This window comes from Corella eumyota, chromosome 4 (assembly GCF_963082875.1).
Source record: "Corella eumyota chromosome 4, kaCorEumy4.1, whole genome shotgun sequence".
In the NCBI taxonomy this organism is placed as follows: domain Eukaryota; kingdom Metazoa; phylum Chordata; class Ascidiacea; order Phlebobranchia; family Corellidae; genus Corella; species Corella eumyota.
The window spans coordinates 16467998-16591166 of record NC_137493.1 but is presented as its reverse complement, the minus strand read 5'-3'; the positions used below and the strand labels follow the sequence as shown (position 1 = coordinate 16591166).

The following is a 123169-nucleotide window of genomic DNA, read 5'->3' as shown; positions in this document are numbered from 1 at the left end:
GTTTTGAGATTTCATTAATTTTTAATAAATATGTCATAACTTTTATGAATATTAATATTTTTGAAAAATATTTTCTAAACACGTTAATTGGACCAGTGCGGTTCTAACATATCTATTATTTTTCGATTTAAAATTTTTTATTTTTTTTAATAAAATTATATGCAATAATAGCATTGGCCAAAAATATCACGTGACCTAATTAAACCCAGAATAAAAATTTGCTGTAACTTTTGTTTTACTGAAAATTTCTGCGAAATGTTTTATCTTGAATGTTAATTAGGCCAATGCGCGTCTAATAAAATATAAAATTTTAGGTTTTGAGATTTCACCAATTTTTAATAAATATGTCATAACTTTTGTAAATATTAATATTTTTGAAAAATATTTTCTAAACACGTTAATTGGACCAGTGCGGTTCTAACAGATCTATTATTTTTCGATTTAAAATTTTTTATTTTTTTCATTAAAATTATATGCAATAGCATTGGCCAAAAATATCACGTGACCTAATTAAACCCAGAATAAAAATTTGCTGTAACTTTTGTTTTACTGAAAATTTCTGCGAAATGTTTTATCTTGAATGTTAATTAGGCCAATGCGCGTCTAATAAAATATAAAATTTTAGGTTTTGAGATTTCATTAATTTTTAATAAATATGTCATAACTTTTATGAATATTAATATTTTTGAAAAATATTTTCTAAACACGTTAATTGGGCCAGTGCGGTTCTAACAGATTAATTATTTTTCGATTTAAAATTTTTTATTTTTTTCATTAAAATTATATGCAATAGCACTGGCCAAAAATATCACGTGACCTAATTAAACCCAGAATAAAAATTTGCTGTAACTTTTGTTTTACTGAAAATTTCTGCGAAATGTTTTATCTTGAATGTTAATTAGGCCAATGCGCGTCTAATAAAATATAAAATTTTAGGTTTTGAGATTTCACCAATTTTTAATAAATATGTCATAAATTTTATGAATATTAATATTTTTGAAAAATATTTTCTAAACACGTTAATTGGACCAGTGCGGTTCTAACAGATCAATTATTTTTCGATTTAAAATTTTTTATTTTTTTCATTAAAATTATATGCAATAGCATTGGCCAAAAATATCACGTGACCTAATTAAACCCAGAATAAAAATTTGCTGTAACTTTTGTTTTACTGAAAATTTCTGCGAAATGTTTTATCTTGAATGTTAATTAGGCCAATGCGCGTCTAATAAAATATAAAATTTTAGGTTTTGAGATTTCACCAATTTTTAATAAATATGTCATAACTTTTATGAATATTAATATTTTTGAAAAATATTTTCTAAACACGTTAATTGGACCAGTGCGGTTCTAACAGATCAATTATTTTTCGATTTAAAATTTTTTATTTTTTTCATTAAAATTATATGCAATAGCATTGGCCAAAAATATCACGTGACCTAATTAAACCCAGAATAAAATTTGCTGTAATTTTTGTTTTACTGAAAATTTCTGCAAAATGTTTTATCTTGAATGTTAATTAGGCCAATGCGCGTCTAATAAAATATAAAATTTTAGGTTTTGAGATTTCACCAATTTTTAATAAATATGTCATAACTTTTATGAATATTAATATTTTTGAAAAATATTTTCTTAACACGTTAATTGGACCAGTGCGGTTCTAACAGATCAATTATTTTTCGATTTAAAATTTTTTATTTTTTTCATTAAAATTATATGCAATAGCATTGGCCAAAAAAATCACGTGACCTAATAAAACCCAGAATAAAAATTTGCTGTAACCTTTGTTTTAGTGAAAATTTCTGCGAAATGTTTTATCTTGAATGTTAATTAGGCCAATGCGCGTCTAAGAAAATATAAAATTTTAGGTTTTGAGATTTCACCAATTTTTAATAAATATGTCATAACTTTTATGAATATTAATATTTTTGAAAAATATTTTCTAAACACGTTAATTGGACCAGTGCGGTTCTAACAGATCAATTATTTTTCGATTTAAAATTTTTTATTTTTTTCATTAAAATTATATGCAATAGCATTGGCCAAAAATATCACGTGACCTAATTAAACCCAGAATAAAAATTTGCTGTAACTTTTGTTTTACTGAAAATTTCTGCGAAATGTTTTATCTTGAATGTTAATTAGGCCAATGCGCGTCTAATAAAATATAAAATTTTAGGTTTTGAGATTTCACCAATTTTTAATAAATATGTCATAACTTTTATGAATATTAATATTTTTGAAAAATATTTTCTAAACACGTTAATTGGACCAGTGCGGTTCTAACAGATCAATTATTTTTCGATTTAAAATTTTTTATTTTTTTCATTAAAATTATATGCAATAGCATTGGCCAAAAATATCACGTGACCTAATTAAACCCAGAATAAAAATTTGCTGTAATTTTTGTTTTACTGAAAATTTCTGCAAAATGTTTTATCTTGAATGTTAGTTAGGCCAATCCGCGTATAATAAAATATAAAATTTTAGGTTTTGAGATTTCATTAATTTTTAATAAATATGTCATAACTTTTATGAATATTAATATTTTTGAAAAATATTTTCTAAACACGTTAATTGGACCAGTGCGGTTCTAACATATCTATTATTTTTCGATTTAAAATTTTTTATTTTTTTTAATAAAATTATATGCAATAATAGCATTGGCCAAAAATATCACGTGACCTAATTAAACCCAGAATAAAAATTTGCTGTAACTTTTGTTTTACTGAAAATTTCTGCGAAATGTTTTATCTTGAATGTTAATTAGGCCAATGCGCGTCTAATAAAATATAAAATTTTAGGTTTTGAGATTTCACCAATTTTTAATAAATATGTCATAACTTTTGTAAATATTAATATTTTTGAAAAATATTTTCTAAACACGTTAATTGGACCAGTGCGGTTCTAACAGATCTATTATTTTTCGATTTAAAATTTTTTATTTTTTTCATTAAAATTATATGCAATAGCATTGGCCAAAAATATCACGTGACCTAATTAAACCCAGAATAAAAATTTGCTGTAACTTTTGTTTTACTGAAAATTTCTGCGAAATGTTTTATCTTGAATGTTAATTAGGCCAATGCGCGTCTAATAAAATATAAAATTTTAGGTTTTGAGATTTCATTAATTTTTAATAAATATGTCATAACTTTTATGAATATTAATATTTTTGAAAAATATTTTCTAAACACGTTAATTGGGCCAGTGCGGTTCTAACAGATTAATTATTTTTCGATTTAAAATTTTTTATTTTTTTCATTAAAATTATATGCAATAGCACTGGCCAAAAATATCACGTGACCTAATTAAACCCAGAATAAAAATTTGCTGTAACTTTTGTTTTACTGAAAATTTCTGCGAAATGTTTTATCTTGAATGTTAATTAGGCCAATGCGCGTCTAATAAAATATAAAATTTTAGGTTTTGAGATTTCACCAATTTTTAATAAATATGTCATAAATTTTATGAATATTAATATTTTTGAAAAATATTTTCTAAACACGTTAATTGGACCAGTGCGGTTCTAACAGATCAATTATTTTTCGATTTAAAATTTTTTATTTTTTTCATTAAAATTATATGCAATAGCATTGGCCAAAAATATCACGTGACCTAATTAAACCCAGAATAAAAATTTGCTGTAACTTTTGTTTTACTGAAAATTTCTGCGAAATGTTTTATCTTGAATGTTAATTAGGCCAATGCGCGTCTAATAAAATATAAAATTTTAGGTTTTGAGATTTCACCAATTTTTAATAAATATGTCATAACTTTTATGAATATTAATATTTTTGAAAAATATTTTCTAAACACGTTAATTGGACCAGTGCGGTTCTAACAGATCAATTATTTTTCGATTTAAAATTTTTTATTTTTTTCATTAAAATTATATGCAATAGCATTGGCCAAAAATATCACGTGACCTAATTAAACCCAGAATAAAATTTGCTGTAATTTTTGTTTTACTGAAAATTTCTGCAAAATGTTTTATCTTGAATGTTAGTTAGGCCAATCCGCGTCTAATAAAATATAAAATTTTAGGTTTTGAGATTTCATTAATTTTTAATAAATATGTCATAACTTTTATGAATATTAATATTTTTGAAAAATATTTTCTAAACACGTTAATTGGACCAGTGCGGTTCTAACATATCTATTATTTTTCGATTTAAAATTTTTTATTTTTTTTATTAAAATTATATGCAATAATAGCATTGGCCAAAAATATCACGTGACCTAATTAAACCCAGAATAAAAATTTGCTGTAACTTTTGTTTTACTGAAAATTTCTGCGAAATGTTTTATCTTGAATGTTAATTAGGCCAATGCGCGTCTAATATAGAATATAAAATTTTAGGTTTTGAGATTTTATCAATTTTTAATAAAAATGTCATAACTTTTATGATTATTAGTATTTTCAGTTTTATTTTTCGATTTAATTTTAGTATTACCATTATAACTCAATTAGTCTTATAGCAAAAAATGTTAATTATTATTAAAGTTATGACAAATTTATTAAATATTTTAAAATTTAAAAAAATCAAATTTAAAATTTTTTAGGTGCGCCTTGACCTAACTAACATTTAAAATAAAACATTTTATCAAAACTTTCAAAAAAACAAAAACTTTCAAAAAAACAAAAGTAAGGAGCATATTTCATATTGCCTATAGCGCCCCCACTCGACCTCATCTTGGTACCACAAAAAAAGTTTCAAAAAAGTTGAAAAATTTTAATTAAATTTTAGTATTAACATTAAATCAAAAGAAATAAATTAAACAACATAAGTCATATAAAATTAAATGAAAAAAGACAAACTTAGAAAAAATAATTAGAAGCATATATAGTACTGGTCACAAAATTTATTATTTAAAAAATCTCAACAATTACTTTTACGAATGGTTACAGATAAATTTATTGAAAGATCTAAAAACAAAATTCAATTTACAATAAAATTATTTAAAATTTTTTGACTAAAATGGGGTAGAATATATTTATATATAAATATTTTATAAAATAAGGTTTATTATAATTGAGCTAATTGTTACTGATTATAAATCAGATACATTACCGTTTCAGTTTACACCCCTTTAATTTTTTCATTGGTCTTTAAAATGTTTGTTTAAAATTTAATTTTTGGGTGAGTTATTTTAAGTTTGAAGTTTTTATGATCGAATGGTTGTCTTACACTTGAAGTTCGACTCCGATCTCGCCCCTTTGTGACATCATGCGACTCTTCATTGTTCTGTGATGTTATAAAAAAATATATATTTTATTTTTTTTTAGAAAAACAAAATATATATATTTTAAAGGTTAAACATAAGTGAATTTAATTTACCTTTTTATTAAGGTGGTAACTTTTAAAGAATATTCCATCCCGATAATCGCGAGATTTCAATGATTTTTCATAATGCTGCCGGTCGGTATCAAACCGAAGATTATGGCTTGAAGAAAGACTTTTTAAGCAAGATTCATGATAAGCTGAACCTCCCCTAAAAATAAATCAAATTTTAATAAAATAAAAATTTAAAATTATGTTTTTTTAAAATTTAAAATTATGTTTCTAATCTTATATAAAAATATTAAAATATAAAAAGCTACCGAAAAACGATAATTTTTTCGTCACTAGATGTCACTCTCATAATGCTAGTTTTGCAAGCCTGGCAAAGCTGTGATCGGGGGGAAATCCCTTGAGCGACACCCTTGCATAGTTGAGATAAGGACTTGTGACGATCCCTAATTAAAAGAAGAAAAAGTTTAACTTAGTCCAACAAATGTAAAGATAAAAAATGTCCCAAACAGTTTTATTTATTGTTACAAAAATGTATTCAGAGTTTTGTTTAATCAGGTATTAATGACGTTATAGTCCTAGTTAAATAACCACATTAACAAATATAATACAATCAATACATAGTTAATTAAATCATCACATAACTCAAAAACTATTAAGGCATATCAGGTACTGAACTAAAAAGAACCAAAACGTAAACAACTTAATTACAGTGGAATAAAAAGTAAGGCCAAAGAATGACACCCTGTCGCAAGCAAACATAGATAAGATAAGTGACCACATGACTTAAAGAAATGTTACACTATGTAGAAGGTAAAATCTAGAATATCCCATTTTTGTTATGTAATTTTAAGTTTATCATTTAAATATTATTGGCCAATTTAACATTCTAAATACCCCTAGTTATTACCTTGCCAATAGATTAAGTGTTGTACTTAGTAATATTCTTTCATATCTGTAAGTATCCAACATACCAAGCAATAATAATTTAATTTCACCAAAATTTCCACTTTTAAAAGCTGGATCCTAAATTAAATGAAAACTTATTAATTTTAAGATAATATTAGTTTTATATTTCAGTAATTGCAATAAAAAATACACTTAATATATTACTAAAATTAATTTTAACCAATTTGTCAACTAAATGAAATTATTACCACATTTACCTAAAGTAACTTTAAAATAAGCTTTTAAAAATATGCCAAAACCCAAGAAAATGTAATTTCGAATCACACAAAAACTACCCGACTACACTACCTTTACTTATTTAAACATAAACAGAAAATAAATTAACAAATTTATTACCTGTATAATCTTCTGTAACACAGCTGGTATTGTAACATGGCCAATCATGGAACTTAGAACATAATGAACAATGTTCTTGGCTTTCAAGTTTTCAGGATCATTTTCATCAAATTGGGGAAGTTTTAAAGTCGTATCAAGAAGAGTAAACCAGAATTTCTGGAAAAATAAATTTTTATTATTAAACTTTGTGTTTTTGTTAAATGAATTATCCAAGATAATAAACTGTACACATAGTAAATTCTTTTTATAATTCCAATTATGTTTTTTTTGTGCAAAATTCAAAAGAATGAAAATTTTACCTCTCTCTGGGATTCCAGAAGTTTGTTGGAATTTCTTTGGCACAATCTTATGACATCATCAATTGATGACATCACTCCAGTTTCATAGTTCACCGATTTATTAAAATCTGAACAAAAAATCAAATTAATATATTCTAGATAACATACATTAAAATCCTAATTTTAATTTAGCCTTAAATTTTAATTTAGCCCTAAATGTGTTATTAACAAAAATATTAATTGTAGATACCCAACACTTTAATGCAATCTTTAACATTTACATATTAGTCATTTAAACACCACTAACATACCATCTGAAGTTGAAACCTCTTTTATTTTCTCCAATAAAGTTGAGAGCAGTAAATTGAATGCTGAAGTGATGTCCCCGCTTGATTCTAATAAATATGAAGTTGCATCATCAACTCGGTAACGTCGAGTTATCTACAATTGAAAAAATATTATATTTACAAAAAAGGGTTAATTACAAACTTTTAATACTTACTTAAGAGTAAACAAAATATATACGTTTTTAATTTTTTTCTGGGAAAAAACTAACTTTTGGTTTGCTCACCTAATTTACAGTTACTTTTAAAGTTTTTTTATCTTATTTAAACAATAATTATTTGAAATAAATTAAAATGTTATAAAAATCTAATTAATATAACATACATAATTGGTTCAATAATAAATTTTATATAATCTCTAATTTCCTAACCAATGTTAAAAATCCTCTAAATTTTTACCTCCAATGCTTTATGAGGTCTAATAACTTCACAATCCTGAATAAAAGTAAGGACTCTGCTTCTATTAAACTGGCACATCAAAGATAAATATAATTCACAAGTTTCTGGATCTGTTGGTTGATGGATTGTTGATATCTCATCTTTATCAGCTAAAAAATATAATTAAAGTTTTACAAGTGTTCAGAATAATTTAAAATATATAAAATGTATATATGATTTTAATATTAAAACATCTATATGAAAACTGGTATATATATTTAGGGCCTTCAAATTTTAAAAACTGCCATTTGTGGTGCGCGGGTAAATTATTGCAAGCATATATTAGTTCATAGTTGCAACCATATTACTAATAAAATGCTAACAGTAAGGTGGGCAATTAATTATCCATTGTTTAAAAATTTAGCTAAAATTTAAGTAAGTGAATATACTAACCAACAGTAAACTTACCAAAATAAGACTCGTTGATAAATTCTTCGGAATCAGATTTATTTGAAACAAAACAGCCTTGCAAGAAGTTGTACAACGCAAATGGATCATCCTAAAATATTTAAGGCATATAATAAACTATACCTAAATTTATAAACCTTTTAAAATAGTTAAACCGGCAGTGTGGTGTAGTGGTAAGAATTCTTGCTACACCACACATGAGGTCGTGGGTTCAATTCCCACTGATCTCATGCTGCAGCCCCCTTAAGTAAGGCGCTATAAACGGAATGAACTCCTGCTGAGCCAGCACTTAATCAGCAGCATAATTACCGGGCAATTATAGTCTCTATAATATTCCAAACTGCTACAGACAACTCGAGACGGGGTCGGAGTAACTGATGTTACTCTATGTTTAAGTCGCGCAGTCGACTTTCCCACATCGAGGATAAAGATATATACAAAAAAAAAAAAGGGTTAAGTTTTTGACAGATCCAACTTACATGTAGTTTAGCTGATATTGCTTGAATTGATCCTTTTAGGTCAGTGGTCACCAAAATTGCTGATTTTTCACCATTAATGTTAATTAAATCCTACAATAAAATATTTTAATTAAAAACAGAATAACATTACCTAAATTCATATTATAGAAAAAGTAAACACTTGAATCAAAATTTTAATATTCATTTCACAAATTCAACAAAATTAACAGTTTTTTTATTATATTTCTTAATTTTTACCTTAATGTGATCTAGTATCTTGTCTCTTAGCTGTTGTTTTTCAAACTCGTCAGTTTTTGGATCATTGAGAATGGATTTAATGTAAGTAAAAACATTATCCTAAATAAACATAAATTTAAACCTTTGTAAAATGTTAAAACCAAATTGTTAAAATATAACTAAATCTAACCAGAAGAAAGTAAAACATACAAATTTGGCCTAATAAAATTATATTAAATACAATTAACTCCTTTGCAACAAGCTAGTATAAGATTCTTTTATTCAAGAATGTTACTGACTTAAAATTAACCAAAAAACAACCTGTTGAGCTGGGTCATTTAAATGAGCTTCAAAAACCAAATCAAATCTCCGATTTTTGGAATATAAAAACCTCAAAACTCGATAGAAAGAAGCTCGTTTTGCCAACTCAATTAATTTTGTGTTGTTGTCAGATTGTAAGACTCCAAATTTTAGAAGCTCAACCAAAGCCTATTAGAGTACAAAATTAATAAGAAAAGTACAAATATAAGTAAAAAAGTGAAACCTTAACCCAGTCTCAAGTTGTACAAGTTTAATAATATATCAACCTTATAATATTACCCCAACCCAGTTTAAAGTTGTACAAGTTTAATAATATATCAACCTTATAATATTACCCCAACCCAGTTTAAAGTTGTACAAGTTTAATAATATATCAACCTTATAATATTACACCAACCCAGTCTCAAGTTGTACAAGTTTAATAATATATCAACCTTATAATATTACTCCAACCCAGTCTCAAGTTGTACAAGTTTAAAATATTATTGAACTAATGATATTACTTCAACCAGTCTTAAGTTGTACAAAAAAATATCTGATATTGTAACAATATTGTACTGTCGTTATCTACTTCTTAGTCACGTGTTTACACCTTTAATTTCTTCTAGTCCGGTGTTTACGCCTACTGTTATCTTTAGTGTGAGCGAGTTGTGATTTTTGTATGTAAGCTTTTTTTTGTTTAGTGTTAAATGCAGATTCTAATATTTTGTGTATTTATTTTTGATTCTATTTAAATAAGATTCTATTTGAATAAGATACCTGTTGTTTTTCTTCATGATCAGTAGCATGGTCAGCAGGAGTTGTAAGAAATTCAACAACCTGTTGTTTCAAGGTTCCTGTTAGTTTTAACCTAGAACCTTCTTTGGCAGATTGGCGGGCTAGAAAAGTAAACAAGCAACCAACCTGGTCTGGCTACAAGATAAGAGATACTAATTTTAATAAAAAATATTTAATTTAATAGAATTTTGATAAATGTTTTAATTTTTAAAATTTTTATATATTTTAAAGTACAATATAAAAAATGTCAAGCTAAAAACAGAAGCATATACAATATTTTTTAGTATATATATTATACTCTTAATTAAGTTTAATTAACAAGTAATATTAATAATTTATTTTTCTTACTCTAAATTGAGCAGATTCAAGCATAACTTGGAGTAAAATATCAACAAGATTTTGAACTTTTTGGAAGCCGTTTTCACCTTGAAATTCTAAATCTGTAAATGCCTGCACAAAATTAAAAACATTATAAAAACATTTACTTAACAGCCTTATAACATTTTGTTTTTTAAAACAACATTTAAACTTACCATGGACAAAACATTAAGAAACTCTTTAGCTGAAAAATGGAGAAGTGAAGTAATTATTGGATACAAATCATGAGATTTGATTTGAGGCAAAGTTGGTTGAACTAAACTTTCAAACATCTGTTGAAACAAATTTATAAAAAAATAAATTAGTCTAATTAAAACATTTAAGGCATTTATACATTAAGGTTTCAAACAAAAATGCAAATATGAGGCAAAAAACATTGCTATTGTCTTAAACTAAAATTAAGTTAAGTTTTGACTAAGAAATAACATACTATCATGAGGTTAAATTTCATAATATACATGGTTGTTAAGCTTGAAGAACAATATATATATGTATGTCCAATTTATAGACCTATGAAATAAAGCAAACTGTTGTTTGTTGTAAATAAGTAGCTTATGTCAGAAAAATATTAGTTGGAAGTTACGATATCACAACAATTAAAATTCCAACCATAGGGCAGGCTTTTAAGTGATACTATGGTTAGGCATTACCTGTTGTTTCATAGTAGCAGCTACCTCAGGTTTTATATCTCCACTGGGATAAGCCAAACCAACCAAACAACAATTCAAATAAACTAATAACTTGTTGCCCAAGTTTGTCATCTTATCTGAAAACAAAACAACATTTTGTATACAGAATATTTTAGTTTTTTGATTATTTTAATATATTGTGAACATGGTTACCTCAACCAAGTCTCAATTAGTCTTAGCAAGTTTCAAATATTAAAATTTTACAAAAAAAGGTTATTTGATATTCGTAACAATTGTGTATAAATATAAAAAGTATTTACCCAACAACATAGGTAAAAGTGCTTACCACTTAAAGGAATTCCACTTGACATAGCAGCTCTCAGTACATCCAACAACTCACATAATGGTCCAATAAAATCATGAATACTTCTGTTATGCAAACTTATTATTGCATCATATAAACCATGGGCCCAGCATAAATGAAAAACCTGAAAATTATCAATTTGAAATAAAATCAAAAATGTTTTTATTTTAAAAGATACTGTGAAGTACATTTAAAGAGGTTATGTAATGTTTACTAATTAACTTTAAAAATAAATTGCATTTGAGTAGGTATAACATTGGTTATAGATATATTTAAACAAAGATGTAAAAATCAACCTGATTAAGGTCCAAACTACCAACATCCAAATGTAAAAGGCAATTCTCAACATTTGAAAGCATATCTAAAATAAAATTATATTCAAAATTAGTTTCATAACATTAAAAAATATAAAATAATTAGGTTAAAAATTAAATCGTAATTGAAAAATATTATTTTTATATCTTTAATAGTGCAACAAATTTTAGATACAAAATAATCATAAGTATTAGTTAAGCTTACTTTTAGATTGGTAATGTTGAACAAAAGCTTTCATGACCTCAGGACTTATAAACCTCAGTCGATCATTTAAAATATAAGGTTCCAAACATTCAAGGTAAGCTCCATGTGCAATACAATCTACTTTAAATCGATCATAAATCCTAAAAATAATCAGTATTTAATTTACTGGAAGTTTTTTACTTTTTTACTTTAAAAAGCAAATCTAAACAGTATATTATTGCCAAATAATAAAGCTGCTTGTTAAGGGTTGGATTTTAGCACCACATAAGAGCAGTGGGGATAAAACTTAAGACCTCAAGCTATGAAGCCAAGTGTTCTGATCACAACACCATGCTGCCGGTAATAAATGTCAATGATGCAGACTACAATCATTTACTAGAAAAATGTTAGTATAGATAATTTAAATCTAGTGACCTTCCAAACAAGACGTTGATTCTGTTGATATACAAACAATGGTCAACACAAACTGGGACAACATTTCGATAAAAGTTGATCAACACTTGCAACTTTCCACTATCCGGTGATAGCTTCGTCATCGACAAATCAACATATTCAACAAGAATTTCTGACATCTATAAAAATTACAAATAAAATTGTAAAAAATTGAGTTTTGTAACTTTTAGATACAAATTTTGATACTTTAAAACATGTGTTTTTTTAGTAATGTACAGAATAATTAAATGTTAAAATATTTAAAATCTTACCAAATCTGAAACAATTTTTTTCCTTTCAACTGGATTTGAGGTTAGACCTAAAATAACAAACATAAAAACTTAAAAAACTTAATTTAAAACATAACATTATAAATTGAACAAATAGCAAAAATAAATCGAAGGCAACTTAGACCTAATACAATCAGAAAAACATTAAATAATTTTTGCCAAATTCTTACTTAAAAAATTTAAGAAAAAAGTTAGAAAATTATATATTTACCAACAACTGCTTTCGCTTTTCCCTCATAGAAAGTTAAAGCCAGTTTAAGTGCTTCTTTGTGGCCTTTAGACAGAGCAATATTAATTCTTTCTCGCCAAGTATTAACCATCGAACAATACACAAACTCAGAACCAAGAAAGTAAATTTCGCCATTCTTCGAGACCATGGAATGGTAACATGCATGTTCACCAATTAAGGACTAAAAAATAAACAACATAATTGTTTTAAGCTTGTACAACTGGAGACTGGGTTAGGGTAATATCATGAGGTCAATAATATCTTAAACTTGTACAACTTGGGACTGGGTTAGGGAAATATCATGAGGTCAATAATATCTTAAACTTTTACAAAATGAGACTGGGTTGGGGTAATATTATAAGGTCAATAATATCTTATACTTGTACAACTTAAGACTGGGTTGGGGTAATATCATGAGGTCAATAATATCTTAAACTTGTACAACTTGAGACTGGGTAGGGGTTAAATCATGAGGCCAAGAATATGTTTAATTTGTACTGCTTGGGACTAGGTAAAAATGCTTTATGTACTTCATGCAGGGGCTAGTAAATTAATTTTACATTTAAAAATATAAAAAAAATTAAATATTTAAACAACAAACTTACCAATGCTTGACTAACATTTCCTCCAGTAGCAATAGACTTAAAAGTTGCACTGTTATAAGTCAACTTAATTTCATCCAAAGCCTTGTTTTCCAAACATTCTTGTGAATCAACATCAACCACATGACAGTATTCCTTATTATCCAACAACACCACAGTTCTTGAGTTTAACCACTAAAATTAAAAGAAAATTGTGTTTAAGTTTTATAAACTTAATATTATGGTAAAGTTAAACGACAAGATTATATTTAAAGGTGCACAGCGGTAGTCACTTTTATTTAATTTTAATGAAAAAGTACTTACTGCCATATTAATAAGCTTGTAGGTTAGGTTCATGGTTCTTAGATGTAAGAAGTTTAAACTGTCGTAACCTTCCGATTTTAACTAAAAAAATTATCTTTCAAAGTTAATCAAAAAAACTAAATTTTAATTGCTTAAAAAATATAAGGTAAAAACATATTTTGAGCATAGTTTACAATATAGTCTAACATTAGTTTTACAAAATATGTTAATTTTCCATAAAATTTAGACAATGTTTAGACAATGAACAATGTAAAAAAATTTAGTTTGACATTAAAATAGTATTTAGAATTCAAATTAGGGTATTATATTTCACCAACAAATAAATTTCACCTGAAAGAAGTAGACAACATCCCCCCTTCCAAACATTAACACAGGGTCAATCATTCTTGTGTTATTTGCATGGAACACAACTAACTGCCAGGATATAAGTGGAACACAAGACGGGTTGGTCTGCAATAACACAAATACAAATCAAAAAATAACACAAACATAAATTTTACATGTTCAAAGCAAGGTGTTCTAAAATTAGAATTCACCAATGAAAACAAATTTTAAAAGTAACATTTAACAATTCAAAATTAGTTATTTTAAGATTATTTAACTTACTGTGAGTCGATTATTTAACTTACTGTAAGTCGATGTGTAAATAGGATCTTAATTTGAGGTCGTAACATCACAACAATTATCTAGAATAAAAACACAAGGTTTAAAACAATATAAAAATTATGGTACCAAGACATTATATACAATATTTTAGGGTAAAAGCACCTGATTTAAAGCCTTAGACATATAATAAGCATTTTTTTAAAAACTAACAGAGTTGTTTTAAACCTACCTTAGTAAGTGTCCCCATAGCAAGTAAATGTCTTTCTCTTAAAGGATGATCTGCAATATTTTTGCTCAAATGCAAACTTTCCATTGTACAGACTTCACCCCGACTAAAAAGTTGAAAATAAAAAAGTTTTACAGTGCCTTGTTCTTGGATCTTTGTTCAAATTTGTTGGTAAAGTAATTAAACTATAGTTTGAAATTTTTATAAAAGAGTATTAAACTACCTTCCAGAAAAAAGGCATCTTGATTCACATGAACGCACACCCATCACTCTCCTGAAACAGATTAAAAATAAATTCAGTATCCCAACTAAATACACAAAACAGTCCAAAAAACTACTTAAATAATACAAACCTGAAATTAAGTTCAAAAACTGACCCCCCACTGTCATTACAAGCTGCTATAGTTGGATCATCAGTGAACTAAAATATATTAAAGATATAGTTTACAACCATTGCAATTTAGAGACCATAAAATGTAAAATTATTCAAAAAATCTGAACCAAGGTTTAGTTTAACTATAGCTCACAATATTAGAGTTAATTTGAGGCCATTAAAAATAGTTCAAAAAAGTTTTTTTGAAATAAAGTTTAGCTTACTTTTAAATGCAGCACAGCATATCCAGGTGGATGGGCATCAGTTATTGTTCTTAACAACTTTCCATTTGTTATATCATACATCAGAATCTTAAATAAAATAATGCCATCAAAATACAAGTGTTAACCAAATTAGTTCAAGTCACAGTTATTTTAAAGCCAGATTATCAATATAAGATATAGTTTATAAATTTACCCAGTACATCCACACAAATTTAAACTTAAACTTTTTTTTATATTTATTTCAAATTTCACTAAAGCCTCTAAAAAAGCATAAACATAATTTTAAATTTTATACATTATTGTCAAAATGACTAACACAACTTTATTCACTTACCTCTCCTTTAGCATACCCAATCAACAACCTAGTATCATCTGCATTAAACTCTATGGCAGTTACGGAACCATATTTTGCTCCTATCTTCGTGTTACCCAAACAATATAACAAGGTTTGGGATATATCTAAAAAAGATCACGCATTACTTAAACAACACATAAGTTTATTTTTTAAGTTTTAAGACCTACGCAATTTAATTAACTGTATTTGCTATTATTTTTATTACAACATAAAAAAATTGTTCTTACTAAATAAAAACACAAGACCATGAGAGGTTCCAATGGCTGTCATTGAAGATACACCCTAAAAAAGTATATTTGGTTATAAATCTGTAAGTACAAACTTTTCAACCGAAACAATATTGATAAGTATAACATCATTTAGACTAGGTACTACCACATAAGCCATGAAAAACAAGATTTATTCTATGGTTAAGTAAATTACAAGGAAAAATATAAACCACATAACAAGTTTATAATTGCTACAGGTCAACTGGGGCAACAAAATTTACTCTGTGATTAAGCTATGTAGGTAGTGAATTAAAGACATATATGTTATTTAAATTTACTTACCAAAGTTGTTGGGGTGCCAGCATTAATTCGTTGCAGGGCTGAGGAAAGCTGACGAGATAAACTTTCAAGAGTGTGAAGAGATAAAACATTGCCATGAATCGAGGACAAATTTTTCTCCCTAAAAATAATTTAATTTATGCAACTTTGCCTCAAAATTTAATTACAAGTATTTACTTTGTAATTTTACTGTCATTGCTGGCAATTGAAGTTGTCTCCCAATTTTTCAGTTCATTCAATTCAGGCAAGTTTAAATTGTTACCTGCAAGTAAAAATAGCCTATAAAGCTAAGGATTACTTTAACAAGATAGTCAATAAGCAATATAATACACTATAATTTTTTTAAAGAAATGTGTTAAGGAAATTACAGACTTAGCTAATAGGTTTTATCTGTATTTAGGATACAAAACAGAACAAACAATTTAGATATTAACCTGAAGCACCATCTAAGTTAGTTTCTTCATTAATATCATCCAGGTTAATTAATTCATCGTCACTATCATCTGACTAAATAACATTTAACTAAGATTTTAGTTTTTCAGATCAAAATTTTGAAAAGAAATTTAGAAAATTATTTTAAAACTAAAAACATTACAACAAATTTATTGTAAAATAAACAAGCTTCTAATTACTTCATCTAAAATGCTTTCCAATGTTGGCAACTCTACTTCAGGAATTTCATATTCTTTAACATCAAGCTAAAAATAAAAAATACTTTAAACAAAATGTAAAATGTGCATAAAGTACTCTGCTAAATAACCGTTATTTAAAATATATCAAAACCTATTGTTAAAATTTTTTTTATTTATTAGCTAAATATTGTAAAGTAGTAAAAGAATACATAAATACAAGAGAGCTAAGTCCAAAAACACTTATTGACTCAAAGTTATTTACTCTGCTGTAAGGTTATTTCTGCTTCAAGCTCAAGTACACAAGCTCAGTATTTAGTAAAGCTTAACATCACGTTCAAGCTAGACAATATGTATACACAAATAGAAAATAGTTTAATCAACCATATCAATGCAGTAAAGGTAGTTCAAAAACATTATAGGTTATATAACCTGCAAAACTAAATTTATGATAAAGTAGATTTTAAAATATACACAGATTAAATTTAAAAATTTATTTTTAGATTTTTATTTTGAATTAAGAGTAAGTTAAAACATGGATGAATTTGTATGTAAAACTTTAACCAAAGAGCACAGCAATGAAATAAGAGAATTTGTCAATTTGTTTTTAAAAGAAGAACCAGTCTCAAATATGTTTAACTTGACTGAAAATGACAAGAAAATCTACATTGATACACTTTTAAATGTATGTACCAATGTTATTTTTATTCAACATAAAGTTATGTTTTTGAGTGGCAGTTTATTGGTAAAAGAAACCTTAAAACATATAGTTAGCTTGTTTAAAAGCTAAAATAAAATAGTAATAAAACAACTATAAGATATCAACTAAAACAAATTTACAATATTTGTAGCAATTCACGAACAATCTGCTAGGTAAATTAGGATAGATCTCTATTTACATAAAGTTTTATCTACATTATTTTAAGGTGACATTGCTACAAGGTCAGTGTTTTGGTATATTTCATAGAGAAACAAATGTAATGGTTTGCTGTGAGGTTGCATCACCAGGAAAATATCGTTTATCACCTGAAACTTATGAGGTTGGTGAGGTTAAAATGTCAAAAAACATGGAGGCGCTTAACAGAGTAAGCAAAGAATGATATAAAGTTACTTCTAGAGTCTAATATTGTTTGTGTACAATTGTAAACTAATCTTAATTGTTAAATGTTACCATTAGACTAAAAAATAAAATAAAAATACCAGTTTGGCTGTTAATTAATGCTACAAACTTTAAACAAGTATCATAAAATGTTTTTTAAACTATTCATTATTATTTAATACATATATTTTTAATGGTGATTTACTTTTTAGCTTGATGAAATGCTAGAAGGAGATTTAGATAAATTCGTGGGATCCAATAACTACGTTTTATGGGAAATAGTTATAACTAAAAAGAAATTTCAAGGAAAAAGAATAATGAAATTGTTAACTGAAACGTAAGACAAAAACATTTTTCATGATTCAAGGCCTAAGTTATGCAAATTAAAAAAAGAATATAATACAAAAAATGTAATGTTTTGCACCCTTTTTAAATTCTAATATGTTCTTGATTTTATATAGAGCCAAAGAACAAGCGATTAAAAATGGTTTCGATGCTGTTGTTGCTTGTGCAACCTCTGGAAAATCTCAACAAATATTCAAGAAAAATGGATTTAAACCAATTAAAGAAATTTACTACAAAGAATATGTAGACAGTGTAACTAATACAAAACCACTTTATAATATGAAAGAAGAGAAAATTCAAGTTCTTATTCTGAAGTTAAAACCTACCAAACTATAAATTTATCCATAAAAAATGCAATGTTATGTAACTGTAAAAAACTGATTGTATAGTTTGTTTTTTAAAAAATTATACAGAATTTATTTGTTATTTATTCGATTAATTGAATTGCTAATTCCTTTTTTACAAATCTTAACTAGCAAAACAAAATATATGCAAAAATTAATAACTGTTAACAATCCTTAAAAAACCTGTTTCGTTTGCCTTTATTTTAGACATTTAATTAATAATTATAATTTTTTAATATGGATAAATTTACTCATAAAACTTTGACTGAAAAGCATAGCAAAGCTATAAGAGAAATGATGATGTTATATCTTAAAGATGAACCAGTTGCTAAGATGTTCAACTTGACTGAAAATGACAAGAATATTTACATCGACACAATTCTAAAAGTATGAACTTTTTCTAAAATTTAAATACTTAAATTTACGATAGAGCAAGAAAATGTTACTGCATATCAACTACAACTAGGCCTTTATACTAAAAAATGCAGCTTGAGGCTAATGATTACTATTGAAGCTGGCATTATGAATTAGGCAAAAACGTTTTTATATTTAAATTAAAATTTCGATTTACACTACTTAATACCATCATCATTTAAATGTATTTTTTTCCTAGGTTTTGGTTCCACAAGGATTTTGTTTCGGTTCATTTCATAAAGAAACTAATGAAATGGTTTGCTGTGCAATGGCCACACCAGGAAAATATCGTATATACCCTGATAGTTATTATGACAGTAAAAACAAACTGTCAAAAAATATGGAAGCCCTTAACAGAGTAAGTGGAATATAATAAGTTTTAAGTGGAATATAATAAAAACTAAGATAACTTTCTTTTTTTACAAAAAAATTTGCGTTGAAAAAAAAAGGTTTGTGTTTTTTTTTTTAAATTGTTGAACTTGTTTTATAGTTTTTTGACTCTGTAGACGGAGATTTAGAAAAATACGCAGGATCAAACAACTTTGTGGTAATGGAATTTATGGTTATAGAACCAAAGTACAGAGGCGAAAGATTTATAAAATACATAGATCAATTGTAAGTAATTTACTTTATACCAAAAAGACTATGTTATAACAGCAGTGAAAATCAAACCTATGTATGCCAATCAAATGACAAATCAATATTCTACAGTAATTAAACTAAAGGGTATAAAGATTAAGTTAAAATATTTTTAGATTGAAAAGTAAAGCAATCAAAAATGAAATTGATGTCTTTTTTGGGTCTGCAACTTCTGCCAAGTCCCAAAAAGCAATGAAGCTAGCAGGACTTACGCCAATCAAAGAGATTTACTACAAAGAATATGTGGACAGTGTTACTAATACAAGACCACTTTATAATATGAAGGAAGAAAAAGTGGTAGTGGGTATGTTGAAGTTAAATTCTCCCAAACTCTAAAACTTTTAAATTAGGCAATGCATTTTAATCTACCTTAATTTTAATTTGGTTACCTCGTTAATTTATTAACATTTCTTGTACTTTTTTAATTTTGTTACCTTAATAATTTAGAAACAATTTTTGTACCTTACATCATTTTCTAATTATTTTTTTATGGTAAACCTCAAAATAGTAACCTTTTTAATTTTTTAATAAATATGCAATTTAAACATGTTTTCAAATATTTCATTAATCAATTAGCTTTTTTTAAATGAGAATTTAGGCATTATAAAAATAGCTTTAAGCAATCAAGTAAAGTGGACTTGTTTATTAAATGCATAGATGAGCTTAAAACCGCAAATAAAATGCTTTAAAAGTTTGTTGTTTGTATTATTAGATGATTAACTAGCAGGCTAATAAAAGTTGGTAAACCATAAAAAACCTCTTTGGTTGTTTTTAACTTTGTATGGTTACCAAACAGGTTGTGAAGTTTGCAATTTAATGTAAAATAACTTTAAAGATTAGCTAAAATTTAAAATAACTAGAAGATTACTTTAAAAATAGCTAAAAAACTCAAAAATTTTACTGATTAAGTTTGGCAAGTAATAAGTTAATACCATAATGGAAAATTATTGTGCACCATTAACCGCAAAACACAATAATGAAGTTAGAAAAATGATGGAAATTTATCTAAAAAGTGATCCTATGGTTGATATGTTTAATTTGACAGAAAATGACAAGAAAATTTATATTGATTCTGTTATAAAGGTATGAGTTAAACTAAAACATTTTAAGTTCTGTACTTTTAATCAAAATCTGTACTTTTAATCCGCAAAATTTCCACTAATGTATTTACTTAAAACGATATTTTAATTTTTCTAAAAGTACATAGTGCCAGGGCAGTTATCATTTGGAGCTTTCCTTAAAGATACAGGAGAATTAGTTGGATGCTCACTAAACTCATCTGAACAATGTCGTATTCGAACTGAAGAATATGCAAGCCAAGAGTCACCAAACATTAAAGTTCTGGGCCGGGTAACTTAAGTCAATAATTTAACACCTTTAACATATAAACAACCCAATAATCTATGTATAAAGGAGCTCAGTGGACGATTTATATATGTATGTCAAATTTATAGTTCTACAAAATAGATAAAACTAACATCAATAGTCTGCAAATAAATGATAACACGCAAATATTTTTAAAAGTTGCAACCATATTACAAAAATTAAAATCTTGTCCATAACAAAAGCAATAGAACAAATAACAATACTAATATGCTTCTTAAATATGATAATAAATTACCTACAAATACTTTTTTAGTTTGAGAATGAAATAGAAAAAGGTTTAGAAGTAATATTTGAATCCAACAAATACATCATGTTTGAGATTGGGGTTGTTACACCTAAATACCAAGGCAAAAAAATATCTCAAAATTTAGTTAAATAGTAAGTATTAAATATTGTTTCACAATTTAAACTTTTTAAAGTAACATACACTCTCCATAAATATATTATTTCTTTTTAGTTGTATGAGTCATGCCAAAAACAACGATTTTGATGTAATTTTCACTGCTGCAACCTCTGGAAAATCTCAACAAGTATTTAAGAAAATTGGATTCAAACCAATCAAAGAAATTTACTACAAAGAATATGTAGACAGTGTTACTAATACAAGACCACTTTATAATATGAAAGAAGAAAAAATGGTTTTTTATCAAATGAAACTTAAAAACTCAAAAATGTAAAATTTACCATTTAATCTGACCATATTAATTTTTAAATACTGTAACATAAACAATTGTTTTAAATAAAAATATAATTTAACATTTATGTCTAATAGTATACTTAATAAAATTAGCTAGTAGCACATTACTACAATAACTATTGCATCTTGTTACAATTATAGTAATCTTGTATTAACATAAAATATTTTTAAACCTTACCAATAAAGTCATAGCCTACCAATAACACTATGTTAACATTAAATATTATTGTCTGGCTGAACAGAGAAAAAAATAAACCCACAATAACAAAAGAACATTAAGGAGAAAAGGTTCTAACCACAAACTTAAAGCTTACCGGCTGAATTAAATGTCAGCAAAACACACACAAAAGGAAGTTGTTTACTAAAGTATATGATTAACTAGTATGTCTACAAAGCTCAGCAGCTTACATCTTAACTACTGTATAAGTTTATCACTTATTTAGTGTCTAATAAACATAGGTTTAGTTAAAAAATTACATAAAGCATTTTACACTTTAGTTTAAGTATATAAAATGAAATATGTTTGTGCACTATTAACTTCAAAACATAATGATGAGGTAACAGAGATGATGGAAATTTTTTTAAATGAAGAACCAGTGTTTAATGAGTTTAATTTGGAAGAAAATGACAAGAAAACTTACATTGATTCAGTTATAAAAGTACCAAATAAACAAATCAATAAATTCTGATTACTTTTAAAGTTTAAAACTCTTTCCTTTATTTTAAGCTAAAAAAATCCAGCAATATATTAATAATTTAGTTTTAAAGTTATTGCAATAAATGTAATCATATTAAATGTCTAAATTCAAGTTAAAAAAATATATATTTTACAGTTCATAATACCAGGAAATTTATCAGTTGGAGCTTTTCTTAAAGAATCAGGAAAACTAGTTGGTTGTTGCATAAATTCATCTGAACAGTGCAAATTAAACAGAGAAAATTGGTCACCTACTATGCAAGCTGTAAAGACGGTCTTACTAACTTTCACTTTTTTGTTTAAGACTGTATATTATTAACAACATGCCAAATACATTAAGTATTTAAACTATGTCATAAATACTAAACAACTCTTTATATTTTCTTTTAGTTTGGGGATAAAATAAAAAAAGTTTTCGAAGATCACATAAAATCCAGCAAATGTTTAACATTTAATTTTATGATAGTTAAACCTGAATATCAAGGCAAAGGTGTTTGTACAAAAATGCTTAATCAGTAAGTAATACTAAAACTGCTTATAAAATATATGTTTAAACCAAAATATTAACCTGCTTACTGACACATTTTGTGGCCACATTTAAAGAGTAAGCTGCTGGTAAAAATTTAAACCTAACTCATCTTTCGATATAATTCAATCAAAAAGTTGATACCATTATCATGATTTTTTTTAAATAAAGACAAAGCATATAGGACTATGTGACTTTATGTAAACATCAATAGTAAAGGCATGTTTTAAGCCATGAAAATGATTTTGTCAGCGCAAAAAAACTAAATTAAGAAAACTAGACTTTAAGCATAATTAACATTATGCACTCAAGTAAATTATTATATTTAGTTGTATTAACCATGCCAAAAACAATGATTTTGATGAACTTTTTTCTGCTGCAACCTCTATAAAATCTCAACAAGTATTTAGGAAAAATGGATTTAAACCAGTTAAAGAAATAAGCTACAAAGAATATGTAGACAGTGTTACTAATGCTAAACCATTTTATAATATAAGTGAAGAAAAAATGATTTTCTATGAAATGCAACTCAAAAAATAAAACGAAAAATTTAACTTGTTGATATGGTGATAATGTTTTAATACTTTAAATTAGATAATAGTTTTTTTTATTTAAATAAAAATATAATTTAACATAGTTGTGCACTGATGTTTGTAATAAATTTAGATTTTAGCACAACACTAATACAAATTATTAACTTTGCTTACAATTAAACTTAACTTGTATCAGCAAAAATTTTAAAACTCGACCCATAAAATCATACTTTTATACTGAAAATATGTTTTAATGTATGGCAAAAAAATCAAAAGTTAACCAGCATCAAGAATAACCTACCTATGTTAAATATCAAAAGTAACATAACCACAAACTTAAAATCAGTTTAATGTTAGAAGGTAAAAAGGTAGAAGGTTATGTTTACTTGAGTATAATGATTAACTAGTCTACAAAACAGAACAGGGTATCACTTGACCTACTTTATGTGTTTTTACACATTTAAAGTGTTACAAACAAACTGGTAGATCTTTTTTATTTGGGCAAGTTTAATTTAAAAAAATGGAATATTTTTGTGCGCCACTAACTTTAAAACATGATGCTGAGATTAGAAAAATGATGACAATTTTTATGGAAGGCAAACCATTAGCTAAAGCTTTTAATTCAGGAAAAAATTACAATGAAATTTTCATTGATGCAGTTATGAAAGTAAGAAATCCTAAACTTTCTTATCTTAGAATTTGAAAATTTATTTTTAATTTTAGGCCTAAAAACAACTAACAAAACCATTTTTTATTTAACACTTACAGCTACTTTAATAAATGTCATAAAATATATAAAGGATACCCCTAAACAGAGATTAATAAATACATATATTACAGATTTTAATACCAGGAAATTTATCAGTTGGAGCTTTTCTTAAAGAAACAGGAGAATTAATTGGTTTTAGTGTCAATTCATCTGAACAATGTCAATTAAAACGTGAAGATTTTAAAATGTCTAAAAATGATCCAGCTAGAGACTCAGTAACTCAATTGTTAAACATTTATTTAAGATATCTAATGGACTATATGATTATCTGTTCATCATATATAAAAAACATTTGTTGCACTTTTTTTAAAGCAAACTTAATAGTACAAATAAGTTTTGTAATAAAAAAATTCGAAATTATACATTAAAACATCCATTTTGCTGTTATAATATCTTTTGTAACAACGCAACAATTTATATTTTCTTTTTAGTTTAAAAAAGAAATGGAAAAAGTTTTCATAGATTTTATAAAATCACGAAAATATTTAATACTTGAATTTGGTGTAGTTAGGCCTGACCACCAAGGCAAAAGTGTTATACAAAATATAGTCAATTGGTAAGTTAGTTTTTTTAGCATCAAAATTATCTTAAAGTAAATACTCTAACCCATTTTAAACAAAAAATACCTACTTAAAATTATTTTTAGTTTTAGGCTATTAAAAGCAACTATTTAATTTAATAGGGTCATTTAATTTGTAAGTATTTTTTAAACAACATTTAAAATTACCAACAACAATTTTCTAAAAAAAGATCAATTAGTTATACGAGCATAATCATAAACAATAACAATAATCAAATAGTTAAATTATGATTTTAGTTGCATTATCTACGCAAAAGATAACGGTTTTGATGTTCTTTTTACTGCTGCAACGTCTGAAAAATCTCAAAACTTATTTAAGAAAAATGGATTTAAACCAATTAAAGAAATTTATTACAAAGAATATGTTGACAGTGTAACTAATACAAGACCATTTTATAATATAAGTGAAGAAAAAGTGGTTTTCTATCAGTTGCAACTACAAAATTCTAAACTATAATATAACTTGTAAAAACATATTATAAATAGTTAACTAGCAATGAAATGATAATTGTATTTTTAAATAAATTTAATTTAATATGCATATTTGTGTCATTGACCTAAACAGTAAAATAATACTAAGTAAATTTATGTATCTAGTAGCAATAACAGTAAATTTACAGACTTCATTTTCCAATCCAAGAGACTTAAAGCAAACAAACATCAACTCAACCCACAGCAAAATTTGTGTAAACACAGAATCATTTAATGATATAACCACAAACTTAAAATGAGTTTCATGTCTGCAAATGAGGAAACTCAAGTTTATTATTAACTAGTTGGTCTACAACCTTAAACGCCAACAATTTGAACCACATTATGTGTTTTTTACACATTTAACGTGTAACAAATAAACTTTCAGATACTTTGACTTTGGAGAGGTTATATTTAAAAAAAAATTAATAAATTGACAGTTTTACTTAGGCAAAAAAAAATGGAATATTTTTGTGCACCTTTAATGTCAAAACATAATGCTGAAGTTAGACAGTTGATGGAAATTTTTATTAGCAAAGACCCAATGTTTGACTTGTTTAATTTGGAAGAAACTGACAGAAAAATTTACATTGATTCAGTTATAAAGGTACAGAAATACAAATCTTAAAAATTCATTTACTTTTAAGTTAAAAATTTATTGCTTATTTCAAGCTTAACAAAAACCTAACAGAAAATATTACTATTTAAAATTCACTGTCATTTCTTTAAATTCAATTGCATAAAACTTCCAAACTTAAGTTTAAAAACTGTATTTTACAGTTCATAATACCAGGAAATTTATCAGTTGGAGCTTTCCTTAAAGAATCAGGGGAACTAATTGGCTGTTGCATTAATTCATCTGAACATTGTCGATTAAATCGAGAAGATTTTAAAATGTCTTCTACTATGCAAGCGGTAGACTCGGTCAGTTACAACATTAACACCAGCAACAATACATTAATATAATAAAAATTTAAATATTTCGATGACATAAAATTAAACAACAAAATTTACAATTTAAAACATGCCATATTTATCAAGTTGTTATCCTTCCACAAAATCTAAACAGCATTTATATTTTAGTTTGAAGCCAAAATGGAAAGTGTTTTTGAAGATTTTATAAAATCAAACAACTACTTGATGTTAGAGTTTGGTGTAGTTAAACCTCAATATCAAGACAAAGGTGTTTGCACAAAAATTGTTGAATTGTAAGTGTACTAAATGTTAAAATACATCTAAATAAGCTTCTTTCTGGTAAAGAAAAAGCATCTTAGTCTGTAATACTGTTTAGAGGTTAAACCAGATAAAAAAGTTAAATCTTCACCCTAATAAACAAGCTTTTAAACTTAACATAACTTATTTAAGTTACTGCTTTTAGTTGCATTATTCAAGCAAAAAACAATGGCTTTGATGCCATATTTTGTGCTGCAACTTCAGCAAAATCTCAACAAGTAAGTAAGAGAAATGGATTTAAACCAATCAAAGAAATTTACTACAAAGAATATGTTGACAGTGTTACTAATACAAGACCACTTTATAATATGAAAGAAGAAAAAATTGTTTTCTATCAGATGCAGTTAAAAAATTCTAAACTATAATAAACTTGTTATTAATAATACTTTGTTGCTATAAAAATGTTAATTGTTGTTAAATAAATAAAATCTAAGATGCATATTTTTGTAATAAACTTAACCTTTAGAACAACTGTAGAAAAAACTTACATGTCAAGTAGCAAAAATAGTAAATTTGCAGCTTAATTAAAAATTCAAAAATTGTGTTTTAATCTCATTTTTCAAACTATTTGGCAGTTAAACAAAGAACAAAACCACAGATTACGGGTTCAAGGGTAAACAAATAAAATCTTTAAACTAACAGCAATAAAACAATTGTGTTAATAAAGCTGAAAAACTGAATATGTGCAGACACAAGTTAATGTATAACCTTCTGTTAGTATTTAGAACTGTTAAAATATAAAGTAAAACAAAGGTTATTTTTTACAATTTAGCTTATAATTTTTATTGTAAAAATATGGAATTTTTTTATGCACCACTAACTGTAAAACACGCCGATGAAGTTGAAAAATTGATGAAAATTTATCTAAAAAGTGATCCTATGGTTGATATGTTCAATTTAACTGATAATGACAAGAAAATATATATTAATACCATAATTAAGGTAAGAGATAAAATTATAGCATTATAAAACTTTGTTTTTTTACATGGCATTTTGTGCTAAAGCCAACTTTTTTATACTTTAGGAGTAAAGAAAAGTCAGATTAAATTTATTTATATTTAAGGTAACTGTGCCTGAAAACCTTTCTATTGGTGCTTTCCATAAAGAAACTGGGCAACTTATAGGCTTCAGCATTAATTCATCAGCTAAAAACCGTTTGTCCCCAGAAACTTATAATACCAAGAATAATCAAATGTCATCAAATATGGAAGCAATGTCAAGGGTAAGTTTAATACATATTTTTTTTAAATAGAAATGCCTATTTATTTCTTCACTAATTTTAACATTTCATTTTTATCATTTTAGTTTGAAGACCAGTCGGAAAAAGACTTAGAAAAATATATAGGATCAAATACTTATATTTTATTTGAAATTGGTGTTGTAATTCCTAAGTTTCAAGGCAAAAAAGTTGCACAAAAATTAGTAAATTGGTAAATCAAAATTATTTTTTACATTATTATCTATTTATTATATTTTACAGAAATTAAACTAAAGAATTAAAGTTAAATAAAAAATGTTTAAAAATGATTACTGACCTTTACAAAAGCATCAAAAAAAACTTTAAAAGTCATTTTTTAAACAATTTCCAACATTATTTTAGTGGAATTAGCATGGCTATCAAAAATGGTTTTGACGCCATTTTTGTAACTGGATCTTCAAAAAAATCCCAGCATGTTCACATAAAAAAAGGATTTAAACCACTTGAAAAGATTTACTACAAAGAATATGTAGACAGTGTTACTTATACAAGACCACTTTATAATATGAAAGAAGAAAAAATGCTTCTTTCTTGTTTAAACTTGAAAAACTCAAAACTTTAGTTGAAATAACTTTACTTTCATATTGCATATAAAAATATAAAAGTCAATGTTATTGTGAAAGTTTTAAACTAAAATCAACATAATAATATTTAATACTATTGTTATTATTACTAATAATTGCTGTGTAAATAGTGATTGTTTTTAAATAAATATATTTCATTTAAGATGCATATTTATGTAATAAACTTAATCTTTAGAACAACCCTAATTAAACTAACATTTTAAGTGGCAATAATACTAAATTTGCAGCTTAAATTAAAGAGACAAAAACAGATTTTAATCTTATTTTACAAACTATTTAGTAAATAAACCAACAACTGAACCACAGACAGGTTGGCCTACAGGAAAACCTATGTAAACACAGGCCTTAGGGTAAACAAATAACCCTTTAAAAACTTTACTGAAACATTTGTATTAAAAGAGAGGACTGACTGTATGGGTGCAGACAAAAGAGAAAAAAATTAAATTACTGTTAGAAATTAGAACTGTAAGATGAATGTGGTATACTAATAGTTTAACTCATTCAAAAACTTCACTTTAGGTAAAGAATTTTAATATAAAATATGCAATTTTTTTGTGCACCATTGACTGCAAAACACAATGATGAGATAAGAAAAATAATGGAAATTTATCTAAAAAGTGATCCTATGGTTGATATGTTTAATCTGACAGAAAATGACAAAAAGATTTACATTGACACTATAATTAAGGTAAGAGATACAATTATAGTATAGGTAGAAAACTAAAATTTTAGATTCTTGGTAAGAAGAAACTTTACAACTTAGTTTTTTTATTACTTGACATTATTGTCAGAAAGCCGTCTTTTTTATACTGTGAAAGTAAAGAAAAGGTTTTTATTTATTTATATTACAGGTAACTGTGCCTGAAAACCTTTCTATTGGTGCGTTTGACAAAGAAACTGGACAACTTATTGGTTGTGGCATTATTTCATCAGCTAAAAACCGTTTGTCCCCAGATAATTACGACGTGAAGAATTTTCAAATGTCACCAAACATGCAAGCACTAACTAGAGTAAGTTAAATTTTATACTTTCCTAGTAAAAGCTGCCTATTTATCACTTAACTATTTATTAGTAAAAACTGGTTTTATTCTTGTTTAGTTCGAAGAAAAGATGGAAAAAGACTTAGGAAAATATATAGGATCAAACAATTATATTCTATTTGAAATTGGGGTTGTAATTCCTAAGTTCCAGGACAAAAAAGTTGTACAAAAGCTAGTAGATTGGTAAATAGGAATTAATATGTTTTTTTTTTTATTTACTTGGAACTAATTAAGGTTTAAATGGGCCAACAGTGTTTGAAATATTGATTTTAGTAAAGGTTTCTTTAAGTATGGTAGAAATTTAACACAAAAAGTTAAATCAAAAAAGTTTTAAAGAACTACTAACCCCTACAATACACCAACAGTAAGCATTAAAACAAACTTTACTTTAGTGTTATCGAAAAGGCGATCAAAAATGAAATTGATTTTATTTTTTCGACCGCATCCTCAAAAAAATCTCAGCATATTGCCTTAAAAAATGGATGGAAACCAATCAAAAAGATTTACTACAAAGAATATGTTGATAGTGTAACTAATATAAGACCACTTTATAATATTAAAGAAGAAAAAATAATTCTTTCTTGTTTAAAAATAAAAAACTCAAAACTTTGAACTCTTTAATTTTTACTTTTATATTGCATATAATCCCAATATTATAGTAAAAGTTTGCTTAAATATAACCAGTCAAAAAATGTAACAATTAATAAATAAAGCAATTAGAATTTAACTTTATGAACAAGAGATAATCTTTAGGGCTAAAAATATAACAAATTCTGTTTTAAAATGCAGCAATATTATTGTTTTTTATATCACAAACCTCAGTTAATTAAAGCAATGGAGGCATTTTATACAAACTGTGCCCTTTAAACTACAAATCAATGTTTTAAATTAGTTAAACTCAACAATTAAAAATGAATTTGATTTGATTTTTGCCACTGGAACTTCAGAAAGATCTCAATACATATTTAACCAAAATGGATTTAATCAAATCAAGAAGATTTACTACAAAGAATATGTAGACAGTGTTACTGATACAAGACCACTTTATAATATGAAAGAAGAAAAAATTGTTCTTTTTTGCATGAAACTGAAAAATTCAAAATTATAAGTTTTTATTTTAAAAATTTCCAAAACTAACGACCTCTTAATTTTAATAAAATATTCGCATTATAAAATATTAACCATCTTTTACTTCAAAAGTAAATGATCTACCATGTTAAATAAGTCTCTACTCTTTATTTGTGCATTTTTTCTTTTTAGTTAGTTAGTTTACATACCTAATAAATTAAATAAAACTGCTAGGTAGACAAAAAGTTAGGTAATATAAGCCATATAAGAAATGCAGTAGACAGCTTTATTTACAGTTTATTTAGTTATTGTTTTAAGACTTTAGACAGTATGGAATATTTTTGTGATTGTTTAACTACAAAACACAACGATGAAGTCAGAAAATTGCTTGAAATTTATCTTGAAAAAGACTCCACCATGGACATGTTTAAATTAACTGATAATGACAAGAAAATTTATATTGACAACATACTTGAGGTAAATAGTGTGTTAGATTTAAATTTTTGAGGTAATCTTAAGTTTGATAACTGTATCATTTTGTACCTAAAACCATACACAATGAAATTAGTTTGTCAATTTTTTTGTTACAAAATAAATATTTAAACTGATTAGCGATAACAAATGATGTTGTATTTGTATACTAATTTCTTAACATTAACAAAAATGTAACTAAGTTAAAGTTAAAAATTTAAATTTCTAATTTTTTTAGTTGTGCATAAGGCTTTCTAACTTTTAGTACTTTACATTTGCATTAGTTTTCTACTTTATGCCTTCATTTTTATATTAAGTTAACATAAACTAGACTAACAAAGCTTAATTTAAACCTGAAACAGTAAAATATAAAAAAGGCTTGAACTTTGCAGGAAATAATTCCTGAAAATCTTTCTGTTGGCATGTTTCTTAAACAAACAAAGGAACTGATTGGATGTTCCATTCTAGCTCCAGGCTATAATCATTCATCACCTGATAACTTAAACTACGTTGGGTTTAAGATATCAGAAAATATGAAGGCACTAAATAGAGTAAGTACAGAAAACTAGAAAATATTTATTAAATTTTAAGTTTTTGTTTACACAAAACTTTACGGGGTACTAAACACTGTTCTTTTTTGTTAACAGTTTGAAAGTATTTTAGAGAAATATATTAACGAAATTAAGGAATCAAATAATTATGTCATGTTTGAAATTGGAGTTGTTAAACCTGAACACCAAAGTAAAGGAGTTGGCCACAAAAACCTGATCGAGTAAGTGTTAAGAATACAACTTTTATAGTTGTTAAATTTAAAAGAATTTTTTTTTTAAATTTGACCATTGTCATGAAAGAACATACTATCTATGCTGTATAAATACCCTTTTTAAAAATCTATTAGTAAAGTATATTATTAAATTACTTCTACTCTACTGTCCTAGCTAATTTTCTCACCTTCTTTACAGTTTTTGCTAATTGTTTCTCTTCTATTACATGCCTTTTTTGTTCTTTCTCTTCTTTTACAGTCCTTGCTGATTCTCCCTCCTTAGTCCTTGTTATTTTATTTAATTACCTTTCTTGTACTTTATGGTTCTTGCTTAATCTTACAGCTTTCTAGTCCCAATTTTTTTAAGGATCAAAATAATGATTTGTTTAGTTCCATCAATGTTGCAATCGAAAATGGATTTGATTTTATTTTTTCCACTGCAACTTCAGAAAGATCTCAATACATTTTCAACCGAATAGGATTTAAACCAATCAAAGAAATTTACTACAAAGAATATGTAGACAGTGTTACTAATACACGACCACTTTATAATATGAAAGAAGAAAAAATTATTCTATTTGGAATGAATCTAAAAAATTCAAAACTTTAAATTTTTAAAATTACAATTACGCAAAACACCTTAATTATTTTAAGACAATTTAAAATTATTTCAAATATATTTATGTCTAATAATAAAAAATTGCTACTAGACATTATTATATACACCAAAGGTCAACACGTTATGCATCAATGATTTAAGTAAACAAATCACAAAACCTTGCTGACTAAGATATTTTTTTTACAATAACAGGGTTCAACTGATTAAACTACAATATATAATGGCAGTTAGGATGTTTTTAATTTAACAAATATATTATTTTTAGAGCAATCGTAGCTGCTGTGAAAATTTATTGGATAGTAAAAATTAATTTATATATAGTATATTTCATTTTATAGACGTATAGGTTTTTAAATTCTTATTAGTATTGAGTATAAATTTAACATTGTTGAATTAATTTTGATTTTTTAAACAGATTTTACTTTTTAAGTCTCCTATATATTTTTTTAATAATTATGGAGTTTATATATGCACCATTAACTCAAAAAGACAATGACCAAGTTAGAGAAATACTGAAGATATATCTTAATGAAGACCCAGTTATAAATATGTTTAATCTGACAGAATATGATAAGAAAATTTATATTGAAACAATGCTAAAGGTAAGAAAGGCATCAATACATTTAACACTGTCCAAAAAATAACATTCCTAGTTTAAAAATATATGAAAGTTAAATGACAAAAAACATTATGATATGGTATGTAATCTTTTTTGTTTTTTTAGGTTATTATTCCGCAAAATTTATGCTTTGGAATATTTCTCAAAGAAACAGGAGAATTAATTGGATGTGATATCAACTCATCGGGAAGGAATCGAGATTCTGTTTATTACGATAAAAACCTAAATATGTCGCCTAATATGATGGCATTAAACAGGGTTATTACTTCTTTATAAAGTTACTTTTTTTTCTTAATTTTTTACAATTTTTAGTTATTTTCCATCCATTTTAAAATGACTAAAATTTAGCTTAAATAAATGTTATATAAATATTAAAGTTTGAGGAGCAGTTAGAAAAAGAAATCGACAAATTTGTTGGATCGAATAACTACTTTGTGTTCGAAATTGGAATAATCAAACCAGAATTTCAAGGCAGAAGACTAATTCAAAAACTTAATGAATGGTAACTAAACAACTAAATAATTTTAAGTTTTTCAATGTTCAATGTAAAGTAAGCATACAGTTTTCAATTATTAGCTTAAGATTTACAACTAAAAATTATATATTCCTCTATTAGATCCAAAATTAATTAAATATTGATATAAGTTTAAAGGTATTACAACCTTTTTCAATTTATTTTTATTTAAGTGGAATAAATATTGCAATACAACAAGGTTATGATGCATTAGTCTCAACAGCAAACTCAAAAACACCACAGAAAATTCTAACAAACACTGGTTTCCAAACCATGAGAGAGGTTTACTACAAAGAATATGTGGACAGTGTAACAAATACAAAACCACTTTATAATATGAAAGGAAAGAAGGCAACACTTATGATAAAAATGATGAAAAAATCTAAACTGTAATAATTTATTCAATTTATTTTATCGACTTTTTATTGATACTTTATGTTGCTGCAATTAGAATTGAGATTTAAAACCAAAAATTTGACTAAATTGTAAATTGCTCTTTTGTCAAGTGTTATATTTCTTACTAACCACAACCAATTTTGTAATTATGTTTAGCAAACTCAAAGCGTTTAAATTATTTTACTGAATAAAATCTATGCAAAAAGGCAATTTTTTGTTTTAATAGAAAACTTCTTATAAAAAATAAATTGGCCAAAATATTACTGAATATATAAAAGTTTTAAAGCTTTAAATTTCTTACTGTAAAGTAGGTATATTTAAACATAAAATTAACAGCAAATACTTTAACAAATTAAACACAATATTTGACTTCTTTGTTTGCAAAAGCATATTAACATATCTAACCCATTGTGGTAATTTTTTTCTGTCACATTAGGTATTTCTAGCTGTTTTTAAATCAACAAGAACAATGCAATTTTTACAGAAAAGGTATTACAGAAATTGTTAAGTTCATTCACACCCAACAGATATTACCACATTTGTATTGCAAGTGCAAGTTTAACCAATAAAACACTGGTACATTTTGCTTTAAGCACATTAACATCAACCTGAATATAAATTAACTTAAAAATTTATACAGCAGTTTGTACCACAATCTGACAAACTAACACTTCAATTACAAAAACTAAATTCTCTCATCTGCACTATTCACTACATCTTTAAACAACAAAAACTAATAATGCTTTAACATACCTCTTCTATGTCTTCAGTTGATGATAAATCCAAATTTAAATCCATTTTAAAAACTTAAGTTTATTTCATATTTTTTCACCAAGCTATTTACATATTTTACAACTAAAAACAAAACCATTCGTGAATAAATTTTGTTAGAATAAAATCTACTTATAAAGAAAACATTGAACCTAAAAATTACGTGAATGTATTTGTTTTGATGTAACAAAAAATAAAATTATGTTTGATGTTAAATAATTTTTGTCAAAACTAAAAAGACGGCACTTAAGCACCAACAAAACTAGAATTATGTGCATAAAAGCTGCCTTTACATTAGTTTTATATTATTTATAACTTTTTGTGACTATTTAATGATATCAACACCTTAATTTACATCATTATTAACCTCTGCAAATTTGTTAAGTTTATTTCAGAAATGATGTCACAAGATTTTAGGGAAATACCCTTTCGCTGAATCGCAACAGAGCATAAACAAATTTTTACATATTTATTTATCCCCAATGTAGAAATGACTTTGTATAAAATATAATTTAATCAACATAACGTATTTCACATATTTGTTCATTTAATGTGTTTTTAATAAATTTATTCAACTTAATTTGCTTTATTTTACTTTTCTTCCACACTTCAATCCTACCACACCCCTTCAGTAATTTTTTGTTGAACAACATATTTAAATTTATCATTGTAGTAAATTTATTGCATATAAAACAAAATAACAATAATTAAAAGTAGAATTATATCAACAACTATTAAATCCGCCGTAATTGGAAAACCAATGGCTTCATAAAAATGTGTCTTTAAAGAATTGATCACCAAACGCGACATGTTTTATCTTCGGTTGGATACATGTCATCAACTCCTTTTTGACAGTTAAAAGCTTCTCCAAACATAGGAAAATTAAAGGCTGGAACATTAACTCTAAACAATTTCAAGTAAAACTGTTACAAGTGTATTAGAAAATTTATTATACCTCATACTGCCAAAGGCAACTCGAGACTGGGTCAGGGTAACTGATATTACTCTTTGTTTAGGTCGTGAAGTCGACCTTACCAATAAAGTTATATGCAAAAAAACAAGGATTAAGCAATCGACATTTACTTATTAATCTTTTGTTGTTAACTCCACAGCCTAATAGAGTATATTTTATCATGGCATTTGATTTGAAAATAAGACACATTAACATAGAAAAAAGCAAACTTATGATGTTGTTTTAAAAACAAATTTACCTAAACTTTCCAGGACTGTGTGAATCAGTTGTAAGAAGGCGGATAGCATAAGCTTCAGTGTAAGTTCCACACCAAACCTATAACAAAAAATGTTTGTTACAAGTCAAAGTTAAAGCAATACAAACTTAAAAGACAAAAAAATTGTGTACAACTTAATTTGATTTAAAGTTAGCATCAAATTTTGTATGCAAAAGAGCGCTTTGGTTCAGTAAATACAACATAACACTCCTCTACTTAGTTTTATTAAGTTAAACAGCATTAAGCTCAAGAGAATATTTTAAACAATTAAAACCAATACCCTAACCTGAGCATAGCCGAGAAAGAAGAGTTGGGTTTGTGTAAATTCCTTTAAACCAGGCAACCTTAGATCACCTTCTGGATGACTTTCTTGCCAAGTAACATAAGCCTAGATATAAAGTTAAAGTATCAAGCTTTAAATATCAAAATTAAAACATTATTTTTTATAAAATTACTACCCTAAATTAGCTTAAAAATTGACTTTAAATAAATATAAAACAGTTGATGTCAAATTTTTTTGGTTAAGTAGGTTTTTTGTTTTTATGTAAAACTTAAATATAGATAAATAATTTATAGAAAAATTGTAAATTTCTAAAGTTTTACATCATATGCTTCCCTTAATCCTCCATTATCCGCAATGTTTTCACCTAAAGTAAGGTCTCCATTAATCTAAACAACAAAGAAAGGGTAAAAGTAAATCATGAAGTTAAATAACTGTTAAAAAGATGAACATTAACATGGTTTAGTGCTTAGTTAGTAAACATGTATCCAATGCTTTCGTCATGTTTAAAAAAAAGCAAGGCATAAATTTTTACATCTATATAATAAATATACACATGATTTATCGTATAAACTGATAATAGTGTTTATTCAAGTAGTTTAGGCATCTAAACTTATAATGCTTTTGCATATAAGCAACATAAATTAACTAAAGCCACCTTATATGGTTTACTGACTTAACTAACATTAGAAACTCTAAGATCAACCTACGTTCATGTTATTAGCAACATCCCATTGAATATCAGAATATTGATCACTCATACATTTTGCTTTTATATCAAATTGTTCTTTTGATTCATCTGTCCACCAGTTGACCAGGTTACCATCTCCATTAAACTGAGCACCACTATCATCAAAACCATGAGTAATCTAAAAAACAAGATTTTTGTTAAAGTTTAGTTAAGCAATAGTTGTATGTAGATCTTATTTTTAAGGTAAGGATTAAAAGCTAATTTTTTTTGTTCAGGTTTTTGCACATTAATAAATTAATAAAAGATATGTATTAAATATAACATTAGTGATGAAAAAATGACAAAATCAAGTTTATAATTTAAAATAAGCCATAAATATTAATGTTTACTAAAAAAATTTAGAGTATATTATGGCATGCTTATCAAATCTAGCAAATTATTTTATTACAATAACCAAATAAGGTTATAACAGTAAGACAAACAGTCCCTAATAAATGTACAATTAAAAAAAATTATTTGAACAGAATTTAATTTAATTTTTGAGTTCATTAACAACCAAGTCTTACCTCATGACCAATAACCATTCCTATTCCACCATAGTTCATAGAAACTGGTTGACCAGCATCAGAAAATGGTGCCTGTAAAATACCAGCCGGGAAGAATATCTGGTTCTTAGTTGGTTGGTAAAATGCATTCACAATAGCTGGTCCGGTAATCCATCTGATTTAAAAAATGATCTTTTAAAAAAAATGGTATATGGTACAAAAAATATGTAAAATTAACAATAAAAATGTTTATTTAGATTGTGTATATGTAGCCTTTTAATTAAAAAAATTGCTAAAAAATATAATATTAAACCAGTATAAAATAGCTTTGTTGTAATGGATTTTAAAACAAAAAGTTATCTAAAAAAGTAAATCTTCTCACATAAATGATAAAAAATATCTATAAAAAAAGTTCGTACTCATCAAAATCAATTTCAGTTCTCAACTTTCCAAAACTTTTATCACTGTTAAATTCAACCAAACTTTGAACAGTCTCGAAATAAGCTTCAAGAGTTACATTAACTGCTTCTAAATCATCATCCATTTTTGGATCAGTTGTATCCACTATGTAGTCAGGATATCCTATTAAGGGATTTACTTTGTTCGCCTTTTCAATGGTTTTATTTTTTGTTGCGTCGTCCATCCAATCATTTTGTGGCAACAAATCTAGGAAAGCTTTTCTGAGATTTTCAACCATTTCTTCAGTCTAGGTAATTTTTAAAATGCTTATTGGTATATATATTATTTAAAAGTTACTTTTATTACATTAAATTTTTAACAAAAATATATAACAATTTGCAGCACGGTGTAGTGGTAAGAACACTTGCTACACCACCATGAGGTCGTGGGCTCAATCCTGACAGCTTTCTTAAGTAAGTTGGTATAAACGGTATAAACTTTTGCTGAGCCAACACTTAATCAGCAGCATAATTATTGGGCAAGTATAATCTATAATATCCCAAATTGTCAACGGCAACTTAAGACTGGGTCAAAATAACAGTTGTTACTCTATGTTTAGGTCGCACGTTTAACCTTCACACATCAAGGATAAAAATATATACAAAAAACAAATTTAACAAATGAAATTACTTTAAGTGGGAATTGAACCGTAGACCTACCACTGCCTTATTTTCCTCAGGAAAAACTTCTTGCACAAAAAGGGAACCGACAGGCATAGGAAAATAACTGTTTGCTGAATCAGAACAGGTTTTCCATCTTGCTTCTTCTGCCGTGGTGCCTAAAACAAAAAATTACAAAATGTTATTGAAGAAAAGACAAAAATGACTAAAGCCTTATTATAAAACATAAAACTATCCTCATATAATAAAGCTTAGTGGACAATTTATTTGAAAGTTTAATCTATCGGCCTACAAAATAAACAAAACTGATGTTTGTGGTGCTCGGGTAAATTAACGCAGGCAAATGTTTGTTAAGAGTTGAGACGATATAATCAAAATTAAAATTTCAACCATAAAGTGAGTTATTGACTTTTTAAAACTTACCAGAAACAGCCAAAGTGTAAGGAGACTGGGTTGCTCTTAGTTCTGCACTCATAAAAGACATTCTTCCCTTCAGTACCCTCCATACCAAGTAGTTTTGAACCAATCTAAACAATAAAATATCTTTAGTAAGATGTCGGTTAAATAAGTTAATATTATACAACTTTAATTCATTGAAGTTTAAATATTTATGCATTTATATGTAATATTTAAATTTAAAACTTAAAAACTTTAATCAATGTAAAGATCCTTTTTCAAAATATTTTGGTGTGAACAACATTATTAAGAAGTCAGTAATTTGACTTTATTTGTAACATAAAACTTACCTCAAATTTTAATCTTGATATTCCAATAATAAATATTTTAAACTGAAATTTAAAAAACTTTAAACAATTTTTCCAAGTCAACTTACTCATAATCTCCACTAATTATATTCGTAACGTTCTTTAAATATTCAGGAGCATAAACAACAACAGATTCTGTGTCAGCGATTGTAATTCCAGTTGAATTCATCAACCCTTGAACATACTTCAACCAATCTATATCAGAGTTGATGTTGGTTTCTAGTTCACTGATGGTCATTTTATTGTAGATTGCGATACTGTCACGTCTATCACTACTTGGCGCCATTGAGCCGGCCATAGCAGTTTCAAATTCAAGAATCTAAGAGAAATTGAATTTTTAGAAAAGAACAACTATTTTTTAGAATGTTTCTGTCATATATAGTCGGCAGCAGGATATCAAGGTCAGAACACTTAGCTTCACTACATGATGTCCTGGGTTCGATCCTCACTGCTCTCATGTTGTAGCGCCCTTAAGGGAGGCCGCTACACATGGTATAAACTTCTGCTAAGCCAACACTTAAAAAAAACTTAATTATTATATATTATTATGAATTAAACAAAAAACCTAATAGAAAACATAACATTGGATAAACTACATGAAGTAAGTTTTAATTTAAACCTAAAACATTAGTTTTACCTGGTCCACAACATTATCAACAACTGTTTCATTCTTTTGTCCAAGTGTCATGATCAAATCTTTCATAAACTTTTTGTAGCCTGGCTCAGTGGCATCACGTTTAGACGCATCAAGGTAATAATCCCTGTTAGGCATTCCAAGACTAGGTTGATCAATCTGTCAATAGAAATCATATATTTATATTATATATATTTAATAGTAAAAATTTAAAAAAAATTTACATTTGAAAATAAACCAAATTTACAGCAATTGACCCTAAACATGGTTTTATATAAATATTTAAAAATGTCATTTCTTTGGTAAATGATTGTTTAATTGTATAACTTATTGTGCAATCTGTTTAGCATGCATACAAATAACTGACATGAATATTTGAATTGCAAACCCCACCTATATTTACCAAGCACTATAAATTATTTAATCAAAACCAAAAAAGCTAAAATTTTAAACTAATGCATGACATTTGTTTGTCCCAAACACTTATGAGTCAGCATTTTTATCTATGTGCTTTAAAAATAACAAATATTTGTTCAATATCTTGTGCTATGCTCTATAGAGCAATTACATTATATAAATCAATACTGCAAATACAATTACATATAAATCCATTTAATGCGCAACTTTATTAAGATATTTATGGCTTTTTTTGAAGTTAAAATTGAATAATGAACATTGCAATATTTGCAAAAAATACAAGGTTGCAGGTATGTGTTAAAGTCATTTACGGAAAAAAATACAAATTTATCGGCTATATCATACTATTAAATTCGACTTAATGTGAATAAATGTGAATGCATAAGCTCATTAAATAAAGTATTAAATGAACATTTCAGCTGTTAAAATAGCCAACAATGCTTTTAATTTTTAATGTTTATATAAGGCAGCATGGTGTAGTGGTAAGAACACTTGCTACACCACCATGAGGTCGTTGGTTCAATCCCCACTCATCTCATGCTGTAGCGCCCTTGAGTTAGGCGGGATAAACAGTATATACTCCTGCTGAGCCAGCAGTTAATTAGCAGTGTAATTACTGAGCAATCGAACTTCCCACATCGAGGATAAAAATACATACAAAAAAAGGTTAAAATATACCTGAATAATATTATCCTTCGAACTTTTATCATCAGCACTAACCCAAGAAGCCACAATTCCATAAGTTCCAAAGTGCCGGAATTTTGCCAAAGTTTCTTCCAAACTGAAAGTGGAAGGGTCGAATTTATCTTCAAGCACAGGCCAACCTCCCATTGTGGTGATTAAATTCAAAACAGGGGCTGCCCCCAATTCATCAATTTTGGCTAAATGTATAAAAAAATATAATTTAAAAATATATTTAAGTTAACATTTAAAACTCGAAATACAAAAGACTAATAACTACAATAAAAAAGTAAATTTTAAGTGGATGTATTACAAACCAAATTAACAATGAAATTAAAATAAAGTTGTACAATATAATTTGATTAACTAGTTACTTTTTTGTTTATTTATTTATCCTCGATGTAAAAAGGTCGAAAGTGGGGCTTAAACATAGAGTAACATCAGTTACCCTATCCCAGTTTTGAGTTTCCTTTAGCAGTTTGGGATATTATAGATTATAATTGCCAGACAATTATGTTGCTGATTAAGTGCTTGCTCAGGTGGAGTTTATATCGTTTATAGCTCCTTACTTAAGGGCGCTACAGCATAACAGCAGTTACCATTAAACCCAGGACCTCACGTAGTGTAGCAAATGTTCTGACCACTACACTACGTTGCCAGTTAATAAAACCCTACTCTAATCCTCTTAATACTAGGTTTGTTTTTATTGTCATATGCTTTTACATAAAATTTAAAAATAAGATAATTTATAAACAAAGTAGTGCAAAAGGTATGCTACAGTTTAACATTAAGTTAAACACTTACTTGTGTCCATGCATAAAGCATAAAAATCTTTGGCCTTTTTAATTGAAACTCTATCATCAACAACATCTCTTTCCAATACACCTTAAACATAAAACGAATAAAATTTTATTAATAAAGGTATTTAGGATCACAAGAAATTTTAAAAACTTTTTATAAAAATTAAACTTATTACCAAAAAAATCAGTGGGAATCAAGCCTAGAATATTTAGTGGTTATGCCAATATATTACAAAAGAGAGTACATACAAAAATCACGTGTTTTAAAATTGGGGAAAATTCCCACATACAAGATTAATTAATTTTTTTTAAATGCAAGGACCGTAAAAGTAATAAGTTTGTTTAAGGACCGTGAACTACAAATGACCCATTATTAACTCTTATAAAAATGATTACAAAAATTGTATTGTTAACTTTATTTGTACAGACACATTACAAAAAATCTATAATTGCTGAAAAACAACTAACGTTTTAAGACTGCTGATACGTCATCACGTAACTCATCAAATGTTGACACCCTAGCCTGGTCATCAGCTATTATATGATCTCTATTCCACGTCCCACAAGCGTATTCAAAAAAGTCTTTGCAAGGATCGACGGAGGTGTCCATAGCTTGAAGGATTCGTGCAGCTAAATAAAAAAAGAAAAAGGTTGAGGTGTTAACTTGGTATGGCATTAAATTGTGATCTGTTAGATTTTGGGTTTAATTTATAGCTCATATATGTCTTATATTTATCATTAAACCCAGTGAAGCTTATATACGTCCCATATTCACCTTTAAACCCAGTGTTAACAGATAGCTTAAACACTAACATTATTGACCCTTGAACCCAGTTTAAACAACATAGCTTAAGTTAAAGCGATTTATGACCAATTCATGTAGCATTTAGCCAATTTACAGTTTTTATCTTAATAACATTTTTAATACCAACAGAAAAATGAAACGTCGTAAAAATCGTAAAAGTTTTGTTATTTTACAAGCTCTCAATATTGACAAGAACAGCGCAAGAGACACTTAAACAAAATTAAATATTAACCAATATCAAATGCGTTATCAAGCTGTGCACTCACTTAAAAAACATTTCTAGTTACTATTATAATAAGTGTCAAGTAATATGCTATAATGTATGCTACAAAAAAAAACAATTAAATATTTTAAAACATGACGTCATATTAACAGTTAATGACGTCATATAACTTAATATTCTTACATGCTGCAACGCAGGCTTCATCTTCGCATATTTCGGCTTGGGTATCGGATGGAACGGTTGGTTTGATTGTTGTTGGATTTGGATCGACTACAATCGGTGCTGAAAACAATTTTATTTGTTTAACCTAGTTAGAGTTTACAAATCAATTCAATAGAAAACTCTTGGTATGCTCTGCTTTACTAAAGAAGCAAACTTAAAAACATATTTTAACCGTTTTTCAAGGCAAGCACGACTTTAAACTGTTGTTAAATTATAACTTGTACAACTTAAAAATCTATCTAACCAATTGTGAAGTATCCTAAGCATTAGCGTATATTATAATATATAACTCACAAGTCCTTAAGTACTAATACTGATAAATAGTTCTTACTTATTTGAGATATTTATATGCTTGAAACAATGATACTGTTCAATATTACTTTTAGTTATTGGTTCCTAAGCTTTTCTATTTAAGAATAACGAAATGCTTTAGTTAAAGCGCTTGTTAAACTCGACTTGGGCTAATTTTCTGAAGACGAAAACACGACAAACTATTTAGCAAAAATGCTTCAAGTTATGTAAGTTGAAAACATAGCAACTTTATTGAGTCTGCGTAATTTAACTAATTTAAACTATTAAAATTTTTCAAGAAAAAATTTACCTTAACTTTAAAATAAATTTTATTTAAAAATAAATTAAAAAATGTTCTTTTAAAATTCATAAAACATACTAAATTTGATATCAATTATACATATTAATAAGAATATAATTTAACCTAAAATAATACGTACTTTTGTTAACTTCTAAACCAAATAAAATAGCCAAAACAATTGTTGAAACTGTCATTAACACAGCAATGCACCCAATTAAGACATTTCTTTTCGACGACTTTTTATTCCCATCACTAAACGTTAACTCCTCTCGACTTTGCATTATTAATTAATTGTAAAACAAAATTAATTAACCTCAAATATTAAAAATCCTTTCTTTAAACAAATATATCAATTTAAAATAAAGCTAACAAGAGCAATATTTTCAACAAATCAGTTTTAGTTAGTTTTGCGAATAACTGATTTATTAGATCACTCGCTTATCGCTTAAGCCTGTATAATGCGGTTATAAGTAACAAATTAAATTAACGCAAAACCGAGCAAACAAACTGGCTTCACTTTTATTGCAAAACACACAAAAATATGATTGTTTATCGCTCGCTTATTCGAGCGCCCAATGTTTGCTATGTGCAAATATATAATCGCATGCGCGTTCAGTGATTGTTACGTAGTGTTTGTTTAATCTATGACGTAATAGAATCTGGTTTTGACATAACCGCGATCAGTTTGATTAAACAATCAAAAATAATTGCTACGTCACAAAAAAGGATTTGCTGTTTGTCACATGACCAAACACTGGCGTCACAACTTCTTTGTGATTGTTACGTCATAAAGTCAGCGCGAGCGTCGGCACGTGATCCACTAGTGACGTCAAGACAATCGATTTTGATCTCGGTGTCTCCAAACATCATCGAAATCTGCAATTCTCTGCGACGCGATGACGTCACGACATTTGATGACGTTACAGGTAACTGAATAACTATCGTCGCGCACTTGATGACGTCACGTTCGTCTACGAAACGAATTTTTGGTCTCGGGCAAGAATAAAAATTAATGACCAGTTCGGTTTGGTTCGGCCTCACTGGAGCGTAACTACGCTGGACTACGTCACCGTGTGCTATGACGTCACCAGCTTTGACGTAGGTGTCGAACACGTCCTTGCACCAAACTGTCGACCCTCTGACTAGCTTTTTACTTTCAGGATGTTGTGACGTCACATATTTGTTTAGTACACCTAGTGAAAAAATAACAAAACAGTTTATTTAATTACAAAAAACTTTGGCTTTGTAACGTCATACTAACCTACTCCATACGTCATATGACATTTCCTCATTCTCACTGCGGTTGGGTCAAGACCAAACAAGACTGCTCCTTTTAAAATCGTTAGACTCGCATCCGGAGGAATAATGACTCTGACTCTTGCTCCGACTGCTGACTTCACTGCTCTTTCCAGCATCCTGGACTCGGCGAATCCTCCGACCAAGAACAAGTGGGAAATCCGAGAGTTAAGATGTGACGTAACATGTGACGTAATCGCTTCTAGAGTCGGAGCAAAGAGCTCCCGCATGAGGGAGGAAGAGATTCGAAGCATCCCCTGGTTAAATTAAAAACAGTTTTAGTTTTACACACAGTATTGTGGTATACAAGTTATAGCCTTAGATAACGAGACGGGAGGTTTCGGGTTCGAGTCGCACCAATGCCACACTATTCGCCCTTGAGCCCAGTGTTTACAGATAGCTTTAACACACCAAAAGGTTTCGGGATCGAGTCGCACCAATGCCACACTATGCTTAAACACGTCACAACCGCACACCCTTACCCAAAAAATTAGAAAACATATCACTATAAAGTTAAAGTAAAAACAATTTTAGTTTGAGTCCATTTTTTAACAAATTATGAAACCATTTATATAAAATATAGTATAGCTATAGTGTTTTTAAACCATGAAAATGGTATTTTTATTTTATGGCATTTTTATATCATATTTTTTCATGTACAACCTTTTGCCCAAAAAATCTGGCAACAAAAAAATGAAATCCACAAATATTTATTTAGTTTATCCTCAACACAAAATACCTGTTGTGACCACTTGATGTCAGGGTCGGCGAAATTTCTCAGCGCGGTCTCCACAGTGAAACCCCGAACTTTTCGATGGAGGTCAATAAAACTAAACGGAAGGGCGACATTTAGTGGCGAGGTACGATCCGGGTTCGTCGACCTCTTTCGCGATTCCCACGCTATCATCATGTCCACCTACGTCACAATATAATGACGTCATCAATTTTATATTTAAAAAACTTTTGGAGAGTGTTACACTCCCTTCAAAAACCTTTAATCTTTTATATATCGTGACGGCAACAAACTTTCTTATATGACGTCATAAAAAAGTTATAGTAACATGACGTCACAACCGCTATTTGTATTACTCACCCAACCGATCGGTCTTTTCTTTTGAAAATTTTCGATAAATTTTGAGCTGAAAATTTTGCGAAGTAAATTCTCGAACTGACGATCGACCGCTACACTTCCCATCGCGTCACCGCTCGCTGCCTCCACCTATGACGTCATAAAGAATATTATTATATCATAAAACATTTGTTAAAATTTAATTTTTTTACCTCTTTCAACCCCCCTTCCGCTAACACTTCATGGATCGTGACGTCAACAGTACCCCCTCCACAATCGACCACCATGTACTGTGACCCCTTGGCCAACGTGTCCTCTACCGTGACGTCATCACTCGACCCTGTTGACGTCATCAGCTGAGAATAGCGAGACTTGCGACAAAATATCGAAGCAGCTTCGGGTTCGAGCGCAATCACGAGTTGTTCTGGATAATGCTCTGACGTCAGACCCGCCTAAAATTATGACGTCACAATAAAAACAATTATGACAACAGAAAATGATTGAAAAAAATATTTTTGTTGTTCTAAATAAAATAAATTTTACGTGGTAAGCAGCTTGTCTCATAAATTGTTTCGCTTGGGGGCGCCAGATAGCAGGAACCGTGACCACCCATCTTACGTCATTACTGCGCATGCGCGTGCCAAGCTCGTCTGTTAGTTCCTGTGACGTAACAATAATAAAAAATTAACAAAAATTGTAACAAAAATTGAAAAATATCATCTTTTATAAATGTATTGACGTCACTAGTTTAGCTATAGTGACATCATCAATTGTTCACAAAGGAAAATATTATGATGTTTATGTCAATATTTATTTTTATGTTAATGTTCATTAATCCAATAACAAATAAATAATATTCGAAAATAAAAACGGATTAAAAAAGGTCAAAAAACATGATTATCAAAATATTATTGTAACTTTATTGTTAATTTTTGTTTAGAAAAATATGGTCCTTAAATAATAAATTAAAAAATACATTTAAAATAATTAATAAAAAGTTGTCAAAAAAAGTAAAAATTGTCAATAAATGTAAGTTAATTTTGTACGTGCTGTTGTTTTAAATAAGATGTTATCATTAAGGATAATGTGTAAAAAGCGAAATACCATTTCTTTAAAAAAAATCTGATAAAGAATTAAAATATTTTACTATATGTTAATTCAACGGTGTGACATTAATTATATATGCTACTTAGATCAAATAAAATCAAACATTAAAGCAAATGAATGTAATTGCTTCCGATATTTTAATAATTTGCAAATTTTTTTATATAATTACAGTATACCTTAAACATTAAATATTAAATTATTGCGCTAAAATTGAAATATTTCTTAAGATGTGGTTTACAAAATATTAATACCAGGAATCAAAATATTTTAAACTTCCAAAAATGTATTAATTCAATGTTATTATTTAATTCAATGCTCGGCAAATGTTAATAACAATTTAGGTTGACGAAAAAAAATTTCCAAAAGTTATTTTTAACTTAATCCGAATTAGTCAGAGTTCAAGTTGCTAATGTTAAACAATCAGGCTTAAAGTAATATTTTGATTTTTGCAACTTACTTAAAAATAGCTAAATTAATAAAAATAAAACTTGCAAAAGGCAAACATTAAACTTGTTTATTTTTTGTTTTTTTTTTGCCCAGATTTTTATTGTTTTTAAATTGTTTTTTTTTTTAAGTTTTTAGATTCTATTTTACTTAAAAACAACAATGGTCAAGAATCGTGCCATCGCCTACGTCACAAACCAATGTCATTGTGACATCACAACCTTATGACTAATTTAACGTAATCAGAATTAAACCTAATTAATTACAAAATTTAATTATAAATAAAAATCGACAATTTTTTGTCGGTAAAATGTAAATAAAAATGTTCACACCGGTTCAGACGATTACCTGTAATGCGTGCTTCTTAAAGAACCCCAATGCGTGTGAAAATACTTGAAGTGCTGGAACGAGAGTTCCGTTAGAAGATTCAAGTTGAGTGTTTTTACTTAAATTCTGTAAAAATTCAATTTCCGATTGTATTAAGAAACTTTTTCAAAAAAAAAAAGCTATAAAAATCTTAGTAAAAATGAACTAACGATACAACATTTAAGCCTATTACACTTTAGAACAATTAACCCCCTAAAAACACCCTCGAAAACACAAATCACCAACATATTACCTTTTTAACAACTCCTAAAACCCATTACTTCCTACAACAACAAACCCATTAGAGAAATACTAAGACACCCATATTCTTGATAATTATTTTAAATAATAATATATATTATTTAACTTGATTTAATGAATATTCAAACTCACATAATCAGAATGAAGTTTCATCTTAAACCGATCCAAATAAATCCACTTCTTTGCTTCATGGGCATCCAGGTCGTGGTAGAAATCCCTGGCTTCGAACCCGAACGAATGAAATTCACCCTATCATATATATATTTTAATTAATAAAGAGTTGTTTAAATTTCAAAATCACTTACAAAATTAAAAAAAGAAAAATACTGAAAAAAATAGCAATTTAGGTAAAGTCACTAACCAATTATGTATTATGGTAGAAGAATAATATAATTTTGGGACTTAACTAAAATAAAACTAAAAAACATTAACAAAAACGATACAAAAAAGGTAAATACTACAACATTTAACATTTATATTTAAATATATTTTTTTGACCACATTTTCAACAGTTCTGCGTTAAATTTAAAATTGTTAGTACAAAACTTAAACAAACTTACAGGTAGTATTTTTTACTCTACCTTATTTATAAACAAAGCAACATTAAATCTGACAGTTTAATCGGTTCTAGAGTTAGAACCTTATTAAACTTACAGTTGGTCTGAGAAGAACGATGGTTGGAGTTTTCTGATTATTGATCCCTGGATCTCCTCCACTCCACTTCCTCATCAGATGAACCGACTCTGGTTGATGCACGAAACTAAACGCGTATCCGCTACAAACATTATGACGTCATTGTTACATTACGTCATACACATATAAGAATAAGTGACGTCATCATTAATATACTCAATGACTTACATATGCAAACTACTTTAAATTTGTAAGACGACATAATTGAATTATATGACGTCATATGTGATTTTATGACGTAACACTCACCTGTATGTTGTTCCGAAGTCAATTGCGACCACGACGAAGTGCGGAGGTCGAGGGGTCATCGATAGAAATCTTATAAAAAAATTAAAGTTAAAAACCCTTTTTCAACAAAAATAAAAAAAAATAGTAAAAAATTGACATACCCGGATGATAATGAAGATCGTGACGTGTTAAGTGATGAGGTATCATCCTGTTGTGACGGCATAAAGTTATTTGATTCCATTGGTGGAGTAGGAGCGAAAAGTTTTTTAATTGAACGATTTCGTTTCGGTAAATCTTCGTGATTTTCTAACTTTTGTCTTTTTGCTAAAATTTAAATTTTATTTTTATAAAACTTTAAATTAATTAAATTTTGACTTTCCTTTAAACATATTTCTTGCAAATGCAAAAAAACTAAACTGTATTTTGCATTTTTGTATAATTTTTGCACTAATATGTTAACTACTATATATGCCAACTTATAACTATTTATAGTGACGTAACCTCGTTTAAATTATGACATCATATAACATTTTTCTAGAACTCTAAAGTTTTTGGTGTGATTATCAATAATGTTATCGAATTTTAAAATTTTAAACATTTGCAAAACGTAAAATAATAAAAGCAACTTTATCTATATATGACTGCAAATGCTACCGACAACGATTCAGGTTACATGCTACAGTTTAACTAAAACAACCGCACGAATCGATGTGAAAAGTACGATACCATTTGTGACAGTTAACAAAAAACAGATTCAAATGGCATGTATTTTATTTAAAAAAATAAATCGTCGGTGTAAGTACTTATAAAAGTTACTCAAAATAAAAAAATGGCCATTAAATTTAAGTGCCTATTTTATATAGTTTGTGTCACTCTCTAACTATACAATATTCCAAATATGGCATTCCAAATATGCCCTAAATTTTAATTCCCAAATATGTATACATTAATACACAAAAGAAATTAGAAGTATTATGTCAGCTATGTTTATTAATATACAGCCTTTAGTCCTAAAGGTATTTAAAATATGTTAAAACAGTTTAGGTGGTCATATCAGTGGCACCCCGATAAGTCAAAATGTCATCTAAAATTGAATCCGATATCTCGTCTTTTGTTAGTAATTGTATTATATCGTTTACATACGCTAGATTATAGCGCGGTCATTTCAAAACAAGGTTTGGAAAAATGTTTGTCTATTTATTGAATATTTATGTTTTAATGTGGAATATTCACATGGATATTAGGTTATGTTTTGATTTTGTTTATATGTGTGTGTGTGTGTGTTATTATAAAGCGCATAAAAAGTAAAGAATTTCAATAAATTTATATTTTGTTATCTAAAATAAAGATTTTGTATTTGTTTAATTTTTAATGTTTTTTTTTAGCATTTTTTTAACGTCAATTTGTTAAAATTATTTAAAGTTTTACATACAGAGCCCCAAAATTAACAAATTTTGTTTCAAAATCAAAGTATTTAGTAAGTTATACTCTACATTTAAACAATAAGTTTATGTATTACTTACAAGGTTTATGGACAGCTTTCAATCGACCTCGAATAAAATTTCCCAGAAAACTAGGCTCCTCCGACAACCTTTGGACAAAAATAAACAAAATATTTTATTTAATTAATTTAAAATGTTTAATTTTAATTATTTTGAGTATATCTTTTTCCTTAATGTGGGAGGTCGACTTCACGACCTAAACATAGTGTAACATTTGTTACCCCGACCCAGTCTCAAGTTATCTTTGGCTATTATGCTGCTGATTAAGAGCTGACTCAGCAGGAGTTTATACCGTTTATAGCGCCATACTCAAGAGCACTACAGCATGAAAGCAGTGCAATTGAACCTACGACATCATATTGTGTAGCTTTAAATCAAGCAAAAAAAAAACAAAAATTTTTTTTTTAAAAACAAATTTATCCTCAAACCTTCTTGTTTTTCCTTCTGTGACGTTATCACTTGACCTGATGTCAGCTCTCGAAGCATGCGAGCCTGTAAACACGTCATCGTTGACGTCATCAAGCGAGTCGTCCTTGCTGTGCACGACCGTGGCCAGCGATGCGTTAGACATTATGACGTCATCATCGAAATGGAGAATTCCTTCTTTGATCGTCGTCTCTTCTTCAACCTCGTACAAAGTCGATAAACTCTCCTCGTCTACGTCATAAAAAGTGACGTCATCAATATTACGTTATAAGATGTTTAGGTGGTTTTAACCACATGACATATATGGCATTGTTAAACTCACCATCGCTGCTGTTTTCAGTGCTGACGTCACTACTCTCGGTTGTGACGTTGACAATCCTTGTTGTTGAGTCACATCCTGGTGGAGCTGGAGCTTTTACAACAGACCGTTTGGATTTTCTAAAATAATTAATTAGTTTAAAAAAGAATTGTTTAAAAAAATTAATTAAAAAAAATATTTTTTTTGTATAAATCTTTATCCTCGATGTGGAAAGGACTTTACGACCTAAACATAAAGTAACATTAATGACCCTTACCCGGTCTCGAGTTGCCTTTGGTAGTTTGGGATATTATATATTATAGCAGAAGTTCATACAGTTTTTGTGCCTTAGACAAGATCTACTGTTATTAAATAATTTTGATATTTAATTTAAAAAACTCTTTTTTTTAATATTTAGTTAAAGTAAAATTTAAATTGTTTATAATGAAATAGAAAAAGGTTAAAAACCAACACAGTTGGTAAAAAGTCCCATAATTTAATATATAAAAGTAAATAAGAAGAAAATTTGGCATTTTAATCTAACCAGAGATAACAAGACCGTAATCTTAAAATTACATGCCCGCAATTTAAGCAAAAATTCCCATTTTCTTTGGAACAATAAATGATTTGATTTAAAAAAGGTGCGTAAAAGATTATCAGAATATCGAAAATAATCTGACGATATTATGACATAAAACAGGAATTAAAACGAATTAAAATCTGATTTTAATGCGTTACGTTAGTCATTTAAGGTAAATAAATTCATAAGTTTCCGCTGGATATTATTTTTGCAAAAAAATTAATTTAAATTTTTGCTGCAATTGTTAATATTAAATTTTTACTAAATATAACAGGAAATTGTAAAGTTAAAAATAGCTCAAAAATCTTATTTAAAGGTATTAGTCATTAAATATCTAAACCTTAGAAAAATTTTAATTAAATTTAAAATTTCGTGACAACAAATACACTATTAAAAAAAAAAAAATTTATTTGGCATAATTTAAAACAAAAATGATTTCGCCCAAATTTTAAATATAGCTACAATAAAAGTACAAAAATCAAGCTGCAGAAATGCAAAAAATAGCTTTAAAATCTGGTAGATACTTTAAATACTATATATTACTAGAATTATTTATAAAATAAACAAGTTTTTACTCAAACTTACTGATTTTCCGTTCCCCAGTTCTTAATCATTTTGATATCCTTCTCGCTTAAACTTTAGCTTGAAATAAAAGTTTAAAGATTTTGAGTGAAGGTATTTCAAACGATCAGTTTACCCCTGGCACGTGACTTAACATAGTTCTGTGATGTAACAATAAACCGCTCGAAATAGAACAATAGAACTCGATATTTAGCCCAATACGTAATCAGTAAAACCCCAGCATTTTAAGATTACATAATTTTTAAAATTTCAAACAAAAATATTTTGCGTTAAAAAAAAATTTTCTATTTCAAACCTTAAAAAATTAAATAAAATTACCAAAAAATGACGTCATTAAAGACTTTGCATACGTCAACATTATCTTAGTGACGTCATTTTTAGAAGTCCTTCTCTTTTTTTCGTAGTAAAAAAACGAAAATATTAATACCAAAATTTAAAACTTAACAAATACGTCATAATCGCTTGAGGCAAAGCAATGCAATATAAAACGAAGATGATTTTATATCTGGCAACCATTTAGGTTATACTGCGTTAAGGTAAAATAGAAAAATATTTTGCAGGTTTAGGTTAACTAGATTTTAATTAAGTTAAAAAAAAGGTTTGAAAAAGTTTTTGTATTTTTAAAAAATAAAATAAATTTTGTACTAATTTTTAAATTTAATATAGAATAGCAAGATTTTTAGATAAAAATAACTAAATATTAACGCATTTTGTGTTTATTTGCAACATTTAAAACATTATTTATTAGTAAGTTATACCCTTTTTTTAAACATTAAAAGAACAAATAGTTTATAAAGCAAAAAATTAATTATTTAGTATAAAATAGTCGTACTTTAAATAAAATTTATAATAGGGTTTTAGCGATTATAAACATTTTTTGCGTGATCTTTAAAAATTAATGTTAACATTTTACGGGTATTAAATTAAACATAAAACAGATTAAAAAATTGTTTTAAGGTTTATTACACATGTAAATGCTGGTACCATGAAGTGCCATATTTATATTTAAATATACATAGAGCTAAAGTTTAAAAAGGGCTAAAAAACTAAAAAGTTAAACTTAGTAATAAAAGTTAATGTAGGCGTTTTTTCTTTTTTCATATCCCCGCTATAGATTTTTGTTATTTTTTTATCGGGTAATGGTGTGCAGTTTGGGACGTGTATGAGCTAACCGTAAACGCCGGGCTTAAGGGCGAACAGTGTGGCGTTGGTGCGGCTCGAACCTAAAACCTTTCGGCCCGTAGTCTGACACCATATCTGGGGATCGGCTGGTCACACTGTTGGACTACTAAGCTTTTGTCTAATGACTTATAAGGCTAAGTTTACAATCTTTAGCGGCAACGTGCGGACAACAGAATTAATATAAAATCACATTTTTTAAGACAAATATTCTATTCTAAAAAAATTTAACAAACTTTAAAGTACAACATCTACAATTTATTTTGTTATATTTTACAGCTATTAAGAAAACATGAATTTGTTTCACGTAATTAATTTAAGTGTGGCTCTACTTGTAATTGCAAAAGGTAAGGAGTTGTTTAACAATTAAGTATATTAACTTTTTGCTTAATTACATTAATTATATTAAATTTGACAAATCACTTTTATACAATCAAGAGTGTAATAGTTAATTTTGTTTATAATTTGGCGTAGAGTGGCAAACTACAAAGTTTAATTTGTAAAACAAATTGATTTTAATTTATTTGTAAAAGCGTATTACCGTAAAAGCTGTTGCATAATTAGGTTGATACACAATTAAATTCATTTCTTGTACGTTATTAAACATTTGACTACTCCAAATTACCTTAAAATAAAAGGTTTTTTGTATTTTTATTGGGGAAGGGTTTGCTGTTTTGACATGTTTAAGCTATCCGTAAATACCTAGCTCAAGGACGAATAGCGTGGCATTGGAGGGACTCAAACCCGAAACCTCTCGGCCTTAAGTTCAATACCATTAGGGGCATTGTCAAAATAATATTTAATTCATGAGTTTTAGCAAAAAGGTATACCATTAGTAAAAACAAAGTAACTTTAGGAAATCAAATTCCAATTTAAGGGCTATAAAATAAAACAAACTGCCGTTTGTGGTGCGCGGGTAAATTATTACTGGCAAATATTCGTTGAGAGTTGCGACCATAGTATGACAATTCAAATACAGCTTATAACTATCAATTAATTAAACCTAAAATTTCTTCTATACACATATATGCAAGTAATTAAAACATGTTTTTAATATAGTGATAGAATGCATGGGGGTCCAAAATCGGTCCAAAGTGAGATGTGACGTAGAATGTAAGTCAACCAACTGGTCATTTGCAGGAGACTGTGAAGCAGCTAACTGCACCATTCAATCACTGGTAATAAAACACTTATATACAGTAGATAATTTAGAATCAAACATCCGACCTCAGGAATCAAACATCCGACCTCAGTATCAAGTTTAGGTATTTTAACCATATACTATTAGGTCAAAAAATGCTAGAATCAAACTTAAGACCTTAAGGAGCAAAACCAAGTATTTTAACCTCTCTGCCAGTATAGTAATTTTTAAACCAAATTTTCAGGTTTATTGAATTATGTAGTCATTAAAAAACGTTTGCATCTGTGTTTTAAAGACTACAACTTTCAACCAATTCTTGCAAAGAAAAAAATAAAACAATCACCCTACCAATGTTAACACAAACTTTATTATTTTGTTTTTAGAATCACTGTAAAACAAGATTTAAAATGTTCACGAATTTCTTTCTCTGCCCACGAGATATTAAATATATTTGTGGAGGAAGAAATACAACAAATGGCTTTGTTGATGTGAACATCATAATTCATCCTTGTCTTCTGTGCAATGCTATTCTTAATGGTTATAACACTAATAATGCAGCAAGAAGAAATATGAAGCAAATTGACAATCAAATATGTAAGGAAAAGTATCCAGGAAGAAAAAATGCTTTTACACCGCCCTAAAGTTTTTTTTTGTTATGTAAACCTTAATTGGTTTTTATTTATTTGTTTATTGAGTATAAAATTGACTAATAAAAATATTAATAAAAGAAGTTTTAAAAATGAACTGCTTTTTTGAAAAAACTTGAACTGCTTTTTTGTATAAAAAAAAGGGTTTCTAAATGGTCTAACATTACAATATCACCGGTCTAATCTTCAAACAAAAAAGGCTTTAAATTTTTAGATTTAATTTAAAAATACAACAATTAACAATAACACAGACCTTTAGTTTTATAACCCGTCGTAAATAACCCTTTCCCTCAACTCCTGAATATATTGTTTTGCATTCTCAAGAGCAGTCATCTTAGGAAATGGTGGGGGGGCAGGACCTTCCCTTAACATCACATAGTAAGTTGAAAATCGATGCGTACCTTTATTTCTTATACCTCTACCCCTGTAAATTATATATTTTTTCGAGCCGTCCATGACTGCAAATGACCGTACTATGTGCAGGTTTGATTTAAATTCGACGTTGTGTTCTGTCACTGCCAGTTCCTTAGCCTCAGTTAAAGTGTCTCGTATAACCATTGCTGCTTTACTGTTTACATGAGATAAATGTCCGATGGCGTCGTCAACGTTCATATTCACAACGATTTTTGACATCCAGAACATTTTTTTAACCGGGTAATTAATATGCTTGCGTCCATGGAATATTTCTGCAGGACGGGTTCCAACGCCGGGCTCTAACGGAGGATAAAGTCGATTGTTTTTCTCCGTCCATGATCCGAGATCTGTCGTCCAGTCCTGATCGAACTCTAGTTTTCGTTTACGAGAATTTATATGTTGTGCGACATGATTTCGACCGAACAAATTTGCCGAGTCGTGAAACGATTGTTTGTGATTAATGAATTGTGATGTCACAGAGATTACATTTCTTATTTTTGATGTAGAATTTTGTAAAAATATTCGTTGTAAAATTACATTATTCATTGTTTAAGCTAAATAAAAATATAATAAGTAAATATTAATAACGAAAGTAACTTTTACAAAATCAAAACAAATATATACATCCAGTTAATAAAATCACATAGTATAAACAACTTACTTTAGTACTTTACAGCCTGAAACATAGAATAACATTTATTATTTAAACCCTGACCTAGTTTCAAGTTGAATTTGGCAGTTTGGTCAATGGTCAGCAGTTACACTGACAACTGAACTAAAATTATAAAATATTTCAAATTTGCAAAGCATCTATGTTTTGGCAGTCACACTAATTAGCACATACGCTTTTTATCATACAGTTGCCTTATTTTAAAATATAATTTATTTATTTAATTACTCACCTATTTCATTTGTTAAGCAATGATAAACAATTAAAAAACTTTCGTCTTTTTTAGTTTTTATAAAAACGACACATGTTTTAAAGCAAAAGTCTTGTCAGAAATGTGCAGCTCGCCAGTGTAAACTATTATGAAGTATGTGACTTAATATTTGTCCTCAATTTAAAACAGAACCTTTGTAAAAAATATTTAATTCGTAAGTAACAAAAAAATCAATTTAAATACATTTATTTACACGACAACTGCGTTACAAACAAAATCGATAGCGTTGTGTTTACATCACTAGACTTTACTACATTAAGTCGTGGGTTCGATTCCCACTGCGCTTATGGTGTAGCACCCATGAGAAAGGCGTTATAAACAGTATGATCTTCTGTTGACCCGAAACTTATTAAGCAGCTAATAATTATCAAGTAGTTACTATCAATAAAATACCAACTAACAAAGGTAACTTAGGCCTGGCTCGGGGTAACCGATGTTACTCTTTGATTAAGCTGCTAAGTTCTTTCAACGTAGAAAATGATTAAACATTAAAATAAAAAAAAATTTTCACAAAATTAATTTTTTTATTGCATAAACAGTCAACGAAAAAACATTTTTACAAGCATTATCTTTTCAATTGCATAACCATCACCCTTTCAATACGTAAGTTGACATTTCGGTTCTAAATACACACCTCAATAGAAGTATAAGGAACATCATTTTAATGTAGTAATGTTAGTACAATAAGTAAGTCGAATAATTAAATCTTTTCTGCCATAACTAAAGCTTTACTTTGTATTTATAACTAAACTTTACAAACAAAAAATCAATATAGCCGGTATTCAACTCTAGTGGTTGTGCTAATTTAGAAAACCAAATTTTTCATTTCAGAAATTAAAAAAGTCCTTTTATTTCCATGGTAACAGGGTCAAGGTCAATATCATAGAAACAAGGTCGAGTTGGCAGGCCCGGCATTGTGCTCATAGTGCCCACTAGTGGATATAAAAATCCTGCACCTACACTAGCTCGAATATCTCGAATTGGAAGGGTAAATCCACTAGGAGCACCCTTGAGCTCTGGTTTATGGGAGAGGGAAAGATGAGTTTTGGCCATGCAGATCGGCAAGTTGCTAAAACCCTGAAAATAAGGCAAGAAAAATTATTTTATGAAGACCTGGGGTATGGTGTGGTGGTTAGAACACATGACTTTACAAAATAATCGACATTGGCTTAATTTCCACCGCTTACATGTTAAGGCACCTTTAAGATGGGCGACATAACAATAGTATGAACTCCAAAACTAGTTAATTAATCAATGGAATAAATAATGTCCTGGACTGACAAAGAAAACTTAAGACTAGGTTGGGGTAACAAAAGTAACCCTTTATGCAGACTGAAGTCGTTTCTTTAACACTAACGAAAAAGATAAACAAACAAAATAACATAAAAGAAAAACGACCTAATTTTAATTTCTATTTGCATAAAACAATTTAAAAAATATTATATAAATTTTGTAACACTTTTGCCTTGGGATTTTACATTAACATTACCTTGCTGAATAACTTAATGTTTAAAAAAGGCAAAAATGGGCATTGAACCTGCCACCTCACTTATTAATGAGTATTGTCTTAACCATCACAACAAATAATTTATATAAACAGCAAAAATCAAAAAGTTTAACTTTTTCTTTAAGTTAATATAAAATTTTTTCTGTAATTTATTTACAAACAATTCATTTTCACCTGTTTAGTATAAAGGTCAACTTTAGCCTGAGCATCAGGTAGTAACTCAATCCCATCAGCACCGTAAATTTTCTTGGCAATAATTTCAATTTTCTCAGCAATGGAGAGATTTAAGTCGTACAAATATTCAAATTTACTTGGCTCTTTAGTTGCCTTGACGACAGCATTCGCTAAATCAACTGCACCAGCTCCTCCATGTGACCTAAAATAAAAAAAAAATAAAATAAAAACCATGATTTTATTGTAATGTTAAACCCGAAAATTAACACAGTAAAATATTGGTATTATTGTCTTTATTATTCATTTTTGATATGGTATTTTACACATTCCTATTGTTGTACAAAATGTCACATAAAAAAGATGACCGCTTTTTTTTAAAGATTCACTTTTAAGATCATCCCTAAGACTGAAATTCATTAACAAATAATATCTACACCTCTTAAACCCTTCGAAAACAAACTTACCAATGAGTTGCACACACCGCATCAAAAGCTCCACTTTCTTTAGCTAAGCTCAAAGCCAACTCAATTTCCATGTCAGTATCGGTTGAAAATCTGTTCAATGCAAACACCACTGGTACTCCGAAAAATCTAGCGTTCTCGATTTGCTTTCTGGGGTTAGAAAACCCACTCTGAACAAGCTCTAAGTTTTCCTGTGAGATATAAAATTGCCTATTAAAGATAGGTATTATGTATTATGGCTTTTTAAAAAGTAATTTGTAAGAAAAAAATTGAGAAAATGGTTTAAAAAAAAGAAATTTATTTGTAAAAACCCAGACAAAAAATAATGTGAGAAAAAGGTAAAATTAGCAAGTTGGGATCTTGGGTTCAATCCTCACTGCTCTCATGCTGAAGCGCCATCAAGTGGTGGGCTATAGAAGCTATGAACTTCTGCTGAGCCAGCATTTAATCAGCAGCTTATAATTATCAGAAAATTATATTATATAATATCCTAAACTGCTCAAGTCAACTCGAGACTAAGTCAGGGTAACAAATGTTACTCTATGTTTAGAACATGAAGTTGACCTTCTACATCGAGAGTTGGTATAGTACACAAAATACAACAAATATTGCTATAAAAATAAAATACTTTAAATTCCCTAAAAAACCAGCACAAAATTTACCTCACAATATTCTCTTGCTAATGGTTTTCCTGCAACAACCAAAGGACCACCTCCATGCATTTTAATGGCACGAATGGTTGCCACAAGGACTACAGCTTGCGGTAAAAGACCAGATCGTCGACATTTTATATCAAAGAATTTTTCCATTCCAATATCAGCACCAATCCAGCTTCAGTTACTACAAAACCATCTGGACCTAAAATAATAAGAGTAAATAATTATAAATAAAGCAAGTTTATTTTTAAAACTTTAAAACAACTTTCTTAAACTGCCATCTTGACTTTAAATCAAATGAACTCTTTGTAAGGTACGCCGGTAGCATGGTGTAATAGTAAGAACAATTGCTACACCATACATGAGGTCGTGAGTTTAATCCCTGCTGCTTCCATGCTGTAGCGCCCTTGAGGAAGTCTTTATAAACGATATGAACTCCTGCTAAGCCAGCACTTAATCAGCAGTATAATTATCGGACAATTATAATGTATAATATCCCAAACTATCAAAGGCAACTCGAGACTGGGTCAGGGTAACTGATGTTACTCTATGTTTAAGTCGCGCATTTGACTTTCCCACTTTAAGGATAAAGATATATACAAAAAAAAAGGTTTAATCTTTATTTTTTTTTTACAAAAAAAATACAGAAAATGATAAGTTGTTTTGATATAGTTTTGTTTAGGTACCCATCAAGTTTATTTTAAATTATATTTAACATACAACAAAGTAAACAGTTATAAATAGTAAATAGATTCAAAATTTAAATTCTACTACAATAAAAAGTAATAGGTTCGAATCCCACTGCTTTCATTCTGTAGCTTAAGTAGGGCTCTATAATACAAACAAACTATTGTCAAACTAATATGAATAGCATATAAGTTACTGGGCAATTATTATCAAACATTTTTTAAATTGCCAAAGGTAACTTTAGCTTTATGTTAGTCAGGCTTTCCTATCTTGAAGAAAAGGATGTACGAAGAAATTATAAAAACAAATAATATTACCTGCTAGTTTTAGTGCTATCTTATCAGCCAATATAGAGGAGTTGCCATGAGCAATATTAGCAAAAGGGCCGGCATGTACAAATACTGGCGTACCTTCCAAAGTCTGCATTAAATTTGGTTGGATTGCATCTCGCATGAGAACAGTTAAGGCCCCTGTTAAAACACATAAATATTATTTAAAAAACCCAAGAAGAATGTTAATTTTTTTTTTGTTAATTTTTTTTTCTAGAAAAAGGACATTTATTTTAAAATTATTAAACAAGTGTTATTATTCAAGAGTTAGATTTATTTGGGTAAGTTTTCTTTTGTTTTAGATATTATCTTACCATTAAGTATTATAAGTCATAACATATTGTACCAAACATAACAATTGATGCATAGCCCATACAATTTGTTAAAATAAAATTTTACTTAAACCTACAATGAAAAATCAAACATTACAATATAAATGATAAATTTACCGACATAAATTGTATACAATAAAACAAAGCATAATACATTAGTTTGCTTAAAATCTAAAACGTAACACAACTTATTAACCATACAATTTAAAGTGGTTTACAATAAAAATAACTATAAAATTTGAAGCAAAAAATCATAAAGATTTTTAACATACAACCATAAATCACTAAGTTTAATCATTACCAACACAAACAGAATACAGTCAAATAATTTATACATTTTATTTATACAGTTACACATTCCATTTAAAAAACAAACACAATAACTAAGTCAGTTAAGTAAAGTATAAGCTTGTAAAATATTAACTTTTTATTTATACAATCCTGGTAATAAGCAAGTAAATTTTTACTGTAATATGTTATAATGTACAATAAAATTAAATTTAAAAATTAATCAATTTTGGCTTGTTTTTAATCACAACAACTTTTCTCTAAAAAAATATGTATATAATATAACCTTATCTTTATCATCTAAAGAATATAATTATTTAAACAACTGTTAAAATCACAACCCCAACATTTAAGTGCTCTTTTAACCTAAGACACTGTTTTTCAAGAGTTATATCCTTTAAAAATTTTGAATTAAAAAATAAATATGTAAGAACCCTAATAGAACTATGTATATCAAATGTAGCAATTATAAAGTTTGGTATATATTAAATAAAGTATGTAAATATACCTATTACAGAACAGACAAAGTATTGGAAAGTTTAAGAAAGACCGTAACACTAAAGAGTCATTTAAGAACTGTACAAGTGATCCAGTGAAAACTTAAAGAGTGCTGTTACAATAAAGTTCAAGAAAAGCAATAACTTAGACAGAATTAATAAAGTCGTCTAATTCTTGGGTTTCAAATGTAACCAACTTGCAATGTTTAAATTTTTGTTCATCGTTTGATGTTTGTATGTATTGTTGTCTCCAAACATTATTGTGGGGTTGGAATTGCCACAAACTTCCACAACTGGTATACAAGTAAAACTTATTCCGATATTTAACAGCTGATAAAATTTCACTTTGAAATGGGATATTTCCTGGAATTGTTTTCCATTCATAATCCCTTAAGCCTATTGATTCCACTGAAGACACCTCGCTTTTATTCCCAAATGCATAAATCCTGTTATCCATTACAGCCATAGAAAAATTGCACCGTGCTTCGTTTATGCTATAAAAACATTCCGTTGTGTTAGACTGTAAGTTGTATTTGCTTGCGGAATCGTATGTTAATAAGAAATTAGTTGAAGATGAATTAGCAACTCCACCACAGCAATAAATATAGTCTTCGACTAGAATTGATTGCATTGATGTTCTAGCATTATATATCCGTCCAACTTTAATCCATTCTCTTCCTTCTTCATCTAATCTTAAAACTGATGTGCTGACTTCTCTAACCCATTTTCTTTTGTTGAGTGTTCCAACTTCTTCAATTTTTCTAGTATAGCCTCCAATAATATACAAGTCATTCTTATAAACCGCTGTACAGGGTTTATATTTGATTGTAGGTAAATCAGGAAGATCAATCCATTCTGTTCCATCAAACTTGATCACTTTATCCCCATCAATTCCGCAGAACACAAGTGATTGTTTGTATACAACCATGGCACAAGTATCAAGCTGATCTTCTGTCAAATTGTGGCTGGAAATCTTTAAAATTGATTCCTCATTTGTATTTAAATCAAAAAAACAAACTTTAATGTATTGCAAGTTTATTCTTATTAGAAACAAACTTCTTGCTTCCTTTCTTGGGCAACATATCCATGTTTTAAGTGGCAGCAAGTGTTGTCCTAATGCATTAACAGCCAAATTAACACATTCAACACTTTGAACAATTAACTGTTCCGACATAATTTTAACTAAAACTGGTTGGGTTATATATTTAAGTCGAACACAGGCAAAAAGCTGAGCAATATATTTAACTCTAGATTCGTCAAACTTAATCCATTTCGTAATGATGTTGTAGACGTCAATTTCTGCCTTAACTGCCGTCTCATCCGAAGACATAATTTTAAAAACAACATCAAACTCAAGTTTTAGAAACTCTTTTTGTTTTAAGACCAGGAAAAAAAACTTTAGAATGCAATTAAGTGCATGTTCTTTAAGAACTTCCATATTGTATTTGCAACCCAAATTCCAAAGCAGCAAGCAATTATTTGGTGACAAAAATTTGCAAAATGGATCAATAAGGTCATCTATTTGCAAAAGGGAAGCTGCATTGACAAGATCTTGAATATTGTCATTAGAGAGTGAGATTTTGCTGGTATAAATAAAATCTAAAACTTGTTGAAAAGTGTCAGCAGTTATTTCCTTAAGTTCTACTTTTCCTTCATATTTTTCTTTCATATTTGTCCTAAACATTGTTTTAAAAAACTCACTACTGGCAGACAACAAAATTGTGTGAGCATTAAATTGTTTATCCTCAACATAAATGGTTACAATATCACTGCCCTTAGTTTCTTGTTTTCTTGTTTCATTTAACTTTGCCAACAAAGTTGTAGAAGAATCAATCTTAATAACGCTTTCTGCTGCATCATGTTTGAAAATCTTTTTCTTTTTTTTCAATGGTTCTTCAGATTTAATGTTGATTAAATCCATTTTTTATTTAAAATTATATTTATGTTTTTAATTGTTAAATCCTACAGATAAACACAAACCTGAGTTTTGCAATAAAATGTCACTTTGTAAGGTTATATTTATGCAAGGTTATCATCAGATCTAAACAATTGTTAACAAATAGAAACAACCAAATGCTTAAAACCGATTTTAACTGTGGTAACCATCGTTTTAGATCCCTGCTGCATAACCTACTTAAATTAAGAAGCAAACTCTGAATTCAAGCTTTTAAAAACAACTTTTATTTAACTGTATAGCAAACAAGTGAACTTAAGTTGGTTTAATAAAAAATTAATATTTAAAAGTAAACAAATCCATGTTATGTACTTTCTCTTAAATTGCAATGACATGTCATAAAACATTTAATAATAATAATCCAGTTAATTATTTACCAACTTGTGTTATAACTGTAAATACCAATATGCAACAATGTACAAAGTCATATATTTTTATTAACATTTTTAAGTGGGTATTACAACAAATGTTGTAAATAAAAACTTAATTAAAAAAACAAAAAAAAACAATGTGATCTAAAATTAAACATTAAGAATTGCTAACATTTTGACAAAAAAAACACTTTATCTTTGTTCAATCAATTTCTTTGTGTAGAAAAACTTTTACCCTTTCATTAAAAGTTGGAGAAATAGAAAAGTAAATAAAGAGAAATATTTTTCACTGACATAACAACACCATCACATTACAATACCCTAATAGGTCATAGAATTTAAACAATATCTCTATTGATAAGAGTACAAAAATGTACATTTTAGGTTATAGCCTTAATTAATTTGTTGTTTAAGTTGCTATAATGGATGCAAGAAAATTGTAATGTAAAGTTAAAAGAAAAAGGCAAAATCAATTTTATGATTTAAAAAATATCTTAGTTAAAATACCTAAACACATTATTTTACCTGATATTAAGGTACGGTCATAAATCGAAATTTATATAAAATAATAATATCCAAATATTTGGGTTTAGTAAATGATAAATATATAATCATAATGTTAGTTTTTACACTTTATTTTTTGTTTTTACACTTTTTAGGCATATCAAAAAAGAGCTGTTTGTAGTGTTTGTATATATCACTACGAGCTAATAATTGTAAAAATTTGCAGCCTAAAAGCCAGACAATCAGTTGGTAAAAATAATATACATTAATAAATTCCAAATAAAATACACACAAAGACAATAAAAAGTTATCATAAAATCTTGGTAAAACTCAGAATTAGTAAAGATTTTGCTATTTTAGCTATAAAAACACTAAATTTAAAAACAGAAATATCTTGTAACAGTTTTAAAAAAACTACTGATTACTTATTCTAAAGCAACAACCATACTTTGTACAAAAGACAACAAATTTTAAAATAACTTAGACAGAATTGATAAAGTCGTCTAATTCTCCAGATTCAACTGTAAACAACTTGCAATGCTTTAACTCTTGGCCTGGTTTCAATGTTTGAAAGTTTTGATGGGACCAAATATTATTACGAGGATCATAAATCAAAAAACTCCCACAACTTGTTACTAAGTAAATATTGTTTTCATATGCAATAGCTGATAACATTTTCATTTTAAACGGAATTTTTCCTTCTATTGTTTTCCATTCCGTTCTCCGAGAATCTAATGATTCCACTGTAGAAACCTCGCTTTTATTCCCAAAAGCATAAATTGTTTGATACACAACAGCTATAGAAAAATTTGATCTTGATTGATTCATTCGAGAAAAGGATTCACATTTGTGTGATTTTAAGTTGTATTTTAATGAAGGATATCCACCACAGCAGTAAAGTGTGTCTTCTATAAGAACCGACTGCATTACTATAGTGGCATTGTCCATCTGCCCAACTTCAATCCATTCTTCCTTTGCTTCATCTAATCTTAAAACTGATGTGCTGACCTCCATTCTTCCATGTAAAAATAGAGTGGGCGATTTATAATAACCTCCAAAAACAAACAATTGGTTTTTGTATACTGCTGTACAGGGCTTATATTTAATTGTAGGTAAATCAGGAAGATCAATCCATTCTGCTCCATCAAACTTGATCACTTTATCCCCATCAATCCCACAGAACACAAGTGATTGTTTGTATACAACCATGGTACAAGCATTGAGTTGATCTTCTGTCAAATTGTGGTTTGAAATCTTAATAAGTGATTTTTGATTGGTTACTTTATCGAGGAAACAAACTTCAATATGCTGTAAGTTTATTTCAATTATAAATAAACCCTTTTTTTCTTTTCTAGGGCAGTACAATGACTTTTCTAATAGTCCCGAACCCTGCTTTACTGCTTTAACTGCTAAGTTTACACATTCAACACTTTGAACAATTAACGGTTCTGACATAATATCAAGTATAACTGGTTTAGTTATATATTTAAGTCGAACACAGGCAAATAGTTGAGCAATATGTTCAACTCTAGATTTGTCAAATTTGATCCATTTTATGATAAAACTGTAGACGTCGATTTCTGCCTTAACTGCCATCTCATCCGAAGACATAATTTTAAAAACAACATCAAATTGAATTTTAAGAAATTCTTTTTGTTTTAAGACCAAAAACGAAAACTTTAAAATACAATTAAGTGCATGTTCTTTTAAAACTTCCATATTGTATTTGCATCCCAAATTCCAAAGCAGCAAGCAATTATTTGGTGACAAAAATTTGCAAAAGGGATCAATGAGGTTATCTACTTGCAAAAGGGAAGCTGCATGAACAAGATCTTGAATATTTTCATTAGAAATTGAGATTTTTTCGGTATAAATAAAATCTAAAACTCGTTGAAAAGTGTCAGCAGTTATTTCCTTTAGTTCTACTTTTCCTTCATATTTCTCCTTCATATTTGTCCTAAACATTGTTTTAAAAAACTCACTACTAGCAGATAACAAAAATTTGTGAGCATTAAATTGTTTATTCTCTACGTGTATAGTTACAATGTCACTGTCCTCAGTTTCCTGATTACGTGTTTTATTTAACTTTGCCAACAAAGTTGTAGAAGTATCGACCTTAATAACTCTTTCCACTGCTTCATGTTTGAAAATCTTTTTCCTTTTTGGCAATGGTTCTTCGGCTTTACTGTTTATTGGATTCATTTTAATCATAAAGTAATCAATATTAAGTTTTAATGTGGGTTCACTTGTAAAAAAATCAACAAAAAGTTTAAAACACATAAAATTATATATTTTCTACTTTGATTGCTTAGATAAGTAAAACCATGTCTAGCAGTTAAATTCTAATAATAAACCTTTTAGTGTTTTATTATTATACACAAATCTACATTTCTGTGGTCAATTTTTTATGTAACTATCTTGTAAGCTTTTCTTTTTGAAATATTATACTAAATTTAAACATTTTTAACTGTTAGAGAATGAACATTTTTTTTACTAATATTGTTGTAAAAACAGATTTTAAAATTGGTAATGTCAAAAACACGAAACATTGACAACTGACTGAGTTGAAATATAATACCAGTCTAGGTCACTGGTGCATAAAAATCCCCAAAAAAGAGTCACTAATACAGCTAAGTAAGGTGAATTCAAGCGTTTAAAACAACGCCGTTCTATTTGAAAAAATTGTTCTGTTGTGCTCTGTTCACATAGGTAGTAAAAGAGGGATTAAAAAAGAGAATAAAAGTAAACAAAAAATGACTTTAACACATATTTAATTTAAGACAAATCTATTTAATCTTTTTAAAATGTTGTCATTTATTTCTAAAAAGAAAGTTAAAAATAAAAATTTGTGCTAAAATATTTAAAAAAAATTTCAATAGAGAAAGTCAGTGATTTTGTGATGTGAACCAGTTTGCACCAATGCACTAAATCATATATTTTTATTAACATTTTTAAGTGGGTATTACAACAAATGTTGTAAATAAAAACTTAATTAAAAAAACAAAAAAAAACAATGTGATCTAAAATTAAACATTAAGACAAAAAAAAAAAAAAAATAACACTTAAATTTGTTTTATCAATTTCTTTGTGTAGAAAAACTTTTACCCTTTCATTAAAAGTTGGACAAATAGAAAAGTAAATAAAGAGAAATATATTTCATTGACATAACAATACTTTTACATTACAACGCCCTGATAGGTCATAGAATTTAAACAATATCTCTATTGATAAGAGTACAAAAATGTTCATTTTAGGTTATAGCCTTAATTTAATTTGTTGTTTAAGTTGCTATAATGGATGCAAAATTTAAAATTCTAATGTAAAGTTGAAAGAAAAAAGCAAAATCAATTTTATGATTTAAAAAATATCTTAGTTAAAATACCTAAACACATTATTTTACCTGATATTAAGGTACGGTCATAAACCAAAATTTAAAAAAAATAATAATATCCAAATATTCCAGTTTAGTAGATGATAAATATATAATCCTAATATTAGTTTTTACACTTTATAGGCATATCAAAAAAGAGCTGTTTGTAGTGTTTGTGTATATCACTGCGAGCTAATAATTGTAACAATTTGCAGCCTAAAAGCCAGACAATCAGTTGGTAAAAATAATATACATTAATAAATTCCAAATAAAATACACACAAAGACAATAAAAAGTTATCATAAAATCTTGGTAAAATTAGTAAGAATTAGTAAAGATTTTGCTATTTTAGCTATAACGAACACTAAATTTGAAAACAGAAATATCTTGTAACAGTTTTAAAAAAACTACTGATTACTTATTCTAAAGCAACAACCATACTTTGTACAAAAGACAACAAATTTTAAAATAACTTAGACAGAATTGATAAAGTCATCTAATTCTCCAGATTCAACTGTAAACAACTTGCAATGCTTTAACTCTTGGCCTGGTTTCAATGTTTGAAGGTTTTGATGGGACCAAATATTATTACGACGATCATAAATCAAAAAACTCCCACAACTTGTTACTAAGTAAAAATTTATTCCATATGCAATAGATGATAACATTTTCATTTTAAATGGAATTGTTCCTTCTATTGTTTTCCATTCCTTTCTCCGAGAATCTAATAATTCCACTGTAGAAACCTCGCTTTCATTCCCAAAAGCATAAATTGTTTGATACACAACAGCTATAGAAAAATTTGATCTTGATTGATTCATTCCAGAAAAGAATTCACATTTGTGAGTTTTTAAGTTGTATTTTAATGAAGGATATTCACCACAGCAGTAAAGTGTGTCTTCTATAAGAACCGACTGCATTACTACAGTGGCATTGACCATCTGCCCAACTTTAATCCATTCTTCCTTTGCTACATCTAATCTTAAAACTGATGTGTTGACCCCTATTCTTCCATGTGAAAAACAAGTCGTTGATTTATAACAACCTCCAAAAACATACAACTCATTATTATAAACTGCTGTACAGGGCTTATATTTAATTGTAGGTAAATCAGGAAGATCAATCCATTCTGTTCCATCAAACTTGATCACTTTATCCCCATCAATTCCACAGAACACAAGTGATTGTTTGTATACAACCATGGTACAAGTTTCAAGCTGATCTTCTGTCAAATTGTGGTTTGAAATCTTAATAAGTGATTTTTGATTGGTTACTTTATCCATTAAACAAACTCCAATATGCTGTAAGTTTATTTCAATTATAAATAAACCCTTTTTTTCTTTTCTAGGGCAGTACAATGACTTTTCTAATAGTCCCGAACCCTGCTTTAATGCTTTAACTGCTAAGTTTACACATTCAACACTTTGAACAATTAACGGTTTTGACATAATATCAAGTATAACTGGTTCGGTTATATATTTAAGACGAACACAGGCAAATAGTTGAGCAATATGTTCAACTCTAGATTTGTCAAATTTGATCCATTTTATAATAAAATTGTAGACGTCGATTTCTGCCTTAACTGCCATCTCATTCGAAGACATAATTTTAAAAACAACATCAAATTGAAGATTAAGAAATTCTTTTTGTTTTAAGACCAAAAACGAAAACTTTAAAATGCAATTAAATGCATGTTCTTTAAGAACTTCCATATTGTATTTGCAACCCAAATTAAAAAGCAACAAGCAATTATTTGGAAGCAAAAATTTGCAAAAGGGATCAATGAGGTCATCTACTTGCATTAGGGAAGCTGCATGGACAAGATTTGGAATATTTTCATTAGAGATTGAGATTTTGCCGGTATAAATAAAATCTAAAACTTGTTGAAAAATGTCAGCAGTTATTTCCTTAAGTTCTACTTTTCCTTCATATTTTTCTTTCATGTTTGTCTTAAACATGGCTTTAAAAAACTCACTACTAGCAGATAACAAAATTTTGTGAGCATTAAATTGTTTATTCTCTACATGTATAGTTACAAAGTCACTGCCCTCAGTTTCCTGATTACGTGTTTCATTTAATTTTGCCAACAAAGTTGTGGAAGTATCAACTTTAATAACTCTTTCCATGGAAGCATCATGTTTGGAAATCTTTTTCCTTTTTGGCAATGGTTCTTCGGTTTTACTGTTTATTGGATTCATTTTAATCAAAAGTAATCAATATTAAGTTTTAAGGTGGTTTCACTTGTAAAAAAATCAACAAAAAGTTTAAAACACGTACAATTATATTTTTTACTTTGATTGCTTAGATAAGTAAAACCATGTCTAGCAGTTAAGTTCTAATAATAAACCTTTTAGTGTTTTATTATTATACACAAATCTACATTTCTGTGGTCATTTTTTTATGTAACTATCTTGTAAGCTTTTCTTTTTGAAATATTATACTAAATTTAAACATTTTTAACTGTTAGAGAATAAACATTTTTTTTACTAATATTGTTGTAAAAACAGATTTTAAATTGGTAATGTCAAAAGCACGAAACATTAACAACTGACTGAGTTAAAATATAATACCAGTCTAGGTCACTGGTGCATAAAAACCTCAAAAAAAGAGTCACTAATACAGCTAAGTAAGGTGAATTCAAGCGTTTAAAACAACGCCGTTCTATTAGAAAAAATTGTTCTGTTGTGCTCTGTTCACATAGGTAGTAAAAAAGGGATTAAAAAAGAGAATAAAAGTAAATAAAAAATGAATTTAACACATATTTAATTTAAGACAAATCTATTTAATCTTTTTAAAATATTGGCATTTACTTTTAAAAAGATTGTGAAAAATAAAAATTTGTGCTAAAATATTTAAAAAACAATTCAATAGAGAAAGTTAGTGACTTTTTGATGTGAATATGCATGTTAAAATTAAACAAATAAATCTTGACTAATCCTTTATAAAGAAACATAATCTATATGTTAAGTAATAAACAATTTTGCTGGAAAAACTTAGTCAAACATTGACTATGTTAAAAGCAAACATCAGTTATTTGAGTTAATCCAATACATCATGTTAAGCTTTTGGTGAAAAGTAAGAAAACAATAAGCCCCTTTACAATAATAAAATGTAAAGGTAAAAACAAGAAAGTGTATTTTACTTACATAACAACACCATCACATTACAAAGCCGTGATAAGTCATAGAATTCAAACAATATCTTTATTGATAAAAGTACAAAAACACAATAAAGAAAGGTTGTACAAACACTGCTAATAAAAACATTTCTTTTTAAAGATTTCTAATTTAAAATTGTTTAAACACAGAACTTAAAAAGCTAGCTGAATTAATTTTAAATGTAACCTATAACAATGTCAGCATATGTTCCTGAAAAGAAAGTAAAAAGAAACTGTGAAATTAGCTCTGAAGTTTTTGCAAAAAGATTTTCAACAGAAATTGACAGTGATTTCTGTGATGTAACTATTCATATTGAGGATAAACAATTCAATGCTCACAAATTCATGTTATCTGCTAGTAGTGAGTTTTTTAAAGCTATGTTTAAGACAAATATGAAAGAAAAATATGAAGGAAAAGTAGAACTTAAGGAAATAACTGCTGACACTTTTCAACAAGTTTTAGATTTTATTTATACCGGCAAAATCTCACTCTCTTATGACAATTTTGAGAATCTTGTCCATGCAGCTTCCCTTATGCAAATAGATGACCTCATTGATCTAGTGTGCAAACTTTTATCTCCAAATAATTGCATATTGCTTTGTAATTTGGGATGTCAATATAATGTCGAGACTTTAAAAGAACATGCAGTTGATTGCATTTTAAAGTTTTTTTTCTTCGTCTTTAAACAAAAGGAATTTGTATCCCTTGAGTTTAATATAGTCCTTAAAATTATGTCTTCGGATAAGAAGACAGTTAAACAAGAAATTGATGTCTACAACATCATTATAAAATGGATCAAGTTTGACGAATCTAGAGTTAAACATATTGCTCAACTTTTTGCCTGTGTTCGACTTGAAAGATTTAATGCTAAATTGATAGTTTCTTTAATGCTTAAAGAACCACTGGTACAGAAAGATGTTGACTGTGTTCAAACTATTCAACAACGACTTGAAAGTATCTATGATTCGAATGAAAAAGAACTTATTCGACACTATAGAAATCACCTAGAATTGAAAATTGGATGCATTGCTATAACTTCAGATGACATTAAAATTTGTTTCTTTGATTTAAATACAAATGAAAAATCAATTTTAAAGATTTCAAAACACAATTTGACAGACAAACAGCTTGAAACTTGTGCCATGGTTGTATACAAACAATCACTTGTGTTCTGTGGAATTGATGGGGATAAAGTGATCAAGTTTGATGGAACAGAATGGATTGATCTCCCTGATTTACCTACAACCAAATATAGGTCAAGTACAGCAGTTTATAATAATAAATTGTATATTTTTGGTGGCTATAGCACAAACTTTCATAGCTACAATCTCGGATTTCCATGCAATGAAGATAAAGTCAGCACATCAGTTTTAAGATTAGATGAAGTAGGGAGAGAATGGATTGAGGTTGGGCAGATGGATGATGCCAGAACATCAATGCAATCAGTTCTTATAGGGGACATGTTGTATTGCTGTGGTGGAGGTTCTAAACTAAATGTTTTAACTTCTGCGTACAAATACAACTTAAAGACACACAGCAGTGAAACATTTCCTAGCATGAATAAACCACGATCAGATTTCTCTATGGCTGTAACGAATGAAAGAATTTATGCATTTGGAAACCAAACAAATTTTTTGGGAATACAAAATAAAGAATATGTAGTGGAGACCATAGGTGTAAAAGAAAACAAATGGAAAACATTTCCAGGAAATATCCCATTTGAGAGTAAAATTTTATCAGCTATAGGGTATGAAAGAGAATTGTACTTGTTCACAAGTAGTGGAAGTTTGTGGCAATTTCAACCTTACAGCAAACTTTGGAGACAACAAAACATTCAAACATCAAAAGGCAACCACCAGTTTAAACATTGCAAGTTGTTTTCATTTGAAACAGAAGAATTAGACAACTTCATTAATTCTGTCTAAGTTATTGCTTTTCTTTAACTTTTTCTTATACCAAACATTATTTATCAAAGTTTTATTACACTACTCACAATACAAATCAAATTATATAAGAACAAAAGGACAATATTGCTTTTTTAAAGTTACAGCCTGTGATTTTATACAGCTAATTTATCTTATTATTAAGTATAATATTATGGTATATACTTTTGTATTGAAGTTGTCACAGTAATTATTTGATCATGATTTAAGTTTTAAACTTACAGAACTTTATTTTTATTTACAGCCAACTACTACTTATTCTTTCTACCTTTAATAATAGCTATCAGATTACAATAGCGAGTTATGTAATAGACTTTAATTAATCTGTTTCTATACTAAGCTTGTAAAGTTTAAGTACTACATAGTAATGTGCCCTTTACATATTTTAAAACAGTAAAAGTATCTGATTAACTATTTACATTTCTATTAAATTCTTGTAAATATGATTTTTAATCAAACAAATTTTAATATTTTTAAGTTTTAGAGTTTTTTTTTCTTTTTTTCTACGTATTTTTATTATTCGTAATGTATATATATTTTCTCTTAAAATTTATCATAACAGATTAAAAATGGGTGTACATTTTGATATGAAGCACTTAAATTTCATGTTTATAATATTAAATAAAATTTTTAGCAAAAAATCTGTTTTTAGCAATTATTTAAACACCTTAAAAAGAATTTTAAAAAAGTCTGAAGCACCTAGCAACTATTGCAACTTAGAAAAAAAACACACAACTTACAGCAATACTTATAAATAGGCCAAAACCACACCATTTATATAATCATCTTACACACTATATATATATTTATAAAACCGTTGCTATTAAACCCAATAGGAGTCTATCACATAATTTAAATAGATATAAATAGGAACAAAACTTACCGGTAACACCCAAGTCATCACAGGTGATAGGAACTCCACTGTTGCTAGTAGCAACCACCATGTGACCTAATCTTTCCCTCATATCACTTATACTGGTTGTAAGAGCCAGGACAGCCATAACCTATATTAAACAAAGTGATTTAATAATATAGGTTACTGTTATACAATCACAGTGTCGTAGCGGTAAGAACACTTGCTACACCAACTGCTCTTATGCTATAGCGCCCTGAAGTAAAGTGCTTTAAATGGTATGAACATCTGCTGAACCAACATTTAATTTACTCTGGGTAGGATTAACTGATGTTACTCTATGCTTAGGTTGTGTATTTTTGATGTATTATTTTAAAGCTGTAGATTTACATTTAACAAAACCTAACATTATTTGATAAATTAATAAACAAACAAAACCACAGCTAAAAAATATACCAAACTGTACAAGGCAATTTAAAATTAGAAAACAAAAAATTATTTAACTTTTAGACTGCAAACGAAACTTGTCTTATATTAGGCCAGTAAATTATATAAAAATTAATAAATATATATAAAATAGAATATAAATTTCATTAAAAAAATATTTTTTACCTCACTAGCGACAGAAATATCAAACTGGGCCGATCTTTCTTTTCCTTTTTCAGTTGGTGATTGACCAATTGTTATTTTCCTTAAAAACCTAAATATCAAAAGTAAAAAATTTTTAACTTTACAAAGCTATCTATTGGATAAAATTATTTGTTTAAAAAGAATAAAACAATCTTTATACACTGTAATTACACAAAAATTAGTTAATTTAAAAATTTTTACACAATAAAAAAATACCCAAAATAAACTGGTTATAAAGCTAAGGTTTTTTTTTGTATAAGTCTTTCTCCTCGATGTGGGAAGGTCAAATGCACAACCAAACATAGAGTGACATTAGCTACCCCAAACAGTCTTAAGTTGCTTATGGCAGTTTGGTATATTATAGATTATAATTGCCCGTTTATTAAGCTGCTGAATAAGTGTTAGCTCAGCATGGATTCAATCCCCACTGATCTCATGCTGTAGCGTCCTTGAGTAAGGCGCTATAAACGGTATAAACTCCTGCTGAGCCAGCACTTAATCAGCAGCATAATTACCGGGCAATTATAGTCTCTATAATATCACAAACTGCCACAGGCAACTTGAGACTGAGTCGGAGTAACTGATGTTACTCTATGTTTAAGTCGCGCAGTTGTTTTTCCCACATCGGGGATAAAAATATATATAATACATATAAAAAAAAAAACTTTTCACAAAATTAATTACTTATTTTTATTGCATAAACAATCAACGAACAAACTTTTTACAAGCATTATCTTTTCAATTGCATAACCATCACCCTTTTAATACAAAGTTGACATTTCGGTTCTAAATACACACCACAGAAAGTAGAAGGAACATAGTTTTAATGTAGCAATGTTAGTACAATAACTAAGCCAAATAATTACATCTTTTCTGCCATAACTTAAGCTTTAATTCGTATTTATAACTAAACTTTACAAACAAAAAATCAATATAGCCGGTATTTAATTCTAGTGGTTGTGCTAGATTAGTAAACCAAATTTTTCATATTTCAGAAATCAAAAAAGTCCTTTTATCTCCATGGTAACAGGGTCAAGGTCAATATCATAGAAACAAGGTCGAGTTGGCAGGCCCGGCATTGTGCTCATAGTGCCCACAAGTGGATATAAAAATCCTGCACCAACACTAGCTCGTATATCTCGGATTGGAAGGGTGAATCCACTAGGAGCACCTTTAAGCTCTGGCTTGTGAGAGAGGGAAAGATGAGTTTTGGCCATGCAGATTGGCAAGTTATTAAAACCCTGAAAATAAGGCAAGAAAAATTATTTTATGAAGACCTGGAGCATGGCGTAGTGGTTAGAACACATGATTTTACAAAATAATAGACATTGGTTTAATTTCCACCGATTACATGTTAAGGCACTTAAAGATGGGCGACATAAAAATAGTATGAACTCCAAAACTAGTTAATTAATCAATGGAATAAATAATGTCCTGGACTGACAAAGTAAACTTAAGACTAGGTTGGGGTAACAAAAGTAACCCTTTATGCAGACTGAAGTCGTTTCTTTAACACTAACGAAAAAGATAAACAAACAAAATAACATTAAAGAAAAACAGCTTAATTTTAATTCCTATTCGCCTAAAACAATTTAAAATGCCATATAAAATTTTGTAACACTTTTGGCCTGGTGATTTTACATTAGCATTACCTTGCTGAATAACTTAAACTTAATATTTAAAAAGGAGCAACAATGGGAATTGAACCTGGCACCTCATTTAGTAAAGAGTATTGTTTTAACCATCACACCAAATAATTTATATAAATAACAAAAAACATTAAATAATTTTTTAATATATTTGCAAACTATCCATTTCACCTGTTTAGTATAAAGTTCAACCTTGGCTTGAGCATCAGGTAGTAACTCAATTCCATCAGCACCGTAAATTTTCTTGGCGATAATTTCAATTTTTTCAGCAATGGAGAGATCTAAGTCGTACAAATATTCAAATTTACTCGGCTCTTTAGTTGCCTTGACGACAGCATTCGCTAAATCGACTGCACCGGCTCCACCATGTGACCTAAAATAAAAATAAGAAAAAAATATTGAAATTGTAACCTTTTTTAATTATTTTTGATATTAAATTTTACCCCTATTTCTGTACAATTGCAATTTACAAAAAGTTACATACAAAAAAGGGGCTTTTTAGTTTTGCATATTTTTAAAGGCTTACTTTAAAGGGAACCTTTAAGACTGCAATTTCTAACAAATACTAGTTACACTTCTTAATACTAGTTACACAACCCTTAGAATTAAACTTACCAATGAGTTGCACACACTGCATCAAAAGCTCCACTTTCTTTAGCTAAGCTCAAAGCCAACTCGATTTCCATGTCAGTGTCGGTTGAAAATCTGTTCAATGCAAACACCACTGGTACTCCGAAAAATCTTGCATTCTCGATTTGCTTTCGAGGGTTAGAAAACCCAGATTGAACAAGCTCTAAGTTTTCCTGTGAGATATAAAATTGCCTATTAAATATAGGTATTATGTATTATGGCTTTTTAAAAAGTAATTTGTAAGAAAAAAATTGAGAAAATGGTTTAAAAAAAAGAAATTTATTTGTAAAAACCCAGACAAAAAATAATGTGAGAAAAAGGTTAAAATTAGCAAGTTGGAATCTTGGGTTCAATCCTCACTGCTCTCATGCTGAAGCGCCATCAAGTGGTGCGCTATAGACGCTATAAACTTCTGCTGAGCCAGCATTTAATCAGCAGCTTATAATTATCAGACAATTATATTATATAATATCCTAAACTGCTCAAGTCAACTCGAGACTAAGTCAGGGTAACAAATGTTACTCTGTGTTTAGGACATAAAGTTGACCTTCTACATCAAGAGTTGGTATAGTACACAAAATACAACAAATATTGCTATAAAAATAAAATACTTTAAATTCCCTAAAAACCAGCACAAAATTTACCTCACAATATTCTCTTGCTAATGGTTTTCCTGCAACCACCAGTGGACCACCTCCATGCATTTTAATGGCACGAATGGTTGCCACAAGGACCACAGCTTGCGGTAAAAGACCAGATCGTCGACATTTTATATCAAAGAATTTTTCCATTCCAATATCAGCACCAAAACCAGCTTCAGTTACCACAAAACCATCTGGACCTAAAATAATAAGAGTAAATAATTATAAATAAAGCAACTTTATTTTTAAAACTTTAAAACAACTTTCTTTAACTGCCATCTTGACTTTAAGTCAAATGAACTCTTTGTAAGGTCTGCCAGCAGCATGGTGTAGTAGTAAGAACTATTGCAACACCATACATGAGGTCATGGGTTTAATCCCCACTGCTTCCATGCTGTTGCACCCTTAAGTAAGGCGCTATAAACAGTACGAACTCCTGTTGAGCCAGCATTTAATCAGCAGTATATTTATCGGGCAAGTATAATCTATAATATCCCAAACTGCCACACGCAACTCAAGACTGGGTCGGAGTAACTGATGTTACTCTATGTTTAAGTCGGCATTCAACTTTCCCTCATCGAGGATAAAGATATATACAAAAAAAAAGGTTCATTCTTTTATTTTTTTTACAGAAAAAATACAGAAAATGATAAGATATTTTGATTTAGTTTTGTTTAGGTACCCATTAATCAAGTTTAGTTTATTTTACCTATCAAGTTTATTTTAAAATTATATTTAACATACAACAAAGTAAACAGTTATAAATAGTAAATAGATGCAACATTAAATTCAACTACAATAAAAGGTCATTAGTTAAAATCCCACTGCTTTCATTCTGTAGCTTAAGTAGGGCTCTATAATAGTAACAAACTATTGCCAAACTAATATGAATAGCATATAAGTTTTTTTTTTTTTTTGTATATATCTTTATCCTTTATGTGGGAATGTCGAATGCGCGATTTAAAAATAGACCCATTCTCGAGTTACTTGTGTCAATTTTGGATATTATAGAGACTATAATTGCCCGGTAATTATGCTGCTGATTAAGTGCTGGCTTAGCAGGAGTTCATACCGTTTATAGCGCCTTACTCAAGAGTGCTACAGTATGAGAGCAGTGGGGATTGAACCCACGACCTCATGTGTGGTGCAGCAAGAGTTCTTACCACTACACCACGCTGCCGGTAGTTACTGGGCAATCATTATCAAAATTTTTTTAAATTGCCAAAGGTAACTTTAGCTCTATGTTAGTCAGGCTTTCCTATCTTGAGGAAAAAGGATATACAATAAAATTATAAAAACAAATAATATTACCTGCTAGTTTTAGTGCTATCTTATCAGCCAATATAGAGGAGTTGCCATGAGCAATATTAGCAAAAGGACCGGCATGTACGAATACTGGCGTACCCTCCAAGGTCTGCATTAAATTTGGTTGGATTGCATCTCGCATAAGAACAGTTAAGGCCCCTGTTAAAACACATTAAAGTTATTAGATTGCCTTTAAAAAATATCAATATTTGTTATTATGTACACAACAAAAAAGTTTCCTTTTTTCTTAATTAACAAAATATAGTAACTAATAAAGAATTTAATTTATTCTTTTACATTTTCTTACCATTGATTTTTTAATTTAAATACTTTAGTACAAAAATCATTTTCAACTTAAAACAATATTAACTTGCTAACTATTTTACTTAACTTAAACCTACAGTAAAAAAATAATACGTGATAGATAACAAATTTAAATTAGTAGTTCACACAAAAATTTAAAAACTTTTTATATGCAATCAAAATACTTAAATATTGAAATAACCAACAGAATAAAGATAAACCACACGCTTATTGACACACTCTATTAGATCACAATTGATTTAATAAATCAGCATAGTTAGTAATAATCACTTTTGTCAAATATGTGATATAAATTTTTCCAGTTAATAATTAACTAAACAAATTTAAATTGAAAAATATTATTAAATGCTTTTACAGTTATATGGGTTAGTAATACAGTGTGATAAATTAACTATAACAGATATTATTCTGTATTGGTGGTCTTTTACATATATGTCAATCCTTGTTGTTAAAGGGTAATTTATAATCTTAGTTTGAAAAAACTTTAGACAACCGTAAAAATAGTTATTAGTTTATTAACCCAGATGTTTGGGTATTGGCTCATCAAGTGAGCATGCCTTTGACACCCTTTAAAAAACACTTCTAAATAAATTGCAGTTGCGTCAATTAAATTGTTACTGACATTGGTGCATAAACTCTATGCTTCAAGTGATAAAATAACTTAGACAGAGTTGATAAAGTCATCTAATTCTCCAGTTTCAAATGTAAACAATTGGCAACATTTAAGCTCGTGCCCTTCTTTTAATATTTGAATGTTTAGTAGTCTCCAAACATTAGTGGAAGGTTGATATTGCCATAAACTTCCACTACTCGTGAATATGTAGAAGTTATTTTTATAGCCAATAGCTGATAAAATTTGACTTTGAAATGGGATATTTCCTGGAATTGTTTTCCAATCATTGTGATTTAAACCTATGGATTCCACCGCATACTTGGTGCTACATTTTCCAAATGTATAAATCATTTGATTGATAACTGCAATAGAAAACTTAGATCGAGATTGATAAGAGATATTAAAAATAAAAGTTTCAGATTTAAGAGTTTTTAAGTTGTATTTTCTTATATTTTCATATTTCCCACCACAGCAATACAAAACGTCTCCCATTAAAACTGTTTGCATTGATAAACTGGCATTGTTCATCTGCCCAACTTCAATCCATTCTCTTCCTTCTTCATCTAATCTTAAAACTGATGTGCTGACTTCTATAACCCATTTCCTTTGATTGCGTGTTCCAACTTCTTTAATTTCCCTTGTATAACCCCCAAAAACATACAACTGGTTTCCATAAACTGCTGTACAGGGCTCATATTTGATTATTGGTAGATCAGGAAGATCAATCCATTCTGTTCCATCAAACTTGATCACTTTATCCCCATCAATTCCACAGAACACAAGTGATTGTTTGTATACAACCATGGCACAAGAATCAAGCTGATCTTCTGTCAAATTGTGGCTGGAGATCTTTAAAACTGATTCCTCATTTGTATTTAAATCAATAAAACAAATTTTAATATGTTGCAAGTTTATACTGATCAGAAACAAACTTTTTACTTCCTTTCTTGGGCAACATATCCATGTTTCAATTGGCATTAAGTGTTGTCCTAATGCATTAACAGCCAAATTAACACACTCAACACTTTGAACAATTAACTGTTCCGACATAATTTTAACTAAAACTGGTTGGGTTATATATTTAAGTCGAACACAGGCAAAAATCTGAGCAATATGTTTAACTCTAGATTCGTCAAACTTGATCCATTTCATAATGATGTTGTAGACGTCAATTTCTGCCTTAACTGCCATCTCATCCGAAGACATAATTTTAAAAACAACATCAAACTCAAGTTTTAGAAACTCTTTTTGTTTTAAGACCAGGAAAAAAAAATTTAGGATGCAATTAAGTGCATGTTCTTTAAGAACTTCCATATTGTATTTGCAACCCAAATTCCAAAGCAGCAAGCAATTATTAGATGACAAAAATTTGCAAAAGGGATCAATGAGGTCATCTATTTGCAAAAGGGAGGCTGCATGAATAAGATCTTGAATATTGTCATTAGAGAGTGAGATTTTGCCGGTATAAATAAAATCTAAAACTTGTTGAAAAATGTCAGCAGTTATTTCCTTAAGTTCTACTTTTCCTTCATATTTCTCCCTCATACTTGTCCTAAACATTGTTTTAAAAAACTCACTACTAGCAGATAACAAAAATTTGTGAGCATTAAATTGTTTATTCTCAACATGTATAGTTACAAAGTCACTGCCCTCAGTTTCCTGATTACGTGCTCCATTTAATTTGGCCAACAAAGTTGTAGAAGTATCAACCTTAATAACTCTTTCCACTGCCATGGAAGCATCATATTTGGAAATCTTTTTTCTTTTTGGCAATGGTTCTTCAGCTTTACTGTTTATTGGATTCATTTTAATCAAAAAGTAATCAATATTAAGTTTTAATGTGTTTTCACTTGTAAAAAAATCAACAAAAAGTTTAAAACACATAAAATTATATATTTTCTACTTTGATTGCTTAGATAAGTAAAACCATGTCTAGCAGTTAAATTCTAATAATAAACCTTTTAGTGTTTTATTATTATACACAAATCTACATTTTTGTAGTCAATTTTTTATGTAACTATCTTGTAAGCTTTTCTTTTTGAAATATTATACTAAATTTAAACATTTTTAACTGTTAGAGAATGAACATTTTTTTTACTAATATTGTTGTAAAAACAGATTTTAAAATTGGTAATGTCAAAAACACGAAACATTGACAACTGACTGAGTTGAAATATAATACCAGTCTAGGTCACTGGTGCATAAAAACCCCCAAAAAAGAGTCACTAATACAGCTAAGTAAGGTGAATTCAAGCGTTTAAAACAACGCCGTTCTATTTGAAAAAATTGTTCTGTTGTGCTCTGTTCACATAGGTAGTAAAAGAGGGATTAAAAAAGAGAATAAAAGTAAACAAAAAATGACTTTAACACATATTTAATTTAAGACAAATCTATTTAATCTTTTTAAAATGTTGTCATTTATTTCTAAAAAGAAAGTTAAAAATAAAAATTTGTGCTAAAATATTTAAAAAAAATTTCAATAGAGAAAGTCAGTGATTTTGTGATGTGAACCAGTTTGCACCAATGCACTAAATCATATATTTTTATTAACATTTTTAAGTGGGTATTACAACAAATGTTGCAAATAAAAACTTAATTAAAAAAACAAAAAAAAACAATGTGATCTAAAATTAAACATTAAGACAAAAAAAAAAAAAAAAAAAAAATAACACTTAAATTTGTTCAATCAATTTCTTTGTGTAAAAAAACTTTTACCCTTTCATTAAAAGTTGGACAAATAGAAAAGTAAATAAAGAGAAATATATTTCATTGACATAACAATACCATCACATTACAACGCCCTGATAGGTCATAGAATTTAAACAATATCTCTATTGATAAGAGTACAAAAATGTTCATTTTAGGTTATAGCCTTAATTTAATTTGTTGTTTAAGTTGCTATAATGGATGCAAAATTTAAAATTCTAATGTAAAGTTGAAAGAAAAAAGCAAAATCAATTTTATGATTTAAAAAATATCTTAGTTAAAATACCTAAACACATTATTTTACCTGATATTAAGGTACGGTCATAAACCAAAATTTAAAAAAAATAATAATATCCAAATATTCCAGTTTAGTAGATGATAAATATATAATCCTAATATTAGTTTTTACACTTTATAGGCATATCAAAAAAGAGCTGTTTGTAGTGTTTGTGTATATCACTGCGAGCTAATAATTGTAAAAATTTGCAGCCTAAAAGCCAGACAATCAGTTGGTAAAAATAATATACATTAATAAATTCCAAATAAAATACACACAAAGACAATAAAAAGTTATCATAAAATCTTGGTAAAATTAGTAAGAATTAGTAAAGATTTTGCTATTTTAGCTATAACGAACACTAAATTTGAAAACAGAAATATCTTGTAACAGTTTTAAAAAAACTACTGATTACTTATTCTAAAGCAACAACCATACTTTGTACAAAAGACAACAAATTTTAAAATAACTTAGACAGAATTGATAAAGTCGTCTAATTCTCCAGATTCAACTGTAAACAACTTGCAATGCTTTAACTCTTGGCCTGCTTTTAATGTTTGAAGTTTTTGTTGGGACCAAATATTATTACGACGATCATAAATCAAAAAACTTCCACAACTTGTTACTAAGTAAAAATTTATTCCATATGCAATAGATGATAACATTTTCATTTTAAATGGAATTTTTCCTTCTATTGTTTTCCATTCCTTTCTCCGAGAATCTAATAATTCCACTGTAGAAACCTCGCTTTCATTCCCAAAAGCATAAATTGTTTGATACACAACAGCTATAGAAAAATTTGATCTTGATCGATTCATTCCAGAAAAGAATTCACATTTGTGAGTTTTTAAGTTGTATTTTAATGAAGGATATTCACCACAGCAGTAAAGTGTGTCTTCTATAAGAACCGACTGCATTACTACAGTGGCATTGACCATCTGCCCAACTTTAATCCATTCTTCCTTTGCTACATCTAATCTTAAAACTGATGTGTTGACCCCTATTCTTCCATGTGAAAAACAAGTCGTTGATTTATAACAACCTCCAAAAACATACAACTCATTATTATAAACTGCTGTACAGGGCTTATATTTAATTGTAGGTAAATCAGGAAGATCAATCCATTCTGTTCCATCAAACTTGATCACTTTATCCCCATCAATTCCACAGAACACAAGTGATTGTTTGTATACAACCATGGTACAAGTTTCAAGCTGATCTTCTGTCAAATTGTGGTTTGAAATCTTAGTAAGTGATTTTTGATTGGTTACTTTATCGAGGAAACAAACTTCAATATGCTGTAAGTTTATTTCAATTATAAATAAACCCCTTTTTTCTTTTCTAGGGCAGTACAATGACGTTTCTAATAGTCCCGAACCCTGCTTTAATGCTTTAACTGCTAAGTTTACACATTCAACACTTTGAACAATTAACGGTTTTGACATAATATCAAGTATAACTGGTTCGGTTATATATTTAAGTCGAACACAGGCAAATAGTTGAGCAATATGTTCAACTCTAGATTTGTCAAATTTGATCCATTTTATAATAAAATTGTAGACGTCGATTTCTGCCTTAACTGCCATCTCATTCGAAGACATAATTTTAAAAACAACATCAAATTGAAGATTAAGAAATTCTTTTTGTTTTAAGACCAAAAACGAAAACTTTAAAATGCAATTAAGTGCATGTTCTTTAAGAACTTCCATATTGTATTTGCAACCCAAATTAAAAAGCAACAAGCAATTATTTGGAAGCAAAAATTTGCAAAAGGGATCAATGAGGTCATCTACTTGCATTAGGGAAGCTGCATGGACAAGATTTGGAATATTTTCATTAGAGAGTGAGATTTTGCCGGTATAAATAAAATCTAAAACTTGTTGAAAAATGTCAGCAGTTATTTCCTTAAGTTCTACTTTTCCTTCATATTTCTCCTTCATATTTGTCTTAAACATGGTCTTGAAAAACTCACTACTAGCAGATAACAAAATTTTGTGAGCAGTAAATTGTTTATTCTCTACATGTATAGTTACAAAGTCACTGCCCTCAGTTTCCTGATTACGTGCTCCATTTAATTTGGCCAACAAAGTTGTGGAAGTATCAACCTTAATAACTCTTTCCATGGAAGCATCATGTTTGGAAATCTTTTTCCTTTTTGGCAATGGTTCTTCGGTTTTACTGTTTATTGGATTCATTTTAATCAAAAGTAATCAATATTAAGTTTTAAGGTGGTTTCACTTGTAAAAAAATCAACAAAAAGTTTAAAACACGTACAATTATATTTTTTACTTTGATTGCTTAGATAAGTAAAACCATGTCTAGCAGTTAAGTTCTAATAATAAACCTTTTAGTGTTTTATTATTATACACAAATCTACATTTCTGTGGTAAATTTTTTATGTAACTACCTTGTAAGCATTTATTTTTGCAATATTATACTAAATTTAAACATTTTTAACTGTTAGAAAATAAACAGTTTTTTTACTAATATTGTTCTAAAGAATAATTTAAAATTGGTAATGTCAAAAACACGAAACATTGACAACTGACTGAGTTGAAATATAATACCAGTCTAGGTCACTGGTGCATAAAAACCCTCAAAAAAAGAGTCACTTATACAGCTAAGTAAGGTGAATTCAAGCATTTAAAATAACGCCAATCTATTAGAAAAAATTGTTTTGTTGTGCTCTGTTATAGGTAGTAAATTTTTAATATTTTATTTAAGAGGGATTAAAAGAGAGAATAAAATTAAACAAAAAATGACTTTAACACATATTTAATTTAAGACAAATTTATTTAATCTTTTTAAAATGTTGGCATTTACTTCTAAAAAGATAGTGAAAAATAAAAATTTGTGCTAAAATATTTAAAAAACAATTCAGTAGAGAAAGTTAGTGACTTTTTGATGTGAATATGCATGTTAAAAATAAACAAATAAATCTTGACTAATCCTTTATAAAGAAACATAGACAATCTTTATGTTAAGTAATAAACAATTTATGTTAGAAAAACTTAGTCAAACATTGAATATGTTAAAAGCAAAAATCAGTTATTTGAGTTAATCCAATACATCATGTTAAGCTTTTGGTGAAAAGTAAGAAAACAATAAGCCCTTTTACAATGATAAAATATAATGGTAAATACAAAAAAGTGTATTTTACTTACATAACAACACCATCACATTACAATGCCCAGATGAGTCACAAAATTTAAACAATATCTCGATTGAATAAGGGTACAAACACACAATAAAGCAACGTTGTACAAACACTGTAAAGAAAAACATTCTCTTTTAAAAAATTCCAAACAAATAAAAACTGAAGAAGTTCTAATTTAAAATCGTTTTAACACAGAACTTAAAAACCTAGCTGAATTAATATTAAATATTACCTTAAATGATGTCAGGGTATATTCCTGAAAAGAAAGTAAAAAGAGACTTTAAAATCAGCTCTGAAATTTTTGCAAAAAGATTTTCAACAGAAAATGACAGTGATTTCTGTGATGTGGTTGTTCACGTTGAGGATAAACAATTTAATGCTCACAAATTCATGTTATCTGCTAGTAGTGAGTTTTTTAAAACTATGTTTAAGACAAATATGAAAGAAAAATATGAAGGAAAAGTAGAACTAAAGGAAATAACTGCTGACACTTTTCAGCAAGTTTTAGATTTTATTTATACCGGCAAAATTTCACTCTCTTATGACAATTTTGAGAATCTTGTTCATGCAGCTTCCCTTATGCAAATAAATGACCTCATTGATCTAGTGTGCAAACTTTTATCTCCAAATAACTGCATATTGCTTTGTAATTTGGGATGTCAATATAATGTCGAGACTTTAAAAGAACATGCAGTTGATTGCATTTTAAAGTTTTTTTTCTTAGTCTTCAAACAAAAAGAATTTGTATCGCTTAAGTTTGATGTTGTGCTTAAAATAATGTCTTCAAACAAAATGGCTGTAAAACAAGAAATCGACGTCTACAACATCATCATGAAATGGATCAAGTATGATGAATCTAGAGTTGAACTTATTGCCCAACTTTTTGCCTGTGTTCAGCTAAAACACATTAAAGCTAAAATCATAATATCATTAGTTCTTAAGGAACCACTTATACAACAAAATGCTTACTGTGTTGATGCTGTTCAACAACAAGTAGAAAAAGTCTATGTAACAAAGGCCAGGCAATACACATTGTGGTCTAGAATTAACTTGAAAATGAAAATTGGCTGGATTTGTTTAACCTTACATCTCATTAAAGTTTGTTTTTATAATTTGATTACCAAAAAAGAATTAGTTTTAAAAATTTCAAGCCATAATTTAACAGCAGATCAACTCAATACTTGTGCCATGGTTGTATACAAACAATCACTTGTGTTCTGTGGAATTGATGGAAAAAAAGTGATCAAGTTTGATGGAACAGAATGGATTGACCTTCCTGATTTACCTACAATCAAATATGGGCCAAGTACAACAGTTTATAATAATAAATTGTATATTTTTGGTGGCTGTATCAGAGAGTTTGACAAAAACTTTTATTTACCCCAAAAAAATGAAGTCAGCAAATCGGTTTTAAGATTAGATGAAGTAGGGAGAGAATGGATTGAAGTTGGACAAATGAATCAAGCCAGAATATCAATGCAAACAGTTCTTATAGGGGACATGTTGTATTGCTGCGGTGGAGATTCTGAACAAAATGCTTCAAATTCCTCGTACAAATACAACTTAAAGACACGCAGCAGTGAAACATTTCCTAGCATGAATGAACTAAGATCTAATTTCTCTATGGTTGTAATGAATAATACAATTTATGCATTCGAAAACAAAGATAAAGAGCCCACTGTAGAACTAATTAATTTAGCTGAAAACAAATGGAAAAATACAAAAGAAAATATTCCATTTCAAAGTAAAATTTTATCAGCTATTGCATATCAGAATAAGTTCTACTTGTTAACAAGTTGTGGAAGTTTGTGGCAATTCCAACCCCACAATAATGTTTGGAGACAACAAAACATACAAACATCAAAAGGCGACCACCAGTTTAAACATTGCAAGTTGTTTTCATTTGAAACTGAAGAGTTAGACGACTTTATCAATTCTGTCTAACTTATTAAATTGCTTTAACTTTTTCTTAACCAGCCTTATTGATCAAAGTTTTTACACACCAGTTACTGATACAATCAAAATAATATGAAACAAAAATTACATAATTACGTAATGGACTTTTTTTAAACTCTAAGAACTAAGCCTGTAATTCAGAACAGCTAAAATATTTTATTATTCTGTAGCTTTGCATTGTATATAATATCTAGTTGCTATGTTAGTTATTCTGTTATAAACCTAGTTTGTATAACCTTATTTTTTACTTCTGTGATGTATTAATATTTTTTTAGTTATAAACTTAAACAAAAATTTTGTTTTTGATTAATTTCGAAAATTTGATTTAAAGCTTAGATAATTTAGAACAATATTGTGTGCTGTAGAACTTAAACTATATATAAAAACTTCCTGTATATAATATTTAATTTCTTTTTTTTAGAGCCTTACTTATACAACTTAATTTGCTTTTGTTTAGTTATATACACACTTATAATGCTTTAATGTATAATCGTTGTAAATATGTGTTGCTAGTTAAACATATTAACAGTTCATAATGTAAACAAGTGCAACATTTAAAAGAAAAATATTACCACTCGAATGTTTAAAATGTTTTGTAGTTTTATATTAAACTTGAATACCAAATCTTTATTTAATTTCTATTAAATTTTTACTGTAAGCTTAGTTATAGCATATCCGATATATCCCAAACAAATTCTTTGAAAATGCACTCAACCAATCTCTTTGTTAAACAATTAACACATACAAAGAGTTTTGTTATTTTAGTTATGTTTGGAAAACTTAAGTCAAACATTGGATTTGTTGGAAAAACATTAATTTGAACTGTATAAGTTTATCTGTTACAACATATTGGATTCTTGGTAAAAAAACTGATTAAATGAACAATAACAAATGTAATATGAATCAAATATCAAAAATAATCAATATTTTTACAAAAAATACTTTGTATTATTACAACCCGTTACTTTGTGTAGAAAAACTTAAATCCTTTTATTAAAGGTGGAGAAAAAATATTAATTCTACAAAACAATAATATCACATTACAATGCCCTGATAAGTCATAGAATTCAAACAATATCTCTATTGATAAGAGTACAAAAACACAATAAAGAAAGGTTGTACAAACACTCTTAAGAAAAACATTTCCTTTATAAAATTTCAAACAAGTTAAAACCGAAGTAGTTCTAATTCAAAAATTCTTTTAACACAGAACTCTAAAACTTATTATTATTTAATTTATTCCAAAATGTCAGCTTTTACTCCTAAAAAGAAAATAGAAAAAAAAATTGAAATCAGCTCGGAAATATTTGCAAAAAGATTTCTTAAAGAGAAAGAAAGTGATTCATGTGATGTGGTTGTTCACGTTGATGATAAACAATTTAATGCTCACAAATTCATGTTATCTGCTAGTAGTGAGTTCTTTAAAACTATGTTTAAGACAAATATGAAAGAAAAATATGAAGGAAAAGTAGAACTTAAGGAAATAACTGCTGACACTTTTAAACAAGTTTTAGATTTTATTTATACCAGCAAAATCTCAATCTCTAATGACAATATTCAAGATCTTGTTCATGCAGCTTCCCTTTTGCAAGTAGATGACCTCATTGATCCATTTTGCAAATTTTTGTCACCAAATAACTGCATATTGCTGTGTAATTTAGGTTGTCAATATAACATGGAAACTTTAAAACAACATGCAGTTGATTGCATATCAAAGTATTTTTTCTTAGTCTTCAAACAAAAAGAATTTGTATCTCTAGAGTTTGATGCTGTCCTTAAAATTATGTCTTCGTATAAAATAGCTGTAAAACAAGAAATCGATGTTTACAACATCATCATGAAATGGATCAAGTTTGAAGAATGTAGAGTTGAACATATTGCTCAGCTTTTAGCCTGTGTTCGGCTCGATAAAATTGATGCTAAAATTCTAATATCCATAGTTCTCAAGGAACCACTTATACAGCAAAATCCTAACTGTGTTCATGAAGTTCAACAACAAGTAGAAAAAGTCTATGTAACACAGGACATGCAATTAAAAATGCGCTTTAGAATTACCCTGAGTAATAAAATTGGATGGATTTGTTTAACTTCAGATGACATTAAAGTTTGTTACTTTGATTTAAATACAAATGAGGAATCAATTTTAAAGATTTCAAGTCACAATTTGACAGCAGATCAACTTAATACTTGTGCCATGGTTGTATACAAACAATCACTTGTGTTCTGTGGAATTGATGGGGATAAAGTGATCAAGTTTGATGGAACAGAATGGATTAATCTTCCTGAATTACCCACAACCAAATATAGGCGAAGTACAGCAGTTTATGATAATAAATTGTATATTTTTAGTGGCCATTTTAAAGCTTACTCTGGCATTTTGTCAACCCAAAAAGTCAGCACATCAGTTTTAAGATTAGATGAAGTAAGAAAAAAATGGATTGAAGTTGGGCAGATGAATTATGCCGGAATATCAATGCAATCAGTTCTTATAGAGGACATGTTGTATTGCTGCGGTGGAAATTCTGAACTAAATGCTTTAGATTCCTCGTACAAATACAACTTAAAGACACACAGCAGTGAAACATTTCCTAACATGAATAAACCACGATCGGATTTCTCCATAGCTGTAATGGAAAACATGATTTATGCATTTGGGAATCAAAGTCAAGTGTCTGCAGTAGAATCAATAGGCTTAAGTCAAAGAAATTGGAAAACAATTCCAGGAAATATTCCATTTCAAGGTAAAATTTTATCAGCTATAGAACTTGAAAGATATTTTTACTTGTTTACAAGTAGTGGAAGTTTGTGGCAATTCCAACCCAACAATAATGTTTGGAGACAACAATACATACAAACATCAAAAGGCGACCACCAGTTTAAACATTGCAAGTTGTTTACATTTGAAACTGAAGAATTAGACGACTTTATTAATTCTGTCTAAGTTATTGCTTTTCTTTGACTTTTTCTTATACCAAACATTATTTATCAAAGTTTTATTAAACTACTCACAATACAAATCAAATTCAAAGGTGGGCACCAGATCGTTAATGCGTTAAACGTTAAATAACAAAGTTAATTTTTTTGTTAAAATTTAACTTTTAAGTTAATTTTAAAAATCGTTATCGGACCTGTTAACTTTCGTTAAATTGTGCTTCCGTTAAATTAAGCCCGTTAACTCAATATTTTACAAGTTAACTCAATATTTTACTGTTATGTGTAACGAATAACCATTTAACGAAGTTGCTTTTTCGTTTAACTGTGCCCACCTATGATCAAATTATATAAGAACAAAAGGACAATATTGACTTTTTAAAGTTACAGACTGTGATTTTATACAGCTAATTTATCTTATTATTAAGTAGATTATTTTGGTATATACTTTTGTATTAAAGTTGTTACAGTAATTATTTGATCATGTTTTAAGTTTTAAACTTACACAACTTTACTTTTATTTACAGCCAACTACTTCTTTTGTTCTACCTTTAATAATAGCTATCACATTACAACAAAGAGTAATGTAATAGGCTTTAAAGTACTACATAGTAATGTGCCCTTTACATATTTTAAAACAGTAAAAGTATTGTAAAGTTAAGCTTGTAAAGTTTAAGTATCTGATTTACTATTTACAATTCTATTTAATTCTTGTAAATATTGTTTTAAGCAATTTCTTTACATTTTTGATTTGTAGAGTTTTTTTCTATTTTCTATGTATTTTTATTATTCGTAATGTATATATATTTTCTCTTAAAATTTATCATTACAGATTAAAAATAGGTGTACATTTTGATATGGAGCATTTAAATTTCATGTTTATAATATTAAATAAAATTTGTAGCAAAAAATCTGTTTTTAGCAATTATTTAAACACCTTAAAAAAAATTTTAAAAAAGTCTGAAGCACACTAGCAACTATTGCAACTTAGAAAAAAAAACACACAACTTACAGCAAAAAGAAAACACAACTTACAGCAATACTTATAAATAGGCCAAAACCCCACACCATTTATATATATAATCATCTTACACACTATATATATATATTTATAAAACCGTTGCTATTAAACCCAATAAGTCTATCACATAATTTAAATAGATATAAATAGGAACAAAACTCACCGGTAACACCCAAGTCATCACAGGTGATAGGAACTCCACTGTTGCTAGTAGCAACCACCATGTGACCCAATCTTTCCCTCATATCACTTATACTGGTTGTAAGAGCCAGGACAGCCATAACCTATATTAAATAAGTGGTTTAATAATATAGGTTACTGTAATACCGGTAGCGCAGTGTAGTGGTAAGAACTCTTGCTACACGACCATGAGGTCATGGGTTTAATCCCTACTGCTCTCATGCTGTAGCGCCCTAGAGTAAGGCGCTTTAAACAGTATAAACTTCTGCTAAGCCAGCACTTAATCAGCAGCATAATTATCAGGCAATTATAATCCGAGATTGGGTCGAAGTAACTAATGTTGTTTAGGTTGCGCATTTAACCTTTCCACATCGAAGATAATTTTATACACAAACAAAAATATCACATAGGATAGAAAACACAAAGGTTATCTGCTTCTATTAAAATATATGTCTTTGATTAGATTTTTTATTACCTCACTAGCGACAGAAATATCAAACTGTGCCGTTCTTTCTTTTCCTTTCTCAGTTGGTGATTGACCAATTGTTATTTTCCTTAAAAACCTAAATATTAAAAATACGAAAAATTTTAAGTCTTTATCCTCGATGTGGAAAGGTGGAAATGCGCATCCCAAACACAGGGTAACAACTGTTATTTCGACCCCGTCTTAAGTTGCTTGTAGCAGTTTGGAATATTATAATAATTTTAATTGCCTGGTTATTATGCTGCTAATTAAGTATTGGCTTAGCACGAGTTCTTATCATTTATTTACTCAAGGTCGCAACAACATGAGAGCAGTGGGGATTGAACCCACGACCTCATGATGGTGTAGCAAGTGTTCTTACCACTACATCATGGTGTTAATACCTGTCATTGGTATCCATAACTCTCTGCCATGTTATTGACGAAATATCAAAATCCAGTCTTGAAAATCGACTTATTTCATCATTTGTTAATTGGTTTGGATCCCTTTCAGTTATATTTAGTTTTTGTAGTCTGCGAATCTATAAAAATATATTTTTAAGAAAAAATGTAATTTAAATCATAAGTTAACACATTGTTTAACAAAATTTATTTCTGACGAATATTCCAATAAAATTTAAATATTGTTTTTCATTAAGATGTGTTGTATATATGATAATGAGGTCTTGGGTTCAATCCCCACTGATCTCATGCTGTAGCGCCCTTGAGTAAGGCGCTATAAACGGTATAAACTCCTGCTGAGCCAGCACTTAATCAGCAGCATAATTACCGGGCAGTTATAGTCTCTATAATCTCCCAAACTGCCACAGGCAACTCGAGACTGGGTCGGAGTAACTTATGTTACTCTATGTTTAAGTCGCGCATTCAACTTTCCCACATCGAGGATAAAGATATATACAAAAAAAAAATAAAAAAATTAAAAAGTGTGCTGTTGTGGCGCATTTAAGCTATCTGTGAGGGCCAAGCTTAAGGACAAATAGTGTAGCAATGGGGGGGATTGAACCTTATTTAAATCCAAATGTATACCAGTTTCGGCGTCAGATTACCTGCTGAAGTTTTTTTCAAACCCAAAAAATTTCCCATCTTAATCTGATGCTATGACCAGTCACCAAACTCTTGAACAAGATATATCAATCATTGCGTTTTGTAGTGCACAGGAAAAACAGGCAAGTATTCGTTAAGACAGTATCACAAAAGTTAAAACAAATCAGTAAGTAGGGCAACCAATTAACAAGTGGATATCCTTTTTTAAAAACATTTTTTAGATTTACCTGAATCTCAGAAAATTCTCTGTTTCCATTTTTCTTTGCAGGAACCAATCTTGAAAACAGAGCTGAGTCCTTCTGAGTCGATTCATGGAATATCCTGGCATCAATTGCAGCAGCCAGAAGATTATTTGCAGCTGTGATTGCATGAATATCACCTAAAGCATTTAACAAATTTAATTATTGCTAATATTTAACGGTTATTATATATTTTTTTAAGTAAACATTTGCTTTTTTGCACAGCATACTTTTTTAATGTATTAAAACATGCAATACAACATGACTTACTGTATAAAAAATGTATATCCTTAAAAAGATATTCAATCAACGTCAATTTACTTAAAATATGCAATAAGAAACAACCGAGATAGAGTTCAATAAGACAGTTTTTAGGTAATATTAAAAGCATAATAATAAATTCAACTAACAGATTAATAATTGTTTAATTATAATCTATAATATCCCAAACTGGTAAAGTCAACTGAATACTGGGTCAGCGTAATAAATGTTACTCTTGTGTTTAGGTCGTGCAGTTGAACTTCCGAAGTCAAAGATAAAAATATACCAGTACAAAAAAGCACATATGAAATAGCTGCATTCGGTAATTTTTAAACAAAAGTTAAACAAACCGGTCAGATGAAGATTAAACTCGTCCATGGGAATAACTTGAGCATACCCTCCACCTGCAGCTCCTCCTTTTATCCCAAATGTTGGGCCCTAAAAATAAACAACTTTTTAATTTTTTGTAACATACAATTAAGAGCACCACAAGGTCAATAGTACATACTTCTTTAAGCAAGTAATCTTTATTCTTCTGTAATATGTCTAAGTGGGTTAAGAAATATAAAACATAGCAATATAAGTACCCAACCATATTAGAAAAAAATTCTTTAAAATTGCGTTTCAAAATAATAAAAATGAAGCTAAGATAAGGCTGTGAAATAATGCTTTTTTATATTAAAGATAATTTAAATAAATAACAAAGTAAGTTGGCGTACAAACCTGAGAGGGTTGGCGAACACAAGCAAAAACGTTTTTCTTTAAATGAGCTCCAAGAGCTTGAACTAAACCAATTGTAGTCGTGCTTTTACCTTCACCTAATGGGGTTGGTGTAATACCTGAATAAAATTCAATTTTTCAGGACCAAGTAGCCAAACTTAAATAAGCCAGTTTTTTACAAAAAATAGACAACTTTAAGGCCTAAATCTTAGTTTTTTTCCACCCTAGCTTTTTAACGTATTATCCAAAGATATTTTCACGTATTAGTAACTAGCTCAGTCAACGATATAACTTACAATTCTAAAGTTTTTTGTCCAAAAGTAAGAGTCTTTAAAGTTTAATTTATTTTGGGTAATCTTAATTATAAATAGAGATATGCAAAAATATTATATATATAATAAGCTCAATAAAAATTAAAAATATTTACCAGTAACCACAACATAATTTCCATCTTTCACATTTTTAAGTCGGTCCAGAATTGCGAGCGAAACTTTTGCCTTTTTCTTTCCATAAAGATTTAACTCATTTTGTTGGATTCCAATTTCTTGAGCTAGTAACCCAATATCTTTTGGTTTTTGGCTTGTAGCTACTTCTATATCACTTGGAACTGGGTCAAGTAGTTTTAATGGAAGGTATCTGTAAAAGTATTATAGTAAAATAAGAAAGTGTTAAGTGTCTCTAGACACAGAAAAAAATTGTTTAACTTTTGTAGCATTTTAAGTAAAATTTAAATATGGTCACCTTTACCAAAAATAATATAGTCATAAAGTCAATATTTAACGGATTATAGCAACAAATGTTACCCCCACGAATAAGCCTTGAGTCCTTAAGGTTTTTTTTATTACGAAATGAATAAATAATTAACTTACTGTATGGTCCAAGAATGGTCGAGTCTTTTGCATACCTCCCTCTGTGCTGCTTCCACAGTGTTTTGCATTAACATAGCAACTGTCATTGGCCCAACTCCACCAGGAACAGGAGTTAACCAAGAAGCTACCTAAAATAACATTTCATATTTTAAATCAGTTTCAGCGTTAAAACGCCAACTTCACAGACTTATTATTGAAAACACCTAACAACATTCAGACCCAGTATCAAGATTGCTATTGTCATATTGAAAACAATTGACCTGGTAATATTGTCAGCCTTATTAATTATATAAAGATTATAGCCTGGAACACATATTGTTTTTTTTTTTAAATAATTAACCAGGTGATTGGTTTAAAAGTACATCACTTTAATTCCCAAAAATATTATAACGTGCAACAGTTAACACCAGACAAAAAATACATCATTCTTAAAGATAAAACTAAAACAAAAATTTAAACCTTGGCCACACTCTCTCTATGTACATCTCCCAACAAACGTTGTCCACATTTTTTAGTTGAGTCTGGTATTGGGTTAATTCCGCAATCTATCACAACAGCTCCTTCCTTCACCCAGTCTCCTTTGATCATCTAAAAAAGATTGTATTTTACTAATAAAAGGAATACAATCCCTCTTTTTTAAATAAATTCATAATGTACTGTTTGAATAAGATTTGCGCAACAAAAAGAGTATTTATAAGACTTCAAATAAGTATAAATTTAAGCAGTGGCAGACCAGTAATTATTGCAAGTTTACAAGTTAATCAATATGCAATGGAGTTTCATTGAACTGTGAAAAAAGGCCAATGTACATATGCGGTATTGCCAAAAAAACTTGAGTTTGGTGACCATGCCATAATATACTATAAAATCTTTGTGTAAACATTATTACTTTTGGCATGTTTTAAATCATTAAATTGATTTTGTCAGTTTTTCCTCGTCGCATTGTTGTAATATTAATTGTATATCGTATTTATTATTTACTTTTATCAATGTACGAAACACCAAAATAAATAAATAAATAAATAAATGTTTTGGTTAATATAACATCCAATAATATCAATTAATTAGAAGAGTATGACGTTAGTTTAAAGTTAACCTCTGTCTGTCTTATTGCCACCACTAGAATATCAGCTTGTTTAGTAATAAGTTGAATATCCTTGGTCTTAGAATGGCAAGTGGTGACAGTGGCATTACTCCATTTAAGTAACTCAGCCATTGGTGTTCCAACTATTTTACTCCTACCAACCACTACTGCTGTTTTACCACAAATCTGTAATACAAAAGTTTATTAATATCGGCAGCGTGATGTAGTGGTCAGAACACTTTGCTTTACTGCATAAGGTCCTGGGTTTAATACCTACTGCCCTCATGCTGTGGTGCCCTTGAGTAGGGCACTATAACTGGTATCAACTCCTGCTAAGCCAATACTTAATCAGCAGCTTAATTATCAAGCAATCATAATCTATAAATATTCCAAACTGTTAAAGCCAACTCACACTCGGTTGGGATAACAGTTGTTACTCTATGTTTAGGTCATGAAGTCAAAGTTCCTGTATCGAGAATAAATAATAAATATATATAACTATATCTTTTTTTAACACTATTTTGAGTTAACAAAAATGCTACAAACTGCATAGGATAAAAAATTGCAATTAGTAAAATAAAATTTACATCAATCCCAGTTTCTTTGATTAAATGAAGACATCCTCTTGGAGTACATGGCACAAAAGTGCCACCATCTATCTTGCCCCGTGCCAACATTCCTGCGTTCACATTGTTTAAGCCATCAACATCCTTAGATGGCGCTATAGAGTTGGTAGCAAGATCAGAATCAATTGGGTTTTCTGATTCTAGCGGTAGTTGAAGAATAATTCCATGAATTTCTAAAAAAGTTTTATTTCTTTAAAAATTTAGTTAAGTTGTTAAAAGTAGTTTAATTTATTTTTGTAACTTATTTTTTTAATAAAACATAGTGAAAAATATGTTTTTAATATGCCAAAATATTAAAAAATAAATATATATAGTTTAAAAATGTCTATGTAAAATAACTAGAAATAAAACCTATAATAGTTTTTAATTGCAAGACAATTTTATATTTATTTATCTTTGAAGTGAGTGGGTTGTTAACATTTTATGATGTTACAAAGTAAGCACAAAGATAACTATTCTACCATCATTGTTGTTTAGTTCGTTGATGACATCTAATAATTGAGACTGGGTTGTTGTATTTGGCAGTTTTCGATGTTCGCTTTTGATCCCAACTTCTTTGGCTGCTCTGGTTTTCATTCGAATAAAAACATTCGAATCTTCTCTATTACCAACCTAAACAAATAGTTAAACAATTGGTTGTTAATAGAATTTAAATCATGCTTTTACTTAGGCCTACAGTTTAAACCATGGACCTTTTTACCTTAAATTTGAATAAAAATGTTAGTTTATGCTTTTACTTTACAAAAGGTATACAGTTAAAACCATCTGACCCTTGGCAATATCATATCTTTTTAAATTTTAGTTGCCTTTGTCAGTTTTGAAACTAATTAACCTGGCAATATTGCCGTATTTTTAACCTGCTAATTGGTTTTATGGTCTTGGCAGAAGTTAGCTCTTAATACTTTTTCAAAAAGGACCTAAACAATAAATTAATTACCTGAACAACAGCCAATCCTGGTGTAAAACCATTCAATTTTTCTTTCATTTTCAAGACATCTTCTGCCAGATTTTTCCTAACTTTTGCTGCAATTGCCTTTCCATCTAATAATTCAGCCATATTACCCTAACTTTTAATCAATTTTTACCAAGTTAAAGTAGTTTAAAAACCCTATATAAACAGAAAAATACAGCTTTTTCAACGCTAATGACAATTGTCTGATTGTAAATATTTAACAAAAATTAAAACTTAATAAAACATAACAAACGCCCTAGTAATGAATTATCTTATCTCACATTGTACCTACTTGACACACTGGCTTACTTGAGCTAAAATAAAGCAAACAGAGCTTGTTTAAATCCTATTTTGTTTGAGTTTACTTTTTGACTTTGCAAGTTTTCGCTGACTAAGAAAACACATGTTTGTAGTTCATGACCCGGTTTCGGTTCAATAATTAAGAAGAAGTGCAAACTAATATTTTGCAAAATATATATTTGTTTAAATTAAATTTTTATTAATTTTATTTATTTAAATACCAATTATAGCTTTTAATTATTAAATTAATGTTTTTTAGTAACCTATATAAACAAATTAAAGGCTTCAATTGTGTTATGTTTTTGTCTTTTAGATGTTAGATGAGGTTGTAGACACTTAAAAAATAACAACATATTTATCAAGATTTTAAATTATTATCCAGCTATTATGATAGTGTTTTATCCAAGTAAATATTTGTCCTAATTAAACACAAATTGTTTTGTTAACTCCACTGTACTTTAAACTTTTTCCACCTATTTTTAAACTCTTTAATTTAAAATAAAATGTTAATTTTTATTATAAAAGTGTATTTATTTATTTAGAGAAATACATTAAAGTGATATAATATAAAACATTTATTAAATAAAATATATTCTATTCTACAAAACATAATTAGGTGTCATATCATCTATTTTTTTCATTCCTTTTGCAGATTATTTCTAAAAGATAAAAAAAATTTTGTTGTGAAAGCTTTAACAGTTTTAACAACTTAACAAGGTAAGGATAAACTAGGGATTCATATTTAAAATTATTTTTTTTGGTTTATATTTGATATTTATACATGTTGGTTTCTTGATAGAGAGTTCTCGATTCCATTAAACTTTGATTTAAACCAACTGCTAGCCTCCTAAAAAACATAAAGATTTTAGTTTAATAGAACTTAGTTCTACTTACAAGAATTTAAATTTGAAATTTGTGTTTTAAAATATTTTTAATTTTATGGAATACAAATTACTGAACAATTTTCTCTGTAAATTTTTTACTGAAGCTGTTACTTAAAAGAAAATATATTCTATAGTCTAAGGTTTTGTAGACATGTGTTCTACAAAGATATCAAAACCTTATGGAAATTTACACAAAAAACAAAAACTATCAAACTTGTAAATTTTCTTGAACTTGAATCGATTCAATTTGAACTTGTTTTAATTTTTCTTCACATTTTTGTTTTTCTTCCAAAGCTTTCTTCAATGCAAAATCAGACACCTAAAATATTCATAACATACAGTAAAATACGTTGCAAAATGTCCTAAAATTTAAATCATTTCACACACAATAAAATTAAACAAAGATAACATAAATATGCTAAGTTTTACATAATTTTTTGAAACTATAACATTAAACAAAATATTTCTAAAGGACCTTAATTTTGTTGATAAGGATTTGTTTTTCTGCTCGTTCCTTGTTCACTTCTGCTTCCAGTTTCAAGGTCTTCTCTTTTGCAACCTTTTGTGCATGACTTAATGCTATCATATCGTCTCGCACTGAAGTAACCTTAATTTAAATAACGAAAAAACAATTTTATCTAAAAAATAATTAAAACAAATAGAATGCAGTAAATATTAATTGGTATAGAGCCTTCTTTCAGGGTGCTACAGCATAAAAGCAGTGGGGATTACACCCACGACCTCATGTAGTGTAGCAAGTGTTCTTACCACGGTAAAAAAAATTTGATGTTTAAGGGCCTTGTGTTCGTTTTTTACTACTTTTAAGTAAAAGAAATCCCTTGCTTAATATGCCAAGTTATCTTAGGGTATGGTCTAAAGTTGGCTTTTAAGAAATTTTTAATATATTATTTTTGGTGCTAAATATTTGTTTACCTCATGATTGAAAGCGTTTATTACAGCAGCTTGCTCATCAGCTTTCTTCATGTAAGATCTCTTTAAATTTTCCATTTGTTTGTAATCATTATCTACATCCTAAATGTAAAATATAAGTCACTTTAGTGAGCATAAAGTATAAGCTTTATTAAATAGATTAATTCTTGCCTTAATTTAATATTTAAAATTAAAACATCTTTTTTAGAATATAAGATATTAGTTTTTAAAAATGCATATAAATAGTAACTTTTATTTTAAGAAACTGAATTTTTTACCTTTATTTTTTGTTGTAATGAAAAGTTATTTTCTTTCTCATTTTTGAACCGGTCGATTGCAGTTTTCTGGTCTTTTAATTTAAATTTAAGTTTTGCAATTATTTTTTCTTTTTCGGCAACCCTGCCCCTCAAATCAGTGTTTCCTCGAGTTAACTGAGAATTTCGAGCCCGAATCGATTCATTCTCTTTTTTTACCTAAAATTAGTCAAGTCTTATTTAATACAAGCAGTATAGTAATGAAACAAATTAAGATGACTTTGTTGTTTGTTAAATTATCCACCAATAATTATCTATTATAACCTAAACTGCAAAAGAAAACTCAAGACTGGGTCAGGGTAACTGATGTTACTCTATGTTTAGGTCATGAAGTTGACCTTCTCACATTGAAGATAATTTTTTGTAAAATAAAACAAACTGTTAATTTTTTTTGGGGCTTGTATTAAAAGCAGTGAGAATTAAACCAAAAATATAAGTTGTAGCCCAAAATATTAACTTAGATCTGTATATGTTAAACTTTTCAGTTTTTTGTGACTTCCACAGTTTTATTGAAGTGGAGCAAGTGTAAAATTTTTTTTTATTAATTTAGAAAATCTAAAAAACATTTTTAAAGGAAATGAAGTAAAATTATTATTTTTTACCTCGTTTATTTGAACTTGGGTTTGTTTTTTTATCTGAGTTCGTTCTTTCTTATGTTGGTCACTCAACTGTTTCAATCTATCGTCATGGTTACGTGATGTCAGAATAACATCGTCATCACGATTGGTTAGTTGTTGTTGCAAGGTCGAATTTCGTTCACGCTGAATCTCAAGGTCAGTCTAAAATTTTAATAAATAAAAAAGTTACTACCTTCAGTTCAAAAAAAAAGTAGTTACTTTCAGTTTTAGAAATAAAAAAATAGTTACTGTAGATTCAAAAAAAGTTGCTACTACCATTTCAAATAAAAAGTTGTTACCATAACTTAAAAAAGTACTTACCGTCAATTTATCGAGATCATTTTTAAGTTGTTGATTGCTTCTCAAAACATCCTCCAACGAACTTGCTAATTTAACATTCTCATGTCGAGCTTGCTCTAGTGCCTCTAGTGCTGGTTTTATTCGTAATTGCTCGTCGAAATCTCGACCATTAAGTTGACCTTCAAGGTCGTGAACTTTGGCCTGGAGGTCATTGACCTGATGTTGGAATTTTGACCTGGGGTTAAATATTCAGAGTTAAGTAAAAAATGTCAAAAAACTTTTAAGAGTAAAAACTCAAATTTTTGTTAAGATTCCTTACCTTTCTGTACTCAGAGTATTGAGTTGAGTGTCTTTTCTGCCAAGTTGAGTTTGAGTTTGTTCGATGTTAAGTTGAAGTTGATTGTGATGTAACAATGCTTCATTTACATTGTTCGATAATCGCTCATTGTCATTCCGACAATCAACTAATTCTTGTTGCAAATTTGAGAATTTAATTCTTTCTTGATCCTAAAAAAATTTACAAATAAAATTTTACAAATAAATGTTTTTAAGAATATTTTCAGTTGGAATCGAACCTAAAACTTTGAGCTAGCATTTAAATATTAAAAATTGCAAGAGATCATACAATAATTGCATTTTCTATTAATATTTAAATTAAGTAAATTAGAAAAAGATTTCAATTTTTTTTTGGTTCTGGAAAACAAACTCAAAAATGTAATGTTTTTAAGATTACCTTCAGTTGGAATTAAACCTAAAAACCCAATCTTAAATGGGAAATTGCAATAAGTTATCATAAAATAATCAGTTTTGTTAATAATCAAATTAAGTAAGATGAAGTAAGATAATTACCTTAATTAGTTCAAGTTGTGCTAATGCGGTTTGTTTATCACCAACTGCTTCATCTCTGCTTTGGATTGCAAGATTAAAATCTGATTCTTTCAACTGCATTCCACTTTCAAGCTGAAATTTAAAAATATTGAAGATTTTAATTTTTTTATTCTTAAAAATATAAAGCACACTTTTATTATTAAAGCTATAGTTTACTAGTATTGTCCTACCAAAAGCAGCTATAATAAAGACTAATATAGCATGTTTGCAATAAGAATCAAACACAAGACTTTAGGTCCAGAAAACCACGTTATTTTGTAAACATCATTCACTAACTAACCTTTTTAATATAAGCATCATTCCTAGTTTCATTTACTCTTAAGTTAGCGAGCTCAGTTGTAAGTTGTGAATATTTTTGTTCTAAGGCTTTGTTAGTTGCTCTATATTGTAATAGTTGGGATTGTGATGTTGCCAGTTCTCTTAATTCTCCTTCTAATTGCTCAACACGGGTCTAAAAAAAAAAAAAAATTTGACACCGCTGTTAAAACTCAAAAAAAAAAAAACTGAAAAAGTTTTCCTTAATTAGTTGTAAAATTTAGCCTCCAAAATTTTTCATAAATTTAAAATTTTTACCTGTAATCTTCCATTCTCATAAGACAGTTGAGATTTTGACTGATTCACCAAATTAATTTGATCCCTTGCTTTCTTATAGTTATCTTCTTGTTGTTGCAAGGATGCCACTCGATCCAATAATCTTTTATTTTCATCGGTGAGTTGAGATTTTTCTTTAGCTGAAACCTCAAGATCCAACTAAAATATTAATGTTGTCATTAGTACTAGAGTAGACTGAAGTATATTAAAAAGCCTTAAACACTTTAAAATTAAAGTTTTTTTACATTTATTTATTCGAAATGTTAGAAGATCGATTTCACGATCTAAACAAAGAGTAACATCTGTTACCCTAACCCCGTCTTAAGTTGACTTTTGCATTGTAAATTCACGATAATTAAGCTGCTGATTATGTGCTCGCCCAACAGAAGTTTATACCGTTTATAGAGCCTTACTCAAGAGTGTTACAGCATGAGAGCAGTGCCGAATGAACCAGGACCTTATGTAGTAAAGCCAAGTGTTTTGACCACCTAACCATGCTGCTGGTCAGAGTTAGAGCAATGTGTGTGATATATTATATGTAAATATGTATTGCTTGTACTTTACAGTCTCTTTTTTTTAAATTAAAAGTACAAGAGAAAAATAGCAAGGACCATAAAGTACAGGTGATCCAATAGTGCATTTGTACTTAGAGCAGTTTGAATATCAGAAATTCTGTGTAAGCTACTCCCTTACACACATATACAATTAACTTATATTTACTCTTAATTCTTCAAATTGTTGTTGTAAATATTCCTTATCTCTATCTCCATCTATGTTAGCTCTGTTCAAGTCTTTCATCAAATTATCACGAGATTTATTGGCTTGATCTCTTTCCTTGGTTGCTGTGTCAGTTTTCTACAACAAAATTTACTTATTAAAGAAACATGTCAACAACTTAAAAATTTTTAAATAAACTGTGATAAGCAAAGTGACTTTATTTTTTATTTGGCATTATTATTTAACATTTAAGGGATCTGATAAATTTGCTGATTTTTAACCTGCCAATTTTTTATTTAGTTTGCCATGTAGTACTGAAAATGCCTAACTTGAGAATGCAGTGACAAGTCAGCAGTGGGAATCGAACCTGTGGCTTTGGCATTATTAGAAATATGTGATATACTAATATTAAACATAACACATTTCGGTTACAACCTTTCTTTCTTCAAATAACTTCTGGTCGTTTTCTTTTTGAATTTCTTCCAAATTTTCATCTTTTTCTCGAACCACTTTCTCCTGAGCTTTGATGCAATTCTCCAACAAATTAACTCTATTTTCAAGTTCCATTGACCGTTGTTTTTCTGAAGATATCGCCTAAATATAAAGTAATTTTTGATCCTGTTTTTATTGCAAAAAAAAATATTATAACTTTTTTTTTTAAATTTTACGGTTTTTGTTAAACTACAAAGATCAAAAAAAAAATTTCATATTTACTTTCTTGATTTCCTTTTTCATTTTTTCTTCCTTCTCTTCCTTCCATTTTTTTTCTTCTAACCTTCTCTCACTTTCATTTCTCTCACTTTTTCCTCTCTCTTCTTCTAAAAGGGAACATTTTCTTTTTTCTTCGTTGAGTTGATGTTTTAAATCTGAATTTTCATTTTCAAGTTGTGTAAAAGAAGCCTTGAAGAAATATTGGTACAAAATACTTCATTAGACCAAATTAAAATATATAAATTTTTTACTAATTTACAAAAAAATTTAATTTTTTTTATTACCTTTTGTGCTTCTAGAATAACATTGCATTGTTTTAATTCATTACTAATTGTTTCTTGTTTAAAAGCCATTGTTGAATGTTCCACATTGTTACTATGTTGCTCATTGATTAACCTGATTAAATAAAGGTTTTACAAAAGTGTATGATCTACATCAAATGAAGTTCAGTCAAATTTACATATATTTATTAGCATGTTAAATTTATAAGCCTTAATAATAATTAAAACTGCTGTTTGTAGTGCAAGCAAAAATTATTGGAGGAAAATGTTACTTGCACCTTGTGCCTAGTATTTATAATAGAACTTAGTGGACAGTAGATGTATATATATATATATATATATATATATGTATACATGTCCAATCTATAGGCCTGAAAAATTATTAAAAAAAAATGTTTGTGGTGTTATCTCGGGTACTTATCAGTTAAGAGTTGCGACCATATTACAATTTCTGGCCATAGAAAGGAAAATGTACTAGTTTAAATAAATATCAAAATTATGCAAAAAATCTTAAGTTTTATTCTTTAAAGTTTAGAAACCTTTTAATGGCTTCTTCCTTGTCCTCAATTTCCAGCTTCAACTTGTTGAGAGTTTTGTTGAGTTCACTTGCTTGTTGATTCCAATTTGTTGATTGTTGATTCAGTTGATTGTTTAATTCTGTCAACATTCTGTTGTCTGCCATCAATGTATCAACCTGTTGATTTGGAAATTTAGTTTAATTTATATTTAGATTTATTCAGGCAATACTAAAAAGAGGGTGTGAGAAGAGAGAGAGCGTAGCCCTAAAATGAGAGAATAAGGGAAGAAGGGGCTCAAGGGTAGAATTTTGCAGTCATTTTTAGTTAGCAGCGGAAATCAATGTTTCATTAATGCCTTTTAGCATTGACAATTTATGCTGCTTATTAAAAATAACTGCAAACACTTTCCCTTAAACCCCCTTCTTTCCTCTTTTTAATGCTTCCCTCCCTCCCTGTCTTTCCTTTAGACTTAGATAGTGATAAACAGTATTTTATGCAACAAATTGTTTACTTCACATGTTTGTAGAGTTGCTTAATGTTGTTGGTTTTTTCTTTGCCTTATTGCAAATTTCGTGGCTTTTAAGTGTTTAAAATGTCAATCAAAACAATATTAGAGGTACAAGTTTGTGAAAGATTATGTGTGACTTTGTAAAATACTAAACTATAAACTAACAATACAGTTTAATTAAATACAATTGATATTTAAGCAACTAGTACTTGCGAAATTTAACAAAAAAGAGAAACACAAAGAGTTTACCTTTAAACGTCCATCTTGGAGTTCATTTTCCATATCTTGCACCCTGGATAACAAACTTAAATGTGAATCTTCAATTGCTATCCTTACTTCTTTCTCGCGCTCTACTTCCTGCTTTACTTCCTCTATCTTGCGGGAATATTTCCCGCGTATCTTTTCTTCAATGGAGAGTTGGTCTTGGCTTTTCTAAAGGTTTTTTTACAAACAGTCGAAAAAAATAAACAGCAAATGCAAAATAATATAAAATACCTCTAAGACTTTTTTTTCTTATATTTTACAAACATAAACGTTTTAAATTTTAAATTTTTTTTGGTAGTGTGGCATATTGGTCATGGCATTGGACTATGAGACCAAAAGATTTCTGGTTTAAGCTTCACCAATCTCCCTTTTTGCTCTTGAGCCCGGCGTTTACAGATAGCACAACACGTCACAACAGCACACCCTTTCCCAATAAAATTTCAGAACCTATAGTCTTAAACAAAAAAAAAATTAAAAAGTTTCAAAAACCTGTGAAGCAAGTTGTAGTTGTTGCTGTAAATCTTTAACTTGTCTCTCAGCTTCTTTGTATCTCTCATTTACTTCATTATTTCGATGTTGCTCGTCACTAATCCTTTCCCCTTGTTTCTTTATTGTGATGTCATGAGCATTTATCTCCTCTTTTAATCTGTAAAAAAAGAATTTTTTAATATACAAAGTTAACATAATTTGGCACAATATCGAATGCTTAAAAACAATTATGCTTATTCATAGCGTTAATACAGCAAATAAATTGTTAGTTTAAAAAATAAGAAGTTACAAATATAATTACTTTTCGATAACAATATCTTTATCTTTGCTAGCAGCCTCATTAGAAGTTTGAATCGCACAAAGACTTAGTTTCAGTGATTGAATCACACTCTCTGTTTTACATAATCTTTTTACAAGGTTATTGTATTGTGAGGTTTGTTCTTTAGGATTTGTGTTCTGGAAAAAATCATTTTAAAGTTAGGTAAAAAAGTGTCGAAATTCGACTTATAGCATAAAAATGGTAATACCAGTTTTTAACCTACAGATTACAGTATAATTAAACAGGTTCATGGCTGTTAAGCCAAAAGTTCATTTAATAATTTTTTACCAGATTGACTTTTAAAGGTTGGATTGGTTTCTTTAATATTGAAGAAAGTTTATCATCTTGAAAATGAACATTTTTCTCTTTACGGTTAGAAGTTCCTAAAAATAGTTAAACAACAAATGCTTTTAGATATTAATTACTAATAAATAAAACATGTTAAAAATTTTAAACTACAACTTGTACAGGTTTTCACAAAAGAGCTAAAATCAAATTTGAACCTTGAAAATTCTTGTTTAAGGTTTCCAAACCAATTAAATCGGGCGAAGAATTTAAGGAACTTCTGTAACAACAAAACCTAATTAGAATAAATTGTCTCGGTTCTTTAAAACTTAATTGATATACAACAAATTTCATTGTTAAACAGATAATTTTTAACTTAAGAATGTAATAGCATAGCTACAGTTATAGTTGGTATAAAACCTAAAACCTTATTTTTTGCTTTATGGCAAAAAACGTTTTCTTTAATTTTGGTTTTTTGCACTCTGATAAAAGTAAATAATAAATACGATATACAATTAATATTACAACAATGCGACGGGAAAAAATGACAAAAACAATTTAATGATTTAAAACATGCCAAAAGTATTAATGTTTACATAAAGATTTTAAGTATGTTATGGCATGGTCACCAAACCCAAATTTTATGCAATTTCACAATAAACCTTAATTACTGTACTTCACCACACAGTTTTTGTACAATATACTTACAAATCAGGTGATTGAACTTGAGTTGAAGGAGTTATTCCTAAGTCAACCAACATTTTTGCTAAATCTTTTGTGTCATTTTCAGCACCAGCCAATCTTTTCTGCATCAGCTAAAACATAAATTTAATTAAAGTTTTTATTTTTAGATGTTTGCAAATCTTTTAAAGTTTTTTTAAAAATATTTTTATCCTCGATGTAACAAAGTTTTGGCTCAACCGAAGTTTATATCATTTTTATAGTGCCTTCATTAACAGCTTATGGGCAGTTTAATATGTAAGCATTAGGAATTAAACCAATAACATCATGTTTAAAGTCAGATGTTTTAATTACTACAACGAACGTTAAAGTTGTTTGCATGTTAAAAATAAGACAAAAAAATTGGCAGAAAAACGATATTCTTACCTTTACAGCATCTCCACTAGAGCCCAACGAGCTCATTTTTGTTGAAAATAGATTAACGTTTCTAATTTTTGTAACAAATTACTTATTTTTTGTTGAAAAATATCCAAATATCTAAGACAAAACAAAAATTGTACAAAAATTAAAAATTTTCATTTTTGAATGACACTGAAATTTCACGCTACACTGACCACAAACAATAACAAACTTTTGAGGTCACCAAAGCGTATAATTTCTTGGTTATCCTCAAAAACGTTGTTAACCTTAAAAATAAAAACATAAAATTTCTTATAAACCAAAAGCCATTAAAATGTATATTAACATGTATTAGGCTAAATAAAAATAGTTCTCTATTTAAAAGTTATTTTTTAATTACAAGGCTCTCAGTTCGAATCTTGCCTAAGCAATTTAAAAAACGCAAGGACCTACTATACATAAAATCTGTTGTATATAAAGCTATCCAATGTATATATTATAATATATAAAGCCATAACCCTGTAGTATAACCTATTCAAAACTAGAACAGGCTAGCTAAAAACTTATTTAATTTTCGTAATAATAAGATTAAAAAAAACAATCAATTTTATGATTTATAATCTGTTTAATATCACGTGTTCATTTTTAACAAAGCAAAAGTAATACAATCTCAATTATAATTTAATATGATTTTGGGTTGATTAAATATATTTTTTAACATTAAATTAAAACTAATTTAAATGTTAATGGAAGCCAAAAAGTCATTTTAAAAAAAAAGAAGAAAAGTTGAAGCAATAAAATGATACGCACCTAAATTTGTGAATCCTAATTAATGAAACTTATGAAATTATAATCACGAAATATAAGAAGACTTAAATTAAATGCCATCAAACTACTAGGAACTTTAATTATTGCAAAAATTTCCTTTTCTATATATATTAAGATTAAGAGTTAAAAAAAAGACAATTTAAGAATTGATTAGAATCGAAGGGTTGCCAATTATTTCCAAAAAAAGTACAGATATATCTGGAAACACTGGTCTTTTATATATGAGTTAAAATAAAGGAAAAAGTGTTTAATTTTTAGCCATCTTAGCACGCAACTCTTCAGCAATTCTTTTTTGGTTGTCCAAGTCAGAAATTGGAATAATAGATCTGAAAAAATGTTAAAATAATGGAATTAAAATTTTATTCAACATCCCTATTTTTTATTACCATATTACAATTTTATTCAAATATTACATAAGAAAAAATATTTATTTTTAAGTTACATTGGAGACTTATTCCTTTATTGTTTCAACATCCTTGGAAAAGGTGCTTATAGTGCTTACCAATACCAACAACCCACCTACAGGTTAATAATATTCTAAACTGACAAGGGCAACTTAAGTTCAAGTCATGGTAGCTACATTGGAAATTAAAAAGTTAAAACTTACCATAAAAAGAAATCGTTTGTGTTATTTTAGCGTAACAAACAGTTTAATTTAGTTACGATTCAAAAACAACATAAAAACCTAGACACCCTTAGCATATCAGTATTTTTTTAGGATAGAAAAGAAAGTATAAGCACAAAGAAAAGACAGTTTTTAAGAAGAATTGTATTAAAGATTGTATAATACATAGAAAAAAATGAACAAAATGATCTGTGGGTTAAAACATTGTTTTAATTGTGAGGAAACAAACTATATATGTGAGTGAGTAATACAAGAGTTTAAGGAAGTTGAAAAGTTTATTCAAGTTCAGATTTAGAAAGCTCAGCAGAGAGTTGTTCATTAAAAGAAGGTTGAAATTGTTTGGTATTTTCAAAAGGGAACTGTAAACTAAAGAGAAAAGAATAGGTAAGATAGAAAATTTAACAGAAGTAAAAAAATAAATGAGAGTATATAAAGCAAGTAAGATGACTTTAAAAAAAAGAGTAAAAATCTAGAAAAAAAGATTATCTCATAAAGACATAAAATTTTGTTTAAATTTGATTAAATAAAACAAAGTATTACCGTAGGTCATGTATAATGTCCCTGGTCTTCCCGAAGTAGATCTCGTTTAAAGTATTCCTCATTTTATTTTCCATGTCTTCTACTAATCTTCCTACATTGGCCACATGGGAACTTTCCTTCGCTAGATTCAAGTCTTTTTCACACTGAAACACAAAAAGTTAATTACAGATTTATAATAAATTAAAATCATAAGGTAAAAAATATATATAATACACATTTTAAAAACAAAAGATTGATTCTAAATTTTTTTAAGATAACTATGTTTAAGAAATTGTAAAATCAAAGTTTTATAAATTATTACTTCCTAAAACTTTTGCAAATTCTTTTAAATATAATACACAGCTATAATAAATTACAACAAACACACAAAAAAAATCATTCTAAAGGTATTATGCAATAACTATATGTTATATTATTTAAATGTTTGTATTACAAAATTTTAAACCTAATTTTTATGGTTACCTGTCTAGTGAGACTGCCACCCAAGTTCATTGTCCCCGATCCAGTCTTTTTAGTTTGAAGCCACAACATTACAGTGGAGGTCAATTTATAATGAGCATTTCTACCACCTGACTTTTCCTGTACATTTAATATATTGTTAACCATTATACCAGTTCTTTAATAACATTTAGAAAACACAACATTAAAAGGAATAATACAACTGGACTTAGTTAAATAAAAATGTTAAATTATCAGATTTCCTTTAGTATAAAGTAAAATAAACTTAGATTATTCAGGGTATTTGTATATGTATATATAATTTTTGTTTATAAAGAATTATTTTAATAAAAACATTGAAGTTTTAAGCTCTATAATATATTTAATAAAAGATGAGAAACAGATTATAATTTTTTCGGTATTGTGTTATTTGTGTGTATTGAAAAATGACTATAAAAAAGTTTTATTCAATCTCAGTAACCCATACAATTTAAATTGCGTAGAAAAAGTTCATAACCCATACTTAACAATCACATTTAAAAAGACTTTATTTAAAAAAACCTCTTATGCTAATGTAGTTATAATGTTATAAACTTTTCATATTAAAATAATCACCTGGACTTCAATAACATGAATTGAATCCCAGCTTCCTTTGATAGTTGCTGAAGGGTCGGGATCACCAGCTTTTCTTATAAGAATTGCTCCAGCAAATCCATGGTCAAGGTCCCATAGGTAGACAGATGAAATACCCCCCTCAAAATACCTGAAACACAATTTAAAAGTTGTGAAAATGTGTAACTTTTTATACCAATTCTTTGGTAGATTAATAAATATTAATATATTCTAGTAAAGGCTGACTTTATAAGCCTAACTTAGTGACTTTTATGATTTAAATTATTATTATTCCATCTAAAGCTGCTACAACATAAAAGCAGTTAAAGTAACATCTGAGACATTATGTTATAATGCTCTTTTACTCTTGCACCGTAAGATAGTTGGTTTAAAAACCTATTAAAAGAATTAAAGTCCGAAATTATACAGTACTTATACTTACATTTCACGATAAAGATCGAATGCATGATTAAATGCATTTTCTAACTCCCTTAAACTATCCGAAGGTTTTGCTCCATCAGATAAAGCTGGGTAGTATGTGTTACTCCAAGGTGATCTAAATTTTGTTATTTATTTAGTTAAATACCAACAGTACTATGTAAACTATTTCAAGCAACAAAATATATTTGTTTTAAAAATTAATTAATGTCAAAGGCTTGAGGTACAATTAAAGTAAAAAGTTTAAAAATATTGATCTTTTTATTGCAATATACTAGGCAATGGCCCTACAAACAGCATTTTAATTGTTGTAATAAAGACTAAATGTAAAACCAAGCTTTGCTTGTAAAAATTTACCCATTATTTACTCATTTACAGATGGAAGTTTTATTTATTTTGTAAGCCTAAAAATTGGCCACACATGTACATTTATACTATCCAGTTATCTTCATTATATGTAAAAAACAACTATGTAAACACAAATTTACTGTTACAAACTAAAAAACAAATATTCGAAACCTGTACACTATCACCTTATCTTATACACTACCACCTTATCTTTATTATATGTAAATTACAACTGAGTTAACATGCCAGAAATGCACTAACTAAATTTAAACAACAAATATTCGAAACCTGTAAGAATCTCCATCTCTGTTGTAATCACAAACCAAAAAGTCTTTCCCAGTTGCCTGGCACCGAATAATTCTTAACGGTTGATCAATCGAGGCAAGTAACTCTTCACAGAGGTCAGGAACAAGGTCAATAATGTCCGACAAATTTTTCTCCACCTGTTGTGGGGGTAATCTTCGCATTAAGTCAAGCGCGCAATCTAGTTGTTGCCCCTAGAAACAAAAAAGATAATTGTAAATAAAATCCTTTTAAACAGAGTTTTTTTTCATAAAAGGAATTTGTAAAAATTTAAAAAATAAATACGCTTTTAAATTATAATTTAAAAAAAAATTATATAAAAAAAATTATAATACCTTTTTTTTTTTGCCATATTTTAATTAAAAGTTATTGACTATATTCTTACATATAAGACTACACATTTTAGCCAAACTTACATTCATGTTTGTTTTTGAATAATACAAAATCCAATATATTAAATACTTGATTTCTATATCCTATAATTACTTCTAAAACTGAAATTTTTGAAAATAAATATTTTAATTTTTTGACAAATTTTTTTGTGGTTTAAACGATTGAAAAACCCAAAAATAGAACTGTAGATTTTAATACTAAAAAAATTCACTACACCAATAAATATACAATTAAATTTTTAAATAATTAATAATTAAAATAAGACATAATTAAAATTAAATTAAAGTTTACGTTTTTAACTTTCTGACTTTCCACTCCCATAACAATAAAATGTATTTCCTCACTAATTGTTGCGTAACCGACTGTCGTGTATTTAACAAATCAAAGAGTTTGTCCTCAATTTTAAACAGGTTTTGCAGCAATATGCAGTTATTTTTTTTAAAGAAAATGTGAAGTCGGTTAGGTTAAATTATTAATATTAAACTAATCAAAAACAATTTTAATGACAAAATATTACAGTGTTATATAGTTAATTAAGTTTAGCACGAAGGCTGTTGGAAAAATAGTTATAAACAAAGGCCTACTTATAACTATTAATAAACAAAAACAAACACATTGTATTGCAGGAAAGCACTTCGCACCGCATCAAATACAATGCAAAGGCTTTCCCAACCTCAAATCTGGTTCTCATAGAACGAGAAAGAAAAATTCAAAGAAACCTGAGGTTAAGACAATCTCACGCCTGTTGGTCTGACCACGCTAACTGGCTCTCAGTGGTTATCGGAGAAAATTAATAACATTTAAAAAAAATAACAATCAACCAAATTTAATTCGTTAATGTATTGAAATGGCAGTTTTTAAACATTTTCATGTACCGCCTGCAAAAGTATTAATAGTAATTGGTATATGTAACACCAGTAACCATTTTAAGTGTAATTTAGCCGTTAATATTATTTTAGTTTTATGTAGTGTAATGGTAATTTAGTTAACGCCGTTTTTTGTGTGTATAATGTAGTCGTCAGTATAATTTAAGTTTTATGTATAGTGTAACGATAATTCAGTAAACGTTTTTGTGTGCGCAATGTAGTCTCTATTGTAGGTTAAGTCGTATATTGTTAATGTAACTATCGTAATTATAAATGTGTATGTAGAAGTAATTGTAATTATAGTCACTGCGCGCAATGTAATCATCGTTTGCCCATAAATGTAGCTTTAGGACTAACGTTCAGCCTGCTTTTCCGATTAGGATTTATTGGAATCTTAAAACAATGTAGAAATAATGTTAACCGTATTCTAAAATACCTTTTTATTTTTATTTGAATAAGGCTTATTTAGAGTTTTATACAAAATACAACAACTACAAAAAGCAACACCTTTAAAAGTTGTTGTATTGCAAAAATATATCGCTAAATCCTAAAAACCATATGCTCGAAAACCTTGTTGTACCGACAATGAGTCATATTTTATACAGCCTTTTTATAAAATAACACTCATCAGACAAATGTGCTTTAATTTTTATAAAATGTTTACTTAAATAACAGCAAAATGTCGTTTTTGAAATTTTAGTTTTCCAGGAAAATTTTCCTTAATCAAGTATTTATCAGTAATCAGTAATCGTTTAAACAACTTTGTAAAACAGAAAACAATCCGGAAGTTTTAAAACGCCTTATAGTTTGTTTTCAGCCCTATTTCCTCTGGAAAGGGAGCGTGTGTTATTTATGTTTACAGTCATTTTTAAAAGCGGAACTCGCAGCTAGACTTGATTGATTACAGAGCGTTATGAATTTAGGTTTCTCAAAATAGCATATAGGCTGATAAACAAAACTTGTTAGAATACAAAAGCAGCATAATTTGTTTAGGATTTACCCTGTTAAGTTAATAATATAGTGAATGAAAATGCGACCAAAATGGAAGAACAATTTGGACTTCTTGTTTGTCACAATGGGTTGTGCGATTGGGTTGGGCAATTTATGGAGATTTCCATATTTATGTTACAAGCATGGTGGAGGTAGGAATTCAATAAAATTAAAGCTTGATGTTTGGGAAAACTTTGGTGTAAACAAAATATCATTTGAAACTAAATGCACGACTCACCTTTTTTAAAGCAACTTATTTAAAAAACTAATAGGATGTTTTATGTGTAGTATAAATATTCTACTTTGTTTATCTAAAAAATGAATAAGTATTATGTAACTTATTTAACACATGTACAACTATTGTTATATTTTGGTAAAATATTATGTTACGTTTTTTAGGCATCTTTCTTATCCCCTATTTCGTTACGTTATTACTGGTAAGTCTACCTGCTTTAATCTTGCAGACTTCATTGGGCCAATATAAAAGTTTGTCTCTTATCAACTCCTGGACGATAGTACCTGTTATGAAAGGTAAGTTATATCATTTAAACACAATAACTTGCTATTTTTTAAGGTAAAAGTATATTTAGTTAAACTCTTAAACTGTTGATATATAAGGTTAAACCGGCAGCTTGGTGTAGTGGTAAGATCACTTGCTACACCACACATGAGGTCGTGGGTTCAATCCCCACTAAGCTCTTGCTGTAGCGCCTCTGAGTAAGGCGCTATAAACAGTATGAACTCCTGCTGAGCCAGCACTTAATTAGCAGCATAATTATCGGGCAATTATAATTTATAATATCCCAAACTGCCACAGGCAACTCGATACTGGGTCGAAGTAACTGATGTTACTCTATGTTTAAGTCGCGCATTCGACTTTCCCACCTCGAGGATAAAGATATATACAACAACAAAAAAAGGTTTTATATAACATTTGGAATAAAACAAAATTAATGATAAATGGTAATACATAATGACAACTTCCTGAAATTAACACATTGTTTGGTACTACAATAAACTGATTAAATGTGATAAATATTTTTATAGGACTCGGTTATGCATGCTTAGTGTCAGCGGTGCTTTCAAACATTGTATATGGATCGATAATAGCTTGGTCCTTGCGGTATTTTGTTGCTAGTTTTTCAGCGGTTTTTCCTTGGAATACTTGCCAAAACGACTGGAACACAAAACTATGTCAAGATAACGTTCACAATATTTCAACAAATTTCACTAGAAACGCAACTGCAGGAAACACGTCGCCTTCCGTTGAATTTTGGGAGTAGGAAATATAAATATTATTAGCTTGCATGACATTAAGAATAACAAATACACATAACTTACTAATTTATTTTATAAAATATTGACCATTTTACTGTTATGAATTGATACAAACTATAAAACCACATTGCCTATAGTTTTTCTTCAGTAAAAAGCACATTTTTAATTCTATGTAATAATAGGAAATCGGTTCTTTCAATGACAAATGGAATTCATGACTTGGGGTCATTAAAGATGGAAACGGGCCTTTGTATAATTGCCACTTGGGCTATCGCATATATTTGTGTCTGCAAAAGTATTAACGTAACTAGTAAGGTAAGGTAACTTACATTTAACTAAAAAATTCACAAACAAATATTTTAAGTTATTGTTGTATAACAGTAATTTAACACAAGTCTCTTTTTAGTCAGATAATTTATTTTTCTTCGTCTGCTTATTTTTAAACTTACTTTTTAGATCGCTTATGTCACAGCAACCTTGCCGTTCGTAATGTTAATTGCAATCTGTGTTAACAGCTTAACTATGGACGGAGCAGTTACTGGAATTACTTATTTTGTTAAACCCAATATAACAAAGCTTCTTGAACCTCAGGTAATGTCAAGTGTTTCCACATATTAATATATATGGCAACGCGATAAGTTTAAAGATAACGTGAATAAAAATCTGCTATAAACACACCCTTTGTTACAAAATTTAAATCTAACCTTTTATAATTTTGTATTGAAACCAGGTTTGGAAGGACGCCATGCTTCAAAACATATTTTCCTTAACTATAAGCGATGGTGTTATGATAACTCTTGGTAGTTACAACACCTATCATCATAACTTTTACAGGTAAATTATAAGTCTAAAACATTAACTATAGTTTATTGAAGTATGTAAGCTTACCTAAATCAGTAGCGTAGCCAAACAATTAGTAGGTTAATAATGTGACCAGTACCTCTAAAAAAAAAAAAAAAAAAAAAAATTGCAACACCTAAGACTTAGTTAGGGCTGTGAAGTCAGCCATTTACTATATATAATTTATCAATACAAAAATTATTGCTTTAAAGTTTGTGAAAATTTTGTTTTTGCAGAGATGCGTTTGCTCTTTGTGCAGCAAATAGTTTAACGAGCATTTTATCTGGATTCGCAGTCTTTTCAACACTTGGATTTATGGCCAAACAACAAGTAAATATAAATTTTAACATTCAAGTTCAAGCCTTAAAACTTTATCAGCTTTAAATAAGATTATAAAAGCTTATTTTTGTCGGTATTTTTTTTAAATTTGTTTATTTTGTTTAGAATGTTACAATAGACGTTGTAGCTGAATCAGGGCCAGGTTTAGCTTTTATAGTTTATCCTCAAGCGCTGTCGATATTGCCAGGAAGTAAATTTTGGGCGGTGATGTTTTTTCTTATGTTGTTTCTGCTTGGCTTGGATTCTTTAGTAAGTGTTTAATTCTATATTATTAATGCAATCTAAGATATAAGACTGGCAGCGTGGTGTAGTGGTAAGAACACTTGCTACACCACACATGAGGTCGTGGGTTTAATCCCCACTGCCCTCATGCTGTAGCGCCATTTAGTAAGGCTCTATAAACGGTATGAACTCCTGCTGAGCCAGCACTTAATCAGCCGCATAATTATCGGGCAATTATAAACTATAATATCTCTAACTGCTAAAGGCAACTCGAGACTGGGTCGGAGTAACAGTTGTTACTCTATGTTTAAGTTGCGAAATCGACTTTCCCACATCGAGGATAAAGATTTATACAAAAAAATATTAATTGGTTTATAAACAAATCAAATTTTTTTTCTAATATAAGCCACTTTGGAATTGGTTGGAATAATAAGTTTTTTTGCAAAATTCAATGCTTTTAATCTGCTGACAGTTTGCCTTTATCGAGGGGATCGTTGCAGTTGCTCTAGAAATTATTCCTTGTGCGCAAAAGATCCCATATTCTAGATCTGTTATTGGATTTGTGACGTCACTAGGATGCGCGTTACTAGGACTTATCACCGCTACTGAGGTAAATTACATTTTTTTCTTTAAGTTTAAACTAATAAACTTATTATCTTATTCACATTTACCTACAGCATAGTGTAATGGTTAGAACACTTGGCTTCATTACATGAGGTCCTCGGTTCAATTCTCACTGCTCTAATGCTGGAGCGCCCTCGAGTAAGGTGCTATAAACGGTGTGAACTTATGTTAAGCCAGCACTTAATCAGCAGCCTAATTATGGGCATTTGTAAAATATAATATCCCAAACTGCCAAAGTCAACTCGAGACTGGGTTAGGGTAACAAATGTTACTCCATGTTTAGATTTTAAAGTTGACCTTCCCACATCGAAAATATATTAAAACGAAAAAAATGACTAATAGTGCTTTACAAATACGACGGTCAAATATAACCAACTTGTTACAAAAATTTAGAAATTTTTATTGTTTTAGGGCGGTATCTACGTTGTTACATTAATGGACAACTTTGCTGCGACAGGCTGGGGTATTTTGTTTGTAGTTATGCTGCAATCTATAACCATATCTTGGATGTATGGGTTGGATCGATATTACGACCATATGTGTGATATGTTGACCTTTAAACCTCGTTTGCCGTGGTTTAAATATTGTTGGAAGTATATTTCACCACTGTTGTGTATTGTGAGTATGTTGTTACTTAGTAGAAATAAATTAAACACGTCCAATTCACCCTTGAACACAGGGTTAACAGAAAGATCATACACGTCCCATATTTACCCTTAAACCCAGCGTTAACAGATAGCTTATACATGTCCTATATTTACCCTTAAACCCAGTGTTAACAGATAGCTTATACATGTCCCATATTTACCCTTGAACCCAGTGTTAACAGATTTATACATGTCCCAAATTTACCCTTGAACCCAGTGTTAACAGATAGCTTATACATGTCCCATATTTACCCTTAAATCCAGCGTTAACAGATAGATTATACATGTCCCATATTTACCCTTAAACCCAGTGTTAAAATAAGCTTATTCTCGTCCCACATTCACCCTTGAAACCAGTGTTAACAAATAGCTCACCCATTTTCAAGCGGTAACATTTTTTTTAACAAAATTATAACTTGTTTTATTTTTATAGGGCATGTTTATTTATTGTCTTATCTTGTACGAACCATTAACTTACAACGTAAATTACGTTTTTCCTAACTGGTCGATTGCAATTGGTTGGTTAATGTCGCTATCTAGCGTTCTTTGTATCCCAGTTTATGCTTTGTATTTTACAATTAAAAAGTGGTATAATGGAAAGGTAAGCGGTAGTATAAATATTGTAATAAAACCTTCTAAAAATGTAATGTTTATTATGACTAATTTGTCTGTTTATGTACTCTATCAAAAGTTGTTTTGATAAGCCTTTAAATTAATTTTTTTTTGTTTTAGAATGGCAAAAAGTATGACATTAATATTGATGAAAACAACGAAAAAGACTCGGATGAAATGACATTTTTAAAAGCAGAAAACGCCACAGATTTAAGCACTGTATTTGTATGACTTGAAGTTAAAGTAAAAATCTTTTAAAAAAGGCTTTAATTCAGTTTAAAGTGGTACAAGCTAAAATATATCTAACTTCTTGTGTTGTACAAGTTTAAGATATTATTGACCTTATGATATTACCTTATAACAGTTTCAAGTTGCACAAGTTTAACATATTATTAACCTCATAATATTACCCCAACCCAATCCCAAGCTGTACAAGTTCAAAATATTTATCGTCATCCTAACTATATTACTACAAAAATGTTTTAAATTTGATAAATATAGTGTTGGTATCTTACTAATCCTATAATAATATTTGCAAGACAAAATATCGTGTTAACAATTTTTGTTTACTTTTGTATGTGTATGTAAGCATATGCAGTAATTTAATCGCTATTGTTTTTTCTTTGCCATAATAACAAGAAAACAATTTTATTCTAGAAAATTATATTTGTAATTCCAGATTCTATTTTGTTTATTTATCATATTTCTTCATCGTATTTAGATATCTCGAGTTTTTAAACATAAACACATCTAGAAATATTTGATCTAATAAACGTAATTAGTAAAAATTATAAAATAGCAGTTAATTCACACCTTTCTATATTGAAGTGATTTCATGATGACAGAAATAGTCATTATTGGATTGTGCTTGGTCCAGATTTAATGTAAGACTTACTAGCTTACAGCTCACATTAGGTTTTTTAGTTTAGTTGTTTTCAAGTATTCGTTTAACTAATATTCGAATCTTTAAAACCATTCGAATCTTTAAAACCAAAACTGTTACATATTTTAAATCTTTTATCTTATGTTAGGCTAAACTAAGGCAACGGTTTCAAACCTAACTAATCACTCTTTTTAAAACATCAATCGTTTAAATTACTCTTAACTAAGGTCACATAAACTGTTCAGTACAAAACTTCTCTCTAAAAAGCTTAAGAAAAAAACAAGTCGAAAGAGATTTAGGCAAAAGATGCTACAAATTGTTTAAAGCGCCCTTTTATTGTGTTTAACAAATTTGCGTTGTTTTAAAGTAAAGTAGTATTTCAAATTGTATTTTTTTTTTCTAATTAGTTTTAGTTTAACATTTTAAGTTAATTTGATGTCCCAAATAGATGTAACTAAATTAAAATCATTTTTTAAATTTTAAGACAGTTTTAAGCAGCTAAAGCAGTTATAAAATATTTATTTCTGAGTATACATATGGTTGTAATATTCTTTTTGTTTTCTAAAAAAAAAGCAAAATAATTTTATTAATAAACAAAAAACTAGTAAATAAATAACCATTAAAATAAAAAAAAAAAATAATGTATTGAATTAAAACTTACTTTAACCGTTTATGTTTGCTTTTCTTGGTCAATAGCTAGATATAAAATATAAAATAAAATTAATAAACCAAAATAATTATCATTTTAGTAAAAACTTTTTGACTACTAAAAAAATTGTCACAACTATTTGTTAATTGCTGTTTGTAAATATTAAAATTTGAAACTTTGGTTTAACACTAGCACCCACTTTCCGATGTAGGCAAAGTATTTTTCTCTTGAGTATCAGTTTTCTTTAGTTTTGATGGATCAAAACTCGTCACTTCTTGCATGTTTGGTTTATCTGACATTTCTATGACGTCATAAACAATAAATGTATTTTAAATTTTGTAATTTATCCTCGATGTGGGAAGGCCGACTTACGACCTAAACATAGAGTAACATTTATTACCCCAGCCCAGTCTTAAGTTGCCTGTGGCAGTTTGGGATATTATATATTATAATTGCCAGATAATTATACTGCTAATTAAGTGCTGGCTCAGCAGGAATTCATACCGTTTAAAACGCCTTACTCAAGAGCGCTACGGCATGAGAGCAGTGGGAATCGTACCAACGCCCTCACGTAGTGTACCAAGTGTTCTGATAACTACACCACGCTGATATTTATTTATCAACCCCAATTTAATAAAACAATTTGGGGAATATATAATATTTTATGAATTTACCTTTAGCTAATTATTCTTAACTTGCAATTTAAACACCTTCTAATTTTATGCTGTAAAAATAAAAAAAACATTTATTTTGTTAAACTTTTATATAAACTGCGTTTTAATATTTTATAATACTATTTCTTGACTTCTATAATACTTTTTCATTTGATTTTACCACATCCAAAACCTGTCTTTAACAAGTAAATGTTAAAATAAATATTTTGTGATTATTTTACTACAAAATATTAATGTTTTGTGTTTATATTTTCGAGAAATAAAAACACTAGAATGTTTAACTACTTCCTTCACAATAACATATCGATTTCCGAAATGAGATACGAGATGTTTTTATTATGACGTCATATTTAAAAATAAAAACATTGTTATCCAATAATTAAAAAAGAATCATATTTAAATAAATGAAATGCAGCAAAAATTTCTTTTTTTTTATTTGTAAAAAACATGGGCTACATCTTCTGAAGAATTACAAACACAAATATATAAAAAATTAGTAAAATTATTAAAAAAAAGACACAGTGCTAACAAAAACTATATTATTTAGTTATTAATAATTTTTCTTTTTTCTGAAGCCATATTTTTAGCAATATTGATCCCACGGAAGAAATTACAATTAATGTTCCTCCTATTACTGCGATATAATTGGGTAAAATTTGAGTAACCAGGGCTTCAAGAATATAGGCTATAAACACTTGAGTTGAATAGATTACAACAGCATGATTTGCTTGTTCAGTTTTGGTTGATTTTATTAGGGTAACTCGACCTATAAACCCGCACAAACTGGCCACGATTAGCAGCAAAAAGTCAGTGAAACAGGGAACAAAATTGCCGATCTTTGCAGCCTTGATTAATACACCAGATGAAAATACACCGAACGCACCAGTATATAACAGTATATCGTACTCGTTAAAAGTTGTGCCTATATTTTTGTCAATTGCGATCCGAATTGCGATAAAAATGCATTTTAATAAGGCAAAGATAAGGCCTTTGATTTTAATTAGGTTGTATACAACGCCTTTTTCGAATATAAAAGAAGGTCTTGCAACTAAAAATACTCCAATAACTGATATAAAAGCCAGCACGATATCAACAGGATGTGGTTTTTCTGCAAAACAATATCACATTTTTAATTACATATATCTCATGCTGTAGCGCCCTCGAGTAAGACGCTAAAGACGGTAAGAACTTCTGCTCAGCCAACACTTAATCAGCAGCTTAATCATCAGGAAATTATAATCTATAATATCCCAAACTGCCACAGGTAACTCGAGACTTGGTCTGAGTAACTGATATTACTCTAAGTTTAAGTCGCGCATTCGACTTTCCCACATCGAGGATAAAGATATATACAAAAAAAAAAAAAAAAAAAAAAACTACTTAAAATAAATCATAAAACTGCAGATAAGTAAACTAAAGAAACAGACAAGAAAAAAAGAGTTCATTCCACTTAGCATTTACAGAAACAAATTTGCTTTAAAAATATAATAACTCTTTGAAGGCTGTAAAGGCGCCCTTTCCAGATCAAAAAATATGAAAAATATCAAACAGTAGATATTTAATATTACTCTGTTTATAATAAAATTGTCCAAAAAGCGTATATCCACAATAAATATATTACATTTACCTTTTAATATTATAAATGCTACAGCCAGCATCGGAATCGTATAAGCTCCACCAAGAGCAAAAACATCACCAAGTCCTATCCCAGTCTCAAGTGCTAATGTTAAAAACTGGCAAGATGTAAACGCACAAACTACGCTAATTGCCAGGTTAATATAATGCTTCACTTTCACAACATTTACCGTTCCCTTCACGCGTATTTGTCTGTATGTTACTAAAGGCAATGATGATATATAATACACTGACATCAAGCCTAGGACTTGGTGTACACTGGATGGTCTAAGCATCTGCTGGCATATTAACCCCCATATACTAGCAGTTAGTGCTGCAATGAACGCATAAAAGGGACCTAGCATAGGTAAACAACAGCTTGGTAGAAACCTTGACATTTTACTGTTTTCTAATTTCAAAAAACATTTTTAAAACAGTTAATATATTTTATAACTTATTGCATTTTGATAAGACTATTATAACCTATAA

At 28.5% G+C, this 123169-nt stretch overlaps 23 protein-coding genes across 26 annotated transcripts; 12 read left to right on the top strand and 11 right to left on the bottom strand.

The window, feature by feature from the left end:
- Positions 1-4847: 4847 nt before the first annotated feature.
- Positions 4848-34488, bottom strand: LOC145749326 (vacuolar protein sorting-associated protein 8 homolog). The gene is made up of 37 exons (XM_082565064.1): positions 34386-34488; positions 16571-16636; positions 16373-16445; positions 16116-16200; positions 15942-16059; positions 15618-15672; positions 15370-15494; positions 15036-15122; positions 14792-14859; positions 14662-14712; positions 14442-14544; positions 14236-14292; positions 13937-14056; positions 13607-13687; positions 13307-13477; positions 12684-12882; positions 12455-12501; positions 12165-12322; positions 11751-11890; positions 11528-11592; positions 11214-11355; positions 10889-11004; positions 10394-10510; positions 10209-10310; positions 9843-9995; positions 9084-9251; positions 8784-8882; positions 8547-8636; positions 8068-8158; positions 7621-7769; positions 7189-7318; positions 6899-7005; positions 6600-6755; positions 6205-6320; positions 5606-5740; positions 5343-5496; positions 4848-5249 (listed from the first exon to the last, which is right to left on the bottom strand). Exons 1-37 carry the CDS (start codon positions 34428-34430, stop codon positions 5127-5129), a joined length of 4062 nt encoding a protein of 1353 aa, XP_082421190.1. The 5' UTR covers positions 34431-34488; the 3' UTR covers positions 4848-5126.
- Positions 17080-18364, top strand: LOC145751111 (uncharacterized). The gene is made up of 4 exons (XM_082567194.1): positions 17080-17252; positions 17494-17652; positions 17879-18003; positions 18128-18364. The coding sequence occupies exons 1-4, from the start codon at positions 17103-17105 to the stop codon at positions 18345-18347; spliced, it is 654 nt and encodes a 217-aa protein (XP_082423320.1). The 5' UTR covers positions 17080-17102; the 3' UTR covers positions 18348-18364.
- Positions 18543-19910, top strand: LOC145751112 (uncharacterized). The gene is made up of 4 exons (XM_082567195.1): positions 18543-18742; positions 18969-19127; positions 19260-19384; positions 19525-19910. Exons 1-4 carry the CDS (start codon positions 18593-18595, stop codon positions 19742-19744), a joined length of 654 nt encoding a protein of 217 aa, XP_082423321.1. The 5' UTR covers positions 18543-18592; the 3' UTR covers positions 19745-19910.
- On the top strand, positions 21913-25025 carry LOC145750651 (uncharacterized). Of its 4 annotated transcripts, XR_014283690.1 has the most exons (6): positions 21931-22150; positions 22325-22462; positions 22579-22703; positions 24088-24231; positions 24448-24572; positions 24834-25025. XR_014283690.1 is itself a non-coding variant. In XM_082566728.1 (4 exons), exons 1-4 carry the CDS (start codon positions 22004-22006, stop codon positions 23252-23254), a joined length of 519 nt encoding a protein of 172 aa, XP_082422854.1. In that variant the 5' UTR covers positions 21913-22003; the 3' UTR covers positions 23255-24050. The 4 variants fall into 4 exon arrangements, 2 of the variants coding, with proteins under 2 accessions (XP_082422854.1, XP_082422853.1); XR_014283691.1 differs by lacking the exon at positions 24834-25025 and having other exon boundaries at positions 24448-24630; XM_082566728.1 differs by lacking the exons at positions 24088-24231; positions 24448-24572; positions 24834-25025 and adding an exon at positions 23044-24050 and having other exon boundaries at positions 21913-22048.
- On the top strand, positions 25018-26665 carry LOC145749560 (uncharacterized). Its single transcript, XM_082565355.1, has 4 exons — positions 25018-25674; positions 25848-25991; positions 26151-26275; positions 26446-26665. The coding sequence occupies exons 1-4, from the start codon at positions 25528-25530 to the stop codon at positions 26663-26665; spliced, it is 636 nt and encodes a 211-aa protein (XP_082421481.1). The 5' UTR covers positions 25018-25527.
- On the top strand, positions 28670-29794 carry LOC145749558 (uncharacterized). The gene is made up of 4 exons (XM_082565353.1): positions 28670-28830; positions 28994-29152; positions 29241-29365; positions 29575-29794. Exons 1-4 carry the CDS (start codon positions 28684-28686, stop codon positions 29792-29794), a joined length of 651 nt encoding a protein of 216 aa, XP_082421479.1. The 5' UTR covers positions 28670-28683.
- LOC145750663 (uncharacterized) lies at positions 30517-32382 on the top strand. The gene is made up of 4 exons (XM_082566740.1): positions 30517-30727; positions 31114-31272; positions 31369-31493; positions 31875-32382. The coding sequence occupies exons 1-4, from the start codon at positions 30581-30583 to the stop codon at positions 32092-32094; spliced, it is 651 nt and encodes a 216-aa protein (XP_082422866.1). The 5' UTR covers positions 30517-30580; the 3' UTR covers positions 32095-32382.
- On the top strand, positions 32523-33832 carry LOC145750664 (uncharacterized). Its single transcript, XM_082566742.1, has 4 exons — positions 32523-32705; positions 32828-32980; positions 33100-33224; positions 33410-33832. Exons 1-4 carry the CDS (start codon positions 32559-32561, stop codon positions 33627-33629), a joined length of 645 nt encoding a protein of 214 aa, XP_082422868.1. The 5' UTR covers positions 32523-32558; the 3' UTR covers positions 33630-33832.
- Positions 34489-35197: 709 nt separating the features above from the next.
- Positions 35198-43710, bottom strand: LOC145750963 (membrane metallo-endopeptidase-like 1). Its single transcript, XM_082567032.1, has 16 exons — positions 43505-43710; positions 42735-42833; positions 41992-42153; positions 41528-41608; positions 40721-40923; positions 39629-39784; positions 39060-39310; positions 38651-38754; positions 38267-38385; positions 37568-37854; positions 37170-37323; positions 36623-36781; positions 36236-36301; positions 35919-36020; positions 35615-35691; positions 35198-35306 (listed from the first exon to the last, which is right to left on the bottom strand). The coding sequence occupies exons 1-16, from the start codon at positions 43644-43646 to the stop codon at positions 35198-35200; spliced, it is 2271 nt and encodes a 756-aa protein (XP_082423158.1). The 5' UTR covers positions 43647-43710.
- An 88-nt stretch (positions 43711-43798) lies between these two features.
- On the bottom strand, positions 43799-52262 carry LOC145751542 (heat shock 70 kDa protein 12A-like). Its single transcript, XM_082567718.1, has 15 exons — positions 52221-52262; positions 51080-51195; positions 50760-50988; positions 50353-50420; positions 48991-49153; positions 48851-48919; positions 48563-48683; positions 48041-48157; positions 47630-47734; positions 46274-46390; positions 45943-46182; positions 45755-45880; positions 45401-45577; positions 44627-44918; positions 43799-44558 (listed from the first exon to the last, which is right to left on the bottom strand). The coding sequence occupies exons 1-15, from the start codon at positions 52247-52249 to the stop codon at positions 44146-44148; spliced, it is 2382 nt and encodes a 793-aa protein (XP_082423844.1). The 5' UTR covers positions 52250-52262; the 3' UTR covers positions 43799-44145.
- A 2087-nt stretch (positions 52263-54349) lies between these two features.
- On the top strand, positions 54350-55282 carry LOC145750430 (uncharacterized). Its single transcript, XM_082566469.1, has 2 exons — positions 54350-54574; positions 54921-55282. The coding sequence occupies exons 1-2, from the start codon at positions 54467-54469 to the stop codon at positions 55176-55178; spliced, it is 366 nt and encodes a 121-aa protein (XP_082422595.1). The 5' UTR covers positions 54350-54466; the 3' UTR covers positions 55179-55282.
- LOC145750429 (large ribosomal subunit protein uL22m-like) lies at positions 54940-56588 on the bottom strand. Its single transcript, XM_082566468.1, has 2 exons — positions 56501-56588; positions 54940-56152 (listed from the first exon to the last, which is right to left on the bottom strand). Exon 2 carries the CDS (start codon positions 56142-56144, stop codon positions 55446-55448), a length of 699 nt encoding a protein of 232 aa, XP_082422594.1. The 5' UTR covers positions 56145-56152; positions 56501-56588; the 3' UTR covers positions 54940-55445.
- Positions 56589-57071: 483 nt separating this feature from the next.
- On the bottom strand, positions 57072-75054 carry LOC145751671 (C-1-tetrahydrofolate synthase, cytoplasmic-like). The gene is given in 9 exon segments (XM_082567869.1): positions 57072-57616; positions 58221-58422; positions 58685-58872; positions 59344-59507; positions 59510-59539; positions 60342-60494; positions 73654-73774; positions 74236-74323; positions 74938-75054. Coding segments are annotated over 9 exon segments (1236 nt in total). The 5' UTR covers positions 74985-75054; the 3' UTR covers positions 57072-57373.
- LOC145749556 (kelch-like protein 13) lies at positions 61391-63391 on the bottom strand. Its single transcript, XM_082565352.1, has one exon. The coding sequence runs from the start codon at positions 63389-63391 to the stop codon at positions 61616-61618; it is 1776 nt and encodes a 591-aa protein (XP_082421478.1). The 3' UTR covers positions 61391-61615.
- On the bottom strand, positions 63883-69905 carry LOC145749554 (uncharacterized). Its single transcript, XM_082565350.1, has 3 exons — positions 68149-69905; positions 67207-67223; positions 63883-66544 (listed from the first exon to the last, which is right to left on the bottom strand). Exons 1-3 carry the CDS (start codon positions 69865-69867, stop codon positions 64780-64782), a joined length of 3501 nt encoding a protein of 1166 aa, XP_082421476.1. The 5' UTR covers positions 69868-69905; the 3' UTR covers positions 63883-64779.
- On the top strand, positions 70955-73007 carry LOC145749798 (kelch-like protein 28). The gene has a single exon (XM_082565661.1). The coding sequence runs from the start codon at positions 71022-71024 to the stop codon at positions 72750-72752; it is 1731 nt and encodes a 576-aa protein (XP_082421787.1). The 5' UTR covers positions 70955-71021; the 3' UTR covers positions 72753-73007.
- Positions 75055-75105: 51 nt separating the features above from the next.
- On the bottom strand, positions 75106-98042 carry LOC145751667 (C-1-tetrahydrofolate synthase, cytoplasmic-like). The gene is made up of 18 exons (XM_082567865.1): positions 97907-98042; positions 97431-97581; positions 96931-97142; positions 96356-96529; positions 95719-95847; positions 95260-95387; positions 94818-95026; positions 94394-94509; positions 94021-94108; positions 93398-93549; positions 92511-92647; positions 92119-92206; positions 91627-91747; positions 78485-78637; positions 77177-77373; positions 76518-76705; positions 76074-76275; positions 75106-75494 (listed from the first exon to the last, which is right to left on the bottom strand). Exons 1-18 carry the CDS (start codon positions 98024-98026, stop codon positions 75252-75254), a joined length of 2808 nt encoding a protein of 935 aa, XP_082423991.1. The 5' UTR covers positions 98027-98042; the 3' UTR covers positions 75106-75251.
- On the bottom strand, positions 78876-84631 carry LOC145751668 (kelch repeat and BTB domain-containing protein 8-like). The gene is made up of 2 exons (XM_082567866.1): positions 83319-84631; positions 78876-80105 (listed from the first exon to the last, which is right to left on the bottom strand). Exons 1-2 carry the CDS (start codon positions 84591-84593, stop codon positions 79464-79466), a joined length of 1917 nt encoding a protein of 638 aa, XP_082423992.1. The 5' UTR covers positions 84594-84631; the 3' UTR covers positions 78876-79463.
- LOC145751669 (kelch-like protein 13) lies at positions 85433-87952 on the top strand. Its single transcript, XM_082567867.1, has one exon. It carries the CDS (start codon positions 85793-85795, stop codon positions 87497-87499), a length of 1707 nt encoding a protein of 568 aa, XP_082423993.1. The 5' UTR covers positions 85433-85792; the 3' UTR covers positions 87500-87952.
- Positions 88693-91112, top strand: LOC145751670 (kelch-like protein 6). Its single transcript, XM_082567868.1, has one exon. It carries the CDS (start codon positions 88758-88760, stop codon positions 90450-90452), a length of 1695 nt encoding a protein of 564 aa, XP_082423994.1. The 5' UTR covers positions 88693-88757; the 3' UTR covers positions 90453-91112.
- An 807-nt stretch (positions 98043-98849) lies between the features above and the next one.
- Positions 98850-108074, bottom strand: LOC145751666 (coiled-coil domain-containing protein 150-like). The gene is made up of 24 exons (XM_082567864.1): positions 107945-108074; positions 107546-107652; positions 107056-107117; positions 106841-106935; positions 106535-106689; positions 106234-106390; positions 105730-105912; positions 104994-105148; positions 104458-104569; positions 104177-104362; positions 103898-104056; positions 103466-103600; positions 102728-102904; positions 102435-102605; positions 102116-102226; positions 101586-101773; positions 101288-101501; positions 100952-101128; positions 100314-100508; positions 100039-100137; positions 99581-99712; positions 99320-99424; positions 99003-99068; positions 98850-98880 (listed from the first exon to the last, which is right to left on the bottom strand). The coding sequence occupies exons 1-24, from the start codon at positions 107978-107980 to the stop codon at positions 98875-98877; spliced, it is 3183 nt and encodes a 1060-aa protein (XP_082423990.1). The 5' UTR covers positions 107981-108074; the 3' UTR covers positions 98850-98874.
- A 472-nt stretch (positions 108075-108546) lies between these two features.
- Positions 108547-112545, bottom strand: LOC145751672 (F-actin-capping protein subunit beta isoforms 1 and 2-like). Its single transcript, XM_082567870.1, has 7 exons — positions 112466-112545; positions 112035-112243; positions 111403-111516; positions 110964-111111; positions 110373-110489; positions 109911-110053; positions 108547-109071 (listed from the first exon to the last, which is right to left on the bottom strand). Exons 1-7 carry the CDS (start codon positions 112469-112471, stop codon positions 108993-108995), a joined length of 816 nt encoding a protein of 271 aa, XP_082423996.1. The 5' UTR covers positions 112472-112545; the 3' UTR covers positions 108547-108992.
- Positions 112546-114338: 1793 nt separating this feature from the next.
- On the top strand, positions 114339-119091 carry LOC145750961 (sodium- and chloride-dependent GABA transporter 2-like). Its single transcript, XM_082567031.1, has 12 exons — positions 114339-114450; positions 114698-114829; positions 115346-115577; positions 115759-115891; positions 116033-116167; positions 116307-116410; positions 116653-116746; positions 116861-117004; positions 117450-117587; positions 118013-118219; positions 118682-118849; positions 118981-119091. The coding sequence occupies exons 1-12, from the start codon at positions 114339-114341 to the stop codon at positions 119089-119091; spliced, it is 1710 nt and encodes a 569-aa protein (XP_082423157.1).
- The last annotated feature ends 4078 nt before the right edge of the window (positions 119092-123169 follow it).

What these genes read in the sequence shown, in the direction of transcription:
- LOC145751111 (XM_082567194.1), top strand. Translation starts at nt 17,103, where the DNA reads ATGGATGAATTTGTATGTAAAACTTTAACCAAAGAGCACAGCAATGAA. An exon ending in ACATTGATACACTTTTAAAT is followed by an intron (nt 17,253 to 17,493) that starts GTATGTACCAAT and finishes CATTATTTTAAG; the next exon opens with GTGACATTGCTACAAGGTCA. An exon ending in ACATGGAGGCGCTTAACAGA is followed by an intron (nt 17,653 to 17,878) that starts GTAAGCAAAGAA and finishes TTTACTTTTTAG; the next exon opens with CTTGATGAAATGCTAGAAGG.
- LOC145751112 (XM_082567195.1), top strand. Translation starts at nt 18,593, where the DNA reads ATGGATAAATTTACTCATAAAACTTTGACTGAAAAGCATAGCAAAGCT. An exon ending in ACATCGACACAATTCTAAAA is followed by an intron (nt 18,743 to 18,968) that starts GTATGAACTTTT and finishes TTTTTTTCCTAG; the next exon opens with GTTTTGGTTCCACAAGGATT. An exon ending in ATAAAATACATAGATCAATT is followed by an intron (nt 19,385 to 19,524) that starts GTAAGTAATTTA and finishes AAATATTTTTAG; the next exon opens with ATTGAAAAGTAAAGCAATCA.
- LOC145750651 (XM_082566727.1), top strand. Translation starts at nt 22,004, where the DNA reads ATGAAATATGTTTGTGCACTATTAACTTCAAAACATAATGATGAGGTA. An exon ending in CTATGCAAGCTGTAAAGACG is followed by an intron (nt 22,463 to 22,578) that starts GTCTTACTAACT and finishes ATTTTCTTTTAG; the next exon opens with TTTGGGGATAAAATAAAAAA. An exon ending in TGTACAAAAATGCTTAATCA is followed by an intron (nt 22,704 to 23,043) that starts GTAAGTAATACT and finishes TATTATATTTAG; the next exon opens with TTGTATTAACCATGCCAAAA.
- LOC145749560 (XM_082565355.1), top strand. Translation starts at nt 25,528, where the DNA reads ATGGAATATTTTTGTGCACCTTTAATGTCAAAACATAATGCTGAAGTT. An exon ending in CTATGCAAGCGGTAGACTCG is followed by an intron (nt 25,992 to 26,150) that starts GTCAGTTACAAC and finishes TTTATATTTTAG; the next exon opens with TTTGAAGCCAAAATGGAAAG. An exon ending in TGCACAAAAATTGTTGAATT is followed by an intron (nt 26,276 to 26,445) that starts GTAAGTGTACTA and finishes TACTGCTTTTAG; the next exon opens with TTGCATTATTCAAGCAAAAA.
- LOC145749558 (XM_082565353.1), top strand. Translation starts at nt 28,684, where the DNA reads ATGCAATTTTTTTGTGCACCATTGACTGCAAAACACAATGATGAGATA. An exon ending in ACATTGACACTATAATTAAG is followed by an intron (nt 28,831 to 28,993) that starts GTAAGAGATACA and finishes TTTATATTACAG; the next exon opens with GTAACTGTGCCTGAAAACCT. An exon ending in ACATGCAAGCACTAACTAGA is followed by an intron (nt 29,153 to 29,240) that starts GTAAGTTAAATT and finishes ATTCTTGTTTAG; the next exon opens with TTCGAAGAAAAGATGGAAAA.
- LOC145750663 (XM_082566740.1), top strand. Translation starts at nt 30,581, where the DNA reads ATGGAATATTTTTGTGATTGTTTAACTACAAAACACAACGATGAAGTC. An exon ending in ATATTGACAACATACTTGAG is followed by an intron (nt 30,728 to 31,113) that starts GTAAATAGTGTG and finishes TGAACTTTGCAG; the next exon opens with GAAATAATTCCTGAAAATCT. An exon ending in GGCCACAAAAACCTGATCGA is followed by an intron (nt 31,494 to 31,874) that starts GTAAGTGTTAAG and finishes TGATTTGTTTAG; the next exon opens with TTCCATCAATGTTGCAATCG.
- LOC145750664 (XM_082566742.1), top strand. Translation starts at nt 32,559, where the DNA reads ATGGAGTTTATATATGCACCATTAACTCAAAAAGACAATGACCAAGTT. An exon ending in ATATTGAAACAATGCTAAAG is followed by an intron (nt 32,706 to 32,827) that starts GTAAGAAAGGCA and finishes TTGTTTTTTTAG; the next exon opens with GTTATTATTCCGCAAAATTT. An exon ending in ATATGATGGCATTAAACAGG is followed by an intron (nt 32,981 to 33,099) that starts GTTATTACTTCT and finishes TAAATATTAAAG; the next exon opens with TTTGAGGAGCAGTTAGAAAA.
- LOC145749326 (XM_082565064.1), bottom strand. Translation starts at nt 34,430, where the DNA reads ATGGATTTAAATTTGGATTTATCATCAACTGAAGACATAGAAGAG. An exon ending in TTGGGTATGCTAAAGGAGAG is followed by an intron (nt 15,123 to 15,369) that starts GTAAGTGAATAA and finishes ATTTTATTTAAG; the next exon opens with ATTCTGATGTATGATATAAC. An exon ending in GAAAAAATTATCGTTTTTCG is followed by an intron (nt 5,497 to 5,605) that starts GTAGCTTTTTAT and finishes ATTTATTTTTAG; the next exon opens with GGGAGGTTCAGCTTATCATG.
- LOC145750963 (XM_082567032.1), bottom strand. Translation starts at nt 43,646, where the DNA reads ATGCAAAGTCGAGAGGAGTTAACGTTTAGTGATGGGAATAAAAAGTCG. An exon ending in ATAATTAGTGGAGATTATGA is followed by an intron (nt 38,755 to 39,059) that starts GTAAGTTGACTT and finishes TTTATTGTTTAG; the next exon opens with ATTGGTTCAAAACTACTTGG. An exon ending in TCTTTCTCGGCTATGCTCAG is followed by an intron (nt 35,692 to 35,918) that starts GTTAGGGTATTG and finishes TTTTTGTTATAG; the next exon opens with GTTTGGTGTGGAACTTACAC.
- LOC145751542 (XM_082567718.1), bottom strand. Translation starts at nt 52,249, where the DNA reads ATGATTAAGAACTGGGGAACGGAAAATCA. An exon ending in CACTGAAAACAGCAGCGATG is followed by an intron (nt 50,989 to 51,079) that starts GTGAGTTTAACA and finishes TTTATGACGTAG; the next exon opens with ACGAGGAGAGTTTATCGACT. An exon ending in TCATATGACGTATGGAGTAG is followed by an intron (nt 44,559 to 44,626) that starts GTTAGTATGACG and finishes TTTTTTCACTAG; the next exon opens with GTGTACTAAACAAATATGTG.
- LOC145750430 (XM_082566469.1), top strand. Translation starts at nt 54,467, where the DNA reads ATGGGGGTCCAAAATCGGTCCAAAGTGAGATGTGACGTAGAATGTAAG. An exon ending in ACTGCACCATTCAATCACTG is followed by an intron (nt 54,575 to 54,920) that starts GTAATAAAACAC and finishes TTTTGTTTTTAG; the next exon opens with AATCACTGTAAAACAAGATT.
- LOC145750429 (XM_082566468.1), bottom strand. Translation starts at nt 56,144, where the DNA reads ATGAATAATGTAATTTTACAACGAATATTTTTACAAAATTCTACATCA.
- LOC145749556 (XM_082565352.1), bottom strand. Translation starts at nt 63,391, where the DNA reads ATGGATTTAATCAACATTAAATCTGAAGAACCATTGAAAAAAAAGAAA.
- LOC145749554 (XM_082565350.1), bottom strand. Translation starts at nt 69,867, where the DNA reads ATGAATCCAATAAACAGTAAAACCGAAGAACCATTGCCAAAAAGGAAA.
- LOC145749798 (XM_082565661.1), top strand. Translation starts at nt 71,022, where the DNA reads ATGTCAGCATATGTTCCTGAAAAGAAAGTAAAAAGAAACTGTGAAATT.
- LOC145751668 (XM_082567866.1), bottom strand. Translation starts at nt 84,593, where the DNA reads ATGAATCCAATAAACAGTAAAACCGAAGAACCATTGCCAAAAAGGAAA. An exon ending in AGATGGTCAATGCCACTGTA is followed by an intron (nt 80,106 to 83,318) that starts GTAATGCAGTCG and finishes ATCAAATATGAG; the next exon opens with CCCTGTACAGCAGTTTATGG.
- LOC145751669 (XM_082567867.1), top strand. Translation starts at nt 85,793, where the DNA reads ATGATGTCAGGGTATATTCCTGAAAAGAAAGTAAAAAGAGACTTTAAA.
- LOC145751670 (XM_082567868.1), top strand. Translation starts at nt 88,758, where the DNA reads ATGTCAGCTTTTACTCCTAAAAAGAAAATAGAAAAAAAAATTGAAATC.
- LOC145751667 (XM_082567865.1), bottom strand. Translation starts at nt 98,026, where the DNA reads ATGGCTGAATTATTAGATGGAAAGGCAATTGCAGCAAAAGTTAGGAAA. An exon ending in TGGCAATAAGACAGACAGAG is followed by an intron (nt 95,848 to 96,355) that starts GTTAACTTTAAA and finishes AATCTTTTTTAG; the next exon opens with ATGATCAAAGGAGACTGGGT. An exon ending in TAGCAAGAGAATATTGTGAG is followed by an intron (nt 76,706 to 77,176) that starts GTAAATTTTGTG and finishes TATATCTCACAG; the next exon opens with GAAAACTTAGAGCTTGTTCA.
- LOC145751666 (XM_082567864.1), bottom strand. Translation starts at nt 107,980, where the DNA reads ATGAGCTCGTTGGGCTCTAGTGGAGATGCTGTAAAG. An exon ending in TCCAAGATGGACGTTTAAAG is followed by an intron (nt 105,149 to 105,729) that starts GTAAACTCTTTG and finishes CCAAATCAACAG; the next exon opens with GTTGATACATTGATGGCAGA. An exon ending in CATTACAACAAAAAATAAAG is followed by an intron (nt 100,138 to 100,313) that starts GTAAAAAATTCA and finishes TTTTACATTTAG; the next exon opens with GATGTAGATAATGATTACAA.
- LOC145751672 (XM_082567870.1), bottom strand. An exon ending in TTCGATCTTTATCGTGAAAT is followed by an intron (nt 111,112 to 111,402) that starts GTAAGTATAAGT and finishes ATTGTGTTTCAG; the next exon opens with GTATTTTGAGGGGGGTATTT. An exon ending in TTCATGTTATTGAAGTCCAG is followed by an intron (nt 110,490 to 110,963) that starts GTGATTATTTTA and finishes TTAAATGTACAG; the next exon opens with GAAAAGTCAGGTGGTAGAAA.
- LOC145750961 (XM_082567031.1), top strand. Translation starts at nt 114,339, where the DNA reads ATGCGACCAAAATGGAAGAACAATTTGGACTTCTTGTTTGTCACAATG. An exon ending in ATGTTACAAGCATGGTGGAG is followed by an intron (nt 114,451 to 114,697) that starts GTAGGAATTCAA and finishes TACGTTTTTTAG; the next exon opens with GCATCTTTCTTATCCCCTAT. An exon ending in CAAAGCTTCTTGAACCTCAG is followed by an intron (nt 116,168 to 116,306) that starts GTAATGTCAAGT and finishes TATTGAAACCAG; the next exon opens with GTTTGGAAGGACGCCATGCT.